The sequence below is a fragment of the Gambusia affinis genome, linkage group LG09 (assembly GCF_019740435.1).
Source record: "Gambusia affinis linkage group LG09, SWU_Gaff_1.0, whole genome shotgun sequence".
NCBI classification, from domain to species: domain Eukaryota; kingdom Metazoa; phylum Chordata; class Actinopteri; order Cyprinodontiformes; family Poeciliidae; genus Gambusia; species Gambusia affinis.
Genome location: NC_057876.1, coordinates 25,064,397 through 25,208,575, shown reverse-complemented (window position 1 = coordinate 25,208,575; position 144,179 = coordinate 25,064,397). Strand labels below are relative to the sequence as shown.

The window sequence follows — 144,179 nt, the reverse complement described above, 5'->3', positions numbered from 1 at the left end:
GTGGTATTAATGTAAAATACTGTAAATACAGTATTACGGTATTTTTACTCTACCATAAAGAATTAAAGAAAATAAGTTGACTGAAGCTGTGATGTAAAAACTATTAAACTGACAGATGGGTAGAAATCACTTCAAGGCATCACGCAAACCCTTCCCCCATAAGACACTGAGATGTTTTTGTTTTTTTCCACACCTTATCTGATAATGCTCTACAGAACCTCTGCACAGTGTAGCCCCTTTTTAACAGATTTCATATTTTACTGCCCTGTGGTATTCAAACTACTCTACAAGCCTATACACGTTTTATTGCTAAAAACAGCAGGAAGCCAGAGGGCTGGGTGCACAGCTGAGAACTGTTATTTGCTTCCAACTTGTTTTTGTTCATTTCAAACTTAATTGAATCTTTGAGGCCAAATAGGTTTATTTAAAAAAAAACTACGGTGCATGAAAATTGTTTTAATTATTGTTTTAAAGTTAATCTCTTTACTTGGGGCTACACTTTTTTCTGAAGACAGAGAATAATGGTGTATAGATTTCAGTTTCAATTGTTCAGCTCACTTGATGAATTTCCTCTGCAGATTCTACAAATTGTTAATACATCTTCCAAATTCCTCTAACTCCTTTGTACATTTTTGTCTCATTAAAAACAAAACTTTACTGTGTATTGGTTTTCATGTGTTAAGCCAACACAATGTAATGCATAATAATTGTGATTTTTATTTATTCATTTTGTAACAAATAATCTGGATAGCGTGGCATGCATTTATAGTCGGTTCCACATAGCCACTGATTTGTAAAACCAGTTTTCCTTTAATTACAGCTCCAGGATCTCAGAGTGTGGGTGCGGGTTTTGCACATAAAGAGACTGAAATATTTCTCTTTTTTTTACACAATAAATAAAACTCAGATTAATGAAAAATATCTGTGTTAATATTCAAGACTTGTCCAAATTCAGTCTTCATGGGCGGGCGTCTTGTATGTTTAAGGTTCTCCAACATAACTGATTTAAGTAGCTTAATTGTACTGGATTTTATTTACAGAGTAAAGGGTGTTGAAAGCAAAAGCATGGAAAATTGTAGATCGTATATGATGACATACTTTTCAATTCGCAATAATGTTTGCATTTGCATCTGTTGTAATGCATCATGTATGATATATTAAAAATCCCAATTATATGTGAAATATTGTGTTTGTAAGATAATGTAATTTGCTACTCAGAAGAAACCCTCCCTTCATTCCTATCTATTAAATAATTGTAGATTAAATCCAGGATGGTGTTTCATCAAACGCTTGGATATCTTATATTTTCTTTTTCCGCCACATATAAGAGTCTGCCATGATCTGACCTTCTGTCGGGACCAACAAATCTTAATTGCTTCTTCTCGTGTCTATCACCTGAAAAGAAAAATCCCTTTGGTCTAACATTTTAACTTCACAGCTTTTGGGAAGTCATCCTGTAAAATATGTAATGAAACCTGCTGTGTCTTGCTGAAAAAGGCAGCCGACCACTTTATTTCCCTATTGTGGGCAACACTTTATTTCCCTATTGTGGGCTTTTAGTGTCACAGCATGCGACACTAAAAGCAGCTTTGCAGGTTTTCCCAGTCGTCGTTGCTTCCCTGTGTGTTGAAATCGATGTAATAAGGCAGATTGCTCTCTACAGAATGCTGAGTAAAGATCAGATTATTTCAATTTAAATGTTTTAGACTATCAGCTTTTGATATCAATGTTTTAAATGCAAAATGAGGTTCTCAAATGAAGATTTAATTTATTAGGAGAATAAAGCCATCCATAGTGAAGCCTATCATATCATGATAGATGCTAGCAAGTTTGTTACTGTATTTATTTGAATCTGGGAAATTGCCTACTTCAGGTTGTGAGTTAGGCTCAGATCAAGTCATTTCTTGATTCTACAGGCCTGGGAGTAATTAGGCACCTCTGTAATTTGGAAACTGAATTTTGTATTTACTCAGAGGATGTTTTATATACACATATGAAACTGTGATAATCTGAAAAATTAATGCAATGAAAATAAAGACAGAAGAAAAGGGGCAAATGCTTTTTCACAGCACTTTGAAATTTAAACTTTCAAAGAGATATCAAGGTTTGTTTTTCTTCTTATCTCTGCACCTCATAAACACACGTTATCTCTTTTGTACTCCAGTTGTACTCAGTGACTTTTGCTTTTAAAGTCTCCGGTACAAAGGGACATGGCAGCTGATAAATGAGCCAGGAGAGGAATAACTGGAGCTGAAATTGTGAAACAGCAGCCAACTTTATTCAATACACGACATATTTTATCTTTACAGTCACTTCCTTATTGTCTTCAGTCTGCAGTAGACAGAGCTTCTGCTTCCACACATCTATTCCAAAAATACTCACAAGTCGAAGACCACTGCAGGCAACACGTTCTCCCTAAATGTCAATGTGGTGTTACTCTACAGTGCAACATTCTTGTGTTTCTAATGTTAGTGATGCAGGTTTTGTTAAACTAAGTGTTTGGATTAATAGTCTAACTAACTGTAAAAATGTAACACTTCTTCTCTGGAAGTCTTTAGAAAGTTTTCTCTTCACATGGATTGCACACAGTTTCCTCTTTGCATATGCGTGTGTTTGTAATTCACTAGTTTAAATGTGGTACCTACCAGTAGATGCAAGGTAAAATACAGAAATATACTTGAAGGAATATAGATATTTTTTATCATTTAATAAAGCCCACCTATTTTCTGATCAATTGGTTTGCAGGTATTCCAGTGAAAAACACAGGCTTATAAAATTAAATCCACAAACGCTGAACTGAAACTGACCCCCATTTATGTCTATACAAACCATGCCTGATAATAACAGTTTCATTTAAGGATTAATTAATTCATTTATTAATTTCTGTGCCATTGGAACAATCTATATCATTGAAAAGAGAGGAAGCTGAAAATTAAGGAGAGAAAAAAAACAAAATCAGAATGTCTTTTGTTTGTGATGTAAAGTTATGTTTTGACAAGTCTAAATTTAAACAATCTAAGCAACATTTTGTTTGGATAATAGATTTCAATTCTGACATTGAAATTTGAAAGAAATATGGATTCAGCTTTAAATGCAGTTATATGATAATAGAGCCCAATTTTCTCCTTGAGAAAAACACATGGCCTACTTTCAAGACGAGGATAAAACATTCCTTTTTTGATAATGGTTTTACTTAAAGAGTTTAAAGATACTCTAAACTTTCTCTGTAAGTATAACATACTGCTATAGGCTTATGCTTCTGGTGGAAATATTGACAACTTTTCTCATTCTGCTGCTTTCTCCTCTGCATTTAAGCATTATCGACAGTTATAGTTTCCATCAGTGTTATTTCCTCTTTTTCTGTTTTCTCCTCTCTAGTGAGCTGCAGCTGACCTGGTCTTTCTTTGTTTAGCTGGGCTGTCTTCCTGAAGATGGCCTCTATTGCTATCAGTCACCTAAAATGTCTTCTTACCATAGATGAGTGGCCATGTTTTCTGTGTTTAACTTGATTTCTTTTCTTTTTTCTGTTTGCTGTGTTTCTGTGCTACATGCATTGACACTCTGAGATTGATTAGAATTTATTATATTGCATTGATTATCTGAGTATATAGTGGAGATATTTTGAACTAACCTCAACTTTACTGACTGAAGCAAAATCTAGTGTGATGTTTCTCTACTATTCAATCTTTTAAGATTAATTTCCAACTCAGTCTTCTCTTAATGTTTAATTTTCATCATGTGCACACACCAAAATTATATATCTTTTTATTTATTCCTTGCTCATCTGATCTGATTCTCTTCTTGTCTTGATCTTACTTGTTCTTTCTCCCGTTAAATTCAGATGTGTTTTTTTATGCCTTTAGCATTTTCTTCGGGTTCCCACGTGTTTGCATGTGTGAGTGCAAGTGTTTGAATGGCAGAGCAGCTGGGATTTTGCAGCATGTTTGAAAGAATTTACTCAGATTATTTGAGGATTTTAATACCCTTTCTGTGTGTGTTTGCAATGCGTGTGTGTGTGGTCTTGTGGGGCACTGGACTAATCACAGAGATTTCTTCCTCAATGGAGCGAATAAGAAGCAGGAGCCTAAGGAATAGTCTCTCTCTTTAGCTCCTCTTTCCTCAATTCACCTTTTATTTTCTGCTACTCTATTTCTCCCCTTGTTTTGTTTGACACAGTGCTCCTGTCAGAGCATATCAGTTTGTCAATATTTCCTGAACAAATGCACATAATCAAAAATCTAAGGGTCAGTTATCATAAATGCGTAATCTATACAGTTAATACTAAATCTATTTTATGTCGCCTTCCTTGCTATATAATTTTTAGAAAGTATATAAAGTTTTTTCTGATCTAGTATGATGCATAACACCATGTTAAGCACCGTACGTACAATATGGTATCACATATTGCACGGTAGCACAAACCACATGTTAGTTATGGCACAACAACTCATAACAAATGACTGTTAATTGTTGTTCAGTTTGTTTGTTTATCTTTCTAACTCTTGAAAAACTACCATATACTTTTTGGTTGTTTCTGTGATTAATGTTCTCTTTGGAATCAAAAACACAAACAGTGAAGTTTGTTTTTTTTGCACATTGGCTTAGCCTTAGAGCTTAGGTTGATTACATTTAATTCAGTTTATCTATATAATGGCAATTCACAACAAATGTAATCTCAAGGCATTTTGCAAAGTATCATGTTAACCTTAAAATGTGTTGTAAAAAGGCCGAGTGTTTTGCATGTACAATGAAAATGTAAATGAGGAATGACATATAATTTTACAGTGCAACGTTGAATTTTTTATGCAACACAAGAGCTGTGGTCCAAAAAACAGACATGCAAAACAAAATATGCAAAAAAGGAAGTATGCTGTTAATTCCATTTTATTTAAACTTAACGCATGCTGTCTTTTTTCTTTATTTTCCCAGGACTCGTCCCTTTCAATGATGACTCATCCCTCTCTTTGTTTTCCACCCCCTACTCTTTCTGTTTGAATCCTCAATCTCATCCTTTAACTCCTTTCTTATACCCTCCTCATTTTTGCTCTCTGCTCTTCCCTCCACCTCTTTACCTCCTTCTCCCTTTTTCCCATCTATCTTTCCTTGTCCTCTGCCAGACTAAGCGGATGTTTTGGTGACTGTCCAACAACAGCTGTTTATGTTGGTTGGGAAAGGTTTGGTATGCGAGTGTGAGTATGTGTGTCTGTGTGATCATTAACTCTACAAATCAGATTCTCATTTGTTCACCCACTCACACATCATCTCCTTTCAGATCAAACAGGCTTCAGCTGCATGATTTCTCGGTAACCACTGCAGAATTTATACACACTCTGCCTCTAACTGAGACTCATAGTTGTGTGTGTGTGCATGTGTGTGGACCTCATGAATTCAGTGATATATTTCAGAAATGCTCTCCATCAGCCACACGTGACTCAGGGATTATTTCTCTCCTCTAGAATAAAGCTGAGAGAGTGAGAGAAGCTGAAAGAGAAGAGGAGGAGAGCGAGTAAAGCAAAAACAGAGTGAAATAAAAGAACGGCAAAGAGCTGCAGTATTAGTCAGAGTGTGAATCTTCACAAAAAAGCAGAAAGAGTGATATGAGCCTGCAAGGTAGCAAGTAAAACAGATACCAGGATAAATAAAAACTGCAAAAAATAAACGGTCCAAAGTTTTAAATCAAATCAGAAGTTTTTTTGAATTTCTTGAGGCACTACTGGGCCCAACCTTGTTATGAACCTGTGGATTTTTGGATTCTGAGTTCTGCATCCAGATTACTCATTTATTTACCTATTTTTCTATGTTTTGTTGTGCTTGATTATTCTTCTGTCATTTCTTGAATTGTTTTCATTGCTCTGTCCTGCCAATGTTTCTGCCAACCTTTTAATTCTGTTCCCCACACAGCTGACAATTACCTCACCTGAGAAGAAGTCCAGTAATTACTCCTTTCTAAGTATTTAGTTTCCTGTCATTCGTCACTAAATTCTCCAATGTTTATGTTTTTCGTGTGTTTTCAATTGATGCATTTTTTTTCATGAATTTCCTCCTGTAAATTTGACATTCTCTCTTTCCTGCTTGCATCTTGGCTCTCTGACCTCAAACTTACAAAACCTCACCCTTTCTACCAAAAGTTCATATTGTTAGAAACGGTCGTATTTCAACAACAGTCATGAGGGGCAACAGTCATGAGGAAACACAGTTCTGGGCGCCTCCTGTGGACAAAAAGAGGGATGCACCCATGAAAGTCCAATTGGGAGGGCGATGGTGTATAGGAGGAAAGCCAAAGCGAGGCCCCGGCGGGCGGCGGTCCCCAACACGGAGCCGCCGGGCAACAGCTTACTGGCTCCGGCGGAGTAGCCAAAACAGCCGGAGAAGCCTCAATAGAATCTGACAGGGAGCCCGTATCTCACCAACTCGGGCCACCCACCAGCGGGATCGAAGCCGGGCCTCCCAAAGAGGGCGCTGCAGGAGGTGGCGTTGGAGGCCCGGCCACTGGAGACTATGGGGGCTCGGACGGAGGTGTTCCCGGGAGGCGACCAGGGGCCGGGATCACTAATTGAAACAAACTAAAGAGAACAAAAATACACTTCATGACACATATGTGTTCATTCTCACACCACAGTTTACATTATTTCGTGCAAGTCAAGGGTACATTCACACCTGCCCTATTTCGTCCACTTTAATTTAATTAATTGGACTCTGATGTGGAACAAAGTAATGAAATCTGATCCGCTTAGAAACCTGGGTCTGTGTTTGATTGAAGTGAACTCTGGTGTGATTCAATTGGATATGTGAATACCAAGCAGACTAGAGACTGCTCCAAAAGCAAGGAGTGGACTCTAGCACAGGGCATTCTGGGAAAGTACAAACAAAGCAAACTTGAGAGTCTAATGCTAATGGGAGAAATGGGTTGTAGTCTTTTATCAACGACAGAAGAGAAATTCTCCAACCGCTAAAATCTGACACTACTGCATTTTTGTTTACATTTTGTGAAGAAGAAAGTTGTGCTCATGTCTTCTTCTGAAGTTTTTGTGTCATTTCCTTGAGGGGGTCTTGTTGCAGCGCCATCACAGGTGATGGAGGGAACAGTTTTTTCTGATGTTTTGGATCATTTGACACAATGCAGTGTGAAAGCGAACTGCTATTATCTCGATTTGAGACAGTCCGGTGTGAAATCTCACCACTTGCAGAAATGATTGATGAGGGCAAAAAATATTTGTCTACCCTAACAATATTTAAGAGGAAAACACCCACATTCAGAAACTGCAGGACATGACAGTGAGGTGAAAGTTTTTAGCTTCTGTAAACAGCAGTACGTGTGAAATCTTCTTGATGCAGCAGCAGCATCACAGTGTGCAACATCACGCCGCACAGCAAGTTCCCTGCAGTCACTCTGCATTACATGACTCACACACTCACTGCTTCTCTCTGAGAGGAGGGCTGCTGTGTTTGTATCTGTACTTACATACTCTAGGACTATTTACATGCTGCACATGTAGTGCTTTTCCCACTGTACACTCATTTGCATGCTCACAGGATGGTATGATGAGCTGCCTTAATCTGTGTTTGTGTTTTTCCCTAACTAGTATCTCTCAGCTTTTAGATTTAATAGGTAATCTGACAGAAACTGGTTTACATTGGTGTAAATTTAATTTACTTCAGATGATCTGCATCAATGCTGTACTAACAGTTAGAAGAGCAGTAAAGGATATAAAGTAAAGTAATAAATAGCACCATGTAGTAAAACAGGAGGATCTGACACTGATTGGAGAAAATTGGGGCGTAAAAGTGCAGGGGAGTGTGATTACTACATGAGTGTTTGCTGATTACCAATGAATGATAGATGGGGAGCTAGGAATGAGGTGCATCCAATGAAACAACTGAGGGAAATCTAATGAAACGGATACACCCATCCATCATTTGTTCATATCCGCATTTTGTGTCACTTGCAGGGTCATGGTGAGTGGGTAGTTGGGAGGGGGAAGCACAAAAAGAAATGAACATGCAGTACACACAACGTTGTATGCGCACCCACACACACTAACTCCTAATGGAGATACCACTCCATAGGACAGATTCCTCCCAGTATCTAAGTTTTTGGAAAGAAGGGGAAAGTTGGAGTACCTGGGGAGAGCCCACAGATGCATTGAGAGAACATACAAGCTCCATGCATAAAACCAGAGGGTGGGATTGAGCCCAGAACTTCTAAGGGAACAGAGAACTGGGGTGCCGGACCATTTTATTCAAATGGCCAAGAGAGGTCAGATGTTTACATAAATTTAATTTCTAGTACATGCTTGTCTGTGGCAAAACATTCCAAATAACTCACCACATTAGGCGCTGAACCTGAGACAAAGCAACCAACTTTTATTTTTAAACACTGTAAATCCTGACAGAAATCCCAATAAAAGAATAATGAGACCACAGACATTCAAATCTGGACAGAAATCATGTTTATTGACACCATACTTATTTTTTATTCCACAAATTCACACTAACACGACGACAAATGCTTCAGTTCCTGCTTGGATTACGTCATGAGATTTTACATATATTGAACTTAAGATGTCCTTCTCTCTGTAAGTTATCATCATGTTAAGGTTTAGGTCATAATTTGTTCTTTTTGTGCACAAGTGGTTAAAAATATTTTGAAGGTAGTGATGGTAGTGGGCTGCACAGAGGCGAAGTTGGTAGCACTGTTGCCTTGCAGCAAGAAGGTTCTGGGTTTGATTCCCGGCCCGGGGTCTTTCTCCATGGAGTTTGCATGTTCTCCCTGTGCATGGGTACTCCAGCTTTTTTTTTTTCCAGATTTTTTAAAGTGAGGAGTAATTATGGCTTGGAAGTGCTTTAATGTTTGGTATTGACACAGGAAGACTGTAACCTAAATTTTTGATCTATCAAGTAGAGGAAAACAAAAACAAGCAAGTATTAGATTTTGAAGATTTTCCATATTTTTCCCTGTCCTCTAATCAAACTGCCACTGATTGCTCTCTCCAAGTTAGAAAGTAAGACCATACATTCACCAAATAGTGGAAATGTATTGTCAAGAAATCAAATCTCAATTTGTGACACTTTGTCTACAAAAGTGCTGGATTTATAAGCAATTAAATTTTCACTGAGTTTATCTGAAGATTAGAAGAATTGATAATTAACTGACCTTTCAGCCCTGCACTATTTTCTGCCAGCTTTGTTGGGCAAGTTTCCAGCCTTGGCAAGCTAATGTCCAACTGAGGCAGTTGCTGATACTGTAGGTTGCACAGTTTGACATACAAGTTGTTTTCTATGTCAAATGGATACTCATCTCCACCCACCGGCCTAATAGTTTCCTTCACTGCTTTGGGTTGGTTAAATCAGTCGGTAATTGACCTCCACAGACTTCTCAGTAGTCTCAGCTTCCCTATGTCATAATGTCCTTAAAGGGCAGGAATCTACTGCTGATGTAAAAACAGAATGTGTTTCCTGCATTTACAAATCAAAACAACTATCACAATCATTTAAAAAAATGAAAGATAGACGTAAATTCTGCATTTGTGATTTTAGGAGGCCTGCTTGTGTTTCTGTGGGCATGTATACATTATTATGTGTGGATATTTTTACTAGCTGTATGCGTCTGTGTCCTGTGCTCTTTCTCATGAGTCATGTTCTATTTCTGTGTTGTGCAGCAACTTACATGTAGAAAATGTACCAGTGTCTTCACATAACTAGCTGCGTTACTGGAGCAGTCTGATTGGACAAGAGTGTCAACTAGCCAAACATGCAAAGGCAACAAATTACCGTTTAAAATACCAATCTCTAATAATGTAAACAACATGGTGTTTAGAGCATAAGCTTTAGCAATGCTTACCTTCTATAAAACCCAAAGTGATTATATTTTTACCTGGTCTGTATGCTGAGAGCTCAGGGATTATGATGTTCTCTCTCTGTCCCGGCACAGTGTCACATTTTCATTGACAAACTTACCTTCTAATAATCAACAACCACCTGTATTTATTAAATATACAAGCTTGTGCTTCTGTTTCATTAAACGTATTTAAAATTGATGTTATTTACTTCCCTAAATAATGATTTTTCTGCTTTCATTTTTTTACAAAGAGCATTGCTCTAATGCCATAAGTCATTAGTGTGACATAATACCTGTTTTTCTCAATCTGTAATTTTTCTATTATTTAATTTTTTCTATCTTCATTTACTCCAGTGATTCATTGGTTTCTTATGGAGCTTAAATGTTAATGATTTCCTTTCTTAATTATTTCCTTACTCTTATTCCAGCAACCACAGTCACTGGTACAGTCACTAAAATGTCGCTTTCCTCATGTTTTCACAGAGCATTTTTCCTAAGCCTCGCTTGTCTTCACAATGCAAATTTTGTGTTTAGATGCACTTAACTATTGTACATAAAACACAATCTATGCTTACTGTCACCTTTCAGAAAGATATATAAGAAGTCTTGATATAAATTAAACTTTTTTGCATGAGCGTGATAAAAAATGTAACATTTTATAATTCTTTTGCTACAAATACAGCTATTTGGTAGAGAAAATTAGACATTGCCTCTACTGTTAGTGCTTTTAATAACTCCCTTTTACTTACTCTTCTACGAAATTTCACAAGTTTGGAGTTTGCTTTTAGCACAATCCCTCAATCTTAATCCGCTCTTTTGTTTCTTTAGCGTTCCTCACAGGTTTTCTGGATGTCTGTGAAAAATTTCCTAGAAATGTTTTGATTTTTGTTCTGGTGAACTGCTTCTGAGTTAATATGGCCATAAAAAATAAAGACCCAGAGACAAACCACTTCTCATTTTTCTCCCAGAAGGCACTAGCCTTTTATGTGAAATATTTTGGTGTTTTCAAGAGTTCATGATGCCATTTACTCAAAGGTTCTCAGTGCTTTTGTAAGAAAACTGGGCCCACAGGATCAGAGGTCTTTCACCATGCTTGACAGCAGGCTCGATGTGCCCACTCCAGCGCTTATTCCTGAGAAACTGAATCTCAGCCTGATCTGACCAAAGCACTTGGTTCCAGTTAAATTCTTGTAATAGTTCTACAAACTTCACACCTTTACATTTGTGGTGGCAGAGAAGAAAAACATAGTTTTCCTGTCAGATCTCCCAAACATTTAATGCAGATAATTTCGATTGTTTGCCTTTTTGGGTTGTTTTGAGTTGTTTGAGGTTTGTTTATTCTTACTTCCTTGGTCTCTTTGATTAGATAAGTCTTGTTTCTGATTTACTTTAGTTCAGTCCTTCTCAGTGTTTCTAGTTATGTTTATATCTTGTCTCTAGTTATTTCTTGTTACTCTAGTTTAATTATAATTTTTATATCTAGTTATTTTTGTTAAAGTCGTGTCCTTTTCCTCAGTGTGTCTCTTTCTCTCTCACACAGTCTGCTTTTTGCTCTTTCCCCACACCTGCAACCTGTTAGCTCATCAGCTCAGGTCTTTTGTTCAGCATTAAACCTCCCAGTACTTTAGCACCTCATTTTCAATCACTCTTTGCAGGTTCCCCCTGTTATACCCTGTTATCTTCTTCATTTCTTCCTCAGGTTCCTGCTGGCTTTTCATTAGATTTATGCCTTTTGTTCTGCTCTGGGTCCCTCTGATCTTTGTAAGTTTGTCCATATTTTTTTTATTAAACATTTTTTATTTGCTCAATGTTTCTGCCTTTCTGCATTTAGATCCACCATCAAAACACACATCACAACAGATATTTAGAGTTGGTGAACCCAGGATGTCATTTATTGCTGCAGTTGTGTAAAAGTGTGATTGGGAGATCAATCTTTTTTTAATCTAGCCTACCACCATGTTCACTGTACATGTTGGCACAATAAAATTGGGTGCTGGCCCAGCCCTGTTTGTCACAGTTCCAGTTGTTTAAACTTTAAACTTTTAACTATCTATCTGACTGGGAAGATGCGCAACTTCAGACAAAGGGCAAATTTTTTGTTGACTGTTTTTGAAATAAAGCATTCACTTCCCTTTGTCATTTTTAAGAGAAAGAGGGCTCTCTCTTGAGAAATAGAGAGTCATAAATTACTGATTAAAGGTTCCTAAATGCAGGTAAAGTTATAAACAACAGTTTTTCCACAAACACTTCAATTCCATTTGTCTTAAAATATTTTTGGGATTGCTTGTACGTTTATCTACTTTTCACTGGAAAACCCCCCCAAAAAAACTTTAATGTGTGAAGTTTTTTCCTTCATTCAATGGAGTGCTTTTTCTGCCATTTTGTATGAGATTATGATAATACGGTACTACAGTACTACTGTTTTCTTTAAAAAATACTTAAACCTTTTAACCAGAAGGGCCAGCATGTGGAGGGCGCTATGAGCCTCCAAGATCTGCCAGTGTGTCTAGTTTGAGACAGATGACCTGGATTCTGTCCAAGGAAATTTCAAGGAAGTTCAGTGAAACATTAAAGATGAGCCTGTGTAATGATCTACAGGGATTCAGATTACAGGTTCTTCCTCATAAAGGGAAATATGAAACTTATCTGTAAGAAAACCGAGGACATAATGCAGTACAGTTCTGATATGATAACAGTTTACTGTGGACTCATATTAAGTTGCATCAGCAAACGAAGGTTTATACTGAAATTTTACCTCAGCTGAACTCTGGCACTTTCATTTGTGTGAGAAGAATTTTGAAAAAGATGATTTCTTGCAAATATAGTCAAAATTATTCTGAATGAATGTCTGTTCAAAAGTGCTGGTGATTTTGGAATTAAAAGTTAAATTACTGAAAATATTTTACTTTCAGTTTTAAAGGAAAAAATGATTATATCAAGACTTAGAAGATTATGCTCAGACCACTAGACATTTGTTTTGGTGCTGAGACAAAATTGTCAAACCTTTACAAAAGTAATTATTAGTGACAATTAAGTTCACAATATATGTGTAGCAGAGATTATCTGTCTAGATCTGTCTGCAGTTCTTTCTGAACTTTCTCTTCTTAAAGCAGGTACGGTAATTTTTTCAGCCTGATTTCTCTGACTGCAGACTTGACAGAAAGTTCATGTTAAATGATACAGTATGTATTGCATTACTTTCAGTAATTAGTCTGTAAGATTGTGTCATCTCTACACTCTGAGTTGTCAGTTTTGAAATTCAAGAATTTCATTTAATATGTTTTTAAAGAAGTACTGTAGTTTGTCATAGGGAAAGTTTGTAACTTCATTATTTTTCTTCCAATATGATTCTTATTGTGGCCAAACCGCCCATAATTATGCAGAAACTAAAGAAAAGTCCCTATTTTCTCCTGTGTTGTTTATCAGCATATAACTGCTCTGGACCATGCATTTTCTGAGATTAGCAATGAAAAATGAACAATTCCAGCTGAGTACTTCTTCTGCAGGATTTTGTTGAGAAAACGGATAATGATTGAATGAAGCAGCTGGTGGAAGACCAAGTACCATTTAAACAGCAGTCCAAATTGCATACTGTAGAGTGGAACTATGGACCAACAGCTGCAGATATAAAGTGTGGATGCTTTGGACATACTTTAAAGTTAAAAAAAAAAAATCAGGGGCAAAGAAAGCTTGGCTCCTCAAGTTTTTTTTGGAGAAGATGTGCTTTTCAGCTTCTTCAGCTAAACACACAGCTAAAGTTACAGAAAATGTTTCAGAATATAAGAATGAATTATGAGAATATAAATCCCTGTCTTCAAATTTATTTGCGCCAAATGTTTTACAATTCAGGATTATGACGACAAAACCGCTTTGAAGAGGTAATTTCATAGTAGAGCAAAAAAACCCAAAGTGTAAAACATTTATATTTTACCTTTTTGCTGTTTTACAAACCAGCAATTAAAGTATGGTAACAAAAAATAAGTAAATTTAAGCAATGCCTCTCTAAAACAGAGTTGTCATTACCATATATTACTTATAACTTAGACTTTGTTCACACAGTAGATCTTAATACGCAATTCCAAAGTTTCTGCCAAAACTTGATATTTTTTATTATTATTCATACTACTAAATAATGCAACCAGACTTTTGTGTGAAGAGTTTACAACCTTGAGGCTCCTCTTGAAGGCAGGGCTAGGTCCAGCAAGGTGTTTTGTTTGGCTAAATGGTTGCCATGGCGATTAATGGATTCATCAAACATGAAAGAAAGAATCAAAACAATACTCCAGGTATGTTTTGATGAGTAACATTATGCGATAATATAAAGCTCAAAAGAGTTGATTTTATATATCATTGCCCCTTTAAAGGAAGTATGGTAGAATTTTCTTTTTTCTTTACAGGCAGAATTTTTTTAATCTTAATTTTTTGACAGATTTTATACATAGTCCTGTTTACTCTAAGACTCTAAAACATGAGGGTGTGTGTATGAATGTCGGCGTGTATTTGTGTTGTTTGAGCGCTGAAAAGCAGAAGTTTCCTGAACAGACACCAGCAGTTGAAACATCAATGACAAGAATACGACACAGTCGACACACCCGCTGTTTTGAGTCAGCCTCACACTCCCACACAGGCCAGACTCCCGCACATAAACCGCCACACACACCTAAATACAATTCACTTAACTCCTCAGAGTTTGGATGAATCAGTGTTTGCACATGGTTTCCCACAAAAGTTGTTTTGTGTTTTGTCATGCATAAAAAAACACAAATCAAACTTTTATTCTGAAGACATAAATTCCTTACTGGAACGCTTAACCAATGCAGGAACGCCCTGGTCAAATTCATACACTCCCACAAACACACTGAGTTTAGCAATCAGAAAATTCCTTCAGATAATTTTGTTTTGATAGTCTTTTAGTTTTAATGGTGTTAGATTTTTACCTGGAACATTTTGTTAAAGCATGCCTCTTTAACTTTGTCACATTTTGTCACTTTACAGCCAAAAACCTTTACATATTTATTGTAATACTATGTGGTATCTCAACAAAAAGTAGAATAAACATGATACAAATTAAACATTTTTGCCCTTTTTATTCTCTTCAAATAGCTCCAGATTAGGGTTTAATCAGCTGAAATTTCCCTTTACTGAAATATGACTTCAGGACTCAATAAAACTTGGTAATTACATAAAGGTGAAATACACAACTTTAAGGAAGACTAATCTAATTTTCTGCATGTAAATTAAATTTTTAAAAAAGAAAAACCTACAACTTCCTTGAGTTTAAAATGTTGCTTAGTAAAAGTCATCTGTTGAAGTGATTGAGCTTTGATATGTAAAGATCAAAAAGACTCAAACACAATGTCTTTTAAAGATGGACATGGAAAGTTAGAGGTCCGTAAGCAACTCCCAGTTTCAAGTCAATATGGCTGCCACTCATATTAAAAGTCTTCAAAGTCCTACAATATGCAACTCATACAAATTCACACAAAAATTATTTTCCTGCAGCAAGAAAAAAGTGCTTGTCTTTGAAGCATGCTTTAAAGACGCAATTTCAGATTAGTTAGCTGTTTTCTGTTGACTCAACAAAAATATGTCCTTTGAACCTTGTTGTTTTATGTCTGAATGATTAGAAGATAACACCTACATAGATTTTTCAAATAAATTTTCTGGTAATAGACTGACAAATACCAGGTAATGACCAAGGAAAGAGAAACAAACTATCTCCTTGAAAATAATTAAACGAGGGATGACTCAAGAGTGGTTGTGTGTAGTTTTGAGCATTTCCTTGTTTGCAGGATTTAGTGTTGAATGAACCTAGAAAGTGTTTCTTCTCACTGCAGCACCTCCAACCACCTTTCACAAACATATCCTTCTACTCTGTCAAGCTTGTCTACTTTGCGTGGGCAACCCTGCCTTTATATGAATGTTGACATGTGTGTGCATGCATGTGCATGAGTTGGCAGGAATGCAAGTGTGAATATTCCTTTTAATATTCCTTCTGTGGCCCAAACACGCAGCGCAATTTTGTTCACGTTCCTCCCCTTTGACAACCGTGAAATGAAAACAATGGAATATGGATCAGTGCAGCTGCTGTTTACCTGCAGGATGTGTTGTGATGACCAAAAAGCCTATATGTGAGAAACTGTTCTTTATGCTTGTTTTGTCCTGTATACACCAGCAAACCTTATAATCCATGCGAATCACACACACATACCTAGGGTCAGGGATTGATTTTTAGTAAAATCTGCTGCCATCTTAGGTTCCCTTCATGCATTAACCAACAGGAATGAAGAGACTCAAACTATAAATTAGCATAACAAAAATTTTATAACTTCTTTGTCTGTTTAACTTTTAATATCTGTTTTGAAAAAGTTTTCTCATCAATTCCCTCTTTGTGATAAGGTTTTCTAAGTCATGAACATATTCTTAGATGAGTGCTAAACTGAAAGTTGGGAAAACCTAGACTGAAATGCAGTAAGAAAAAAAAGTCCAAACCAAATTCAATGCATTCTTTTCATTTTTTATATGGTATGCAGTAAGAAAGAGGATATTTTATAGTAAATGCCAAGTATGTGAAAGCATTTGTTTTCTTATTCCCAATTTCCAGGACATTTCAGAGTAGTTGCAGTTTTTTCTAGATTGCTTTGACCTGCTAAAGAAATTAGGATCCACTCAGTTGTCATTGTTACTATCTCAGCAGAGCAATGACACATTTTGCACCTATTTGCTATTGTTAATCTTGTTTTTTTAATATATATACTGTTTTTAACATTGTAAGAACTTTTTGTGTGAACTTTTATTTCTGTTTCGGCTGGTACACTTGAATTTTCCCTTTACTGGACAATAAAGGTTGTTTCTATTGACACTCATTCACACAAATGGTCACTTAACTGCTTTGTCTGAGGTGTGAACTTCCCTTTTGGTGTTTTTTTTTGTTTTTTTTGTTTTGTTTTTTTACAAAATTTGCTCAGTTAAGTTATACATAAATTAATACAAAACATAGAATTTTTATGCTTCTTTTTTTACTGCTTTTGCTCTTTGAAATTCTAATTTGTTTACAGTGTTGCACAAAAACAAAGTACAAACTTATTTATAGCAAACATAAGAAACATCCTTTCAGTAAAGCTGTGCACAACTTGAATATCATCAGTAAAAGCTGAGGTTCACTTGAGAAATAGAAATATTATAAAATAATAATAAAGAAATGCAGAAAATGTGCTTGAAAGATTTTGACGACATTTTTGAATGCAATGACTCAAGCAGTGAAATGTGAATTCTTTGTTTCATGGGAAATGACTATTCTGCATTCATAATTCATTTTGACTAACAACATAAGCAAATGAATTATATGGAAGCAACTGATGCATGTCCAAAAGAATTTGCAATTTGTTGGAAAAAAATGAGGAACTGCTATTATAATTGACTATATGTTGTGGAGTTTAAACTATAAAGTATGAGGAGAAACAGTAAAATATAATGTTAAATGCATGTCTCTGCACTAGGCTATAACATTCAAAAGCTGGACCTTCTCATGTCTTTCAACAATGCCTGACAGGATGTTTTAGTCTGTCACAGGAAGAAATGCTCTCTCTGCATTTTTGTCTTACAGTAGCCCATAGGTGCATATAGTTGATGTGTGTTTATTTTTTGCACAAGTGGGCTGACACGTACGCCTTTTGGTTTGTCTAAAGGGTCTCAGCTACAAAACTTAACTGCCATGCAGATTTAGAAGTTGAACCAGGATGAGTGACTGCAACAGAGACAAGGATGGAGGGAAATCCTTAGAGGAGGAAAAGAGAGATGAAAGGAGGGGCCTCGGGTGGCTGTCTGACAAAACTGATTATGAGAGAAAAGTGTGAGCAACACCAGGCTTGATCATTGCTATGTCACCCGAAACGATAATAATTAAAACATTTCTGAAATACAGAGAACAAACATTGAGGATCCAAGGATGTACGGAATTGCTATTTGGTTCATTAGCGTGTTTCATTTGTTTTGCTTCATATGCTGAAAGTTCACATAATTACCATACAAGCAAAAAGAGAGGATGAAGAAGTTGCGAAGATAAAGGAGTATGAAGCTAGATGGACAGAAGAAAAAAAGGATATATAATGCAGGGAAGGGAGAGGAATGTGGCCGGATGAGAGTAAAAATGGAGCAGAGCAGAGAGGAGAGTGTGGAAAAAGCCCAAGCGAGGGAAAGAGATCAGCGCTGAGAGTCATGTGACAGAGCAGCACGTGTCGGCCAGTAGTTTTCAGCTCTCCCTCCTCTTCCTCCCTCTCCTTCTTTCCACTCAGATACAAGAGGTGTTCCCAGCCAATCAGGACACAGCAACTCCGTTTTGCTCAGTTTATGTGTCTCTGTGTGAGTGTGTCGTACTATTTGTGACAGCATAATTAATGGGAACGCTTCTTTGCAATTTCAATGTTCAGAGCATGATGGTAATGGCAACAGCCAAGGCAACACAACCCAAACTTAAAACATGACCACAAATCAAAACAAGACGGAGACTTTGAGATTTAGAGCAAAAAGTGTTGAATCAGAGATCAAATAACTTCTATGACACCAAGCAGTCAGAAAGTGCATTCATCCAAAGCGGATAAACGTTATGCATATTTTTAATTCTCCCCCATTAACAAATTGTTCAATTGTTTTTCTGGTTTGTAATTTCAGTGTTTCTGTATTTCAGCTTCTTTTTTTAAGACTTAACTCTTGCCTGGTGTCACTAACTTTACAGTAATCTTTCATACTAAGCATGTATGTAGCAACAGTGGAAAGAAATCTCCAGCAAAATCTTAGTACAAGCAAACATCTATCACAATTAATGAGAGGTTTCTCTTAACCCTGGACAAATCAAATATTTGTTTGGCTTGCTTGGATGACCTTGTTTTGCTTATTTGAAATCCCAAGAAGCTTTTGAATAACTCTAAACTAGCTGTTAAACTTTAAAATGTTCAGTGTTGACTTTATTTTCTAAATGCGAAGAAAGTTCCAGTCATGGGATATGCATTATGTCTGAAGTGATAACATATCGGTTTTGTTTCTCTGAGTCTGAGGACAATGGTTTAGAAAAGACACAGAGGTCAGATTTTTTTCACTTTCTCTCCTATGTGACATATCACCCACGTTACCTTAAATCCACCTCTAACTGATTGATCAGCCCCTTGTGACGCTGCTTCCCTTGGCAGAGGACACTGCAGAGGAGCTTAGCTGAGTCAAAGACAAAGACCAACAGAAGAAGGTTTTGCTTAACCAAGTCAGAAAAAGATCTGGTCAACCTTTCAGATTCAGTTTCATCAAATATTTTTGTTTACATCGTAGTCTATATTATGTTTATTTGTGTTTGTGAAAAGCTGAAAAAGATTTCAGTTTTCATTCCACCTACTATGGATGTGAGGTGCTAAGTTCACTCTTTGTATCCAACCTGATATTCAATCCGAAGAAAGGAAACATTCAGCAGCCAATACCAGAACTAACCACCTACTAGTCTGCGAGTGACCTCTATGCTGACAGGCCCATCTGTTCGACCAGTGACCTAGTTCATCCTCTAAGCCAAGACACGAACATGTGGGAAAACCCAAATCAAGAAAACCAAACAGGGACAATGAGAGGGCTGATGTAACAGACCACAACGGATGAAGGAAGACATTTATTCCTCAGTTCTTTAGTGGCAGTTTTGTTGTTGAAAGCCGAAAGGTGCAGGTGGCTCAGAAACGTTGAATTCCAACCATTCATCTATTTTCTAGACTGAGTAAATCATTGCAGGGTCACAGCAGGGCTGGTGCTTATCACCGTTTGTCAATAAGTGACAGGCAGAGTGCACTCTGCATAGGTCATCATTCCATCACAGGACTTTGAATTCATTTCCCTTTTTCTTTCCTCGCTTAGCTTAAAATGAGACGTTAGAGCTCAGAAGCTGGTCATACAAACCTTTTAGCCAACAGAGAAACCAACAAACTCTTCATGAATTTCAAAGTTTTAGAAATCACTTCAAAAATTATATTCTAGATGTTTTTATTTTGTTTGTTTGTGGGCTCATTTTGCTTAAAACACCGTAATGACACTACTTATAAAGTTCTTCATTTTATTGGTTACAAGTTGTAATTGATTTTTCTATAATCAGACTTTTTGTAATCTTGACATTACATAAGTCCTTATTCTGAGAATTAAACAGGAATCTTTTGGTGTTCTGTTCTTATGTGTCTTTTAGTGGAAAGCTCAAGAAATCACTATCAGATAGGTCATTAGACTGACTACTTTATGATCACTAAAACAATTAAAGGTAGTTAATCTTTAATAATTGCAATTAGAGAACAGAAATCTAAGTTGGACAATATGGCAGGACTGAGAAGTCTATCTGGTCCCCCTGAGCTTTTGCTTTATTTAAATGATTAAAAACAAGTGAGTGATCACCATAACAGAAAATACAAAGAGAAAACAGCAGAGATCGTGACAATTTTTGCTTAATTTATCTTAAATCTTTATACAACTGTTACAGTAAATATTAGAAAGTTAAACTAATAAGTACAGACAAGCTGTTGAGAATCCACCTACAGTTTGTTTACAAGTCTGTTGAGGTCAGCTGCTTTCTAAACGGTGCTGCGTGGTTGTGTGCAGGGAAATAATAAACGTGTGGGAGAAAAGGGAAAGCTCAAATACTGCATCAGTGTTGACATGCATTTTAGTTTCAGATTCATTTGCATTTTGTTTCTGATTTTTGTACTTCTGCGCAGTTGTAGGACATGAATGATATAAATCTGAATTAAAAGGAAAGTTTTTCATTACTCTTTCTCTCACTTAGTGTAAAACAAGCACATTGCTAGTTGAGGACATGTTAAGTGCTTGAGTTTGTTTTAAAGTGTTGTTCATTTTATTGAAGCTTTAAAAGAGGTAAATATTTCTCTCAGCCATTCTATTTCTCTCATCTCTCTCTCTATCCCCAGCATTACTCGCTGTTTAAATCTGCATAGATATTTCCATCTGTCTTTCAGTCTAGCGCACAGATTTGTGCAGCGTGCTCAGTCGTGGATAAAAAGCTGATGCATTGCACACTCGAACACACTGGGATGACTTGGTTGAATGTGGTGCGCCTTAAGCCTCTGTGTCACTATGTGGCAGATGGAAGAAGAGAGAGGGCGGGAGTGAGAGACATAGTTGAACAAACAGGTATTTGCCTTACAAGACAATGCTCAGCTGATCATCTTGTTTACAATTATTTGAATGGGTCCACAAGTTTGCATGTCTGCAACTCAATGGCCATCACTATGCAAGCAGATCAATACCCACATGATTGATTTACAACACAAGTTATGTGAGTTAATATTATGTAACTTGGAGGAGAGCTTGTTTATGGTGATGGTATCTGATTGTGTACGACAGATGTGCAATGCAATCATTTTATTGAATGTAAATACCACATGTTCCTACGGAGGTCATCAGTCATGTAGAGTTTGAAGTCATTTGAACCAACCTTCCTCTTTAAAAATAACATATTTGCTTGTGTTTTTTTAGTACTTTCCCTGTTTCTTTTTTATTTTTCTTAACAGACCTATTCCTAGAAATATACTTTTTAAAAGCTTTTCCAAGTATAAATCAAAATTTTTTTTTTCTTTCAGATCTTCAAAATCACAAGTGGGGAATTTATGTTAGTGTTGAGAATGTTTTATCCTCCTTGTAAAGCTGAACTTCTGGATCTAGCAAACACAATTTGTGTTTATAAAAGTACATGTCTGCATATTTCATTATTCATACATTTTTCTGAATTCATTGTTTGTGCAGATCTTGTAAACTAAGTATATGTTAGTACAAAGGCAATCAGAGCACAATTTCTCATGCCTGTTTCACATGGTTATTTGCTCACCTTCAAAATGGCACTTCCCCAGCTTTAAGCTGCATAAAAAAATAATTGATTGATTCATGAACAATATAATGTGGCCTAATCAGACTACATAAATTCTGACAACTTAAATGCTCCACAGTTCAACATATTTACATACAAAAAAGGTTATCCAAGATTTAAAACATTAAATAACTTTTTCAATCTACAAGGATTCAGGGTGAGTTCATTCAGTAACATACATCTCTCAGTCACTGTAATTTGCACATCTGTTATTTATGCATCATTTGCTGCTCATCAACCTAGACGCACCTTGCACATCTGTGACTTTGCCATCAGCTGCCAAGTCTGTTGATGCCATGCAGGAAGAATCTGTTTTGTCTCTAAGGATGCAAATTTGTGACTTCCACATATGGAACCTTGTGGATGTTTTTCCCCTTGCAATAAAACAAGACATTGTTTCAAAATCAGTTGGCATTCTGGCTGAAGAGATTGCAAGATCATATTCAGCTGAAAATATCATCTGGTCCTTTGAGATAAAAAGTTTAGCATCAGTTGTACTACTCTGAACCCTTAAAGTTTGTAAAGAGTTCAGTGTTTATCAGATTACAAGTGAACTGAATGAAGACAATAGGTTACAGAAACAGATGAGACAGCTCATCTGATGTAGGTACACATGAGATCCTGTGGGATTCAAGAGAAAGAACTCTGCACAATTGTTGGGGAGAGAAAAAAATCAGTCCTGCGCATCCTACAATCTAACCACAATTTGGACTGGATCATATTTATAGACTGTACTGAAACTTTATTAGAACACGCTGAATATCAAGTTATTTCATAAGATGCAGTGATAAAAAATATACTATCTGTTAAGAAAAAGATGCAAGCCACACATAATAGAGACTTCCAGAGGAATTGACATGTATGCACAATTTAGTGGCTCAGCTAACACACTGCTGCACGATACATCATATGGATTATTTCAACTTTTAGAAACACACAGATTTGACTGTGAGATGAAAGAAAATGTACATTTAAAACTCGACATGAAGCAAAAAATATGCCCTGATATCTTTTAAGATTAAATTATCAGTGATGGTATTTGCAGTATGTATTCTGTAGTCACACACACCAAGTCAGTTTAAGTACAGCAACAGGAACAATTAACTACGGTACATTCTTTTTCAAGACACAATAAAGAAAATCTACTAAACCTATTTTGTTTAGTGTAACTTTACAGACGTAAGCCATGTTACCATATTCTTTTTATAAAGAAAAAGTATTTTTCCATCCTGGTCTCCCACAGAAGGAAGTTGCTTAACCAAGTACTGGTGGGATAACTGACAGCTGTCTCAAAATGTTTGTTTATCTTTTATATCTGAGAATAATGATTGTCCTCATAACGGTTTCCAGATTGGTGGGAAACCTAATTTCCTCTCAAGTCTAATAGAAGCAGTAAGGTTATGTATGCTTGTGTTGGTTCTATTTTATACTGGAGGTTACGTTTTCTCATCCAGAAATTTTATTGTGTGTGTGCATTTTTTCCATTAAAGATGTTAACAGAGGCCAGTCATAAAGCACTACAATAACTGATGTTCCTCTTTATTAGAATCCTTATCGATACACTGTTGTTATTTCCTCAAATAATTAAAAGTTTCCTTTTAAATGACTTAGGTAGGTATCTTATAAAGATCAATATTATCGTTTGGCATTGGTTAAAAACATATAGACAGAAATAGAAACACACAGCACTCACCAAACTCTCACCTGGGAGGGAAAATGCAGTTACTAATATATTGAAAAGGAATCACTGTCCAACAAATACTCATATTTTAAAACGTTTTATTAGCTCAAAATATTGACTCCAAAGCAAAGAGCATGTTTAATGACACCTGGATTATACTGGTTTGTACCCCAGTGATGAGACTAACAATACTTTCTCTAATATAGCTAAGCAGTCTAAGGGAACAAATCCAAAGTTAATCAATTTTGACTAATTGGACATGTGGTTTCCAAATGGGGACAAGGTTCAGGTCCCACCGTTCTGTTCCTTTGTTTTACTCTCAGCAGGGGTTATTGTTTCACAGTCCATTAAACTGGAACTACCTTTCATGGTGAACAGCTGATCGAGTAAAGGCAGCAGAACATCTCACCTTAATAAAACATCAAAGCAGTCACATCTGTCCTGTTTTTAGGCAGCAAATGGCAAACTAAAGAGTGTCTGGAGCTGAAGTCATTCAGGGCGCAATGAAAAAGGTGACGTTTAAAAAGAAATTGAATTAAAACTACACATGAAAGAACTGAAGACACAAACATATATTGCAAAATGTTTCAAAAAGATACATAAAATGCTTCCATGCATTGTCTTCTGCTGAGCCAGACTGACGAAAATCCACCAACTCTCATTTTCCATCTGAAACTAGGAAAGCAACTCCTCTCAATGGACATCAGGTATCACTTTTTATGATGACTTTTAAAGATACAGCTCACAAAGGCTAAAATGATCCAGTTATCTTTTGGTTCTCTATTGCTGAAGATGATTGTCAGAAGAGGTTTGTCTTGAAATCCAATAGTCGCTTCTTTGCTCATGGAAGCTTGAAATTTTTGGCCTAAAACAAGAAACAATGTCAGAATAAGTACCGGTGGACACAGTTGGATGTTTCATTGCCTGAAGTGAGTGACATCCTAACCCACAGTTCTGGTTAATGTTTTGAACTTAAAATAAATACTCTTTAAAATGAATGAGATGTGTAACCACACAACACTACTAAACTACACATCTCTATACAGTTAGAACCACACATTTATGCTGTATAAAAAGATGTAGAAGTGATTTTTCTAAATGTTTTATATCCAAACTATTCCTTTTCAGGTCAGCTAGAATCATCAAATGATTATTTTTATTATTTGTTAAAAAGTACTAAGAAAGGGAATTTTTGGAGTTTTTTGTTTTACTTTAGTCAGGTTTATTTATATAAATTGATATGCTTTTAAGGAATTGGTGAAAGCCTGGATAATGGTGCTATGGCTTAGTAAGCTTCACATAGGTTAATTCACAATTTACGAGTTAAATAGAGACACACCTTAAGCTTATTGTCATCTTGTATAATATAATAGGACACAGTTTGAAGTGCTTTATATGATTAAAACATAACATAGTGAACAAACGATAAATAAAGAATACAGTGGCAACATGATGAGAAGTGATGTTAAGTTGTTAGTCCAAAATCAACACAAAAATGTAGGAGAAAAGTTTTCAAATGCACCCAGGGACAAAAACTAGCATTTTAATCAAGTAATCTGATTAAAAACAAACATTGAACAGTTTGGCTGTAATGACCACTTTTTCATTTAGAGGACAAAAGAGCAAATTTTCAAGCCTGGGAATACAATTGTAGTTACAACATATAGGCATGGCAACTTCATGATGTGTTGTTTGCTGCAAGATGGTACACTTTGCAAAATTGATGGCAGCACGAGTAAAGAACATTTTCCACTATACTCAGTAATTGGTCAATAGGTCTTCCAAAAAGACTGGTAACTGCAAAGCAAACAAACAGCCAATAGATGAGGTTTTCTTGTTCTACTGTAATTTTCTCTAATAACTTTGACTGAAATTGAATGTGACCAAGAAATCTCCAGCTGTTTATAGAAACTACATCAGTTAAATTCACATATAATGTATTTTGCAGAATTTGGTGCTACAGTTTTACTTTTTTCTGAATTTGTTTCTAAAATAAGCAACACTTTTTGTTTTATAAGCAGATATAAAAACTAGACATCACAGGCAGCGGGAGCTTGTAAGCAAAACTGAATCTCTGGAGTTAGTCGGAATGAGAATAATGTTGTTTTGGTGCAAATTTAATTGCATTGTTATCACAGCTGTGTGGACTGAGGAAACAACACTTTGTGGGAACAGAGAGAGATTTCAGAGATGAAATAGGAAGGAGGAGAGCATAAATGAAACATTAAAAAAGATGAAGAGGAAAACTGTGATAGAGACTGAGAGGATTTGGAATTGCTGTATCAGGTAAAAGGAAAAAAAAAATTGAATTTCTATGTTCAGATAAAGGAAATTATTTGACATAATTTTACAATAATGAAATTAATAAAGAATATTTACAAGCATTTTAATAGCATAAAATATTTTTTTAATTTGTTGGAGGAAAAAAATATCTAAAATTATGCAAACAGATTAAAAGTAAATAATGAAATAAACATATTGAGACAATAAAAGTGGCTCTATGGCAATTTGAATTTGGATTTGATTTTGTGCTTTTGTTCTTTGTAACTTCTATACAATAAAACTATTTATCTGTAGATCACTAAACTGATCTGTGTAAAAATATCATCCATGTTTCTGTCCCATATTTCTATGACATTAAGGGATGTACTGACACTTATTTGTCTCCACTTGCAGTACTGCCCATCATCTGAATACATACACAGTAGAAAACTGCACAAGTAACACCCACTCACACAAATTTCTTATATATGACAGTACTTAATGTTTCACAAAATGTGCTTCATGTGGCCACTTTTAGAGCAACAACAAAAATTTTTATATGACCCAATACATGTGGCATGATGAGAAATAGTGCAAGACTTGCTTAACCTCACAAATATAATCACCTTCATTGGATAAGTTGTAGGAGGTTACACTCCCTAAAAATATATTTCCACTAAGAAATCATGAAGCAACATGTCTGGGACAGATTAAATAAAAATGTAATCACTGTAAAGACATCAATAAAGAGGACTGCAAAGCCACCAGGACAATGACCTTAGAATCTGGCACAGCACTTGCTGAAGTGGCATGATACCATGATATCAAGTTCTTTGACACAGATGCAAACAGGTCACTATTCCTGTGGTTACCAAAGATGATCTCTCATTAAAATTGTGAGAAAATATGTAATTTAAAGTCCCCCAGAACAGGTGTACATAAAAACAGAGATTTTTGATATGTATTTTTTCTAGAATTGTAGAATTTTGCACAAATATTTACGGTAATAAGTATTGATTTGATGCAAAAATGAGTGTGAACTCAAAATTTGCCTTTTCCTGTGGAATAAAGGTCATCTCCAAAGGCATGATGAAAAAGTTTTATGTCTAAACCCTACAAATTTGCATTTCTTTGAGTTGCAAAAGGAGGTAAGGCAAACCATTTCCTAATGTCTTAGCACACCACAGACCTCCATGTTGTGTTGTGAAATGCCTCATGTGATATACTCCTCAAAACTGTTCAGGCGCTGTCTGCGAAAATTTACATTTTCTGTCAAGTCAGCACATTTACCAGCCTTGTCTCAATGTGTCGGTGTGTTCATGTTTAATTTCACAACAAAAATTTTGAAATTCTTCATATATGATCATAATGAGGAGTGAGCAACATAAGCTAAGTGGTCTGTACCTTTTACTAACCAATCCAATGACAGAAATCAAATTAAATCAATATACTTTGTTTGGCTTTGATAAAACAACAAGTTACATTGTGACATTGGAGTTTAAACTGATATAGCTGGGAAAGTAGATTTTATAAGGGGAACTACATGTGTGAATAGCTCTGGGCATTCTGCAGCTGAAGTAAATTATGAACTGCTGGGAAGTAAACAATGACAGAGGAGTGGCCAAAGAGAATGGGAGTGAAGGTCAGACTGTTGTTTCTTTTTATGCCACCCTAAGGTGCTATAAAGAAAACTATCCTGGCTTCTGTTTTAAAAAATATTCCTTGCAGTTTATTGTTCTACTGTAATATATAGCTGGTTTAGCATTTTCTAATTAACTTTTTCAAACTGTTTTTGCCCTCAGTGACTTTTTGCTGTCATTTCATATTTTTTTTTTGTGTAAACTATCATTAAATCATGTTCACATTAGGTAGCAATTGAAACAATTCGAGTTGATAAAAGAAAACAGCAAGTTTACTATTGTATGTCACTCCATTCATCGTCTAGCTGCTTATTCTGGGAGGGTTGAGGGTAGATTCTGGACGATGGTCCATCTTACAACACAGATACAAATATGACAAATATGTACACACACAAACACACGCACACGCACCCACACACACACACACACACACACATGTCCTTTGTGCAAATATATATCAGGGTCAATCAGTTATGCTGATGGAAACAAAATTGAAAACTTGTTAACCTGATTTACATATCTGCTGATCGTACCTTTAACATGCGATAACAGTAGAAGACTCTAAACTACATAATTTTACTGTCATGGTTCTGGGGGGTTTGGGTTGCATTTGTGTTTGTATTTTGATTATTTTCTAGTTGCTTTCAGATGAGGTTTTGCCTCTCCTGTTCATCTCTTTTGTATTTAGCCTCTTTGACTGTGATATTTTATTCTTTGTGTAGTGTTTGGATCATGTTATTTCCTCTCTAGGTTTACTCCTCTGTTCCTTCCCCAGTAATTGCCCCAGGTGTTCCTCATTCTCCTGATTACTACTGTGTGGTGTGTGTGTGTGGGTGTGCGGAGGCGTGGGTGCGTGTGTGTGTATATCCCCACTAGTTCCCATTTCCTGTTGCTGGATTCTTGTGTCCTATCATGCTCAATCCCATTCATATACTCCAGTGCTCCTTTGTTTCCTGTGTTGTATCCTAAAGTTGTCCTGTAAGTGTTTTTTTGAATTCTCTTTATAAATTATCATTCAATTGCCATGCTCTTCCTTGCAATTCAATCCATGACTCATCTGGCAAAACAAAACATTTAATCCTCTAATTGCCACATCTTTACTCATCAATTGTTAAAAACTATATCTTCTTTCCTTCGGTGCTATTAATTATATGTAATCCACTTGGCAGTTGCTAAAATATCATGCCTGGCCAGTGTTTTTATCATTGGTATGTTTTGGGATATGACAGGTTAATTTAAGGTAAAAAGTAAAACACAATGATATTGTGCAGAAATATTGTGTTGACACTATGATATAGTGTAAATATAGTGCCAGCTTTCCAAGATGGGAGAATGTAGTTTAAGAGGTCTCTGTTAATGCTGCACCCACGTTAATTGTTAATTAACTTGAACTATGAACTAATTGTTCATAATTGTTCAATCATTTTAAACTGGGCTCATCACTCTGTACTCATACATTGCAGGGTGCGGTCAGAAAGAATGTTTGCTTGTGCACCAATCATGATAATTCTTTGTTTCCTGGTCATGCTTCAGCTTGCTGATGCTTTTTCTTCTTCATCCTCATTGGTAGCAAACTTAATACCAGAGCTACTCTAGCTACTTGCTGCATTCTAACTGCAACTTGAAAAGTTCACAACTTCCTTTAGTCTCCTGGCAACTAGCACAGCCAGGTCTACATACAATTTGGAGGTGTGCGCCCCACTATGCATTTAAGAAACTGGGAGCATACTGATTAAATGAGGGGCCTGTAGGAGCTATGTTGCTTTTTGACCTAGAAAGGGGATTATTTGTTGCAGCTGTGTATTGAGATCTGTTTTGTTGATTTTGGCCATTCCTGCTTTAAATTCTCTGTACCTATGGGTTCTACAAAATAGATACAATGCCTCTACTGCCAACACTCCCTGAAGCTCCTTTATACTCTATCCAGGACCCGGATATGCTGCCAACACAACAATGAACTACTATAAATTCACCATGGAAGTTCTGTTCAGGCTCTAAACAGTCATTGGGAAAAGTCACATCTAATGCTCAAATAAGGACTCACTTTGTAAAATATTTGTGCAGATGAGTAAAATTAAAAGTTAATCAATTCTTATATAATACAGTTTGGCAGAGTCACACAGCCTGTTGTTTTATTCACAACTTACTTTAATACTGCATTCTGTAGCAATACAACTCCAGCTGAGGTTTGAAACCAGAACCGTTTTGGTACAAGACAATTCTGTAAATGGATGAAACAATTTGCAACTCCATACTTAAGCAGGGTTATTCACAGGTCAGAGTCCCCAGAAAGAATTTAAATTTGGACAGTGTTCCAGTAGATCTGATTTAAGGGGTTAATCCAATTGAAGGCTTAGGTGCAACAATAGAAATAGTGTGATCCCTTGGGTTTTTTAGCCACTGCAAGTATCTGGTTAGATTGTTTGAGGATGACTAAGAAATGAAATATGACAAATAAGTAGAAGTAGCCAGCCGCCATATATTAGAACATACCCATTTAAAATCAATCCTAAAAAAACAAGAGTGAAATTCACTCACTTGTACAGCTTGCACTGGTCCCAAACACCAGTCCTCAGGTGCCACTTTGTCACGTTTTAAATGTGTCACGGTTCCTACATACAATCTTAAAAGAAAAAAACTCTTCCCCACCATGTTGTCAGGTTGTGTGGATACCTGTTATTCTACATCAGATGTGCTGAAAGCAGGAATACTGTATGTCTAAAATGTGCAAATTTTTCAGTTATAGTTTTCATATTTTCCATTTTTACTGCATCCCCGGTGAGAAGAGAAGAAATGAATATTGCAACATTTGGACGTCTTGCAAGGTAATAACTGATACAGGCTCAGGAAATTTAGCCAAGCCACGGTAATTTGTTGGATGTGTTTTTACAGCACCTGGCTCAAGACACTCCTTTAAACATGTAACCTACTTAGATATTACATAGTGTCAACAAAATCACACATGGAGTAGGATGTGTTGCTCCCAGTGTGTAACACACCCAACTCCCCCCACCCCCACCCACCGCCTCCCCAGGTGGGGGCAGCAGGGAGTGTTGGGGTGCACACACAGTGACATAAGTAGCAAACATTACATGAGGAGTCATTAATATAGCCACAGTGTGTTATAGGTCACTGGGAGGACATTTCAAAGGAAGACTATTTACAGCATGCCAACACATGCTGTTGTGTAAAGAGTTATCATGGTTGTATAATAATTAATATGTACAGTTTAAATTAATTATTTAAAATCCTCAAACAATATGAAATGCATGTGTGTAATCTGTGGTAGCAGAAAATAGCCTGTGCCAACCACGACTTGTTTAATACAAAACAAAGAAAAGCAATCGTTATAAAATCCACTTTTAGCTGAATTGATTGTTTGACACTCTTCTTTTTGCAGGTGTGAACAGAAATGTGTTCTTTGGAGACATTTCAATGTCAACCATGCATAAATTTGCAACTGCCTTGGAAATGTTTTAGTTCTAACTTGATAACAAATTACTGTAAAAAAAAAAAATTGCTTTACGACTCCAGTCTAGGGCTCCACAGTGGCGCAGTTGGTAGAGCTGTTGCCTTGCAGCAAGAAGGTCTTCGTTTCAGTTTCCGGCCTCGGGGTCTTTCTGCATGGAGTTTGCATGTTCTCCCTGTACACGCGTAGGTTCTCTCTGGGTTCTTCGGCTTCCTCCCACAGTCCAAAAACACGACTTTCAGGTTAATTGGTCTCTCTAAATTCTCCCTAGGTGTGTGTGTGAATGGTTGTGTGTCCTGTATGTCTCTGTGTTGCCCTGCGACAGACTGGCGACCTGTCCAGGGTGAACCCGCCTCTCGCCCGGAACGCAGCTGGAGAGGAACCAGCAACCCTCCCTACCCCATTAGGGACAAGGCTGAACAGAAAATGGATGGATGGATGGATGGATGGATGGATGGACTCCAGTCTACTTGTAAAAGGTGAATGAAGTTATTTTTGTTGATCAGGAGTTATATTTTGTCAGATTTTATGCATAACTTAGCCAGCCTTATTGGAATCTTGACCAAAATAAAACAAAATGGTGTAGAAAAAAACTTTAAGAAAAACATAAAATATATTTATGGCACTTTAAAATATAAGTAAGAACAATTAAGTTTTTTTGTTTGAAACAAAAAGATTCTTTGGTGATAGTAAAAGCATGTTGGGAGGGATATAAGGGAAGCAAGGTTGTGTCCCGGTCAACACCTTTAGTGCAACTGTATTTGGATGCACTGGCATTTAGCCGAACACACACATGATCTGTCAGCCCCACTGTGATATGTAGAGCAAAAGTCAAGGTCAGCTTGAAAAAGAGAGGGACCAATGAGGAACATAAGTGAGTGAGCTAAATCGTGGAGAAGCATGTGCAGCGGAGAATAATGCATAGCACAGGATAAATTAAAACCTACATCACTCAGATTCACACCACACACAATTTTTCCAGCAGCTCTTCACCAGATTGACCAAGCAAGTAATGAAATTCCCTGGTTAGAAGTGAATGATGCCGGCTGCCTTGAATAACATACTCCTATAAATCAAGATGCTCGTCATTCAGTGATGTACATTTAGGATGAGGAATGGGAATGGTTTTACACTGACCAGGCATCCATAAGGAAATAAACCTGCAAAATAATCAGCACAGGGGGACAAGCAGAAGCTGGCCTGTTTTAAATGTTCATCTTGGTCCAGCAGTTGTCATCCTATGTTACAGTCATGTTCCTGCTGTGCAGCTTACCCACCTGTGAGTCCTTGATACACTAAGCCACAGTGTAGGAGGACCAATAGGATTCCCATCTAGTGTTGTGGTAATGCAACCATTCTCAATATGCAAAAGCTAAAAATTGTATTTGCTCCTTATCACCTTTGTCCTTTCTCTTTAACAACACCAGCTGTAGATCAGTGAGCTTCAGTATTCACTTGCCCTCAAGTCAAACTCTTTAATCAGATAATTTATTCAATCATGGTTGTTTCCCAGGAGCCTTTCTAATTTTAAGATCATTCACATTTAGGATGCTGGTGGAGTACATGGGTATCTTTGAAGAAACAGCTTATTAGGATCACATTAAATAACTTCACCAATTTTCTGTGCCTGTCTGTAGTGTGTTGATGTGTTTGAGTCCCAAGATTAAAACAGGATGTGGGTGGTTTTCCCAAAAGGCCACATAAATAACTTACATTTTTACAAAGCCTTTATTCATTAGCTGAACTTAATTATTCCAAAAATATACTTAGTAATAAACTCTGAATACGTTTTCATCTGCTGCAACAATAAAATGTACCAAACAACTGAAACATTCAATTATCTTACTGAAAGTAATTATCTTGTACAATAAATAATGGTCAAAGAAGGAGGATATGCCCAACTTTGAGTATTTCAGTGTATGCCTAGCCTGGTAATGATCATTGAAGAGGCAACCCAAGTGAAGAGCGATCAGTTCAGAACCACCATAACTTCAGTTACCAGAGGGATTCACACTGTTATATAACTGATTTGTTAGACTGTTGCCTTCAGCAGCCTCTGCGACCTTTACAATTGTGGACACCATTATTTTTGTCACGTGTGCATCTACTGGAGTAAGACTCCATCCAATGGGTTGCATATAATGTAGGCATGCAACTGTTTTCCTAAAATCACAATACAAAAATAATGCATTCCAAATAGTTGTCTGAAATATCATTAATCCGCAAATTGACAATATGATGATGAAATTTTATGCAATCCTTGATTGATTATAAGGTACTGCTAATAACTGTATAGGCAGTAGTGTTAATTGTGCTGGCCTAAAGATATATGAAGCCTTAAGCAGAATTTTATTTGAGCCCCTTCTTCCTGTTAGAAACAAAATGATTTCTGTCTGATGAGTAATTAATAGTTGTTGTTTTTTTTACATTGTTATCACTCAAAACTGTAAATATCTACTGTCTGAGTTTCTGTGACCTACAACAAGGTCAGCAGTTCAAAGACTGACTGCAGTTCATCTGGAAGACTGCTTTTCTATTTAAAGTTTACTAGAGTTTGAATTCTTTATTCGCTCCAAACTTCAATTACAGACCAGCAAAAGAACAAAGCAACACAATGTGCCTGTTTGAGATTTTTTTTTTTTAGATTAGTCTAACATCAGCTTGAGAATTTTGAGGAACTCAACTTTGTGAGTTTGAAAGTTTCTTTTAATCTCAATAATCCACACAAACAAGATAATGGAACTGACATATTAACATCCCTGGATCTTAATCCTGCAAACAGCGTTCAACTTGATTCCTGTGGAAACTAAACCTGTGTGTCTGAAGTGAGAAGGCAGCGTAGCAGAGTGTGATATTCTGGCTAAGTGGCTGCCTCATGAACTTCCTGGTTTACAATGTTCCAGCGTATTCCCATATCTTGGACAGTTATATTTGGAACATCCTTCTTACATGACGAGATTCTTTTCAGCTCCTCACTGACTGCGTTTGATCTCAGCAACATAAAACAGTCAGTCAGTTGGACTTTTTCTTTTGCTGAACTTGCTGGACTTTTCTGATGTGGGTTTTTGTAATTTCAGAAATGCCCATAACGACTTGTTTTCTAATTTGAGAGCAAACAGAAGTTAACTATTGTTTTTAGGGTGTGCTTACAGAGCAGAATCACTGTTCACATTGACACTGGGATGCTGAGTATGTGGAAGAGTTGTGAAGGGTAGGGGTCTTATACAGTACTCTCATTTTTAGACTGTTTTGAATCATTGAACACTTTGGGAGAAACCTGCAGTCATTCCTTACTTTTGCTTCCAGACTCACTTGTTGCATCAGATAAGTAGAAAACCTTAGAAGGATCTTAATAGATTCTGCCAAGATGTCATTTACAATTCCCCCTTCTACTGAACCAAATATAACGCTAAAGATATGTAATGGTGTCATTTTACTAATAAATTATTCTATTTTTGAACCTTTGAAAAAGTTCAGATGATACAGCTGTATATATTTGCGTAAGTATATAATAACAAATCAGTAATTAAACAGAGCACATATAGGAGGACGGGGGACCTCTTCAATCAGAAACAATGAATACGACTTTATAATTTTCAAAGAGTAAAAGGATGAAACCAAACTTCCAAATAACATATTGAAGGTCCCATGGATTATAACACTTGTTAAGCTAAAATTTACAAATGTTTACTTGCACAAAGAAATGTCAGTCAATCAATCAATCAAACTTTATTTGTATAGCACATTCCAGCAGCAAGGCATTTCAAAGTGCTTTACATCATAACTACAGAGTAATAGGTTTCTAGAGGAGAGGAGAGCCAAATACAATGGACATAGATAATGGCAGCAGAACTCTCCCTTTGAAAAAGGAACAGCTACATGGGAAAAGAACTCCACAGTGTCTGGGTATCATTAGAGTATTAAATTAATGTATCTAAAACTAAGGACTTAAAATGTCTTAAATCCATTTTAAAAAACTACTTTTTTTGGCCATACAAAATCACAGGTTTTTACTTTCAAATTTTATCTCATATATTCTATGTAGTTAATATTTCTTGTGGAACTTTCTTCAGTTGTGCACAGACATCTTCATTGCGTTCTGTGACTCTAGGTGGTTAAGATTACTTCTAACTAGCTCCTAACATATCTCTACTAGCCAGTTTTTTACGTCTATTATTTGTAAGTGTAAGTTTTCTGGATGACGTTCGTTTTTCCTTCTGGCTCACTTCTGTTGTCAACTCGTACAATGCTACATTCAAAATATGTCTAAAATATGTAATTTTTTTTGTACATTTCGGTCTTATTAAATTGAATTCATAACAGCTTTAAAAAGATTTTATAAGCTCTTAAATTTGAGTGGATGAAACCAGTCAAAACTACATTCTTGAAAACAAAGAACAAAACTTAATATTAGCACTAGTTCCATCAACAGCTATGTCTACCAAAAGGAAAGGCTACAAACTATTCCAAAACATACTTTGATTTACTGTCCTATTAATTCAAAATGTCCGCTCTGAGTTCTCAAACACCTGCGTTTGGTAGGTTCCATAAAAGGCTTCTAGGTTTCTTTAGAGATGTTTTTATGATCAAAGCACTGACTGTTTGCATGAACAAATAATAAAAGGGTGTACAAGCATACATTGTTTAGTAGTGTAAAAAATTGTGAAGCATTTTAAATTGCTCATGCATGCATTATTTAAAAGAAGTAAATAGTTAATTTTAATAAAATCCTTTCTCACCTCTTAGTATGAAGGTGTAGCTTCTGGAATGTCCAATTACCCCTGAAGCTATCTGGGGTCAGCCTGACTGTTGCAGTGACATTAAAAAGTTCAGGAGTTCGCTGTTATCTTCTCATTTGCACATTAAGGCACAGAAGCAGCTAACAACATAGGCTTGAGTGCAGCTAGAAAGCCCACTTCAATAAAATACAGCAGTTATCTTAAAAACTGCCTCACGTTGCCAGCCCAGCTCAATGACAGTCTGACCTCAATCTCAGATCATGAGCTTGGATTGAGACTGCATGACCTGAGGAATAAAAACCAGAGAAATGTCCATTTTAATGGTCTGTAAATGAGTGAGACACACATCCTCAGTATTTATACTACAGTGGTATTGATTGTTTTTGGTGTTTGTTGTGGTTGGCTGCAGCTTGGTGTGATATACGAAGGCATTAATGTTGCTCTGGTTGCTGCAGCTTATTGCCTGTTTGTCATTTTGAATGGAAGTTTTTTCGAGGAGACATTTGTTGTGTAAAGCTCCTGTAGGTGTTAGGGTTTCATTGCACATTCTAGTTCCCTTTTTGTCATTTTGTACACAGAAAACTTATAGACATAGTTCTGAGTTATTTGTGGTGTGCTCTTACAGGTGACCCATGCTTCGTCAACCTGATTTGGATAGATATGGACGAAACATGTTCACTACATTTTTTGCACCAAAAAGATTCTTAGATAATGAGATTTTAAGCTGTTCAGTTCTGCCTATTTTGACCTCTTTTCAGAATGAACTGTCTTGTAGGGTCTCTTGTCACTATGAAAAGCAGATGTGGAGCTTCCTGTACAACCAACAAGAATCTAGAAAGTGGTTTCTGTATGGCAACCCAACAACAAAACACTTGTCTTTTCCAGCAGCCAATGTACAGTGCATACAGTGGTAAACCAACTGACCAAATGTACCGGAGTACAACTTGGGTTGCTAGGTAACAGGTTGGGCTTGGCTGGGGTTGCTAGGTGATGGGCAGTGCCTACTAATTTGTGACGTTACATTCCAGAGGATTATGAAACTGGAAACTGGTCCAGACCTGAGAAACATTAACTTAAAACTAAAAACCAGCTGGGTGGGTCTTTTTAAGCACTCAGGCTGTTTTTAGGAGCAGTGGATACTCAAATGAAAATACAAAAACATGCAAAATGTGAATTTTGCATAATACATCCCCTTTAAGCAACAGAGTTTAGTTTGTAGTTTAGTTCCTCTCTCTTCCTCTCCATCTTTAAGAATGCCAATTCAGTTATGCTGCTGTACATGCTCTAGATGTTTGATGTTGAAGGTTACTGTGTCTTTGCGCCCCTTGGCTGTGTTTCAGGGTCCGGGAGTTGACTGGAGGCATGATCTTTAACGACACCAAAATGCAGTAATATTAGCATCAGGCATCACCAGAACTTGATTTAGAGCACTTTGTTGGCATTTCAGCTATGGTGGCCTCTTTAAAACACTACCGACAAAACACCCTGAAGAAGAAATTACATTTGATGCTGTTTTAACCAGTTGTTATGACTTATATCATTAGTTTAGTTCTCCTGAAACAAACCTATGTCTAATGTGACTCCCTTACTATTTGTGTTTTCATATTTACATTGTTTTGGCCATTAGAGCAATTCATTCTTAAAGCCTTGCTACTTCTCTTTTTCAGGCTCAAAAGAAAAGGAAGGGTGTGTGGTGCAATGTATAAGCTGGTGGGTGTTGAAATCAGATGAGGAATGAGTAATGCTGTACATTAAAATAAAATTGCTGTTGGCTTTGGGTCCTTCACTGCAGTTACACAACAATATAAGATAAAAATATGCAACCATGAATAAAACCTATCACTAAATGCCTCTGATTCTCACTGGTTGTCATACTTTCACTTTGTTAGAACTTCCAGGTGTTAAGCCTAACTTTAGTGCCATTAGACTTGTATGTTTAAAGGCCTCATTATTTCAGTAGAGAACTGAAAATGCATTCTGTGTAAGTTATGAGTTGAGAAAAAAAACTTTAGATCAACAAAAATTCCTGTTTATGTCACCTTTATAAGCAATACTTGAACCATGTCATCCCCTCTACTCCAAAGACCCAAAAGGATTATGCTTACAAAGCTGAACAGACCTGTACTGTATAAAATTTATATTTCTTAAGTTTTGATTTTAATATGCATCAAAATCAGCAAATATTATTCTTGTTTATGTAGAGTACAGACCAAAAGTTTGGACATAACTCTGTGGACATAACCTTTTTATGTAACTCTGTGGACATAAAAAGGTGTGTCCCAATTAGAAGAACTAACTTTTGGTCTCAACTGTAGCTCTTATTGATAACAAACACCTTTTTGAGATATTCTACAGAAAAATATGCGCATTCCTTCTTGTCACATTTAAATGTTTCACACTATGAAATGAGTTGAACATCAAACACCAACACAAGGTAAATCAGATTCATTTATCATGGTGAAAAAGCAACTCAACCCAATCTGCCATAGCATTTCAGTCAGACTTTGACTAGGCCACTACAAATCCTTAACTTTGGTGGACCTGCTTGTGTTTTTTAGATTATTGTACTGCTGTGTATCTGAGGTGTGCTTCAGCAAGAAGAAATTGGGTGAAACGCAATACATGCACTGTAAAGTACATTACATACATCACATTTCTGTATTAGTATCAAATTTCTCTTGGTCTTCTGCAGCTGTCTACTTTTTCAAAAACTGAATTTTGAGTTTTCATCAGGTGTGAGTCATAATCACCAACAGTATTAAGCATTTTTTTGTATTTACTTTATCACCATGTGTAAAACAAATTTTATTCTGAAATAAAATTTACTGAAAATAATTATCTTCTCAATGATATTCTCATTTCTTGAGATGAACTGATATTCAGACAACCTTAACTGCAAGTTAATGAGTTTCTCCTTCGTGATGAGGATGTTAATGAGGCAGCATTACTACATCACACTCAAAAGATACTTGTATATCATTGCCTTTGGTTAAAAAAAAAAAGCATTTGTAATTCCCTATGCATAAGGAGAAGGTAGTATTTTCTGCTCCCATGGTTGTAAAACATGATCCCCGTGCCTCTTTCATGTCAGTTAAGTCTTTCCAGCCATTCACGGTAACTCATGCTTTGATGTTATTACCTAAATACTGTACCTGCCAAATTGACCTTTAGCTAAAACCTTTCAGTTCATTTCTTTGTTTTCAAAACTGACACTTAGTTGATATGTTGTTTGGGAATAAGTTCTGACAAGTTGCCACAATATATAGTGTATGTATGAAACCCATCTGTCTATCTATTGCAAGTAACAGTCTATTGCCCCAAAATATACACTATTTGAAACTGTCTATCAATTTGTACTTCAGAGTATATTCACAGCTTGCAAAATGAGTACTTGTCAAATTGTGCTTCTCTCTTTCTCTCTCAGATGCATGAGTGGAGGTGCTAACTGGTGGTACTGGGCTCAGTAAATATGTCTGCCAGGTAATCATTTTCTACAGAAGTACTTGTTGATCCAGCAAACATGCAGGAAACATTTTTGGGACTTAAAAAGTCCTGCTGATAAAACTTATTACCCTTTATAGAGTTATTCTAACAGTTTGACTCAGAATAATCATTGACGGTCTTTAATAATTAAATCTGACCATTCCAGTCAACCCTGGTCCTCTTCACCAAGCTGTCTTTATCCATTCTTAGACTCTTTGCTCCACTATTTAATTGCTTTTTTGTGACTGTTGTATTTCATTTATTGGTTTTGTTTTTTCTTATTGTGTAATTTGTGTCATTTTAAATTGTATCTTGCTTTACAGTCTCTCTTAGCCCCACTCAGAAAAACTTTCCTTCTGCCAGGCAACATTTGTAAATAAGACATTTGTTCTTAGTCTTTTTTTTTTTGTCTATTTAAATAAATGTTTTATTGTAATACTAGTAAACATTCCCATCTATAGCTCCAACATGTTGGTGCAGCCAGAAATTGTAAAATAATTCCATCTTTGAGGAAGAAAAAAAATAAAACAAGATACAAATTGACTTCCATAGAAAAGGTCTCATCTTTTGTCTTATATATTGTGTGATGTCATCAAAGGCATATGTGTGTGGGAGATTTTTTTAAGGGATTAGACAATAAAATAGCTAAATAAAAAATACAACCAAGACATGATGTTCTACAGCTGACACCTTATATCTAAAATGAGTTTGATTGATTTTTTTAGGCCCAATGGAGTTGCACCATTTTCTTTTCATGATCTAATACTGCAACACCTTTCTACGAAGGGATTTATCTGCTTCATGATGGTTTGAATAATTGGGAATCTGTCCAATGCAATAATTTTTCCTTGAACGTTTTAACAAAAACTGCATTACATAACCACTTTTTTTCCCCTGACCAACAACAAAACGCAAACTTGCCTTCCAGCAAAGCTACTTACTGCAATAATGCATAGCTACTGGTGCCAGCAAACAAATGCTGAGGTGTATTTTCCATTCTGTTTGCTCTGCATCTGGATCTGACGCAATTTCAGAAACACATAGTAAGAATGTAACTGTAACGAGTGTGTAGTGGGAATGTACAACTGGATTCATTCTGACTGCATCCAAGGAGCTGGCCTAGTTTAGATAATTGCTTTTACTAGTACTAATAAGGCAACAGATTTGTTTCTAGTTTCTGCATCTGAATGAAGAAAAGTTTGTGTTTTTGTAGTATAATTAACATATTTGCATCTGCTCGGGTTATGAATGTGCGCTGTCAGATGCATTCATATGGAAAATAGAAAGGCTGTTATGAGTTCAGAAACTCTGGAAATCCACTGACAGACCAGATTCAACATTACCTGGATCTGACTGTTCATTATCAAGTGAAAAGGCTTTGGATTAAGTTAGGTCATGTGCTGGAATGAACTTAAAAAATATTGTGCTCATCCACTGATGATACAACCATAAAGGATTAAGATGCAAGTTTGCCTCTAATTGCAAAGAAGAGAATTGTGTCTAAACTATATTGTTAAGAAGTGTCTCTCTGTGCAGAAGCTTGTCAACAAACTGCCAGGGGAAACTGTAAAGAATTAAGTCATCCAATTACCACTGACTGTGTGCAGTAAAGACGAGATTTACTCGAGCGTGCTATTTTGCTTCAGGCTGGGTGTCAGGTTGAAAACTAGGTAAAGCCGGTTTATTCAGGCCAATAAGACAAAGTCATGCTGACTTTAAAAAAAACAAGGTTGAATAACATCGCTGGAATTATCAGATTATAAACAAATGGCTCAGAAAAATAGAACACCAATGCAGAACAAACTATTAAATTGCTTTTCAAACATTTTAGCATACTTCCTTGCAAAAGTATTCATACCCCTTGTGCTCATTCACCTTTTGTTATGTTACAACCACCATCAACAATGTACAGAGTTTTCATGTGGATTTTATCTGATAGGTCAACACAAATAAGCACATAATTGTGAAGCAGAAGGATTGCTTCAATTGTTTTTCAGTTTTTTTCACAAACAGAATTCTGAAAAGTGTAGTATGAAATAAAAGCCGGTGTTACCAACTGCTTTCAGAGGCCACCTGATAAATAAATAGACTCCATGTAAGTGTAATTTAATGTTAGCATTAATATTGCTCTTCTGAAAAGAGGTTTGTGATAAGAAAAAAGCTATTGTTAGCAGGAAACCATAAGTCATTGTGCTCATGCTGGAAGGGACACAGTAACTATGTGGAAAAAGGGGCTGCCACTATATGAATCAATACAAATATATAAATATATGCAAAACCGTGTGTGTGAAAGAAAACAGTACCCGGTTAGAATGTTTTTGCAGAACATCAGCTGTGTTGGAATAGACAACTGACAGGCGTCGATGATGTTGCTGTTTCCCAGCAACAGCGAGAGGATTTTGCCACTTATAGCTGTGGATCTGAGACAAAAGCAGAATGTTTAAAGAGTTTTTAACTGTACAATGCATGTCCCCACTGATCAGCCCCACATTTTGTGTTTTTCTTTTCTGTGGTTACAAAACAGTGTCCTTAATGAATGCATATTAGTATGCAGCTCATTTTTATTCTTAGTTTTAATGCCAAGATTACACTTCAAATTTGTGTTTGATGTCATGTACTCAATGATAAGACATAACATTATGACCACTAAGAGTTGAAGTGAGTGAAACTGATGACATTTTCCTTATTGTACTGCAGTGGAACACTTTGTCCTAAATGTTGATTTGTTATACGGAGTAAAAATTGATAAGAGTGAAGATTTGAGTGAATTTGACCAGGCCTGAACGGCTTGGTCAGAGTATTTACAAAACCACAGCCCTTATAGGGTGATACTGCAGTGGAAAATACCAGTCAAAATAGCATAGAGGACTGATGTCTTGGTCATAATGCACTTTGAGAGCAAAGGCTGGCTTATGTACGGTAGTGCACTGAAATTGCTCAAGAAGTTAATACTAAATGGCGTGTACTTGTATAGCAATTTTGACACATTCACATGCTAATGGTAGCAAGCTACTGGATAGTAGCTGTGGCTGCTGGATAGTAGCCACAGCTGCCCTACTCAGGGCTATTTTAGCAGCAAAAGAGAAACCAACCCACTATTAAGCTGCCGGTCATAATGTTAGGCCTAATTCATTTGTGGTGATGCTGGACATTGCTGAAACTCTATAAATATACAAGGAAAAAACAGAACAGGTCATTGTACAATAACAACAATAAACTTTAAAAGCGAAGTCCCAAAACTGAAACCATGGATGAGATGTATTTGCATGTTCGAAATATAATTCATTTACTACTTCAACAAAAGTATATGAAAAGATTGCATGGCGTGTTTCTAATTTCTCTGAGTCTTTCTCAGCTACATCAAAAATATATCAGCACATTTGAACGGCTGTGAACTTTTGATTATGTTGCATAAAATGTGCTTTCTTCTGAGAATATATCTATCTATTTCTATAAACAGATCTTTATGAAGCTTATAGGGCAGTGACATTGCAGTGACACAGTCCTGATTTAGCCGCGGGAATCCAAGCATCGACCCTCTGGTGCTCCCCGGAGACCGCTTTTGAAGAGCCGCATGTCTTTTAATGTGTATGTTTGTCTCCACGAGTAAATAGATGCGCCCCCTACAGGCGGCCCGCTCTCACTCCTCCTCCTCCTATACTCCACTCTCTGACTCCGCAGCTCCTCATTCACTAGAAGATGGCGGACTTCGCTCCACTATTAGATGAGGAACTCTCGTCCTTTGTCTTCAGTTACCTGACAGAAAACTCCGGCAGCCAGGTAAGATTCCAGTCTTGGAGGATACACGGGACGCCGGGCTTTGCAGAGCGGGGCGCGTCTCTGCACGTCGCCGGCTCTGGCTTACGCTGTGCCCGGCTGATGGGAGCCTCTTTCTGGGCTGCTCAGCAGCATCTCCCCGGCACAGTGCAAGCCGGCTTCTCGGTCTTCATGCATGTGTGCGTGAGCGTGTGTGTGTGGACTACAATGACAATGTCTGGCTTTCACGTGTCTTGGAGGAAATGTCATCAGCCATCGGCAATAGGGGAATTTATTGGATGGAAACGGGTAAATGTTTTGGTGTTAGACCTGGAGGCGGAAAGCAGCCGGTGTGCTGCTGCTCGGCCGAGGTTATTTGGTATGCAGAGGGGCGCTTTGGAAACTTTAAACGCATTCTTGAGGGAAGTTTTAATTTCAGTGCCGGGGACTCGGAACACGTGGTGCGCCTCTTCACGCGTGGAGAAGCCGGTGGATTATTGCGATATATTGACGTATTAATTGGGTACTGGACTGTTTATTTTTTTAAATGTGTGTGAAGAAAGGCGGATTTTTGTGTGCTTAATCCATGTGTTTGCGTTCCTTGTTTTCTTTTTAACACTAATTAAATGTTTTGAAGAGGTCCCTTGTTGTGGCATTTCAACACATTAATGCTGTGTAATGTTATTTATCCACTTCATTATTAAGCTGATTGCCTCGACACTGCGGGTTTAGCACGCCGGAGGATTTTTGGATCTCCAGCGGATCTATCCATGCTGGTCGGAGCGCTCCAAAGTTGAACAACACCTTTCCCACGATGCGTTCATGGACATCTCATTATTATTGTTATTAGACTTTGTATCTCCAAAACCTGGACGAAGAAGAGCAGAGTTCTGCGTCAGCTGGGAAAGTTGATGCGGTTTTACGTTTTCGTAATGGTTTGCGTAATCGAAACGATTACAAAACGCGTCTGGGTGGAAAAACTGACTGAAATCTGCTCGATTCTTGGACATTTTACCTGAAAGTGTGATTATCGTGACAGGCTGTTAACCGATTGTGTATATGGATGAGGAGGGTCGCGGGGGGCTGCACTTTAAAGAAAATTAGCGAAAATTTGCTGATTCTTAATTTAAAGTCGCAACACACGAAGATTAATCTCCTAGCTGGTAGACTGCAGGAAAAGACCCCCTCAGCACAGCGTGACATAATTGCATTGCGGTGATTGTTTTTGCTCTGGATGATGCAGGGTCATCGCCGCATCTGATGCGCTCTGTGTGTGGGTTGGAGGTATCGGTGTTGCTGTTGGTGAAGTGGGGGAAGAAGGAGGTCTGTCACAGCTGATTGGCAGCCCAGCAGGTTGAAATCAGTGCGTGGAGGGATGTAGGGAGACTGGGGGCTATTTATAAGCCGCAGCAGTGACATGTGCCTATACATAACACATACTGTGGATGTGAGCCATCTCAATGTTATGCATATTAAAGGGAGATGCAAAACAATGTCTGTTATATTTGCAGAACATTATGTTACACATAACTCAGCTATACTGTTCATGTATTCTCACTGGAATTTATCACATATTTAGTTCTTTAAATTGATTTTGCAACAATAAATTGAATCACAGTCATCACACTATCAGCTTATGCAATATCTATTCCGAAGCACTGCAATATTTTGTAGCCTATCACATTTCATGTTTTATGCATTCAAACTGCTTTCCAAAAATCCTTAAAAGAGGTACAAACACCAATTAGTATTGAAAATTATTCAGAGTATTTCTTCATCATGTTGCCAATAAGTGGATGAAAAGTTTCTCCTCAAAGTCAGAAAGCATAAGAATTTGAGTGAGTTTCATAAGGGCAAGCGTGTGACAGTCAAATTGTGTCAGAAACAGCAGCCTCCTTGCTTTGTATGGATCTGTAAGTATAAGAAGTGGTCCCAGGACTTGAAAGTAGTGAGCTATGAAACACGGTGATGGCAGCATCATGCTTTTGTATAGCAGGGAGAGAAGAGCAAAGTTGATGGGAGAATGAAAGGAGCTAAAATTAGGCGTTTATGCTTTTTTATGCAAAAAGCTGAAAACAGGAATTAAGGTTCATCTTCCAGATGGAACATTACTTTTTTTTTTTTTATATCATTATTATTTTCTGTTTTGATAGAAGAAGCTTGTTAACTTGTCTGTATTGCACTGTCGTGTATTGTATGTTTAGTGATTGTACCCTGAGAAACTATGGCTAACTCTGGTATATTATATAATATTCATTGCCCCTTTTTGAAATAAATAAACATCAGGTTGAGATAGATTGCAATGAAAAACTGGAAATAATTTAAATTTGCTGGTCATAACGTTATGCCCTCATGGGTGGGTATTTGGCTCAATGGACTGATTTGACTTTAGTTCACTTTATATTTGTACCAAATCTAGATTTTATTAACCAAGAGTCTAAGGGATCAAGGTGGGTATATCACGACCATGGAAAAGAGCAGTACAGAATTATATCTCTATTTCTAGCAGTCACTATTATTAATGCAGCAATAATCAACAATATTGTGCTATAATTATTTTCCCACTGACTGGTTATGTAAAATTGGAATAGAAGACATATTCACGGCGTATATTATACGAATTTTGCTGTCTTTGCCCTTGTCCCTCCCCAAGTTGAAGTGACGCCCTTGGCAATGAGCCTTAATGGCTAAATTACAAAATCCCATTGTGTATCAGGTTACCACAGTTGTGAATAAAATTCTCTGAAAGAGTCAAAAAGTGGTGTACCAAATCATTTCTGTTCAAAAATCACCTTTGCCTTACAAACCCACACAACCAAACATCAGTCAACCAGCAGAAGGAAGTTGGAAATGCATATCATGCTGAGCACAAGAGGGAAAAATAATGCACAAGACACCTAACACAAATTTCGATTTGGAAAATGTGACTATAAAACAAAAGTATATCCATGCTGTGCAGATCCAATAAAGATGTGGATGTGGAATGTAAATGGGACAACTGCGAGGGAGAAAAGTGCTCAGATGGAAATAGGCATGCTGCTACGTCTACCCGATGCTTTGCTCTGAGGCTTTTAATGCTGGATTGCTGCTAAGTCCTTGACTGGCACGGAAGAGGGAAGATAAACTTGAGTCAGAAACGGAATCAAACTGTGCACTGTATCGCAGTGAGAAGTGCGTTTTTTATGTGCAGTCTGATAAGGTTATTTATAGTGCAAACGGCACATTATATGTTAATATTTACTTCTAGTTATTAAGGCGGACTTATGGCTTTCTTTTCCTCCCCGCTGCTGTGTGTGTGTGTATTTGGGTTGTGCTTATAAAAGACACACTCGCCCCTGCCGGCTGGTTATTGTAGTACTCTATCCTCGTGACTGGTGTTACAGAATTGCCCTGCTGCAGTCATGTGAGTTGTAGTGGAGGGAGGGGCAGACGGAGGCGTTACCGTGACGTCGAGGAGGGATGGGCTGTCTCGCCTCCCTCCTCTTCTCTTCTTCCTCCTAACATGTGACTGCTTCCTCTTCTCGCTGTCTCTTTAGTTTTCTCTCACACATGCACACATAAACAAGCATGGCACAGTTTGCCTCATCTTTTCTCTTCCTGTTTGTTTTGCACATGCACCTCAATATCAAAACAAATTGCTGTTTGGGCTTAGATGCCATTTCTACAAATGCAGACAGAAATTGGCTTTCCAACAAACTTAGCTTTTTGCTTTTTATTTTAGGATTTTCTTTGGCAATATTTGCAGAATTCAGTGTCCCCAGTGTTATTTTTCTTGAGTTGTCTCCTAAATGACACAAACTGCTGCCTATATCTGTTGTGTTATGTCACTATATAGTCAAGTTTGGAGTATTTGCTAATTTCTTCGTCATAACATGACAATTACAGATTAGTCTTACATGAAATATGCTGTTGCCTCTGGGTGAAAGTGATGGTTTCTTAAAGTTGCTACAACATCTCAAACATTTGCCTTGCAAAATCACAATGTCTTCAATGACATATTCCTGGAGATGCTGCTGCTGATGTCAAAATGTTTTGTTTTTTATTGCAGAGAGAACAAATAGATTCTTTGTAACACTGCATATGTTAAAGTAAAGGTAACAGCAGTCCCAAGTTCACAGTAATACCTTTCAGCCTATTAAGATTATAAAATTCCCAAGAGGATTCTGGTAATGTCGTTTTGAAATCATATTTGCAAAAACTCTTCCTCTTCTTTAATTGATGAGTAAGTCCATGACAAATGTAGGTCAACGTAAAAAGGTTGAGACAAGTCTGTAACTAAAAGTTATGATGTACAGTCAAGCCTCCACTCAATTACAGGATAACTAAAAGTTCTGATTTTTCCCTCTTGTTTTTTGCTGAATTTCCTCACTGTGGGACAAGAAAGTATATTTCTATTCTGCTCTATTTTCATGCCAAGCTAACTGTGTTATTTCATATAAACACAGTTACCTACAATCATCAGACAGTGTTAAATTGTCACTTCATACAAATCTTTAGTAAAGTATTGCTGCATTTGAGCAACAATTTGTCAAAATTCTAGAAAATTTGCAACATTATTGAATTTATATATAGTAACACTACAAACAAGCCCCCACTATATTTTGTTATTGTATTTAAGTGTGTAATGCACAGTTTGTCTGTTTGATTAGCAAGCCTGCCCTCAACTGCGTAACAGACATACAGTATTCATAGCTTAACAACTGCAGTTCATATTGCTGGCACACTACAGGATAATTATGCTAATGCTCATGTAAACTTAACAACATTAAAACATTAACATTATTATCCTATGACAAAAGTTATTGGAAGAACAACTGTGTAATCTAAGTTTTAAATGCTTTTTAGTTTTACAGGATAACAAGAATGTGTTTTTGGACTTGCAAACCTGCTGCTTCTCTGGAGGTTGAATGCAAAGACAACATGATGTATTTAAAACTTTTCTGTTTCCGTCGACCTGACCGGACCCACAGAGAAGTGGCTTTAGATCACAGAAAGCTTCTCAGACCTCTCTCAGGGCTTATAACTGACCGGGTGTCGAGGGTCGCTCTCAGCCCTCTCAGCGGGGGTAAAAGGGGATTTTGACGGAGATCAGTCCGACTTAACATCAGCAACACATCCTGCTTTGACGGTACACAGCCGGCTACGGGACACATGCTGGTAAAATATTAGCCTTGTCACGTCCAGTTCACTCTGCTGTTCAAACCACCGGTTAGGCAAACTCGCTTCACTACTGAGAAAATCACATGCGCGTACAGCTCACATGTGTTATTTTCCAGTAAAAAGAAGGTGAACTCAGAAGCAATTGCTGCCTCTTTGATCACCATACAGTAGGTCAACCATCATTCATTAAACAGCACCATAAAGTTGTGAGAAGCATTTTTTGTCAAAGTATTTTGATCTTCTCTGGATATTTGAAAACCATAGACACATTTAAATTCCTTTTTTTATGGAATTTATGAGTAAATAAGTAGGTTGTCGTCATTGATCCTTAATCTCTGAGAAATAATAAAACATCATTGCACAAATATTGATTGAAATGGTTAGTATTGGAGTTAATAATCAGATACAAAAATGTTTTGGAGGACTTTTTTGGTTTCTGACACTATTGCATGATTAAACGCTCCCCAGGTCAAATTTTTGCTGTACCTCAGAGACGAACATAACAGGAAGGTTAAGATACTTAAAGCACCTATTGAGTGGTTTTGCCCTCTGGGTTCCACTAAAATATGTTCTGAAACCAGTTAAACCAGTCCTACTCATGTGGATCTTAACCGAAGTAGAAGTGCTTTGTAGATGCTAAGCAAAGCACTCTGACTTGTTTCATTGGGAATGTTTTTTAACAAACAAAATAAATTCACCAATTGTAAATTGAAAAATAAATAAATAAATAAAGTAGGATTACAGAGGTCTAAAACTGCTTCAAATTGGATTTTAAATTGGAGTGAATCTAGGTTTGGTAAGACCTTCCCTCAAAACCATAATTGTCCTTATTTCATTGCCCAATTGGAAATTCAACATTCTGTTTTTTTTATGATGTATGGAAGATCTACACAGACAAATGTTGTCTTGAACTCAGTTCCAGCCAATTAAAAATGAGCTTCTAATGTGTTCATGCATTGTTTCTCTACGCTTCTGTATGATTATAGGAACAAGATGATGCTAATACACAAAACAGTTCGGTGGAAGATTTATATAACATCTCTGTGATTTAACTTGGATATAAAATTCTATTTGATTTGTTACTTTCAGCCGAATGGGGGCAGAAAGACAGCTGGCACATCACCTTCTTTGGGTAGACTGATAAATATGCCTTAAACTAGTTGGCGACTGAGGAGTGAAGGCTCAGCACAGACAGCAGACAGACGAGTACAGATATCAAGGCTTTAAGGATCCTCCCAGGTGTGATGGACGTCTTTGATACAGACGTTACTGATTGTGTTCAATATATATTCTATCCTGAGTTGTTTTTTGCTTTTCAATGATTTAGGCTTTTTGCTGTGTCTCCGCTGCATTTACTTTTGGTGTATTTGTGTCCACCATCCTGTGTTTTATTCCCAATTCCGTGCCATTAGCTCTCTTGCTGTTCCTCTCTTGTCTGTGCGAGTCGTGATGTGCAGTGCTGCAGTGCAATGTGTTCCGCCTGCAGCCCCACGGTGACTCACCTGTCCCTTCTGTCACTATGCGCTGCTTACATCACGAGCAGCACTTGGATATAATCACACAATTGTGTGGAAACTGTGTCCAAAATGACATAAGCTGACTAGTTTTGTCTTAAATATTTTAATATAGCTGGGGTTGACGCAATTAAGGCTGCAGCTGGTGGAGTATCCACCTTGTTGGAGACAGAACAATATGTCCGCCTGACATAAAGTACGAAAGTAAAGTGAGAAAGTTTAGGTGAATATTGCCCAGGTGTCAGATTCACAGCTTAGTAGTATTAAAATAGTCACTGGTCTTTTTAAAGTACCCCACTATAGTGCTTTGCACCTGATAAGAATCACCTAGTTTTTGTCAGGGATATAAGTGTGTTGATGTTTGGCTCATTCCCTTTGGGGCTGTGTTAGTCTGTGATGGCGTTGGGAATATGTTTGTTTCCTCTGAAATCCCTCTGAGGTTCATCAGGCATCCAGCTGAGACACAAGGGGCCCATGCTCCCGTTAACCACGCTCCTAAACCCTGTGTGTGTTGAAGGGATCTCTCAGCCATCACGTGTTTGACTGTTGCTAGCTACCATGCTACCAGAAGCAGGTTGGTGGAGGGGGTGTTCAATAATTAATTAGGTGGTGATTCATCAGCTGCTCACTCAGACTTTCTTGGCACCAAAGCAAAAATTCATGCAGGCATACTCTCAGTTAGATCATGCAATCTCTGATTAAACCTGGACTCCTGTCTCTGAATTCATATTCTAATTGTGTCGTCTTCGTTCTTTTTTTTCATTTATGTAAGATACTTTTCTGTCATGGTTTGCATTGTCACTCTTTCTGCTAACTTAGGTCACCGCTCAGATTCGAGCATCAATGAAAATGTATTGCTACAGTAAATTGATCCAACTCAAAATTGCTTAACTTAGAGTTTTAATAACTGATTTTACCTTATTAGGGAAAGCAGTTAGCTAACGGTTTATTAACTTTTCAGCAATGCATTAACCAAGTTGTTTTGTAAGATGACATCTTGGCATGTCTCAACTTTGCACCATTGTGTACACTGTTTTACGCCATTGATAGTGTTCTTGTAAATATGTGACAAAAACTGCAGAGTATTTTTTAATAACTGCACTCCAAGCTGGACATCAAGAAACATGATTAGCAATTGATTTTTCTTACAATTTTAGTCAAGATACATCAGTCGTTGAGTAAAAATTCAGTTCATATTTGCTACGTCCAAAAGATTTCATGAAGTATACATCAGCCAGGTGATCCAACTCAAATGCAGTTGATTAACTGACCACCAGTCCATTCACCACTAAATAGCCAGCGGTTTTGGGAGGACAATGATTTCAAACACAGCAGTACATCTGCATCAGCATAGTCCAGATGACGTGACTCCAGGTGTTGCAATGGCTCAGTCAAAGTCCAGACTCTAAACTTTGTCGTATTGAGTCATAGCTATAAAATAATTAGATTCTATTCCTCCTTTTTCCATAACTGTGTTTGTGACTTTTTTAAACGTAACAATGAAAAATTAAATGTTGCTTATCAATTGTGTTGTATGATTGCCTTCAATTTTTGTCCACAATACTTTTTGGAAAGTTTTACCTATAACATAATCTCATGTGATCCTAATTTTGCAGGGGAGTAATCAGAAGGTGTTGGTTAGACGCAACAAATCACCCATGCTAATTAAAACATAGCACAGTAGATTTCATTAAGCCTTGATGGATACAGTTTTAATGTGCAGAAGTGGTATGATTATTGCTAAAGAGCCAGACTCATTAAGTCTTTGCTGGCAGTCCTGGAAGACTGATACGGTCTATCCATCTGTCAAGATCAGATGCAGTTTCTTCCTCTAATCATGTGGCTTTGTCTTTGGTATCCCATAACAGAACACAGTAAGGCTCTTGGGCAGTGTTAACCTTTAGCCCCGTTTCCAAACAGGGATAAACGGCGCTAGCAAAGGCTTACAGACCTGCATGGTTCAGGGCAAAGTGGAGCTGTACATTATTGCTTTAGGTTTAATCAAATCAACACGAGTTTTGTTCCTGCTCTCCTTGAATGCATGTCAAACTGCGACCCCTATCACCACAAGGTTCAGTTTCATTTGAAGGACCTTGTGTTGGTGGAACTGCCTATTTCAATTGATAGTTTGAGCACTGAGCTTTCTCATGATCCAATAAATGCTGTTTGTAGAAGGAAAGTGGAGTATAACAAGTTGCATTTCTTACTTTGCAACCTGTAAGAAACTTGGATCTATGTATGAATCTCTGAAATCCAATTTCCATGCAGCAGAATTTCACACAGTGGCTTTCTGTTAGGTATTGCAGTGAGCAGCAAAAGGAAAGATGCTGGAGAAATCAGGTAAGCAGAAAAAAATCTAACATGACTGAGACTCAAGGGGAATTCAGATCCTATTAGGAATTCCTTATTGCATTTTTCCACCTTAATTTATATGAAGATCTATTCAGACTGTCGCCATGTTGCAGGTTGTTGCCGCTGTGACTCAAACCGGAGTGGGATGTGAAGATGTAAATTTCTCCTCCATCTCATCTTTTGCACTCGGTCCAAGCTTTTCAGTTAGTGTTGTGATTCACTGGTATCCCTGCTCTCCATTTCCTCATGCTGCTGGTTATTCTTCAAATTTATGCTTTTTATCTTTATGTCACATTGAAATCCACCTCCAAGGGTTTAAACATATTGAGTCTTTTATTGTTAAATCATCTTTTACAGAGAGTTTAACACTGGTGAGTTGGTTAAGCCTCTCGGTTGGCTGTTCCCCTGCAAAGACCCTGATTCATCAGTGAGTCAAATTACAACAATTTGAGTAATTTATCAGCTGCTAAAGTCATTGAGAAACTTCTTTGAATAAATCTTTTTGCTGCTTTCTCCTGTGACTGTAGGCCACAGGCAGTCATTAGATATTTTGAATCTAGTATTTGATGCTGAATAGGCTCATTAATGGCTAATTAGACATTTATTAGATAAAACCCTGACTATGAAACCTCACTTTTTACCCACTCAATAGCTTACATTGTATTGCATTTTTAACACTTTGCCATCTTGCAAACCTAAACATTTACTAAAAATATATGTTTATATGTATTAATTGCTTTCCATATATTAATTGAATAATTATTCATCTTATGTACAGTTTGAAGGCTTAGGAGGAAGGTAGACGCTCTCTGACTCATGGCATATCGATGTGCCCACTTTCTGCAAGCTTTGCCACAACCCCAGAATCTTCTTTCCCTTCAATCAGCTTATTTCTGATGTTTTTGTTTGAATCTATATTTGTACTCATACTTAGGCCCACAAATTGGTAAATTTGAGTGGAAATTATTGGTAATTTGATAATTGCAGCTGAAAATGTAGTTTCTCTTAAATTTTTAACAATAGATCACCAAAAAATTGATTTTACAAATTTTTTTAACGACACAATCTTAGGAAAGACTTCTGACTGGAGAGTTATCCCATAGTCAGTAACTGACACTTTCATGGGGAGGGTAAGCCACAAGAGGTCATTACTAAAGAAGCTGATTGTGTTTTGGTGGAAAGTTGAGTAGAAGGAAAACCTGTGGTAGGAAAAGTTGCAAAGGATTGTGAAGCATGGCCCTCTCTGTGATAAATCTGCCATATCCATATTTTACTTCACTGTCAAATTAGAGGTAATACCAAAAATATCTGGCCTGAGCCAATGAGAAAAAGAACTAGATTGATGCTCAGTGGTGCAATATTATTTTTTCAGATGACTTTGCAGTTTAAAGTCAAGAAATTGACTTTAGCATCTTAAGGTTTATAGAGATACTAATTTTATATTCCTGCAGGTCTTGGCTTCTGCTCACACTGCCAAATGGACCAATTCCTGCTATACTAGCCATGGCCACTGTACTTAATTGGCCAGTAAACATATTTTAAGCTGACTCAAGTCTGTAAGTCAGCTGTCCCAACTTTTAAGGTCTCCAGAGAAGTGGCTCAATGAACAAAAATTATCTTAAAAAAATTATTGGACTGGTGTAATATTTGAAGTTATGTAAAGCTGACTTGTGGCTTTCAGTAGCTCTACACCATAACAATCAAAATCACCCAAGAATAAATATTTCAAATGGATTACTCTGTTTGCAGTGAATAAAGCAAACTTTTCAACGATATTCACTTGTGTTCTACGTGTCCTTTCCTAACCTTTGTTTGTAATTTGTATTCATCACAACTGCCATGGTGGCTATATTGATAGTGTCAACATAAGAAGTGCAGCTGTCATCCCTTGTACACTCATATAGACACACAGTAAATGTCCACATCACCTGATGGAGGTGTGAAGGGGTTGGTGGAGGGGGAATTCAATCTCACCCTGCTGCTCAGGGCTTTGTAGTAAGGCAAGAGCTCGCTGGATGCCCTAATTCTTTAAAGCTCTCTTCCACCGCTGCCTGATTTATCATGGGGGCAGCCACATAGGAAATGCCTTATTATAAGGGAGAACGACCCATACCCGTGTTATGTCTCTTTTCAAAACCTGAGATGAGTGGAAGATAAAAGAGAAGGTCTAATCTTGCTGGGCAGGAAGTGTGACAAGCAAATAACGGAACATACTTGCAGACAAAACTGATAAACCTCTGGGTCTCTTCCCTCCAAATAATCCACTCGTCCTCCTGGATTAATGTGTAAGATTATGACCCATGTTCCACAACTTCAGGGATTACATGGTGCTTCCTGGGGTAATGTCAAACAGAGCTGAGGAGGCAGTGATGCAACATCAGTGCATATGTTGCACTCCCTGCAGTATTTCCTTTACTCTGCTAGTGGTCGCACCAACCTGTAGATTCACAAAAATGCTGAGATGTTGTGTGTTTGTGGAAGGAAACATTTAAAGCTATAAAATGTGTTGCAACATTAACTGTGATTACAAGATTATTTGCAGAGAGTAGATGAGTCTTTCTTGCAGAGGGTCTCTCAAAATCAGAGATTCCTTAAATTAAAACACACCACAACACAACCACTTTTAAACTGAATCTTGATGAATTTATGACTTTATACAATTTATGCAAATTTGTGACTCTACTGTCCGACTGTCTCACTTGAAATTTAGACTCATCGGCCAGGCAACATTTTCTGCTCATTTTCAGCAGTCCAGTTTTGACTTTGTGATTTGTAGCTTAAATCAACAAGTGGCACCTGCTCAGGTTTTGTGTTGCTGCAACTTACATGCTTAGTGTTGTGGTCAGAGATAGGATTCCTTATACGTTGGTTGTAAAGAGTAACTATTTAAGCTAATGCTGTCTTTCTTCAACTTTTAAAAATGGCTTGCTCAATTTCTTTGACTCTGACATCAACAAGGGGTTTTGGTCAACATATTTGCTGCTTACTGATCATTTTCTCTTTTTTGTACCATTATCGATAAACCTGAGAAATATTTGCATGTATTTTCTCGTACATCACAGTTTTTTGAAGTACTCAGACCATGTCTGACACTAATAACCATACCACGACTTCTCCAGAAGACATCTTTTGGTTCCTTGAACACATGTTTAAGAACATTTTTGATTGGTTGTTGGTCTTCATTAATGTGTTATGCTCCTACTGAAAGTATGCCTTTCCTGTGACTTTGCTGAGGTACCTTTGTCATGGGAAACAGTAAAAACAGAAGTTAAAATGTTGCTGGTCCCAGTTCAAACACTGAAACCAGTTTGGTAGCTTTGTTTACCAGCGCCCTCTATTGTCAAAGAACACATTACTCTATTGTGCCTAACTATTGCAAAGACTATTTTGTTCAAGCCACAACATGACTGAAAACTTGATTTGGGATTTTACAGTATTTGTGTTGTGAAAGCAGCAGGGATGAGACTATTAGTCATTTCACAGATTATAACAGACTTTTAGAAGTAGTCTTGGCTAGGCTAATAGAGTAGTCGAAGCAGCGATATTACTCATCATGTTGCTCAATGTTTTAGGAGTTTGGACACCTTAACTGTCTCCATGGCAGTTGGCTTTATCTCTACTGAACCATTTACTGCCCCCAACAAAGACACAGGGGAGATAGAAAAAGTTTTTGTTGCACCGAGAGATCTCTCAAGGGCAATGGTGTAAATGAGGGAAAAGGTTAAAGGAAATTTCCATGGAATGGCGAAACAGACCTGAGGGACAAAAGGACACACAGTCACATGCATGAATGCCAGCATGGCATATATCTGTGGCAACGGTGTGTCAGGGGAAGGCAAGCACAGACTGGTATGATCATGCACCTCTGCAAACACAGGTATCCATGGTTTGCTTTAAACACAGCCTATTACAAGCACAACTTTATTGGATATGGTTCAGAGATGTATTGCACACACACTCCTGCACTTATAGCTGAGTGTTTCTCCCTGTGCTTTACTCCATTTTAAAAGATGTTTTATTTTTAGACTTAACTTTGTTGCTTCCTCAGATAAAAGGCGCATTATTGTCTCTCTGTACCTCAGTGTGTGTGATCCAGCAGAGAGTGACTGTTATAAATAGATCTGTTGGCTTCGAAGTGCACACCTTTCTGTCACATCATACACACTTAGACTTGTGGACGATCACAGGTTCAGACATAATTACTAAAAGAGCTCCATGTGGGCTTGTTAAAAGAATAACATAGAACAATTGCAGACTAATGCTGTAACTCATCTGAATGTATTACATTACCACAGTAGAAATCCAAAATTGAATCGCTCTGATTTTGTGATGTATTCTGATGATAATCTAATGTAATATCTCTGATAATTCCTAATGATGAATACATTAGAGTGGAGTTTCAGTAATAGGCTCAGGAGGCTCTCTGGGGCTTAGTGATGGAAAGTTTAGAGGTGTGTGTGTGTGTGCTGTAAGCAAGCAGGCGTCTACCTGCACTGAACGGAGGCACTGATAGAAATAGGTGTGGTTGTTAATAATACTTCTACACTAGCACACGCATGTCAACATTCATACCGAGTCTAACATGTGAGCACATGTTTACAGCTAAACAGACATTCTGCTCCTGAAAATTTCCATCTTTTTCCTGCCTTTTGGTAGAATCGTACTCCTTTATTATGATTTTGTATCTGTCTTGAGCATGACTTACTTCCACATCCTGCCATTCATCAGCCTGCTGCTCATTGACCTACATCCCAAAGGCTGCTTACGTTTGCGTGACCACAGTTCAGTACCATGGTGATATGGCATTACACACATACAGTACTGGTGTACAACCAAATTTGCTACCAGGAAGTACAGCTCTGCTTCTGGATGCTGTATTATCAATCCAATCCAGAAACTTTCAGTCACAGTTTGGACAAAATATTGTAACAAAAATTAATAAAATGATTGTTGTTATATTTAATAATAAAATGTAATTCTTAAATATCCTCGAGTGAGCCCAGAGTGAAATTTGACTCACTCAGAAATCAGAAAGGTTCATATTACATTTATTCAAAGTCAATAAACATAAAGTAGTAAACTACTGAAAGCCATTATCTGTTATTACATTTTATTCCCTTTATCTGTTACAACAGGCAATAAATTATAAAGCACATTCACAACTGGTCGGACATTGCTTGAATACCAGATGATGTGCATCAGGAACAGTGATTCCTTTTCGATGTTTTTTGTCTTTGTTAAACTTTGCCACACTCTACTGCAAACAGTTTGGTGGATTGATGCTCAATATAGATGATTTAGATTAGATTTAAATTATAAGGCTTTATAATACACCACTGCTTCCACTATATGACACATGGTGTATCACACCTTGAGCACTGCTAAATAAAAACAAGTGGTGGATATTCAACCTTCTGCATCTCACCCAGCTATTCTTACAATCCTTTGGGGTACAATGCTTTAGATAGCAGCCTAATCTGTCATCTGTTTTGATACTTACAATGCCAGTCCTGTTCTGCGTGATTCCTATCGACTGATTTATTCTTTTTGGACTTTATGTGAACATCGCCTAAGCAAGGACATGTACTGTTAACCCTCTACTGCACAGTATATGTATGCCCCATAAATAGCTTGAAAATAAAATAAATGTTCAGTGTTTTACCTGCATTCTTTGTCATGTCTGCATAAAAACCATATTGTAACTAAAGCATGCAAACACTCAGCATCTTACTTTGTGCAAATGTTTAGGTTGGTCTGGATTTTTTGAGCCAGAGAGGAAAACATTTTCATTTGTGATTTAATTTTACTGTGAATATTTTCATTCTTTTGCATCAAAGCATCCAACATAAGAAAGTTAAATGAATCAAATTTAAAGTTTGAAAATCCGTTGTTGCTCTGTTGATGCAGTGCAGATAGATTAAGCAACTTTCTTCTAACTTTTGCATTAATCACATTTATCAGAAAATTGAGACGAGCCTCTGGGGAGCATCAGGTTTGAGTTAATGAGGAAGTGATTTCTAATCAACTCTGACATATTAATGTGCCCAGTCCTCCTCTCTCACCTCTTCAGTCTGCCAGTAGTTTGGAGAGTATCCGACTTCCATCAACAGATTAGAAAAATGAGAAGCATCTTGTTGATTGCACTGTGAAAGTAAGACTGTACCTGGACGGAAGTGTTTTTGGTGAATTTATTCTTTGTGCTAGTTAGTTGTAAATTAATCTTAAAAAGTTCAATAGTTTAGTGAAAAGCTCCACATTAACCAGTTTGTGCTGATTTTTTTGTCACATTAACTGAATTTCTTCCTCTTTCAATTTTGGTTTGCGGTTCTTCAGTTATGTTAGGTGTAAACACTTAACTAGTATTTTAAATATAAATAGTTTCATCTACAAATTCATCATACTTGTTTACATTCAGCGTTGTAAAACCAACAAACTTTACCTCACAAACTGACATAATCTCAAAGTTTTCCAGCTTCTGATTTATTTTTGTTCATGGTATTGGCATATTTGTCAGACTGAGGTTTTATTTATCTTAAAGGAAATTTTTATGTATGTTTATTTAATAATTTACAGTTGCACATTGTAAAAAATATATGAACAGGTTTTTATTATATACTTTCTAGCTTCATGCTGTTCACTTCCACAAATGTCTGTTTTTTTTTTCCTGAGATGAAAATGCCCTCCTCTTTTATGGCTTGTTACCATCACAGTACAAACAAGTAAAGATTAGTTAAATTAGAAGCTTATATGGATAAACTAGCACCCTGGAAGGAGTGAAACCTACCCTGATCCGTCCAAACCTGGGACCTTTCAGCACCAAGGTTTGGTGTTGAAAGGTCCAAACCTTGGTGAAACCTCCACACAATGCTATAATTGTGTGGAGGTGATAGATGGCTGCATGGAAACACATTAGTAGACTAAATGTCTCCTTCAGGTGTTGTGTACTTTTATCTATACTCGGTGACTTTTTGATGCGCTGTTACTCTTCTATACTTTGTAGGTCTCATTGATGCTCTGACTTTCCAAAACATAAAATTTTTAAAAAACATTCACCACTGAATTTCCGTCTGTCCATCCAGTTTATATTTTTTGCAGGTCCCATATTTAAAGCCTATCAAAGGACGAAATGGCTACCATTATCGCATTGCAACCATTTTGTATTTGACCTTTAAAAGCTATCCATAAAAGTACTGATTATTTTACAAAATGAGGATCTGGAAAATGGTAGAATTGGGGCTGAAAATGTGCCATGAACCCATGTCATTAATTCAGGTTAGGGGACTAACCAGATACCCACAATATGATTTCCAAAGTGATGCATCTTGAAGGTCAGTGCTGCGTTTTGGTTTCCCAACCACACAGTAGAAGAGATCCATGTGATTTGCTTGTTTGTTAGTTGGCAGGGTTATGCAAATTTCCTGACACCTCATGTAAAGTTGGACTATGGACAGATACAGTCGCATTTCTGGTCACTACAGACCATTCACACCATTTTTTGTTCACCTCACTTGTGTTCTTTCTTTCTTGGCTCTCCATCATTGCCCCTCTGTTCTGAGTTCCTTGCTGGAGTCTGTGACCTTTTTTCAACTGCCTTCCTCCTTTTATTTCCTTCCCATTTTACTCTTTTCAATGCGTTTTTTTATTCCTGTTGGCTTTGATGTCACCGCAGCCTGCTCTATTTTTTTTATCACTCAGCTTGAATATTGCTCTATTAACAGTTTGTCATGTTTCAAATACTGCGGCAACACACACACACACACACACCTACACACTCACCGTGACCGATAAGCAGTCATGAGTGAGTGATGGAGATTTTGTCAATCAAATGTAGGATTTGAATTGACAGCACACTCTTCCATGTGAACACGCATACACTTGGTCAGAGAAGAGCACAAATACCGGCTCAGGCAGGCTGATAGCCAATTTACACAGCGTGAAATACAGGCCAAAGAGACAAGAGTGAGTCTGCGAGTTGTCGTGGTCTGATAGCTTATCGATTCCTCTGCAGGTGATTTTAGGAAGAAGACGACTGGGGAACGTGGGGGAAAGGCGGAAGTAGACAAAAGAGTCAGAGCAGGTGAGGCAGATAGTGAAGATAGATTCAAATGATTTTAGTCAAGGGAAACAATCCTTCTGAGAACTCACTCACTTATTCAACTCTGAACTCTTAAAAAACGTGTCTTGGTGAGAGAGGTCATAGTCTAGCACTTTTGGTAGTGACTCTTTTTATATAAAAGATAGCTGCAATAAATATTCTGAGGTGTAAATATAGTATAGATAGAAAAGGTTTGCATGACTTCATTTTGTTCTCAATAGGAAACAAAGCTAATCTGTAATCAGTCTAAGAAAAGTCACATTTTAGCCTCCGTAGCGGATGCTTAGACTGAGAGGTAGCCATTTATGGCTGTGAGTTCTGCTGCAGTTTTAACTAGGTTAATTAGTTAAGCCCTAAACAGCCCTTTGCAGCTATTTAGGAGTGAAGCAGGCTGATGAGGAGCTCCCCAAAGCCTGGTTGTGCCTTGGATGGGGTGTGAATGTTTGACAGTACCTCTTCAGTTGATATTTATGCTATAAAGTAGGTGTGCTTTATTTGCTGTGGAAAAATTGACGTAATCCCTTTTTGAAGGGCTCGTGAACACATCAGCTAGACCAAATTCTACACTCCAGCTTGTATCTGCTCTACATTTCTGCTTTTTACATGAATGAGCTCCTTTTTGTTTCCACATTAGAAATCACACTAGTTAGATAGCCACGTTTCTCCCGGTCTGGTTGTAGTGCTGGACAGTGCTGTTTAATATTCAGGTCTTCTTTCTTCCCCCTGGGGCTAAGTGTTCGGGTAGCAGTACTGCCACATTGTTTGATACTGTTGTAGACTGCCCACAAAGAAAACTGAATGATCACCCCGTGTAATCACTACTGCGTTCTTGTCCCATCAGAATGACAATTTTGGTTTAGTTCATCAGCATTACTGCCAGGACCTGAATGTGGACCCATTGGACCTCTTGGAAATCAACAGTAAAAGACCAACATTCTTTTGAATATTTTAGATAAATACAAAAAAATAATGTTGAATTGTCTACAAATAATTCCAGCAATTAAAGCAAATGGCAAACTCCACTGTTTATGTATTGTTTGTGTTGCTTACATTTATGTGTACATGCATGAGTAGATGGCTGAGCATTGCAGTCACCAGATGAAGCCACTTTAAAAAGGTGTTCAGCAGCAAAGCAAAGAGAAGTGATTAAGTGGTGGAAAGCTTCTCTCAGGCAGCCATGTTGGAGGTTTTTAAGTCCTAAAAAGTGGCAGTGAAGAGCTGATTGAGTCTGATTGTGGATCTTAATTTGAGCCGTTCAGCCGAAGTGAAGAATTGTGCTGCTTACTGAGGGGAAATAACCCCCGGAGGAGAGAACCTGAATAAAACAACAGATTTCCAGGAGAGAGATCAACTTTAGTTGCTTAGTGTGGTTTCCTATCCATTACATTGCCTAATTAATCATCTGAGAAGTCTTAAATTGATTCATGTCCCCCAGCCTGATGTAGGTTATTAAAACCACTGCATGGGAAAAGTGAAGGGAGACAAATGAAATGAATAACATGATATGAAGCAAGATATTTATTCTTCTTTAATGAATGCTTTCTGTTGCAGGCCAGATTTCAAGCTGTCCTTGCTTAATGTGAAGGTGTCAAAACCGTTTAAAGTGTGAGGCGTTAAATGTTCTGATAGTGGTCTGCCAGGGTCTCCAAACAGCCATTCCCTTCTGAATCTGATGATGGAAACTGACACGACTGTCAAGAGATTAGTGACTCAAACTTCTGTAGCCCCTTTAGAAGACAAATTAACAGAGGTTGGTAGTCACAAGAAAAAACATGTTTTTCTGTGGAAGTCAAATTGAAAGTGCAATAATACATCTTATAAAAATTTTGCAACTCTTAAACAAATGAGCATCCTCCTGAGGTGTTCTTATTTGCAGTGATGTAGTCCCATTATTGACACCAGGAACAGTTTAACTGTGTACACTAGTGAAGTACTGTAAAGTATGTGGATACGAGCTCTCTGCGATTAATTGTAAGAAAACCTAACATAATTTTTTTTGCATGTATAGAAATGCTGAAAATTGCTGTCATGACTAACACTTACATAAGAACTTCCTACACACACTTCATCTCACTGATACAACACATACTAACACACTTTATGATTCATCAAGCAATCACAGTTTTTGTAAAGTTGCTGAGTGACAGAATCTATGCTCACATTGTGTGCCATTTTTCTCAAAAGGTGTGCGCTTTAAGTGCAGCTTGCAAAACTGATAATATATATTACACTATCGAAATTCTGCTGTCATTGTCTTTTTATGGCCATCTTTAATTCTCTTACTGATAAAGCATGAATTGTTCTGTTTTATCACATTGGGACTAGAGACTAGCAAATTTTATTGTACAAGCAACAAAAGTCTGTTCAGTTAAACATCTTTTTTTGTAGCTGCATTGCTGCACCTCACATTTTAGTTTGTAGCCTCTCTATTAATTCTGATGCTCTAATAACAAAAGCCCAATTTGAGCAGGATCTGACTAGAGTCGTTTCAATAAATGCGGTCCTTCACAACAGCCATTTTGACCACTAAGAATTTTATGCACAGCTTGTTGTGTGTCTTAAGATTTCCCAATAACAAAACAAAACATGTCTTGTCAAAAAGGGAAGTCAATCTGCAGGACTATCATATTGCTGTCAGTGTCACTTTGTTTTATGAAATAATTCTTCAGATGTTATAATTATTGGCCCTAGATATGAAGGTGAGTGTTTAAAATTTTGCACTATGTTGTATAGAAACTGGTTCTTCTGGGTTAACATTAGCTGGTACCCAGTAGCTAGGATGTTAGGCATCATCTCATGTTCAAAATCTGGAATAACTAGGCTGATTTAGCCTCAACTGAGTTATTCTACACTAAACAGATGTTGTTTTTAAAACAGAGTTTGAGATTTATTAAACTTTCATTTTATATTAAATTGTGTTTTGGTCTTAAGAACAGTTGAGACAAGGGCAATACACCACACTACTGGGAATATTTCCAAAACATTCCACAAACATTTTTAAATTGATTTTTTTCTTTTATTTGTGAAGCTTAATAGAAACAAAAACTGCATACACACCTGTGTGCATGGGTATGTATTAAAGGAATGATGGTAGTATAGTAATAGAATGAGGTGGTGGTGTGAAGGTCATTCTGCCACCATAAACATGATATGATACACACACACATGCACACGCCGACACACCCCCTCCTATCAGCCGCCTGTCCCACTCTGCCTGCCTGTTATTTACTGCCACATTTTCAGAACGAGTCCACGGACCGAGCTCTGTCCGAGTGTGTGGTGGAGTGTGTGAAGGCCAGTTTCAGTCTCCAAGGGGAAAGATTTGCTGCAGGTATGTTGTCATGGATGGACCAAAGGAGCAGCAATGAGAGAGAGAAAAAAAAATACAAATTTCTTGTACATTTAACTGAGTTGTTTCAACCTGCCACTAATAAGTAGTTCTTCTTCCATCTTCCCACTCTTAAACATTTGCCTTTTCACTTTTTAAAAAGCTGTGTAAAAATGTTTTGACACAGTTAAGAGCTATTTTTTTGTCACTTGTTAAAACACAGCTGAAGTTCTCTCTCGTCACTAAGAATGCACTTTATCTTTTAATGTGTTGCATCATAATTTTTAATAACGATTGATCACTTGTTGAAAGCAACACTTTCACGTCACCTTTCAAGATTTTATTAGTGCATAAGATAGAAAAACAAAACTCTTGCAGATGATGTTGCAAAAATGTATGTATGTATGTACATTTTTGTCAATATCTTATAAATTATTTGTGAGCAGCAGTACATCGATAGGCGCATTATTGCAATATCGTAAAATCAAAATCATTCATACAAATTTTGTTTCAAGTGGTCAGTTTATACAGAAAATTCAGGAATTATTCTGAGGAAACAGAAAAAAGACACATGAACGAAACAGCGTCATGTTTGTGCAGCCAAACTGAGTCATAATGGAAAAGTGAAAGAGGACACCACCCGACATTTGTGTGTTCATGTGATTACACTATGATCCTGCGGGCCTGGCTGGACATAATGGCCTACATAAAAAAGGATGTTGTGTATGGTGCAGTGTGTGAGAAAGATGTTAAGAGGAAGCAGATCTTTTGATGGGACAGCTGGGAAGTTCAAAGCCCGCAAGGCTTTGCGTCTGATGATGAACACACATGCTCTTATAAAAACACATGCATGCAAATATACATGTTCTAGTGTATAGTTCACAGCTGCAGCAACACACAACCTCCCACACAAGCATACACACACGCACACTTGTTTCATCAGCCTCTCAGAGCAGGTTCACTTTCTGCAGAGCTGTATTTAGAGATAAACCGGGAGGTCAAAGGTTGCAGTACAAAGTCCATGTCTTTGTTTCCCTCCCTGTCTTCCCTGCCTAATATGGATCTACTGCCACATGAGCCTTGCAGTCACGTGTGTCATCCAGCTGTGAGACCACACACACATGCACGAAGACACACATAGAATTACAGTTCAAAACGGAGCATTTCTCATGCGGGGATTCTTATTGCAGGCATGCTTGGTGAAGTTCAGAAACATTAATGTCGCTCTGTAAATCTTAAGGAGTCTTGTTTAATACTGGTCTCTTTGTTCCTTGACTCCTCTTCTTTTTTTTTCTTATTACTTTTTTCTTCTTTCTGCAAATAAGTACTCTTCTTCAGAATTCCTTTGCAAAATGTGACAACCAGTAAACCTGTCTTTTAATTTTGTTCTGTGCTCCTGTAATAAAAAATAACAAAAATAATCATTTGCTAATACAATGCCATTTTTAACTTTTAATTACCTGTATTTCTATAGCATTTAATGATAAATGACCTCTGCAGCTTTGTTTAATCTTTTACAAACAAAAAAAGAGAAGCAGCAACATTAATTTACCTTGAACATTGACTGGTTGGTCAGAAACTCAAAAATCCATTGAATTTCTCATAAGTGACCACACTAAGTGCTGCTAGCGTGCAGTGCTAAGAGTCAAAATTGGATGCAGAGATTAACTAAACTTTGAAGAGTGATGCATTCTCTGCAATATAACAAGATGTTTACGGTTGAGTCAGGCTGACAACAGGAAGGTTGAGTGGAGCACAGAAACGTTGTAGTTTGTCATGGAGTATTCTAGATTCGGGAATGTTGGCAGGCTTTTGAAAACCTCAGTTTGACTTAAGGTCTGCTTTCTTTAAGGAAGATACTTGGAGCGAACCAGTTGTGCTAACTTCTAAAAGAGGCTTTAAAATGTCATCTCTGAAATTACTTTCTCTGTTTCAAAATAGTAAAGCCATAATTTCCAGTGAATGCTGTCTCACACAGCAGTGTGGTCACCTCCCTGCCTCTTAATGGACAGGTTAGCTAAAATCAGTCAAAGCTTTACAAAAACCACCCTGTGAAGTTTGATTGTTGCGCAAAGCAACATTTTTAGATCAAGCAATTTTTGATCTAAAAATCATCCATATAAGTGTTAAAGTCGACTTTAAAAAACTCCCAGAACACTCAAAATGTTCTGTGACTTTTCAGAATCCACATACAGCAAATGTGTGTGCTTGACTGGAGTTTGCAGGGCGTTGCAACTGGTTGTGCTGGACTAATTCTGTATGTGTTAAGCCACTAAGCCATGGTTATCTGCTCACATTTGACTAAGCAGCCTAGCCAGGCAACGTCTGGACTGAATTCAGATGCACCTGCCCTCTCTGGTCATTATGTTAGAGGTGGCAGGAGCTTGTACCTGTAGGGGTAATACTTCTTATGCTAATGCTCTGCTCAAACCTCCTTTTAAATTCTTTTCACTCATATCCTTCCTTTTCAGACTGAAACTGGAGTGTAATAATGCCAATAAATTAGAGGAAAATGACAATGAAATGAAAATTGCTTCCCTGTCAGATAGAAAGGCATGCATTAATTTTCAAATCAAAAATGCTACTTTAAGGACTTCTGAATTTGAATCTAAAAGCAGCTTCTGAAAAGGCATAAGATTGTCCCCCACACACCTTTAGAAGCTGCTAAAAGCAGCAGCACAAAAGAATGTTAGCCAGAGTAAAGAAGGAGAGAAAGTACAAAAGTTAGTAAAAGATGGTGGATGATGAAGCATGTCGTGAGTTTAATTGAAAACTGAGAGCGTGTAAAAAAGATATCAGGGGGAAAATGGCAAAAAGGAGAGAGACGAGTCTGCAAGATTCCTTCTCTGTGACGAAACAAGAGAAAATGTCAGAGGATTAGAGGAAAATGTTGAGGACACTGAATACATTTGTTATTTAATCATATCAGAACTCTTCAGACTTTATAACATCTTCCTGCATGGTGTTCATGTATGTGTGTAATGCATGAGCAACAGAACCATGTGTGTGATTGTGTGTGAGTTTGTGTCATGTCTGCTTGATGATGTGTCACTTGCGGCATTCCTCACTCAGCTCAAGGACGGAGTCTCTGATTGCAGAGTCACCGGTCATCCTCCACTGCCTCACTCACTGTCTTCATGTGTGGGGAAGTGTGTGTATGTAAGTAAATATGAGTGCATGCCTGCTGATCCTGTTCTCTGCTTTCATGTGTTTATTGTTTTTGTGTACTTATGCAATGGGTTAGAGTGTGTTCAGCAGTGACAGGTTGCAGGTAAAAGGAGGAGTGGTGACTTTTACAGATTGCAAGTAACCATGCATGCAACTCTTTAAGAATGTTGCAGGAAGACACATTCAGTCATTTAAGATGGAGGATGCTGGTTTAAGTCTTTCATAGCTCACTGGGTTGTGACTTGCACATAGCTGAGGCATTACAATGATCTAAATGCCATGTACAGGATTAATTTTATCTTCACGGTTTTGACATTTATTTTGCACTGATATGTAACACATGTTGTCTTTTACTTTTAAACAATCATAGAAATGCATAAAAAACTACATAAAAATTACAATTGTATTATTTCTTTTATTGAAGCTCTCTACTTTACACATTACCAGAGTAAAATACGCACACAATAATCCCTTTTATTATTCCAACTTACATTAATGGTAGGGCTTTCTTCCTTTACTGACTTTTCTAAAACAGATTTTTTTTTGGCAAAACAGCAAAAATAACATTAGTTGTGCTATAAAAAATAAGCATGTGGCACAGGCTTTTGCAGCTCTTGTGAAAAATATGTTTTGAAATTACATACACAATTTGAAACCAGTTGTAAATAATTTTAAGCATTAGGTTTCTTCTTAAGTGAGGTGTGAGACATTAAGCCTGTTTATTTTTAAAGGACTCTGCAGTACATTCGTCACATGAGTGGAAATGTACCAAGAATTTGGATAATGACAAAAAAAAAAATAAAGATGATTTTCTGCTTGATCAGCCATTAAAGTCACCAGACAATTTTTTTCTGATTAGTGAATGCACTATACTTGTGTGCTACCCAGTTGGGCTGACATCAACTCTCCTGTATCTCCTTTCACAAGAGACTCAAAGTTACATAGCTATTATTATTTAGTATCAGAGCTGTGTTTAAGGTAAAGTCATAGGAAGCACAGGCATTTAATAATGTATTGAAATAAAATCTATTTTTTCAAGGACATGTATAGACAAGTAGGCAGTTTGTTTAGGCTTCGAGAGAGAGCAAGAGGAAAAGCCGATGAAGTCATGGAGTACAGCAACGTTATTCTGCCTTATCCTTTAGGCCACAGGAAATTTAGAAACAATTTATTTCATGTTGTGCATATATCTTACATGATAGTTACATATTTGAAATACAACCCTGAATATGTGAAAATTGGGATAGGTGCTTAAAAAAATTGGAACACAAAATTCTGATCAGTGCATTTCTGCATGTTACTTCCTGAAGGATGTTTTTTTTTTTTCTTTTTCTGGCACCCTCAGAGCAGAGTTAAAGGCAGAAAATTAGCTTTTTGTTGTTGTTTTCTCAATGTTACAGATTGAGTGATGGAGTTTATTTTGGTCCTAACAGAGATAACCTTAGCTTTGTCCTGACAAAAGCCTTTAGCTGGAGGTGCTGGTATTCTTCTAAAATAGCCACTGGAACCTTCCCAGCCATCTCAGTCATGTACAAGCAGTCAGAGGAAGTGCTTTATAAGTCATAGACCTTGTGTTTCTGAGTCTGACTGCCATGGCCTTTAGCGGTGTCCTTTCTTAACAATTGCTTCATATCTGAAGCAGCACTAGAACAGCCTCGTTTGTACCCGCAAGCTTTTGGTGCGGGTATCTGAGTTGCACAGTCCAACATATAAGTCCAACGTGCATATATATGTATATGCAATTACCTTAGCTGCATCAGAGAAGGGCTAAAGAGGTCAGCAGTCAAGGCTCTGGATGTTCTTTGTGTTGTGCTAATGCAAGCCCGCTCTCCACTTCGCTTTATATCATGTGCATCTGTGTCAGCAATTTAAGCCACACTGTAAGTCGATGTGTTATGCAGAGAAAAGCTTTTATTTTCTTCCCGTGTGTTTTCGTTCACCTGGTCGTCCTGACAGTGACGGATGGATTGGGCTTCAGAACGAGAGCCTCATCTGCAGACATCCTTTTGCACATGCGCACTTGCATCGCCTATTTATAGCCGTATGAGTACATGTTTGTGAGGATATTATATTATATCAGCTTTCTATTTTGGCATGGGATAAGTTCTTAATGGACCTCGAAGATGTGCCTCAAAAGCTTCTGTTTGAATGCTCATGAGGTCAGAGTCTGACCAGCTTTGCGTGTGTCGCCAGGGGACACACATCATGTGATGAAACCTGATCAAAGGTGGAAGGCGAAAAGCGAAAGCATACAAACAATGACTTTCTGCTCGAAGGTCGTCACTCGCTTGTATTTTGCTCAAAGTCGACCTGATTTCTCCACAGCGTCCATTAACCCTGGACCCTAATGCAGAATTGAGTAACTCTGGTACATGTTGCAGGAGGGGAGGCCACTATCTAGAATGCTAGTCAAGTCCAGACTACACATATGCTGCTCCACTGGCCTCTTCTGGTCATGAACCTTTCACAAGGTGTTTTTAGGTTCAGAGGCAAATACATTAGAAGCTACCAGGACACTTAACGCTGTGCACATCTTAATGTTGTTGATTTCTTCGCCGAGCCTCAAGTTGCTGCCGTGACGTGCATAAGAGTGGCAGCCAGATGATTAGAATTGGTTCAGCTTAAATTGGCTCTTAAATGAGAAAACTGTCGTCATTTAGAGTTACAGCCCATTTCATTCTCTCAACATCTAGTTAACATTTTGTTTGGTCATTATAGTGTGTGGGCGCTATGTAATTGGATCTATTTGATTTTAACTTTGTTTGATGATAACATGTCACAGCTGCCGTTGCTCACTTTCCTGACAAGTTTGTTCTTTCGAGGAGTTTTAGAAGCAATCTGATGTAGTCTGTCATAAAGTGCTAATTACCTACTAACTACCTTATATAAAGTGTCTTGGAAAAAAACAAAAAACATTAAACTTTGATGCTTCACAACCAGAACTCCAGTTATTTTACTGTGAATTTATGCAGTAGGTCAACATAGTCACTCAAAAAAAGATTTTTGTTCTTGAATAACAATTTGAAAAGTGTGGCATGCATTTGCATTCAGCCCTGTGAGTCAGTGACATTGTTTCTTTATTTTGTGACATCATTCTGTATCTTAAGTTTGTATTATTTCAGTTTTCTGTTTAAATTGTAATCTTCAGGTTATTGTTTGAGTCAGTATTATGCTTTGGAAAGCTCTCTTTAGATAATGTATCCCCTCTAAAAGTGTTTCCCTGTATTTCCATTCATCGTGCTTCTTCAGTTACTCTTAGATTCTTGCTCCTCAACAGCTGCTGTGCGTGATTTATTCTGCCACCTGATTCACATTTCACTAACCAGCCTTCCCAGAATTTATGCCTCTTTGTTTTGCTATTTCTTTGCCAGATACATGACTGCTTTCAACCCAGTTAACCCCCTTATTGCTTGATCTTATCTGTGGCTTTGATGATTTTGGATTTTGTTTTTCTAATATTTTGTCACAAGCTTCCTTCTTCAACATTCCTGTCTTCCATCTCCTGCAATTATGTCCCCTCTACTCAATAAATGATAGCACTGGAAGTCTTTTGGTGTATTTTTTTCTACCAGATTTGCATTACTGGAGTCTGAAATTCTTTGCGTTCTTCTTTGCTAAATAACTTGAGCACAGTCAGGTTGAATAGACTCCATTCGTTTTCAGGTTTTGGCACACATTTTTATTTAGATTTAGAATGAACTTTGACTGGGCCATTGTAAAACACAAATATGATTTGATTTAAACCATTCTGATTTAGCTCTGGCTCTATGCTGATGTCTTACTGAAAGGTGGAATAACATAACAGGGTTTCTTGCTATTTCCCCAAATCAACCTTGACCTGTTTCCATCCCCCTAAAAAATAGCATCCCCCCAGGATTATTCTGCCACTATTATGTTTTTTCATTGGGATTGGTACATGTGCAACATCAGCGTTTTGTAAACCATAGTTCAGGTTTGTGCACTAACTAATGTGGATTATGACCAATTTTGATGATTTTGTAAATGAATACTTGCCTTAGGAAACAAACTTTGGACATTTAAGATTTCTTTTCATCATGACCTACTTCTGCTGGTTTGTATTACCAGACTGCAGTGCTGGTATCATATTGCACCACACTGGGCTGTTACTGTTGGTTAGCCTTGTGTCTATCTGGGCCAAGCTCAGTGCTGAGCCCTGGGGAAGAGAAACAGTTTCCTAGCCATCAGACCTTTGCAAAAATAGAGTTTCAGGAAAAGGGTTTCAGATAAAGGTTGTAATGCACTTAATACAGACTTGGCCTCATCAATCTGAAAACATCTAAGTATTGTCTTTGAGGCTTTTGTGAAATGCTGAGCTGCATAAACCAAATCCCTCTGAGCGTTTTTCAACTTTTGTGCTGATAACGGCTCAGACATGATGAAATACATCAAACCTAAATCAATCAAATGTTTCCCAATGACGCCAATGACTGCAATAATGTTCATGCAACTCAGATCTCCCCTGACCATATTTCCTTGAATAGCTCAGTTGAAGTGAGGAAACACTGCTAATAAAAATATCTCTGTAGGGTGATGTTTTGTGCAACAAGATAGGATCTGGTGTTTGAAGGTTTCAGACAGAATGATGAAAGTAATTTCATTCAGCCAATGTTGGGCAATATAAGTAACTGTCATTTTATTAAATCAAACTGTTAGAAACAAATAAATGTAATTATAGCCAATATTCAGGTAAATAGAGCATAACAGTCTCAGTTTACTATCAGCAGTTTTAGCCTAAAATTTGTTTCATTTGCAGTTGAATTAAGTATGGAAATTTAGATTTATTCATTAATTTCTTGCTACAAGAACCTGAAGAGCAGAATGAGATTGCAGGGCATGGTTATTATTCAATATGTGCAGATAGATAAATGACCAAACTACATACTAAAAGTTTGATGTATTTCAATAATCTGTTTGTGAATAAAGCATTTTTCATTGCAATGGAGAGTCTGTTATGGGAAAACGCCTCCTTTTGCAGCTTGAAACATTTAATATTTGTAATGTAATCTCTCAGAACCTTTATATGTGAAGTACTGACTGCCTTTCAGGTTTATAAATAAACAGACACAAGAAACAGATTACATAGCTTAAAACTGAATTTAATAAATCTCATTGTATTCCTGCTTCTTTAGTCCATTACACTTGCAGGTAGAGCGAGCAGCTCTTCAGAGAGGAGAGGCAGGTTGCACTGCTATATTTATAGCCGCTCTGTTTCCATGCTAAGCTCTCACATGTTCTGCTGCATAGCGGCATATGCGGCATTCACCACCACCGTGTGTCCTTCAGACAAGGAGCTCAGTGCCCTTCATGACTGCTGCATATCAGCAGATATGGACAACAAGGGAGGGAGGGACGGTGAAATGAAAGGAGACGATGGAGTGACACAGACCAGAGCAAAGTGGTAAGGGGTGATGGGAGGGAGACAGAAAAGTAGAGCAAAGTTGAAGAAGGCAAAGTCAAGAAGAAGATGAAAAATCTAAGAGAAGGAAAATGATATGTAAAGAAAGATGAAGATCAGGCATGAGCTAGTTGGAGATCCTAAGATTTTGATCAAATTGGGCAATAAAAGGATTTCTATTTATAATAATAAAACAGGTTTGACAAACTTTATACGATTACATGTGGCAGATCACAGAATTCCTCATCCTTACCCATCTACTATTTAGAGTCTTGTGGTTTTGAAACTTTTTAAAACCTTGGTAATCAATCCAAGTCTGACTGTTATAAACTCACCAGAAGTTTTGACTGGACCGAATGCATATGCTGACAGAACATGTTGAGTAACTACTTCTCAAAAGTGACAGTAGAAGATAATCATAAGCTTAACAAGGAGGCAAATGACTAGAATTTTTTTTTTAGGTTAGTTCTAAGGAATATCAAAAGACTAAGAAAACCAGCTCATTATCGACACATTTTGGACTGGCATGTAAATCTTAAAGCTGATGACATAGTTTGCCATGAATGGACACATGAACTTAAAGTCTTTACAGAGACTAACAGGCAGGGATAGAAGTAAGAACATTGGTCTTACCTAAAATTGAATCTTACCAGATTAATCAAAAGAAATAAAAATGTGCGGTAGGAGAAATTAGGGAGCAGTTAACAGGCGCAAACAGAAAGAAAAAAGAAAAAATAGAGCGCATTAGAGGAAATGAAGACTGCAGCGGAGGCGAGAAGGAACACAGATGGTTAACTGAGATGCAATAGATGAGAAAAGCAATGAGAAGAGCATTGAAATGAGAGGAAGAGCATTAGGTAAGAGAGAAGAGTCGAGAGAAAGATAGAGGGAAGTGGACTCCATTCATCACTTAATGCGTTTTCTCCTTTTTCTTTAGAGTGCAGTGGCTGGAAGGCCTGCTCCGGTGCATTAGAATGCAGAGCCAGCTCCCTTTTTGTCAAGCAGTTGGCCTCCCCTCTCTCGCACTTTCTGTCTCTTTTTCCTTTTCGCACGTCCAGACTCCTTGTGTGCGCCCACATGGGGACGCTATCACGCGAGTGTGCATTCCCGCATGTGTTTGTGTTGCCGTGGGTCACTTGAGGACAACACTTGAAAGCTGTGTCTTCCTCATTTTCTTCACCATGTTGCTTGAGATGATCCACAGCCTTGAAGGAGAGCTTGCGGGTAATCAGTGTTGTTTATGCATATGGGTGTTCTGCACTTGCAGGACCGCTGCGCTCATCATCTCCAAGGAGATGCAGGAGGACAAGCCAGCAAGGAGTAGTAACCCAAAAAATGTCACTCTCTCCAAGTCTGATTTTGCGTTAGGAAGAATCTGGCTGAATTTAGTACTTACCAGTTTTTCTGCTGCCAAGAAACCCTGTACATCCGCCATTTATAAAACCTTTATACTTGTTTAATCACAATGGCATCCCAGGTGTGTTTGGATCAGTTCTTGTGTCATAGCTATTTCCTCAGCCATGTTGTTATAAGACAACATTGTTTATTACACAATGTTGTGTTATTACACAATGTTGTTTATTACACAATGTTGTCTTATAAATGAACATTGTATATAATTTTATCATTCACATAGGTTACTGCTAGTTATATATTAGGGGGTGTTAATAAGTGAAGAAAATTGTGAAATGCAGGACATTTAGGCAATTTGAAATTTCTAAGCCAAGAAACTCACTTCTGAAGGATTATTTTTTAATCCACTTTTATTGGCATTAAACTTTTCTTCATACTAATTATTTGCTGAGTCCAAAAATGTTTCTGTACAATTACGGGAGCAGCAGGAAGGAGTTGCTTAGGAGGGCTTGAACCCCAATCCTGACTGTTCCTCTTCTGTTAAGGATTTTTTTATTTTTTATTTTTAAATCAGCAAAATACTTACAAAGCTTAGAGATATTTTTAATCTGAAAAGTAAAAATAAGTAATTCCTAAAATGGATGCAGACACAAATCTAATAAACAATATTCTAAATTTGGCTGTTTTCTCTGACTTTCTAGTAGCATAGTTTGCAGAACAAATTTGACCAAATGTATGTTTAAACAAGAAGCAGCAGTTATAACTTTGTGTCTAATACCATTTGTGTCCTGCGTCGGGTAGGATTCAGCTTCCCAGACTTACAGACACTCTGATGTCTGTGCCGGGACTAATCTTTTTGGTGTCACTCTGTATTTAGTCCAACGTGACCTCACAGCTACGTATAAAGTGACCTGGTGAACTGAGCCAATCAGACTGCCGGAGTCGTCTCAAAAAGCTTGCCGTGTAAGTTGCAGCGATTACGCTTCTCCTGCAGAGGTTAATGAAAAGTTGAACACAATTCCAACTCTTATTTTTATACTTTTTTTTCTCTATATTTGACAAGGCTATTATATTGTTATATGAATGTGTCAACACAAGCGCATGTTGCAAAAACCTACTCTTTGAAGCAAATATAGCACTTTAAATCAGATTTAAAAGATTTCCTTTGAGCTTGAAGGTTCAGTGGGAGAATTTTTTTTCCCACCTGTATTTTTGTTTGTAGTTATTTAACAAAAGCATAACATGGATATGAGGGAGCATCTCATATTTTCTTTGCTTGTTTATTGCTTTGCAGCTTGTTTATCATCCTAATGACAGAGACAAATTAGTAATCAAATTGGTGTTTCTGCTGTAGCTGTCTGGAGTGCTGTAATTAACAATGTGTACAAACTGAGTGTTTGTGTGCGGATGAAGACTGTTATAGGTTTGAATTGGCAAGCAGCCAGTGGTGGGTATGATACGTAGTTCACCATAATAATTACTGTTTGTAGACCCATTGAGTATGTGAAGCTGCAAAATTGCATAGTAGTTTTTGCAGTTTTGTAAATTATATGTTTGTGTCAGTTTAGCAAAACACTACCAGGAGAATTTTTCTTTTGGTGTAATCTGAAAATTTTTAAATATAGAAGGTTTATAGACAGCTACTAAAATGAATTTAATTGCATTTTTAGTGCTAATATGCATCTAGCAACAAGTAGACACAGAACTTTCCCAGACCATAAGCAAACTTAAGATGCTACACAAGGGCCTCACTTAATCACTGGACAAACCATGTTTAGGGCTTAATCCGATTTTGGTCAGTAAGAAATTTATTTTCTGTTTCAACAGCTATCAAAAGAGACATTTTATATAAAGAATTTGCAGAACTGTTCCAAACCGTTGAGTTTATTAATTCACAAGTATCTTCAGTATGACTGTATTAGATGCATTTTGCATAAAGCCAGAGTTGAGACTGGACCATGATTAACCCTCCTGTCTGGATCTGTACTGACTGTATTGACGCAGACTTGACCCTCTTAAAAAAAACTCATGACCTCATCACTAGGCTGTATTCTTAAACCTTGAGAATTTTTTTCTCTGTCACGTTTACCCTGTTTTCTGCTTACTTTTGAGTTTGTAATACTTACGTGCCCTAAAATATTTTTTTTCTTTCATTTACAGCTTCCTTTTAAAGCTGTAAATCTCCCATCTCACCCAAACAAGGTTTCATTTTAATCTCTTTTCACTGACAGGAGGGTGTGTTCTCAGAAATTCAAAACATGCCCTGCACAAAGGTGACTTTGTATAGCTAAGAAGCAGGTTGCAGATAAGGATTCCTTTATTGTGAGCTGTATTTATAATTAAAAATGTCAAAATTAGCGAAAAACCCTCAGTGACGCATCGAACTTCCAGACACCTGAGCTCTTTATGCTTATGTAATTTAAATCACATGTCTCCATGAAGCATGTAGCTCTAAATGTAGCTTCAGCTGAACTGTCTGGCCTCATTGGAGGTAAAACCCTTAGAAGCCATGACATCAAAATCAGGTTAAAGATTAGCAGTCTGCAGGTTGTGTTCCATTTAACTAAAACCAAGCCAGTTGATAACCCTCATTTAGACTGGAATGTCACACCTGCTAAATAGTGTCAGAATGATAAAGAAAAAAAAAATGCAGGTTAACATCAAAATTTGGTTTGGTATTTGGATCTCCAGTCAACCAATTGCTGGTCTCAATGTTGCAGAGGAGCATTGATGTAAAAAGTTACTGCTGTGCAATTGGCTTGACAACAGATGGCCCTGCCGTCTGTCTCCACATTAATAAGATACTGATGAGATGAGTCAGTTAGCACACACACTCTCCCTGCTGTGTCTGTGCCTGTATTTGACTGAGTAGATGAAGAAGCTGCATATCTGTTCAATGTCTCTTTTTTGTTTTAAACATATACCTGTCTGTTGGTGTGTGGAGGTGTGTGTGTGCGTGTGTGTGTGTGTGTGTGTGTCTGTGTCATTGCTCCCAGTCTCCTCTGTTCTGCTTCCTCTGAGACATCAAGGAACATCGCTGACTCACAACGACCACTGCAACACACACACACACACACACACACAAACTCGCACACCCACACACACACAACAGCAATGAGAACAAGTGAAATACATGGGCTGTCAAAAAGGCAATAGCTTTTTCTGATAGAAGATCCTCCACTTTTGATTGAATGCTGTGTTTTTTGAACATTGAGTCAAAGATAAGCACAGGTGTGAAAAACATCACTCGTGTGTGGTTGTGTCTATATGCTGAGAGGATAAGCCCTCAGCATATAGATTTGATAGCATGGTGGGATTCTGCAGTCAGCCCCTCCCACTTGAATGCATCCTCGTCTCTCATTATGTATTTAGATCCCACATTAGATGAGAAAGCTGCATTTGGATAAGAGGGTTGAATCTGTCTGATCTCTAATCTTTGACCTTAAGATGGATGAAGAGATTGGATTGAATTTCTAAGCTTGATTGGGTCTGAAACCCAAAAATAAACCCATTTTCCAAACAGTCACAAATAAATGCTATCGTGTTGTATTAAGAATGTTCTTCAGTGAATATTGTTTCTGAGTTGAGAACATGCAAAATATGTTGTTTTTTTTTTGTTTGTTTCAGCATGGCGTTTGAAATTAAGTCAGAGTGAGCACAAAAGAAAATACTTAAAAGCAAACATCATTTTCAGTCATATGTTGAGACATGTCAGCAATTTGTTCAGGCTGTGAGACAGTGAGCGAGAGAAAGACTCTTCAGATAACAGGAAGGCTGAATCAGGAACAATAAATTTGTTCTGTTGTATTCTTTGAAACTTTCAACCTTTGGATCTGATGAGTTTGAGTGAAGGGAATGAACCACATTGTCAAGCAAAACCTCATAGACTGTTGTTTTAGAAATGCTAGAGTTTTACAGTTACTGCTTTCTCTATCCCCCCACCCACTTTGACACTGGCTCTACTGTTTAGGAAAATAACTAATGATCCCTCAGAGCAAGAAAAATTTGACGAATAAATCTTTAATTAACCCGTCTTGTGCATTTTGCCGAACCTAATATTTAACAGCACTCAGTTGAAGATTTGTCAACTTGAGTTTTTATTTCCCATCATTCGATTCATGTTTTTTACAATTTTCTACAGGCAATAAATGCAGATGAAGCACTGGAAAATGTGCATCCTTGACTTTTTTAGAATTAATATAAGCAAATGAATCCTCTCAACCCGTTTTATTAACCTTTAACTTAAGGTTGTCCCTAATCTGTGGAAATGATCATGTTAAGCAGCATATAGTTTCTCTTGCCAAAGGCTAAAGGCTATAATCAAAGTGGTTTTCCAGTCTAATTTACAAGTAGTATTATCTTTGAAATGTCTAAAATCTTGTTAAAAGCTACAAAATACAGCTTGTAATGGCACATTACATTTTAATAAAGTTGGATGAGGCTTTTAATTAGATTTATGTAACTTGGATTGGGAGTACTTTCACCCAAAATGACTCTGTGTGATGGGACAGAAAAATTCTCTGCTCAGCTGGTTCTCCATAGAAGTACATCTGAAAAGATGTAAGTGCAGAAATGTCAGAGGTGAGATGTGAAGTAGCTGCTGACTGCCTTTAATGTTTTATGTTGTTGCAGTTAGTATTCAGGAATGGGTGTGTGTGTGTGTGTGTGTGTGTGTGTGTTTGTTTGATAGGGAGGGGGGTTTTTAGACTGTGCTCTCTCTGTCCCTGGAAAATGTCGTTCCTGTTTCTTCTGTTGCTGTGTATTTTAATGCAGAAGTGATTACACAGCATTTGGGAGTTTGGAAGTGATGCCGATGTGCATATGTGGAGAAAAACAGCGACCAATGTTGTCAACAAGAAGACTTCTTATCAGCTGATTAGCACATAGAGTTGACTTGGTGCAAAGTGAATCTATGATGTGTGTTGGGCTTTTGAGCATCGTATTGTTTATGTCATAAAATCTCAGCTTGCAAAATATCAGGATTAATGGGAAATAGGGAAAGTTATGCTCTTGGACAAAGGCTAAGCAACACACTATAAAGGCAGCTCAAACAAACAGTTGATGAGGAACTCTTATGTTTTGAGTGGAATGATGCATCTTCATCAACATTGAGGTTTAGTTGAAATTTTTAACGTTTCCCCCACAAAAAAAATCTGCTAAGCTGATTCTTTGGGTCGCTAGGGCAGTCCACCAGCAACTCACCGTGTTTTTGTGTTAATAAATATTAAAAGTTACAAAACTTTACTAAATATGTTAAAGAGAGCTGTTCACCTAAAGCCTCTTTCTTACCAGGACCATTGCCCTTCTTGTTTTCAAGGACACTGTGCTTCCAGGTCAGCCATCCCAAAATATATTTGCAGTGCAAAAGGAGACTCATGGTGAATATGAGTTGGGGTCAGAGTGAGGTGCAACAAGGAGCACATGGTGGTGTGGTTGCTTTGATCCTACTTTAGCTGGCTGCTCAGCAGATATGCTCAGCCAGGGGCCAGCTCAGATCACACTGTTATTCTCAAGTTGGGTGGTGTTTGCAGGGAGGTGGGGGGTAAGTTGTTGGTTTCGCTGTTCAACACAACAACACGGCTAGTTCTAATAAAGTTCAGCACAAGGCAGCAGATATCTACCTGCCTTAGCAAAGTAGAGTTTTTCTCTTTTTTGACACAAAAGGCTTTTTGTTCAGAAAGAGAGAAAATAATTTCTTCCTTAAAGATGAGTCTCATTATTTCTTGTTCAGTGATCTGGTTTTCCTGGTACAAAACCTTCTTGAATTACGGTTTTTGGACTCTGTTTATTGTGCAATGTTACAAACGTGCATCAGAGAACATCTGTGTCCATTGAGAAGGTGCTGTCATACTTCTCTATATATACTGTTTAATGCCCTTCGCACACAGACAGGGTGTCATCGCTGATATTCAAAATAGCTTATCAGATTAATACACATAGTGAGAAAAATGCAACCTTTCGTTAAAACCAGTTTCAGGCAGAATATTCTGTGCCTAATAATAATCACTCAGTCGTTGGGTCTGGTCTGTCACTCCGGAGGTATGACAATTATTTACTTATCGCACTGGAGCAAACTTGTGAAGGCTAGAAGAGAAACAATGACTCTGTAAGTCTGAGTAAAATATAATAAACTGATTAAACATGTAAGATTAACATTAAATAAACTTCTAATAAAAGTAAACATACTGTGAATAATTATTTTATTCCACAGTCACACAAAATGTTTTAGATAATCAAGCAATTTTAATACCAGACAGATATAAAATAAAAAAAGAATCACAGTTATTAGTGGTGGTAGTGTGATGGTATGGGATTTATTTGCTGTTTCAATACCTAGAAGACTTTCTTTAATTGAAGGAGCCAGCAGATTATGAGTTTCGGTTCAAAAACTCATTTTTAGGTAGCAACACATTGATCCACAGTATACAAGTAAGTTGACCTCTGTGCAAAACAACAAAACAAATCAAAACAAACAAGAAGAAAAACTAAAACTGTTAAGAGTTTTTAAAACTGGCCTAGTCAAAGTCTAGGACTGATTGTGTGCTGTGGTGCTCTATAAACATGTAAGAAATGTTTGACAGTTTACATCATCACATAGGCCCAGTGGACAGATTTTTTCCGCTTAATAAACAAATTTATAATTTGAAAACTGAATTTTGGTTGCTTGACAAAACTATGAAAGTAAAAGAAATATGCAAGGGGCAATACTAGTGGGGACTTCCAGTACAAGTATAATATAATGTGTGGAAGTTGGAAAATATTTCTATGAATAAATACAGAGATTCACATTGCAATGTAAAACCTGTTTGTGTCTCTCTGTTTTGTGATCAACTGGAGGAGAGCTTTAAATTTGCTTGACTATGTGTTGGCTGTTTGGGATCGAACGGGTGACCTTTCTGATATTAAACAGGCCGGCTGTTACATGAAAACAAAGAGGAGTCAATGGGAGACAAACATTGCAGCCCTGAGGCCTAGTTTTTTTCTGCGTGAGTGAGTGTGAGTCCACAGCCACCTCTTTGGTATGCGTGCTTATGTCTGTGAGCCTAAAATATTTTCAGGCCTGGAAAAGCGAGAGAAAGCTGCTTGGTTGGGCTGTTTGTCACCTGAACAGTCTCACACGCATAGAGACCCCCGACAGTCTCATGTAAAGGTCAGATCTCCACCCATCTCTCCTCTGCTAAAACAAAATCCACCCCCTTATTAGAGATTGGAGGAAGGAGACATGTTGTGTACAGTAACACTTATCACTAGACACCCTCCCACATTTATACACACACACACACACACACACACACACACGCAGAGTCTGGCTTGTTGTTTTGAAGACGAGATGGAATGATGCCGATTTAGACGAGTGATGACCTGTTTGCCACAAACTGTGATCCAGTAATTCTCCAGTATCAAAGCAGCTCACAGCCTTCTCTTACCTTTTCACCCCCGTGTGACTGTCATGAAAAAGCGGCAATGATTTGAGCAGAAAAGTGTTTGTCAAAGGGATTTTTTTTTTTAGAAGTCTGTCTGCGACTCTCACTCTCCCCGAGGAGAAGAGACGGAAAGAAAGAAAGACTGATGATGACTATAGCAGCAAAACAACTTCCTTATTTAGATGAAGAGGAAGAGAGGCTAACAGAGGGGAGATCCTCTGAGAGACCGATTAAGAAAGGAGCAGCACTGATTGTTAGGCTTTTCTGCTTTGCACTTCAGGGGGAATTGTGAGCTAAATTGTTGGTCCTAAATCACCCTGCAAGACCTGTCTATCAGCAGCTGAAATGAAGCACTGAAGGCTAAAAATGGCCAACAGTGAACATGTGATGCTGTTAAGGTGTAGTGTTTCAGAGCTATCAGCAAAGTGCACGCAAATTAATTAAAATGAGGCATCAATGAAAGGAGAAGAAATTCTCATTTCTCTGTCTCTGTGTCACTGCTGCTCTGTTGGGTATAGATGTTTGGTAATGAATACTTGTCAGACCTTGTTTAAAGGCTTCGCTTTGTTTCTCTTCTGAATTTCATTTCTTTTATTTGCTGCAAAATGACCTTTCAATTAGGTATTATCACTCGCCATCTAAAGTTCAAAAGCATAAATGGTCCACACCATAATCACAGTAAAGTTTCCCCCTTTATCCTGTTTTGGCATTTTACTTTGTATGTATACACACACATTCACAGATGTCTTTGTTATATACGTCCTCTAGGCATGGGCCAAAATGAGATTCTCCCAATATGATAACCGTAAAAATACCAAAGTATTTCCACAGCAATGTGAAACTAAAACATATGATATAATTGCATTTGTTGCTGTTTAATGTTTTATTGTCACTTGTAGTTTGCCATTTCATCCATCCATTGTCTTCTGGTTATCCAGTACAGTATGTAACTTTTATAAAACATATTTATTCATATTTCATACATATTTGTTCAAAAAACATTGAGCTCCTGCCTTCCTCTCAGTTATATACAGAAATACAATGCTCTTGCAGAAATAACCAATAAGAGCCAGGAAGCAGGTCTTAGCACTGTCAATCATCCTCATGTATCTGCCGCTCACATACTCCCCTTTGGTCTCTAATACGCTACAGCTGGTTCACCACATTATAGTCTTCCAAAAATGCTAAGGCTAAATAAATAGATAAACAGGTTTTACTGGCATGTTAAGTTGCTTCTCCACCATTAGTACATTTAGCAGTACAAACACAAGCATGATTGTAAGAACTTCATCTTGGCTCTGATTGGTTGTTTGTGAGCGGAGCGCTGTGTTTCTTCAGACAGCAATGATAGCTCAGGGAGGAGGTGTAGGAGATTGATCTTTTCACAGATTGCTATATCATATTGTCACCACATTGCAGCATGTTGATAGTTTTAGTAAATATTGAAAAAACATATTTTTGGACTGTGATAGACCTGTCCAGAGTGAACCCCGCCTCTCGCCCGGAACATTAGCTGGAGATAGGCACCAGCAACCCTCCCGACCCCTCTACGGGACAAGGATGGACAGAAAATGGATGGATGGATACCTTTGGAAAAGTTACATACTTAAGCCTTAGGCAATGAGACCCAGACTTCCCCAGTCACTTGAGCCAGCTCCTCTAGAGGAATCCTAAGGCAATCCCAGGTGATCACAATCTGATGAAGCCAAAATGACCACATTATCTGCAAAAAGCAGAAATGCAATCCTGAGACCACCATAATGGATCCCTCAACACCTTAAGTCTTTAAATTATGTCCATAAATGCTATGAACAGAATTGGTAACAATATCAAGCTCAGTTTTCTCTTATTTTAACAGCGTAAGTTAATCTTGCATCACTTTCACTATAAAGCTGGAGCCTTACAAGTGATCTTCCAGACATTCAAATCTGAAAAGCCACTATCTGCTCTGGGACCTAAGCAGTTACAGCAACCCATAAAGGAGCTTTTCTTAGAATAATATCACTGAGATGTCTTGAGCATTTCAAATATATTCAGTAAAGTAACTTTAGATGAATAGTAGAATTTTAAAAAATATATTTTATCTTAATGTAACTTGGAACATCTTTTAAAACTTTTACAGTTCATTGTGCCAGTTTGTAGAAAAAAGACTAAAGTTTAGTTCATTAATCTTTTAGATTTTCTTATTTGTTTTTTGCTGCGTAGAAAAGAAACCAGCTTGTTAGGATTGAAGAAAAGGTAATCCATCACATATACCAACATGTCATCTGTTATTTGAGGTTATTTTTTGTGTAGTGTCATGCCAAGCTGGAAAATCAGCTTTTGAAATAAACATAAATCCACATAAAGGACAAGGCAACAGCTTAGATTTGCTTACATTGCTATGTTTGTTTCTTTCTATAATTCTTTGTACCTCCCTGGCTGTTTTTCTGCCCTGTCGGTTGATGTCTTTGCGCAATTATGGAGTCGTGACTGAATGGGTGCGGGAAGGATGAAAGGAAGAAGAAGGAGTGGTGGAAGAGGGGAAAACGAGTGTGCCATGATCTTCAGTCTCACCCCTGTTTTCTGCAAGGATGGAGAAGGGTGGATTAAAACTGGGGGCTGAAAGACGGACAGAAAGAGGTTGACTGAGCAAGGGTTAAAGAGCACAGAAATGATGCAATGCTTTTAAGAGGCAAGAAAAAAAGGGAAGCGATTTCTTAAATATGTAATGAAGGGATGGAATGGAGGAGGGAAGGGATGAAGAAATAAAGAGTGACAGGGAGGGGTTAGGATAGGAGGGTAAGTTTGCAGACACACCGAGCATTGAATGAGAATGAGACAAGATGGAGTGCACACACAAATACACACACACACATGAACATGACCTCATTCATTTCTTATATCCGCTAATAGAGCCACTGCACTACAGAAAGACCATAAATCAGTCTGTGTGTGTCTGTGTGTGTCCAGTCCATTTGGTTTCATTGCTTAATCTGCCCAGATACAGTACCTGAACCACACACGCAAGAACCGAGTGCAGACTGTGGTCCAAGGACAGGAAACGAATGAAACCCTGAATTTACCCCGACCTCTCGACAAGACGGCACCACCTGCAAAGTAGTATCTGTATGTGTCGGAACAGGTGTGTCATTATCCAGCCTGCTGTAACAGTAGACACCTGCTGTCATTGTCTTTTTGTAAAGGACACCGGCAGGGCGATAGATAGGGTATCCCCTGTAGCGTGTCGTACATGTGAGTGGATATTTTCAATGCGTTTGTGGCAACTTCCATCAGGGTTAAATAGCAGCCATGAATAAGAAGAGAGGGTGTTTCACAACAGTTGGTAATTATCAGTGAGATATATGAAGATGAGATGAGTAAAATTGCAATGGGTATCACTTTTCTAGACCAAATATCATAATGCACTTGAGAAAAAACTATCTTACTAGTAACTTTTCAGCAAGTTATGGGCATTTGTTTTAAGTCAATAATTATTTAATATTGCTGAAAAAGGGGTGGCCGATATGGAATTAAAGTTTTATTATGATATTTTGTGCTACTGTTGTGACAATAGGAACTATTTATTGCAGCTTTTATAGGTAACTGCATGGTCATCTTACAAACCCACTAACACAATTAATGGTCTTAACAGAAGATTTCTATCTGTAATATGCTTCTTTAGGACACCGGTCGTGTTAAGAAGTGCAATTTGTATCACTAGCCTAAACACCGTAACTTTATTTTCACAGTTATTGCTATTTGTTGGTGCTTTTAGTGAACAAAGAGTAGAGAAAATAGTAAAGCTATCAATTCCAACAGTAAAGTCATTTAGGGGGGTTTCAAACACCATTAATTGGAATTTTTTGTTGCAATAATAAATAAAAATGATTATAAGTAATTTATTGGAAAAAATGACTAAATTATAAAGGATACAATAAACACCCACCCCTATTGGCAGATTATTTCACTTATAACATAAAAAAAAAAAAATATATATATATATATATATATATATATATATATATATATATATATATATATATATATATATACACGAACCGCAAAGAAGGAGGCAGAGGACTAGTGAGTGTGAGAACCACTATCCAAGACGAGACATCCAAGATCCATAGATACATCAGGGACAAAGCCTCAACAGACAATGTGCTCAGTGAATGTCTCAAACAATGGGGAACAGAAGCTGAGGTGCCAGAGGAACCATCATGGGAGGACAAGCCCTGCATGGGATGTACCAAACCCAAATAACACTCTTAAGTGGCTGACATCAGAAGATTACCAATGGCTGGAAAAAGCTGGACTGAAGGACAGCACCGAGGCCCTCATCATGGCCGCCCAGGAACAGGCCCTAAACACCAGAGCAATTGAGGCCCAGATCTACCACACCAGACAAGACCCAAGGTGTAGGTTGTGCAAGGAGGCCCCTGAGACAGTCCAACACATAACAGCAGGGTGCAAGATACTGGCAGGGAAAGAATACATGGAACGACACAACCAAGTGGCAGGCATAGTGTACAGAAACATCTGTGCAGAATATGGACACCCAAGGTAGTGGAGTGGTAAAGAATGACCTAGTGGGACTTCCAGATCCAGACAGACAAAATGGTGAAACCAACCAGACATAGTCGTGGTGGATAAACAATATATATATATATATATATATATATATATATATATATATATATATATATATATATAGATAAATACCAGGGCCTAAGGGAGGAACTGGAGAGGGCCTGGAAGGTGAAGACCACAGTGGTGCCTGTGGTCATCGGGACCCTCGGGGCAGTCACCCCCAAACTGGAACAGTGGCTACAACAGATCCCAGGAACAACATCAGACATCTCAGTCCAGAAATGTGCAGTCCTAGGCACAGCCAAGATACTGCGCAGAACCCTCAAGCTCCCAGGCCTCTGGTAGAGGACCCGAGCTAAGAGGAAGAAGAATCACCACCCGCGGTGGGTGAGAAGGGAATTTTTTTTTTTTTTTTTTTATATATATATATATATATATCTTGTTGTAGGGGAAATAATCTGCCAGTAAGGAGTACTTTTTTCATCAGTCATAAAAAATACTTGGTAAGATTTTGTTTTTGTGGTGCTGCACAGTAATGTGTTCTGTAACATTTCTCATTCTTAATTAGGTAAAAATGCAGGCACCGGTTGAGCTGATGAATTCAATTGTATCTTTCTAGTAGCTTTTCAATCCATAGCAACAGGTGTGGAAGGGGTACAGATTATTAAAGCCAGCTTTTTAAAATATTTTTTATAATCATGATAACCAAAACACTTTTATGCTTGGCTGGATTTCTTTTGCTAGCTGCAAAGACCACACAGACATCACACTTAATTTAGGTTCTTCATCATCGTTTTTTTTATCGTTTTGTGCTCTGCCACCTTTCTTTTCTTTTCCCACCTATTCTCTTCAAACCCTCTGACCCCACAGCTCACATGCTGAGTTGTGCCTACCTGCACATTTCCCAGCTATCTCATCCATGAGAAACCACCGATGTGTGTTGGTTTGTGTTACCAAGCTGTGATAAGCTTTTTTTTTTCCTCTGTTAGCCACTGATAGAGACATCCAGGATGGTGTAGGGGAGACACTTACTGGTGGAGCTGAAAAGAAAAGCGTTCAATTTACTCACAGATGTAATTCCTGATGATGTGTTTTCATAGATTTATAGTCTTCTTAAACTTATATGGAATCTATGAGTGTCATAGGAAGCAGAGAAGCCAAACATTTCAATAAACCTGCCTCTTTTCATAACTCACACACCAATCCATCAACTACTGATTTAAATGGGCCAATTTTGTCTTGATTTTATATTTATAGATACATGGTATTTAGGAATTCCCACTATTTTCCAGTCTGTAAACACATCAACAACATATGCTTTAGTGCATAATCATTTATAATCCCTTTATTTTGTTGGATTTAAAACCACTACCGCTATCAAGAAAACTGCATTGTATTTTTTTTTCTTTTAAGGTTGATGTTTGTCGCAGTTAGTTGTTCAGGTTAAACAAAGGTTGAACTGAAAATATGTGCTTGAAATGGAAAACATTTTCTGGATCTGGTTATGGTTTGATTAAAACCAGTTGGTTCTCTGCTAATTAAATATTTTTATATTTTGCAAAGTTGTTTTAACTAAACCAAATTGGAAAAATAAAAATGACCACAGTTTGCTGGTAATTTATTAGATATTCCTCATTCATGTAAGATTGATTATGTAAAATTGACTCTAAGTGTGTAAAGATCTGTTAATACATCTGACCTCACTTTACCATGAGAAGTCAGTTTGGTCTAGTCGTTGGTCTTCACAGTGCAGCAATGTACCAATAATCCGTGGGCTGCAGCCTGCAGAGAAAACACAATCAGCTGCTATTTGTCTTTCTGTCTCATGCACATGCATCCGTGAAACAAGCCACAAGTTTGTTTATGTTTTCATGGCGGAGCAAATAGGATGTGATTGGCTGTGTAATTATCTGCATGCACTCAGGTTTTCATCAGGTTTATGCTTCTGTTCAGGATGCAAGATGAAAATGCCTTTGCACAGAAAGACAGATGCTTGGTAGAGTTTGCTCCATGGCTGTGGTTTGTCTAGGAGATTAATTGACTCACTGATCGACTGATTGGTTTGCTTGTCTGCTTAAAGAGTTGGGTGTCATTTGTAGATTTTTTTTTAAGTGTGAGAATCCTGCTGTTTAGTAAGGATTTCAACATTTTACACACTTGTAAAAACAAATCTATTACCATTTTTAGCACTTAACTGTTATTGCTGCAAACAGATGCATCTCAGTTCAGACTTTAATGATATTACAACAGGATGCCTCATCAACTTTACAGTATTCTTCTTTTCATGCAGGAATGCCACCTGTTTAGGTCTGAATCTGACGTTAAAGAGCTGAATCTTGTTTCCCACCTTTTTCAGAATTACAGTTTGAAACTAAAAGTTCCCAAAAATGCTGAGAATGTTCAGGTCACTCTGCATGCTGTGGCATTATCTGATTGGACTCTTGATAATTGATGAAGCTCCATCGCTACTCGGTGATATCATATTTCAGACTGCAGGATAGCATTTCCCTTCGGTGTCCTTGCTCTGTTCCGGCTGCCCCCCTCTTCTTCCTCCTCCATGCACCCCCCACCCTCTCTCTCCGTTCGTCTGACGTTACATGCTGCCTTAGCTGCCCCTCAGTCAGACTAAGCAGAAAACGTATGCAGCAACGTCCTTTGTCGGCAGCAGATGGAAAACACGGCGTCAGCAGACAGTGTCGCTAGTCTAGAGTCAGGATGGCGAAGGAGATGCGGGAAGAGAATCATAAGCAGGCTGCATTAGGCCAAAGGATGCCTTCAATTTTCATAGAAAACTTTTACATTTAATTTGCACAGTTTAGTTCTATTTTAGTTAATCTGCCTGGATACCTTGGATACCTACATTGAATTTGCAACATGGCTCTTTATTTCTGCTGACAGCATTGCAGAATAATTAACAAAAACTTGCACACTGTCAGTATGTTGCTGTAAATAGTTGACCCCACCTAATGCAATATCAGCTCTGCTCAATCCTCTTAAAAGCTTTAAAAACTTCTTGATTCCCAGCCAAAGGAAGAGTTTATTGGATGCATAGACAACAAGAATGATGGACACAGCCTTTATAGTTAAAGGTTGTTGAACTTGGGTTAATTATAGATTTGTCACCACGAGTCACAGTTTGTGATATTAGTTGAAAATTTGATTTTTCTTTTAGTTTTCATTTATTTTTCCCCTTTTTTATGATTTAAAAATATTTTTTTTTACATTTTCCTTGCGTTATTTCTTATTTTTACTTAATTTAATCTGTCATCCCCTTATCTTATTTCATTTAAGTTTTTCTTTGTTTATTTTAGTTGTTAATTGAGTTTTTACACGTCCATCCCATGTTATTTCGACCAGTCCAGAATCTGTTCCTAGTGGTAACAACGTTCAGGCCTCAGAGGAGCTCAGAGCAGGAAGTAAATGAAGACAAATTAGTAATAAGACTAAATTTAATGAGAAACTTATTGTGAAAAATCTATTGGTTTGACCTCTGTTCCTCTTGTGTTGAAGCATGCATGTGTGCTCTTTCAACATGTGAGGGACGGTGGATGGCGTTGCTTTTTTAAATCTAATGGAGGGATCGACAGAACACGAGAGCGGGTGACAAGACATGCACTACTGCACATAATGCACAAAATGATGCTCTGTTAGACTTTGCAGTGCCTGAACTTGCTGCTGTCATTTCAATCCAGTTATTGTCCCAGATCTAACCCAGCATTTTTTTGCTTCTGTAGTGGTTTGGGATACCATTAGATGCACAAATCTCACAGTGACGGATTCCTCAAACTCTGCAACCCGGAGAAAAAAGAGCAAAAAGAAAAGAGCAAAAAGAAAAAAAAAAACAAAAAGAACAACTGCCGCTTTCAGGTTTATTGGCTCCCAATTTGATTTGTCACCAATGATAAAAGGAAGTGGCTTTCAGGAACTGAATAGGCAGTTTGGATCGTTTTTTTTAGTTAACTCACCACAAATGTTTGGGTGAATTAGATGATTGCTCTGCAGCAGTTGTTGCTGACCTGTGGGTCCAGATAAAGCTGAGTGTTTTAAAGTTTAGTGTCCATAATTTAGCCTCTAAAGTAATATTTTACATCATAATTTGAAAAAACTCAGAAGAAATGTTTTTTTTTTTTTTATTATTACTCCAATGCTGCATCAGATGTTTAAACTTAAAGAGATCTGCTGCAGGTTCACCTGTGATAACAGTAAAAGAAAATGAAATCTGAAATGAACATCCCTACAAAATAAACTATAATATAATGGAAAAGTAAGTTTAGAGGTTCTGGTGGAGCTGAAGGCTGGTTCCGACTGCTCTGGAACTAGATACTGGTAGAACAGGATATCTGAGACTGGGCCACCTTAAGTTGAAACCTATTCAGCTGCAAATTCATCAAACATGAGTATATTTGTTGGAAGGCGCTGACAGAACAGTGTAAAACAGAGAATAGAAAGGGTTCAAATGTGATCCAAACAGAATCTTTACTATTCGATTTTTTAAAAATCCATTTTTGTATCAGCACTTCGCTGTTCGCCTACGTCTCCTGTCCTCTGTATTTTTCAGTTTGAGGGTCAGTCACTCCAAACCAATTCTATTGAACCCCCGAGCTTCTATTCTCAGTCTTTCTTTTCTTTTTTCCTTTCAACGCCCCAACATTTTTCCTTTTTATTTCTTTACCATTCTCCTATCACTCTGAACCTTGTGCCCTGCATGAACCTGGCTGGCAGGGCCACCATGTCGACTTAGCTGCCACCAACGCTCTTATTTCTGAGCTTTGAATCGGCTTTTCCCTCTTCGATCCCATTACTGGGTTGGCCCTCAACCTGCGGGTCAAGATGCCAGCTCTCCTCCGTCCAAACTGTTCTTTGAGGCCTTTTGTAGATCTTTACAATATTGACTTAAAGCAGGGTTCAATAAGGAGCCTATATTTTTAAATCTTTATGAATAATTAACTTTAGTCTCAGCTAGATTAGTAGTTTTTTGAGGATCATAGCTAGAGATGCACAGATTATAATTCATAAACGTTATAAACATTATATAAACTGTAAGAGCCAATGACAATTAGGTCTTTGCTTTAGTGTTTCATTAAGTTTTAAGATCTACAGATTCTTTCAAGAGGTTAAAAGCTCAAAAGGATGAAATGAAACAGCTTTACTTGATTTAGCCTTACTGTTATCTCCTGAAAGTGTTGCTCTTGGACCCTGAATGAACTACAGATATTTATTTCCAGGAGATAGAATGCATATTTTTCTTCTAAGTATCTCCTTCCTTTATATAAAATAGCTAAATTAGATTTTTTTTTCATTCAGTAAAACCATCCACACCAAAGACTTTTCTCACTGTGCAACTTAATTGTGCTTAAGGTTTTTTTGAAAAACTGGAAAATAATCTTTTATGTTTAAACACTACAATTTAATTGTCATGGTAGATACTGCAGAATGTTTTGATGTTGAATCCCTTTATTTTAGTGTTTTTTTTTTATTTCTTTTATGTTCTCTGCTCCATGTTTTCCCTTTTTGTCCAATCAGAACTCTTGCCTTCCACTTCCCTCACGCTTGATTGGCTGGTGGCTAATCATCGGGTCAGTCTGACACATCATGGATGTGTCAGACTGATGTTATTAGCTGTCAGTGCTAATGTGACAATAAGCAAGTGCTTAGCTTAGTGATGAAGAGATGTTGATGGGGACGAGGCTCAATCAAAAACTGAAAGAACAGCTGCTATTGTGCCACATGTGCTGGAAGGAAAAGAAAAACATCTTCAACAACAGATTAAACAGGCAAGAGAAATAAATACACCACACCCTGCCTATGTTTTAATGCGCCTCTCAAACTGAATAAAGACTGTTTGTTGCTCTGAGTTTATTTCCATCCAGCCAACCTCTTAATTCAGGATGCAAGGGAAGGTTCACCAGGACTGCTCCAGATTTTGCCACGATAACTCCGTCACCCTGTGGGGGAGTGGGAGATGGTGACAGGGGGGGATAAAGGCAGATTAGGTTGCAGAGTGGCAGAGGTTGGCTGGAGGTGAGATCAGTGTAACGGATCTGCCAGCAGGAAGAAAGGCAAGCAGACAGCCTGGATTCCCTGTTGTCAGTAACCTTAGACACGCAGAGTTGAGAAGTGACTCTGTGGAGAGTACTTTTTCCTTTTTTCCAATTTTAGAACATCACAATTAATAATTAATTATGTATATGAATGTAAATTGATGATGCTGTGAGGACATTTTAGCAGGATCATTTTCTCTTCTGGGAAACCTTATGTTTGAACATGCAAAAAATGCCAGATTTTTACAAATTTGTACTTTTTCATCAAATGGAGTGTTAAAAAGCAGGACTTCTCTGTGGATGCGAACGTGCTTCTCTTGCTCCAAAAGGTTTTTATCACACTTCCCCTTTTTAGTACATCCCTTTAAGGGTTTTATCCCTTATGGGAAGAGATGGATTGCCCATCAAATTCAGGAGTGAGAAAATGAGCATTAGATTGAACTTTGAGCATTTCTTTCAGGTGAGACTGGAAGTGGCATCAGCAGCACTCAATATCATTTGTGGTATTGACTCAGATCATTGAGTTCAGAAACTCTGTATGCGTGCGGGTGTGTGTGTGTGTGTGTGCGTGCTGTGAGACAGCTACACCAAGGAAGTGAAAGAAAATTTGTTCCTTAGATAAAAGATGACAGAGGAAGGGAGTGTTTGATCATGTGCGTTTTTGTGAAACAGAGATGAAAGTAAATCCACATGGAGAAATTTGGGTTTTTGACTTTGAGTCAAAATGCAAGTGACTGAGGTTGAGTACTTCCCTACATCTTAACCCTCATTATCTATTAGGGACTTTTTTTCACTCCTGCTCTCTTGCTGGCTTGTTCCCAATTTTTCAAATCTGCCAGTAATGAGAAAGGTAAAATGTCCACAGTCATACCACCATTAGCTCCAGAAAGCAGATAAAATCCCAGTTAATCTTAGGACCAAACATTTTTGTTTAAGTCGGTGCAAGTCATCAGTACAGTAGGCATTAACCCTGTGGAGTTTGAACTTGAAGAACTTTGACTTGGAAAAAAACCAAACAAAAATCAAACATTTCCAACATTATTTACGAAGAGCTGGTTATTAAACTGAACTGTAGCGCTTTGAAATCACATCGTGATCATAGCAGGAATGCTGTATATGTTCAAGCAGATTTATGATACTAGACGTGATTAACATCAAACCATCTGGACAGAGCTGAGTAATTACTCAGTGATGATCTGAAATATGAACAAGAATGCTTTCTGTGTTCATTCCTGGGTTCTCTGTGGGAACTCAGACTTCCTACCCCAGTCCAAAACCCATGCTTGTTTTTTAGGTTCATTAGCTACACTAAATTGCTGCTTCCAGTGAGTTTATGAGCATGGTTATTAGTCTGTCTCTGTGTATAGATTTATCCATGGTACACCTGCCTCACAGCACCTCCTGAAAAACCATGGAATTGAAAAACAGATTGATGTTAGAAACCGGTTCACTTGCAATGGATGGAATATTTCCCTATATTGCCGCTTCCTTGATTGAGTCATTTAAACCTCCACAAAGCTAAAGAAGAACCCAGAATTTAATCAAGCATGATTTTGTTTACTATTAACTCAATGAAATTAAATGCAGATTGATGCCAGTAGATTGAAATGAAGCAGAATTTAGTGGAAAATGTGTCTTAGATATTTGACATCCATCTTTCTAAGTACAGTGTTAGCATGTCACTCTTATCTCCTGAAAATATAACTTTCACATAAACCACAGAGATGTGTTCAAATGTCCCTTCTTCTACTTTCAGTGTAAACACCTGACAGATACTTAATATATTAACTGAGTCTCCTTCATTCAGTAGTAACATCAACACAGATAAATGCTGTGATAGCACTTATGTCTGATATGTTTACTGATCAGAAAGGCTGAATGACTAAGTTTCATTAAGCCTTTTTGATCATAACTGAAATATTAAAATCTTTAAAAACTCTTATGTAGCTTTAAAGTTGCAGTCCTATGATCAGGACTGCAACTGATCACAGTTGTTGTACAATGAAATGTTATGATCTTGCTCTAGGTGGTAAAGACTGGGAGTCTCTTAGAATGACTGCACACAGAGATATGCTCTGTTGCATCAAACCACTAGAACATTATCACATAAATGGACCCAAGAGAACAATAGCCAGCAGTTAAAATGCTGTTTTCAAGATTATCATACTTACATTTCATTTGCCGTTATCACAGTGTAACACACAAAAGCAAACCGCGGTTGTGTAACTCACTAATTGGTCACCTACACACTGTATTCTAAATAGAAGAAAATGAACTTAAAAAGACGTTTTCATCCTCCTAGCTACAAAACTTGTAATATAGCTGTCTGCTTCTTCAAGCTGTCTCTCTTTCAAGCGCATGCTCTGACCGCTGCTCAGGCATGTAATAAGCAACACTAGATGCCAATTTAGTCTTTCATCCATTCATTATAGCTGCTTTATGTGGACATGTGACAGAAAGAGGCTCTCATTCAAGTAAATCACTTAATGTGGCATGTGGTCGCAGCGTTGTGCGAGGTCGAGGCCACGCACACATTCACGCATGCAGCCACGCCGGCGGTTGCCACCAGAGGTTGTCCGATTAGGCTTTATTGATTCCACAATAATCCCTGTTCACTTGCATCATCAAGCTTTAAGGTGTGTGTGGATGTGTGTGAGGGTCATCGGTGCACTGCTAAATATAGAGGCACAAACACAATGGACGTGGTCTGTTTGTTAGTGTCGTCGTGAACCGTTAGCTTATCAAAGATAGATTAACATTCTGGTCAGTGTCTCCCTTTATTTCATTTAATTCTCCTGCTGACTCATTTTGACCTGCTGACCATGGTTCTGAGTCAATCAAGAAAAATCTTCTGATATTCATTACTGCCCAAATGTGAGTGTTGCATCACTGGTTATAAAAGTCAAACAATCTCAAACTAACCAACTATAAACCGTTCATTTAGAAATGGCACATGAAGAGCTGCAAAGAGCTTGCTGCAATAACAATATGACTTGCAATTAATAAATTAATGAACTGTATTAATTCACTGTGAGTAGTTTATTCAACTGTAAATACATATATCCACCTCAACAAGCTTTTGTTGCAAAAGTTGCTTCTGTCTAGTATTTTCTTAATGACCTTACCACCGTATGGCCTCTTTATCTCCAGAAATTATTTATGTTGCATTAAACAAATAGTGTCACCAAATATATTGCAGGTGTGGAGAGCCTGCATGGTTCCTAAAGAATAAACTAAACATTTTTTGCAGTCCAAGCATCACAGCTCCTTAATAATGCAATACTGAAAATTTTCTGATTTATTGTGTAGCATCTTACGAGTTGTGCATTTGTAAAAAACTGACATTAGGCGCTTTCTTCTAAATAAAAACATTTTTCTCATAGCTATTTGCAAGTTAGTTATTCATTGTGAAAAAATATATTATTATACATTAACAATCCTGACAAGTCATGTGTGATAGAAACAAAAAAAAAATCCTTCCTGGCTCTTTAAATACTGATATTGTCCGTTAGACTTTAGCTATGCAGATGCCATTAAGTTTCTTCAATCCCAAATTGAGTCCTATTTATAGAGACACTGTTACATTTTTAAACTGCCAAACATTCCTGTCATTACAGTTTTGCATAACCCCATCAACAGGCAGAGAAAAACAGTAAATCACAATGTTAAGTGGTAGATCCTTTTTACAACTCATCTCCCAAAACTTACTGGAACAATTTACATTACACACTGAATATTACATGTTTTCTTCAAAAATTAAATTATGTTCATTTGATATTTCACAACAAATGCAATCTCAAATCACTGTACAAGACAAACAAGCCTAATTTCTGCTTAGTTATTTAAAAGTAATTTCAATCAATTGCAATGCAATCCAGACATCTGCTTAACAATCAAATTCATTACATAATGCAATGTTAATTAGAAAAGTACACCATGAGGATACAGTAGAGAGGACTCCCTGTCAACAGGAAGTAACCTCCAGCAGAAGCACGCTCAGTAGTAGCAACCATCTGCCTTCACAAGCTGGGTGTTGAGAAGACTGACAGAGAAAAGAGAAGGGAATAATAGCATAAAGAGAACACAAAGATAACGGCACCATTAGGTGTCATTAATTTTAAGTGCAATTATTGGAACAGTAGTACCTAAACTGATGGAAATTGCAAATGAATATTAGAGTAGCTATTTAAACATTCTGGGCATTTGCATTTGCCATTAATTGACGTTAAACCTGTAAATGTAGAAGCTGAAGCTAAATAAGCATTTAGATACTATGTTAAGCTTTCCAAAGAAAAAAGAGATTAAAAGCTATGAGATAATGATGTGCATTGATCTAAACCTTGATAGAGCTTTTTTCTGTATCCCTGGTGAGATTTTATTGTCGGACTTTGTGCCTCAATAATCAAACGGCACATAATTGGCTTTTTGTGGCCCTTATTAAACAGCAAGGGGGGCAATGGATGGACTGGGGCATCCTTTTTATTCACTTTAATTAAGCACATCTCCTTCATATTGGCTGTGTAAAGGGAAATTGAGTTTTGAAGTATAAATTGTTCAGCATTCCCTCCCCATTAGCTGTTAGTAATTTATTCACAATCCCATTGTCGCCCTGGTAAAACTTAAGCTTTATTTGTTAAAGGATAAAGCCATGCAGGAAGTCACAGTAGAAATGTTCTAGGGTTAGAACTTGAACTTGCCAAAGTTACACGCGTCACAATTAAAAAGGAAATATCTTTGGATTGTGGCTTGGAAATGCTGCAGAAATGACGGATACAGATGGCTCCAGATATTCCAAATTTAATAAAACGAAAAGATTTTATGTTGCTCAGTACCCTCAATCTCTGACCGTAACTTTCTGAATTGTCATTTATTATCCACTCCTTGTCAAAGTGACCTACAAGAAAGTGGGACTTAAAGGAGTGGCACACTTAGCGGAGTCCCCAGCTTGGCACTCTGCCTTATATCTTCCATGTCTCTTCAATGTTTGAGGCTTGAAGGTTATTGCGATTCTCCTTCCAGCTCCCCTCATAACCATCCTTCAGCTATATGGTCTGTGCTCTTGTCACTTAACCTTCACATATTCCTTCCCCTCTCCATTTTCTATATTATGGCATCTCTGTGAGGCAAGGCATGGCAACTGTTTGGATTATTTAAAATTCCTAATTAAATGTTAATTCTCAGAGTACGACAAATTAAGCTGACCTTAGACTTCATTCTTTTGATCAGCCAAATCTGTTCTTACATATATTCGAGTTGTTAAATTGTCCTGCTGGAGATTGGTCTATCCCAACTGGCATTGAACAGAGGCAGGCCTTTCTACTTCTGTGCTGTCTTGAAGTTTCAAATATCTCCAAACCAGTTGAGACATCTCACCACTTGGCTAATGGAGACTCGGGTGTCTATATGAGCACAACTAAACTATACTTCCAAATTTGCTTGGAAAACCACTTTGGTTTGTTTTGCCTTTTGGATATTTCACATATTTATGGAAAACATGAACTCAGAAGATGAGAAACCACTTTTCCACTTAAGCAAATAGTGACGAGAAAACTGTTTGCTTTGGAGATTTACATTATTTTTCCCTAATTTTGTTTTGATCCAATGAAATGTGTTGTCTAAGATCATATCTAGATTCAATTGGGATAATGAACCATGAAACCCTCAAACTAAAATGTACATTTCTTTCATCAATACACTCATTTTAGTAATTTTTTTGCAATCCTAAACTTTCTGGATTGCTGGATTGTTCACTAGGTGTTTTCAAGGTGGTAGCATTACCCGAGAAACTGATTTGCACTTCTAATTAAGACTTAAAGCTTTTTGTTTTTACATCCACTATCCTTAGAGCTGCACCACAGAGTTGAGGGAGTGAAGCCTTGTATGGTGTTGCTTCTGATCAAGCATGCCTGTGCCTCAGTTTGTTCCTAAAGGGAAGTTTGGACAGTCCAGACCAATGTCACATGACTGGGCTTGTGACTGACCTTACGTAACAGTACAATAGCCCCCGCTGTCTAGCTGCCAGGAAAGCATCAGCCAGGGCTTTGATTTCTTTTTGTGGATCAATAAAGTGTCACATCATTATTAGAGCTCTGTTGCAGCTCAATGGTTTATTTTAAACAGTTGAACACCTGGATACATCAGACTGTGACTGTCATAAATTAAAACAATAAAATGTGCTTACACAAATACAGCCCTGCAGATTACCCTTGTATTCTGAGTCTATGGATTATTTCTGCAAGAATGATTGGTTCTGTTACTCTCTTGTGAAAAATTTAATAAACGGTTATGTTACCTAAACTCACTTTTGGTTTCCAAACTTGTGCTAAAGTTGGTTATCTGAAAAGGTTCTCTCCTAATGAGACCATTTGAGCTGCACTTGAATCTATTGCTCTTTCAAACATGGAAACACTTTCACTTTATGCCCAGTACCATGGTCAAAACTCACAGAGGAAGTTGCAACATCAAGTATGACCCCTGCAATGATGTATGTTCATGGAAGATCAGTTTTCAATTATGTACATCCACACGCGAGGGCATCAGCACAGACTCCGCATGGTTTTCCCACATCAATTTGTTCATTTTACTCCATATAGCTTTCCCATGTGCAAGCTTTCTATTAATAGGATGGGTCTAATGTGCGATCATCCCAGCAGGCTTTTTACGACTGAATGGGCCAGTAGGTTCTCTGTGTTGTTACTAAGGCAGAGATTAACCACAAGAGGAAGTCACTGCACTTGATTTTTTTTCCTTACACTCAGTTCTGCCAATGTTGCTATTAGGCTTTATAGATGATATTATTAAGGGTTTCACAGCTCTAAAGTTGATAATCTAAAGATATTTTATATCTGGGTTTTTTTAAGATATAGAAATGTTTGTACGGTATGTTTAATTGGGAGCCAAGCAGCCATCGATTGTTTTCACCTAGTTTCATTTTTCTGCCTCCAGCAATATTGAGCCGTCAAAATGATGCACAAATCAAGCAGAGTTCAATTGCTTTTTAACGCACTGTGTTGTCAATTTTGGCTCAAAGCGGTTGTGTTGGAGCAAGCACTCAATCGTTACTTTATTTAGTACCCCTTGCTGTTACGGAGTTAGATCCCCTTTTTCTCTTGAAAACTTCCTAAATTCTTTGTGGCATAGATTCAATAAGTTGTTCAAAACATGCCTCTGAGATTTTGCTGCATATTGACAGGAGAGAATTGCTGTTACTGTGCATTTTTCCACAGCACATCCAGGACCTGACTCTCGTTTCACCACATCACTATAGTGCTCTGTTGAACGGCCATTGAATTACAGTCCAATCATCTCAAAGATGATTTTAGCTTTTTAAAATGGTACAATTTTCTGTTGGGCACAGCCACTAGAAGATGAGTTCTTTGTGCCCATAAGGGGTTGGATACAATCAGCAAGAATAGTCAGGTAGGCTGTGCTCTTTAATAGTGGCTCCTAAAATGCCCAAAAGTGAAGAACATATTCCCCAAATAATTTTCCACCATCAGCCTGAACCATCGAAACTAGAGTGGATGGATCTGCTTCCACGATGTTTGCACAAAATTATGATCCTACCATCTGAATTTTTCAGCTGAAATTATGGCTTATCAGACTAGGTCATGGTTTTCCACTACGTTGCTGTTCAATAAGCTCTGGTGTGAATTCGGGCTTCAGTTTTCTGTTCTTAGCTGACATGAGTGATACCTGGTTTGGAGAGATGGATGTGTGTAATCCCAAAGTCACATATGTCTCCTTTCCTTCCTCGTTTGGATGCTTGGTTTAAACTTTAACAAATCATCTTTACTGCTTAAGTGCATTGAGTTGCTCTTTTCAGATAGACCCATACACTGTGTTAACATCAATCTTCAAGTGTATCTAATAAAGTGGAAAGTGAGTTCACAAATCATGGACAAGCATTACTACAAGAATCAAGCATTCGAGGCATATAAATGCTTTAAAGTCCTTGAAACTACTGTGTCTCTAAATTTACTGGGATTATCAATGAAATATGCCCTTTTTGTAACTAATATGAAGTCTTTATGACATATCAATTTCATACTAATTGGCCTAATCTACCAGTACTAATGCCTCATTTAAGCCTTGGTAGATTTAGCGATATTGACAGAGACACTCTGACTATTGTTTTCATTTCTGAGGATGCTGCCGTCTAATTCAACTGCTGAATTAACAGTGGTGTTTTTCAGTAAAAAGATTTATCTCCTTCAAAGTCTGCATTGAGTCTTTATTTATCTACATGATAGTTTGCTAGATTTGCTTCCCAGTTAAACACATTTTGTGACACAATATTTTGTGACACATTCCATACATTAAAACACAAATAGGGCTTTGACTTCACAGCCAGCATGTTTTGTGGAACTATATTTTTGTTGTACTTTTTAAAAAGTGAAATTGATTACTTAAAATTTCACTTGCTAATGTTCACAGCTTTTGGGCTTCAGTAACAATATTTCCATGCATTTTACTTAACAATTTTAGATGCCCATGGTTGAACGGAATCGTCCTAAAAGGAGTTTTCTTTTTTATATCTTTTTGTAAATGTCAACAGGAGATATGATAATGCAATAAAAAAACAAACACCCAGCTTAGATAGAAAGAATGCTTTATGTTTTTCAGAGGTGTGTAATTGAGATAGGATTGAGATAAGTATTCCTCAAACTTGCTGGACAAGTTTGGTAAGAATCTCAACAGTGTATAATGTGTCCTTTCATAGCATTTTTCTTTTGTAACATTAAAATAAGACAACATAAGTATTTAAAAAAGACACTTTAGGAGTTTCCACCTCCTTAAAAGCTTTTGCACTTAATCCTGGTGAACTTTAGAGATCATCCACCATCAACCCTGATGGAAAAATGAAACAAGAGCTGCATGCAGAGGAATAACTTGCTCAGTCCTCTGATTCTTCCTTCTGGTGCCTGTGAGTCATGATGTGAATCTGTCAGAGGCTTCATCAGTACTCTATAGCACAGAGCAGGGGAAACACAACTGTCGGCCACATTCAGATTACTTCTGCAGCAGTAACGACATAAAAAGCAGCGTCACGTGTTCTAGATGTTATTCTTCAAGTAGTTCTACTGTCTCACTTTATGTTTTTTCATATCATAACCATAATTTTTTACTGATTTCATTGGGATAAAAGACACATCAAAGACCTGAGTAATTACAGAAAACTTCACAATATAGCTGCAATTGTAGTGGACAGTGGTTCTATAAAGTTTTGATTCAGGGGGGTGTTGACCCAGGTGAACCTAAAAAAATGCATGGAAACCGCTGCTATGGCAACCAGACAAAAAATAGTGGTGGGCTTTATGGTTCCTATCACCAAAGAAAGGGGCAGAAATTCATCAAGCAACTTCATGAGATTTTTGTTTGTTTAAAATCTTCTTAATACTTCACAGAAAGACATTATTGTGTGTTTGTTTATCACATTAAATCGCCTTAAAATAAATTGAATTTTATTTTTGTAATTTTGTAATTTTGTAATCTCGCAAATTGTAAAGGTTCAGGAGGTTTTAATGTATATAGTCTGCACCTGTTAACATATCATATTAAACAGCGACATTGCAGTGCTTATGTCTCTGAGTGTGTGTGATAGAGAACAGGATACAGGAGAGCAGTGCATTAGCAATATAAGGCTGAGAACCTCTGCTTCGGTATGTGAATTGGTCTCCTATAACAAAACATGACATTTATTCCTGTTTTCAGGTTAAACATTCACTCTATGCATTTGTGTGCTTGTGGATGTGTGTCCCATGCCCAAGGATGTTTTTATTGATTGACTAGTTGTAATGGACAGAAGAGGGGAGATATAAAGGGATGATGAAAGAGGTCCAGCAGCTGAGTGGAAACAAAGGAATCAATCAGCCAGTCCTTTGAGTTTATAAGGAGAAAAGGCTGAGATGGAGGGATGAGGGAAAGATGGAAAACAGAGAGGAAGGTCATTGGAGAAGGCTTGTATAAATAAGAAAGAAAGTTGAACATGTTGTGGGATTGATGAGTCACAAGGCGAAAAATAAGGAATAAAACGACACTTAAGGGCAGATAAAAAAAATTGAAGATATGCAGGGGAAAGCAAAATAACAAACAAAATACAAAATATGAGCCGAGCAGCAAACAAGTGGTTGTGGGGAAGAGTGGAAACCATGTGACTTTTGTGTGTGAGCTGCATGCTAACTAACATACAAATACAGCAAGGTGAAAACACACCTGCATCAGCAACTAGAAAGAAAGGAAGCAGCAGGAGGGTCTTATAGAGGACATCCTTTCCTTTTTCCTTGCTTTTCTTCTTCTCTTATCCCCAGCGACCATCTTTTTTCTCCTTTGACCTAAATGTTTCTTTTTCTCTCTTCCTCTTTGTCTTCATTCCTGCACCTGGATTCCCTTTTTCTTACCTTTCAAGAGTCCGGTATCAATTTTCCCAGCTTTATTTTCTCCTTTTCCTCTCTCCCCCTCCCTCTGTTTTTCTTTTTCATCCAGTCCATGCTTTGATCAAATCTTCTGTGGTTTACTGCGACTCTACTTCCTCTAATTTATAAAACCATAAATGATATCAGCTGCATTATCCATTCCTTGACCTAAATAAACACATAATACACTCACCCACACTGCAAAGCAGCATGATAAGTAACTCAAAGGCAGATTTCGAAGCACTTTGCACAGCAAATATTTTTACAGCGTGATAATTAAGATAGAGAAAAAAAAACAGAAACTAACTGAATGTGGTTTTCTTGTTCATCAGAACTGGGAAAGGCGTTTTGTCTATGTGTGCATTTTACTGTGTGCAGAGAAAGGAAAAAGCACAAAATTGTGAAATTAGTGAGAAAATAACCCATTATGGAGTAATATGATTTATGTTAATTATAAACAGCAAGGGTTTTTAAAGTGCCCCTTAAATTGGCTTGTAAAAGTAATCATAAACCTCTAAGCATCAAGGAATTTTAAATACGGTGGTAAAAACAAAATAATGATGTTGCAGCCAGTGAGAAAAAAAAAGCAAGAAACGTGATAATCAAACAACGCTTTGCAGAAGAAAAGACAATTAATTATGATGGCCTAATGGTAATTTGTTGTAAATTTGTTGTGGTTGTTGATATTTGGCGGTGCTCTGTCTGTGCATTATAGATAACAGCAATGGCTTTTTTAATGAAATCTGTGATGATTGAATGGATGGAAATGTTGCATCAATGTGTTTGTCTTCTCTGATGACATTTTCAACAACATTTAAGCTCAACCAGGACAAGTAATCAACATAATTTGCATACATTTGTTTAATTTAATTCACGTCAGCTTCTTTATTAATCAAACTGATCTGTTGATGTATCCAAATGAATTATGTTTAAGTGTCACACACTTACACTCAATAGATTCAAGCGATTTCTAAGTTCCGTGTTATGTTTAAGTGAAATCTGATCCATTTTTCCTTTTTTGTTTATGACAGAACTTTTGGTTATTTTCAATTTAATCTCATATTTGGCACTTTGAAAGCTCAGGCTTATTTTATTTGTAAAATTAATATTTGTAAAACAAAACAAAAAAAAATTGTTCCATGACGTTGTACTGTATGCATTTATTTCAAACTGTAAAGTGCAACTCTTTGCTTAAATTTTATTTGATGGTCTATAGAAATACAGGTAATATAAAAACAAAGCTTATTTGTACTTTAGGTAGCAAAGGTTTTGTTTAGGCAGCAGCAAATTAACTCATCAGCTCTGTTTGTCACCACAGAGAGAACATGCAAGAAACGTTTTGTTTTTTTTCTGTGGGGGTTTTGAATTCCGGAAACAAAGCATACTTCCCCTTAAAACTTACAATAGATCTTTGAGCTCTAGTTGCTCTCAGATGTGCAGTTACATGTTCAGGATGTAAATAAATTTAGCTAAGTCATTGTGAATGTGAAGAACCTGTTGAACTACGTCAGTGTTCCCGCCTCTAACGTTCCCTCCTCTCTTCACCTAAAATCTCCTCCAGCATTCTCCTTCCCCAGGAGTCTGCAGTTGGTTTCCGTTACAGCAAGTCACGTACACACTTCCTGCTTGTCTTTTAGGCTGTTCTCATGGTGACGTGGCAAAAAGTTTCCGTTTGAGACCAACATCTGTTCACTGCAGAACATGTGGCTGCTTTAGCCTCGTTTAACATAGTTTTATAAATGACGTAGTTTGTTTGGGTTTGCCACAAATTTGCGTATGGCTTTAGAAGAATGTCAAGTTTTTAAGCAATTGTAATTGGAGAATTACCACCTTTGGAAGTTGGAAAAACAACTTACAAAACCTCAAAATTTTCTGGAAAATGTATGGTCTCCATTATCACACATGTTTTTAAGAAGGTTGATGCAATCCATTTTTCTCCCCAGGCTTTAACGTTAAATGCACATAGAAGTCAGATTGCATAATAACGGCTCTAATGGAGCAATTGATGCCATGAGGCGATGTTTTTTAGGAGATGTGAGATTTTATGATTCTTTCCAAGTGTTATAATAGTGTTTGGGGTCTAACCTGCTTTCCTTTGGAAGATGTTTGGATGCTATGGGTGTAACAACACTACAGATTAGAACTTTAGGGGTTCCTCATGGTATCTAAAAAGGGATACCTTTCAGCAAATGGTACTTTAGTGAAAAATGGGATCATCTTTCAGTTGCGCCATAAAGGTGTTTTCTTGTGCAGAAGTGCTTATTGGCCAAATGTAGGAGTTTTAGTTCTTCATCAGGAGTAAATGTGACCTCAGACAGCTTCCAGGGTCATTGAGACTATCACTGATACAAATAGAGATGTCCAAGGTATTCTTGAACTTTCAAAGCTTGAGTTTAATTGGCAGGTTTTCTTTCTTAAAATGTTTTAAAAAAAATACGTCTAAAAGTTCTTGAGGTTTTGTTTATGTCATGTACTGTAGAGGTATTTAATATGTTTTTAAGGAGTTTTGGGGCTTCTTAAGTTATAGGGCTAAAGATGGGTTTTGTTAGGAGGATCCAGATTTCTAGAACAATTGGGTCATGGATTTAAGAGGCCTTCAAGGGTCATTGGAGCTTTCAGGAATTCTCTAGTAGACCCTTTAAATTGACTCAAGTAAAACTTTATATGTTCTTAATTGATAAAGATTGAAGAGTTCTCCCTAAGGTGTTTACCTCTTGAAGAGGTTTGATCAATTCATGAGAGGCTTTTAAGGTCATTGCAACTTTCAAGAATCCTAATACGACACACATTGTTAACCTCAAATGATCTTAATTGTTTTCAGGAGCATTCATGTTTATTAAAATACAAACAAAATACGAATGTGGCGATGCCACAATTGGATAGTTTTCCAATTTCCAAGACTTTTCTTGCCTTCTTACTCTTTCGTCCTTATCTCTGCTGGCCCATTCACTTTCAGCAGTTTACGGTTCAAAATGTCTTAAGAACATAAAGCAAATCCCTGTTCAAAGTCTACATTACTTGGTCAGATTTTGCAAAATAAATCCAACACAGGAACAAGAGGAAGATTCACAATCTGAAAAACAAATTCAGAAAACAATGCAGTCTGCTTCACAGATAAAGATCCCCTCAGCCGACAAAAGAAAACTAATCACCTTAGGACCTCTTGGGTAACTTTGCCCTGAGCCACAGGGGAATGTTGCAGAATAAATGCATAATGCAACCTCTGCGGTAACTATCAATGCCTTTGTCGCGTTTTCTGACTGCCTCTGTCGGTTTCAGTGTTGAACCTCTAAACGTGGAAGTCTCATTATCTCTAATGAGTGGCTGTTGAAAGATGAAGAGCTGTTGATGAGAGCTCCTTTTGACTCAGACAGTGAACAGGGTAATAATATACAGTATTGGCCACATGATGGGGGCTTTTATCCAAAGTGCCTTGCTGTGCTTTGCCTGCATGCATATTTTAGAAAGGGAACTAGCTAAACCTCTAGTTCTAACAATGTGACTCTTCACAGAAAACACCGACTGCAGCAGCATGTATCAAAGGTGGAGCAGGGTTATATTCATGCTTGGTAGCATGTTTCAAAGAGTTGCAGGGGGGGATATAAATTTCTTTGTTTTGACACAAAACTGCAAAGGTTCATATTTGTTCATATCTCACAGGAGATCTATCCAGCTGTGATCAGCAGCTCCAGATTTATTCTGGGTTCATGTTTCATAAAATGACTGGCTTTTTTGTGTGTGTAGGCGTGTGCGTGCATGTGCATGTTTGGGTGCGTGAACTCTGTTGTGTCTCAGAAGACCCAAACGCCTGGGAATTGTGTGTGAATTTCAGTTCTGATGTGAACTTTCTCTCTTTGTTTCCATCTTCAGTATGGGGAGGAGGAGGTCTGTTCGGACCGCTTGGACACAGACTTCCCTGACATCGACCTCTCCCAGCTGGACACCAGCGACTTTGACAGCGTCAACTGCCTCAGTGAACTGCAGTGGTGCACTGATCAGCCAGCAGATGTGTCACCAGCCTCCATCCACTACAGTACAGCAGATGAGCTCTTTGAGGTGAGCTTTTACCACCGAAGTGAAGTTCATGTAATCTGCAGTTGAGTCATGGACTGGCACATCAGCGTAGAATGCTTTTATAATAGCACAATTTCATTTTGCTCTATTAACAATGAAATATATGGTTTATTTCATTGTTGATAGTTAAGGGACAGTACCTTTTATCAAGTGTGTGCTGTTGCAGATTTGTTTTGTATCTTTGTCTGCCACAAAGACAGACTTTGCGTCTGTATGAAACAGCAGTGAGGTCAAATTTTCCATTATGTTTCTGTTTACCAGATGATTTGTAGATTATTCCACCAATAGTCATTATGTTTACAAACTGTGCAATTTCTCCAGTTAATTTCCTTTTATTAAATGAGGGCAAGTTGAAAGGCACGACAGTCCTGCATCTTTCCATCTGATCTTTATTTTTGCAGTTTTTTATTTATATACTTTTTATTCTGCATCCAAACTACTGTCATACATTTTATTTTGTTTTCTAATAAATGCATTTAGAAGTTTTATTTTTTTCAAAATTGTAAAACACATAGTGATTTTTTTTCCCTCAAGATATTTGGAATGGTTGTAAGATTCACACCAAATGTGGATAAAAATAAATAAAAGCAATTTATTGTAAAGTGAGGTCGTATGTAATAAAGGTTATAGCACAATGAATAAATATAGAACATGTTTTCTAAAGTAGATTAAATACTTCACTGAAAGAGATTTCCTGTGTCGACAGTCTAGTCTCAGGACTTATTTAATTGAGTGATCTCCAGTTCTATGCATTGATTTTCAATTGTATTCATGTCAGGTGATTGATTGGACCATTCTGTCAGCTTTATTTTCTTTGAAGCCAAGTTAGAGTTGCTTCTCTGTGTCTTTGGGATCATTATCTTGATGAAAAGTCCACCTTCATTAAATCTTCACATTTTCATCAAGTGCCATTTACTGGAAGGTTTCCCCAAAGCACCATGCATCGAAGCGGTTGGGATTTCTTTCTAATAGATTTCAGTGAGTTTTGTGGCTTTCTCTGCCTTTTTGCAGCATCTTTTCTTCACGTTTCCGTTGCTTATTGCCTGGGTAATTCCATCATGTCTTGTGAATTTCAGGTTAATGGCTTTATAAGAAATTGAATTTTTGAAAAAAATTGGTGTGGTTTATACTTTTTTATTTCTTGCTAATCCTGTAATTTAATGAACTAACTCAAAGACTTTATTTAGTTGCGTACACAGTACGCAATGTTTATTGCGTACTACATTGTGTTCTTGACCTCCAGTACAACTTGTGCAGTCGCCAGAGCATTTCTGTTTGTTGACACGTGCAAGATCCCAGCCTTTCACTCGATCCTTGTTCTGAGATTCAGACATGCAGCAGACCTCAGAGTTCACTGCCAACAAAACTGATTCCCATTTACACTGTGTAACACGATGATGGAGGCAGACCATCAGTTTGAACTGGCCGAGTGCTTCTCCAAGGGGCCGGCGACAACCTTCAGGCTTCAGTTTCCTGGGGCCCTTCCTCCAGGAATTCAGAGAATCCCCATCTTGATTTTTCCACATCTAAAAGCCAATACTTCATTATTGAGCAGGCGGGGTGTTGTGGTCTCTTTACAAAGGATAAATCGAGTGCACTTTGTGAATAAAAAGGAATAGCTGAGAAATAACATAAAATTTTGGTGCAGATCGTGGGTCATGTAATCCAGCCCTGCAGGTGGAAATTGCTCTGATCCTGTGATGCACTGCAGAGTGTTGACTAAACGGAGACAGGCAAGGCTTTATGGGAATGTAGGTGATGTAAACAGTTACTGTGTCTGTCTTTGCTGTTCGTCTCTGAGTGCCTCAGTCTTGATCACTACTTTGATTAATTTTAAGCGAGTGCCTATTCATTGCAGACACAAAACAGATCTTCAAAGTAAAGTCTGACCTTTGTAAAAAGAAAAGTCCACATTTTGCATTAATATTTTTTTTTCCTCATCTCATTTTGTTTGTTGAATCTTTTTTTTTCAAAAATGTGAAGTTAATAACCTTTCATCTGACTTTTAACTTCGTGTAGATTTCTTTAAAGCATAACTTCATTACACAGGTTTCTGGTTTCACTTTGCCTAATCTAATATGAAATTGTCTTTACACATGCATTTCTATCTATCTATTTATTTATTTATTTATTTATCTGCCATTGCTTCCCTCTTATTAATTAATCTTTTGTTTTTACATTTCATATCTCATTTGCTCATTCCTCTGATTTGGTCTTTTTACTCTTTAAATTTGCACCGTGAAGCCCAGTATTTAGTACTTCTGTGCTTATATGCTCCCTTTCCGCCTTTGCAACATTACATTTTATCAGACTTTTACAACGTTGTAGACAGTCAGGCATCATTTAATTATCTTTGAATACAGTGATAAGGACACTAGTGAAGCTATTGTCAGTGTATCTTTTATGCCTCTGCTTCCTGTCAGTTGATTTCTTTATAGCAGCATATTGGAATTTAATCATATGTTGAAAGTTATTGATCGCATTTCTGTGGGAAGACTCAATATAACTTTGGAGACTAAATCAAAGAGATTGTTTCTAAAGGTTAGGGCATCATTTGTTTTTAAACTGTAGCAAACAAGATGCTTGTTTATACATCTCATTTATCCCATTCATAAATAAGATGTTTTCTATGTTTTTTTTTGTATAAACCTTTTTTTGAATTAAATATATTAATAAAGAAATCTCACCTGTGCCAAAAACCCTTTTTGTTATTTTTGTGTGATGATGCCAAGGTTCTCTGAGCCTTTAGAAGAAAAGCACACCCACAGCATCACACATCCTTCACTGTACTTACTAGTAGGCATGAGGTGATCTTCTATATAATTTATCCTTATCTGGCCATGTGCAAAGTCCCAGTAGCTTTTTGCAATCGTTCACATGATTATGATTTGCAGTGGTAGGGAATAAATACCTTTTATTGTTTCTGATGGAGATTTTTTTCACCTCCTTTAACATCTTTCTCACTGTGTGATGGAACATTAAACTTTTCCTGTTTTTTTTCAACTTCTAAATTATTGCTCTGATTGTAGAAATTAGTCATTTATTGACTTACAAAGATCCTCAGACATCTGACATGTCCTCTTGTCTTTTTGTCTTTGAAGAGTAGGCCATGTGTTACAACATTTTTATATCCCCAGTTGTATCTGAATAATTGGATGTTTTTAAGCAATCTAATCAACTTAATGTATAAATTGCATAGTTTTATAGTAATAGGTATTGTTTGGGGCTGTGGTAAGTGTGTCACTGGGGGTTATATAAGTCTGAAGAGCTCTTAGTCACATTAAAGTAAAAAAAATTTCATTGAATAATTAAATTTACTAACCATAACAAATAACCAAATAATTGTAATATATAGTACAGTAACTCCCAAGACAATTATTGTTTGATTTCTTGCTTTATAAAGTATTTATTCCTTTTCTAAATTTTGAAAAGTAGCTTCTGGCACAGAGGTAGAGCAGCAGCCAGCCTGAGACAATGAATAAATTTTATGATAAATACTTTGGCAGTGAGGGACATATTAAGCTGGATGATAAAAGTTAGTGGCTTCCTGTAGGCTAGACATGCTATCACCTCTCCTCCAGACGCAGCTCTCAGCAAGATGGCAACTCCTCATTGGTAAACAGACTCTTTGTGCTGGGATTTAAGAAGCAAACAAGTGTTCAAACTGAAATCTTTTCTGTTACTTTTACTATTTTCTTCATGTTTGAAAACTATAGGAAAAATAAAAATAGTCTCTGCTGCAGGAAATGTAAAGAGTTCAAACTGAGCCACACCAGTAACGATGAATGAAAAAGAATAAAAATGCTGTTTTAGCAGATTTGTGTTTTTCTCAAGATGGCCAGACTGATGTTATTCTGGATAAATGTCAGAAATCAGAGAAACTATTAACCAAAACTGCTTAGACAAGTGCTTAGACAAGGCTGATTGAAGAAACAGGATTTAGTCAACAGTTAAATGTTGTCTGCATGTAAAAAACAAAAGTTCATTTTCAGTCTCAAAATGTGGCTGTTGTATATAAATCCTTCAAAGGATTGCTATTTTCTGTCCCTCTTTATGACTTCATGGTCAAAATGTTTGCTATGTTGTGGATGCTTCATGGGTGATGATTGCAGGGTGGAGTACGAGTAAGCTGGGAAAAAGAAAGCAATTTTCATCCAAATGTGGAAAATTCTTGCTGAAACCTGATTCTCTTCTGCTTAGAGACTAAACTCCGAAATTTAAACCTTTTCTACCCTTTTGAACTTGAGAGTGAAATACCTATTTGGAGTTTTTCAGACAAAGTGGTGGAGTCAGATCTCTGGTTCACCAACATATATAGAGAAATCTGTGAAAAAAGTGCTAGCATTGTCTTATTTTAATGTTGCCGTTGTATAACTGTCATTGAAAGTTACTGCACCAAGCTAGAAGAGATACACGTTAAACAGCTTAGTCATGGTGATTCCACATTGGGATAATGTAGGAAAACAAGACGCTGCAAGCCTCTTTTTCTAGGCGGAAATGCAAATTGCTCAATTCAGATTCAGATCTGGTCTCTCATCCAAGCCTAATTACTTCCAAGTTGACCCTTAAGATTATTTCAGTAACAGTCTAATGCAAATTGTTCAAAAATATTTTAGGCAATCATGTTTACATGATCTTTAGTACAACAATTTTGCTACTCTCTTACATAGTAAAATTGATTTTGAAACAGTTCATTTTAACATTCGGAACATTTGATTCATTACTTTAATTGACAAAGAAGAAGAAGTGGTACATAAATTTATAGACAGAAAATTTATCAGTTTGGAGGACATGATGCACTCTGCATTCATGATAAATAAGAATATCTTCCCAAAGGAGGTGTTTTGTTGCGAACCACAACTAATTTTCCTTTTTAGTCCTCAGATAAGTTCCAGTGATATTCTCAGTTTTAAATGCACACAGATTAATTCTATAATCTCCCTCAAGGAGCTTTGGGCGAACTAAGGCCGAACATTGTGATTGTGAGCAGAAGGCATTGAATGAGTAGTGAAAGGAGAGGGAATAAAATTCACCTTTAGGTCCAAATAAGTGGCTACTTGCCAGTTTTTTGACTGACTGACTGATTGATTGTTGCTTCTCCACAAATATTTAAGAAACGTTTCCAAGTATCCATTCCCGTCTTTTTCTGTATTGCTTTGTTGTATTCTCTTTTCTCACCTTTTTTTTCTCTGTGTTTGCAGATAGAAGAGGAGAATGCGGCACTACTGGCCGCTCTGACAGACAGTTTGGATGGCATGGTGGATGCTGAGGTGGGCGGCCTCTCTGTTTTTCCAACTCTGGAGGAAGAGCCCAGTCAAGAGGAAGAGGATGAGAAGAGTCTTCCTCTGAGCGCCGAGGACTTCAGTCAGTCACTGGGGGCCGAGACAGAGGACCTATCTCTTGTAAGAACATCTGTTAACTTAAAGTCATATTCATTTCGGATACATTTTGATAACAATATTATGAACAAAAACATCAGATATGTACATCCACTGCCAGTCAGTTTACAGCACACCTTTGAGTGCCTGTTTGAGAACATTAACGCTACCCTCCCGGTTCTGTTTACAAAGATCTGAAAATCAAAAGCCCCCTGCAGCTCAGAAAGCGACATCTGTCAGAGTAGGTCCTTTAATTCGGGCTTCAAACACCATCTATTCCCTCCTCAACTGCGCTGCAATGTGCCTCTCCTTTCCCATGCTCCCCCACTTTCTTTCTCACCGGCATTCTAATCTTCATCGCGCGTCGCACCTTGATGTTCCCCTCAAGTTGGCCTGCAAGGTTCAAAGTCTGCCTCCCAAAAAAAAGAGCCGCGCCAAGGCACAAAGTAACCTTTTATCTGGTCCTGTTCAGTGAGCGTGGGCTGCTGTAGTTTCAAGACCCACGTGTCTCTTCAAGGAAAAGGAAGAAATATTTCAGAGAAAGAGGCTGCATGCTTTAATCTGTTAGTTAATCATCAAAATTAACAGAAACAAATATTGAAGTACAACAGGGCGACATGTACTGTATTTACATGTCAGTTTAACTTTTTGGATTTAATAACTGAAATAAATTAACTTTTTCAACGATATTTTAAGTTAATTCTAAGTTAGGATTCAGCTGTACGTTAATGAGTAAAGACTATAGAAGCATAAGAAATGTTAGAGGATAAAATATTTTGGCAAAAAGTGTAAGAAAATATCCCCGTTGAGGAATTAAGGATTGCCATTGACAATCAGAACAGTTTTGGATTGGGTAACAATCACAGCTCCTTGTTAGCACACTAATAAAAATGCTTGTGATCGTGTTGCTCATGTGATTGCCTGTTTCCAAGCCCTCTTTTCTCTTTTCACACTGTGTTGCTGCATGCCTCCCTTCATCGTTCCCTGAACCACATTTCTGGGAACAAACTGTGTTTTCCTCTCTTCGCTCTGGCTTTTCCCTGTTATCAGCCTGCACCTGAGCACACCCCCCATCCTATCATACAGGAGCAATAAATTGTTGTATCCCTTTACAGGGAATGCTGTGGCCCATTTTCTTTTGTGTTGGCTCAGCTGTCAGAAGAATGCAGCTCTGTACCCCGGCTCTGAAGCCTAATTAAAGCAGGAAGCTATTTCACTGCCACAAACGACTTATGATTAGCGCTGTAATATGGCCTTATTGCACTTGTTGAGTTGAATCCACCCTGTGTCCTTAATTTGACTTAAATTTCACAGCATAAGTGTCTGCGTCTAAGGTCCTCTGAGTAAGTGCCAGTCAACAAAGATGCCATTGTTTGGCAGTCATGAGTCAAGTTGGATGGCTGAATACCTGCAGCGTAAATATTCACCAAGCTGCTCTGCTGGAAAGATTCGCTAACCTATTTTATATTGAATGGGTTCATTTATAATTCAGTCCAAAAGAGAAAAACAAAAAATGTTTGTCGGTTTGGGTGTTACATTCTTGCCTGTTCTGTTCCAGTGTTGTGTTTTTTGTTGCATAAAAAAGGCCTGTGCACCACTTATTTTTGTTAATTAACCTCCATCCATCTTAAAGTGCACTTAAAAGATGGTGAACCAATAATTACAAATAATCCCTAGCACCATAAGGAACAGTAGGTGAAAGTTCAACAGTGCTAAAGGAGGTTACATACAAACAAATTTGTGATTGGCAGCCACATTGTGGGAAAATATGAAAATAGAGAAGCAGAAAGTAAATTTTTACTCTGTTTACTGAGTGTGAAACTAAAAAAGAAGCTCCTGCTGAAACAAACTGAAACAATGAAGCTTAATTGCAATTTGTATGACTTTTATATGAATGTGTTCAGTTTATTTGAGGGTATTCAATTACACTGCATGGTAGTGGCAGCTTCATGCTGTAGCACTGGTTGCTGCCTGTATAGATGCTGTATCCCACATTTCCAACACATTCAAATATAAATCACTAATTTAATAGTAGGTAAAATTCTGCTAGTATTTTCTCTAAAGACTTTTTCCTCTTACATTGTGACGTCTACTCTCCTAGTGCAAATAACTGATAAGCTGTCAAAACAGAAAGGCTCCTTAAGTGTATATACATAATGAAGGAGTGAATGGCATAATAATCTTACACAGTACGCTACCTCCAAACTTTTTCCTCTAAAATATAAACTTGGACACAAGTGTTCTGTGCAGAACTATTTTAAAATATTTTGATGCATGTCTACCATGTAAATTTTTTATTTAAGATAAGTAGGTTTTTAATTTGATATTCAAACCCATTAAAAATATCTATGTATTTAAACATCTGAACTCAACTGCCTGTCATTATAGTGTCAGTGAAAGACATTTCCAAAAAGTCCGGCCTGGCAGCAATAATAATTACTGTGTGGACTTTCTAAGCTGGCAAAGCAACGGCATCCAGCAAAACATCAGGACACAGAGGTGACTGTGCTGCAACAGTCTGATAAATGTCATGAAGGTATTGTTTTAGTCTAAATAAAATGTCAGCAGTACAGAGAGGTCACACTTCCAGAGGGCATTTTCTTTCATTTTATCTGCTGTTGTGTAGGGAAGAAAAAACACAATTCTCCTTGTTTATCCTTGAAATCCCACAGTTTTCAGTTGATGTGTGTCTGAACGAGCGTCAAAGCAGGCTGGTTACTGAGTTACCCATGCCTCTGTTTCCAGACTTATGGAGCAACAGAACAACAACAAGGGTCAAACCAGAAGCTCATTCGGGTTCAAAGAGGAATCATTTTACACGTTTTCTCCATGTATACCTTATATGTTGTTGTGAACTCTATAATATTTTACAGATTTTCCACTTTCCTCACATCCCTTTCTTTTTAAGTTAATTTCCCATAACTTATCCAGCACCCAACCCTCAACATTGCCCTACTTATGCACTCACAACACAGATCTGTGAAAACCTATTCTCTTCCTACGGATTCAACTCTGACAGATTGGCTCTGTTTCTTTTTTATGGTAATAGATAATTCTCATACACACTCAGTTTTTTCCACAAACTCTTCTGCAGAGTTTCTGCTCCTACCCTGACTCTGAATCAGTTTGCCACAGGCGTTACTTTTTCTTGTACCTGCAGGCAAGCAGTTTGTGACGAGTCAGTTAAGACCCTTTGCTTCTAGGAATTTCCTCGCCTGAAATTGTATGATTTACATGCAGAAAGACTGGTAAACTGCACACTTTTTGTAGCTTAGTTTGGGATGCTCAAGCAAGTTTTCCTATCATTCCTCAACCTTTCAAAGAGGTTTGTGGTACGCCTGTTCAGAGTGCAGTGTCTCAAAAATCCCTGATCCCATTCAAGCCATGACGTTCAGCACCCCTGAAAAAAAGCAGAATATTTCGCTGTACTAAATATAAATCATATCATCCTGAATCCCGACTCTGTTTCCACTGAGTGCACTATCAGTGGCAAATATAGCAACCTGACATTCACATCCACTCACACAGAAAAGCCTGCTGTAATAACATTAGGCCTTTACTCAACTGAAGCTGCCAGATGTGTGTGGATGCGTGTGTGTGTGTAATTCATCCCCTCCTTGCATCAGTTGAGTGGTTTCTGTCACATGTTTACTGTCACTGGTGTGTACTCTGGTCCGAGTGTGGCGCTGCCCTCTACTGTTAAGTGCTGGCTCTGCAGATTGCTTCACTGAACTTTCTAGTGCTTCTTTGGCTGTCTGCTCCACTATCTGTGGTTTTAATGCTCTAGGTGTAATTATTCTGGAATAACTGAACACATTTTATTCATAATTGGACATAAAGGTTTTTATGGACTTTAAAAATGATAAAGAAGAATATAGTAAACATTTTGCACTATTTTTTTTATCTCCAAAGAGAAAAAAAACATCACTGCGAAAGTTAATTTACTTAAGTAATTTAATTGAAAAAGTAATACAGCTATATTGTTGTACACAGAGTGGTGTTTCTCAAGCATCTCTTAGAAAGTTTGAATATTTTAACCTGTACCAACAATGATTCTGTAACACCTCAGCAGAGTCAGAGGCTGGTCAACTCCACCCATAATTTAATCACTGCACTGATGCTGTGATTAAATTAAAATGAGCCCCCAACCAAGTATTTAATGCACAATACACTGCAAAGTACATGGAGAATTTTTAAACATTTCTTCTGTAATAAATATTATGTATATTGCTGTAATATAACATATAGGTTTTCTAAGGAACAAAGTTTTAGGGTGTTTTAGCCATAATCAAAATCCAGTACAGTCAGCCATAAGCCTTAATCATCAATATGAACAGAATGTGTTTTCTTACAGTGTTAATTTACTGACATGTACCTAAAATGCAAAACTTTGTTTGTTTTAAGAATTGACTTGGCTTTTCCAGGATTTTATATTTGTTGGCTTGGAATACATTACACTGAATGAGCTGAATGAGACATTATTTTAAGACAGAATCATTTATTATGGAAATTCTTCAGTGACTAGCAACAAATAAATGAAAATAAAAACAAAATTGCATGGCTACTTTGTTTAACTTTTGCAAACATCAAACATCTAATCAGAGTTTGTCTTTGGACAAACACATTTATTTATCAAATGTGAGTATTCCTATCCATCTTATTCGAGTAAGTGATTAAGAAGTAGTATGCTTCAAAAGGATTATTTTGATTGAAAAAATTTGTTCTGAGGAAGCACATTATCTTTTTTCCTTGGTGTTGGTTTTCTACCAGTTTGCATTCCATACAGTCTGTTCATATGCGTGAGTGATTCCCTTTGCATTTTTCTTTCTTCACCTGGGTTTGCAATCCCGCTTCCACTTTTCCTGTATGTGTGTGTTCCACCGTAGAACAAGGCCTCTATTGATGATGCCAGCGCAGTTCTGGAAAGCATCCAAAGCGGAGTAGAGTAGAAGAGTGGGCTATACTGTTAGGGAGGCCCCCGTGCCGTCGAAGAGTTTGCAACGTTTCACACAGACTCAAACCTTCAGTCTACTCTTCAGTTTCCTCAATGAGACTCTCAGAGGAGCATCATCACACACTCTTAGCCAAGTTGGCTCTCAGACAAAGGGCCACAATGGCCCCATTAGCGGCGCAGGCAATCATCCCATTTCAGTCAATTGACCCAGATAGTATTCTTTGGTGGCAGCCAGCGCTGTTGGGTGGTGATGTTGCATTCATTAAAACATTATAGTACTATAACAGTGATGAAAGTTGTTTATACCTTGACTCATGGCTCAGCAGTTTTACAGCATAAACTGCTAATATAAATATGTCAAATTTTTGTGCACTTTTCGATCCAATCCCTTTAAAAGTAGTTCTACCAATAATGTTTCAAATTACTTTCTCATAAAGATGTTACCATTAAAAACCTATAATATTTTTTTTTTTACTGTGAAGCACTTAGTGACTGCTGTCTGAGAAAGGTGCTAGATAAATTAAGTTTACATACTATTTACTCAGTATAAATCGTCACTACCAGATCTTCTCAGATCCATCTATCTCATTTTATTAAATATAGCTGGCTAATCTGTAACATAGTGCTGATGCCATTGATAACTGTCTAAATTACAGCAGCTGATTATTGAAAAATGTTTAATAGGTAAACTAAGACCCCCCAAAAACAAATGTTACTATTATTAGAATTTTTGTGTTTATTTTTTTTCCACAGATGAATTGTTGTTTATTAAGTATAAAGCATTTCAAGCTGTGATCTAGATATTCATGCCTCTAAGAAAATTATTGTGGTCTCTGACCATGAAGAAACCTTTAAAAGGAAATTTAAGGTTTTAATAGTAGGGAATAGACCAGTATATCAGTGCTTAATCATATAAAGCACTTCTGTTTATTTACTACTTACCTTAGTAAATAAACAGTATGCAATGACATGATTTAATTATAGAGTACTAACAATAACTCACTGTTAGCACTCATTTTGTCACATTTCAGCCATGACAAAATTGTTGTTTTTGCTATGTCTTTGTGTAAAAAGCAGCTATTATTGTGAAGTTCAAGGAAACAAAATCCAAGGTCTTCATATTTTCTAACTAATACAATTCTGAAAATGCAGTAGTATGTATTGCCTCCTGATGCAGTACTCTGGCTATATTTACAACCAGATGTTTTGTATTTTTTCTTTACTATCTTTATAGAGCTAAAGGCTAAACATTTTTCTGTTGTTCTTTACAATAGACCCAGCTCACCTGTTTTTGCAAATTCCTTAAATTGCAACAAAAAAGTAAAAAATCTTCCTTCATAACATTATTAGCTTTAAGGAAGGCATACAAGTAACACTATTCCATCATGTCTGAGAACAGCAGCATGAAAAAGTGATGCTTGACTGCTTTGATACATCTATTTAAATTGCCACAACCATCTCCCAAGTGATTCAGACCCCCAATATTGCTGAATTACCCCCCACTTTAGGTCGACCGTCTTTATAACGGGTCCCTTTGAATCCTCATTCCTATCATTTCTGTATTTTCTGCATCATCTTTTAGAGCAAAGGCTGCAAAGCTTAGAGGGGGATTTTCTTTCTAAGCTGATTTATATCAGCTGATAGGGCTGCCATGAAGCCACGCTCAGGATTGAACGGATGAGTACACAGATGGAAAAAAAGTAATGAAAGGATAGTTGGAGAAAGAGAAGCGGTTGTGTTAATATCCATTTCAAAGGTAATACCCAGGGAAGGTTTAAGGAGAGGTTTCCTATGCTATATGCCTTAACTTGGGCTTTGTGTTTGATCTGGAACAACAAAAGGATGGGAGCAGGAAGAAGGGATGTTAGAAAAGAGGGCAGAGTTGATGTGACAGTTTAGAAGTTAAGATAAAATATGTAAGTGTCACACAGGTTGATTTAGAAAGGAGTCACAAAGAAATCAGAGAAAAATAACAAGATTACGATATATATAAATCAAAAGAGAATGTTGAACAGGTAAAGAATGATGGAGGGATTATGGAAGAACAGGAGTCTGAGAAAGGGAGGCCGAGGGAGAAAGAGCGGCAGTGGTCACGCCGTATTATTATGTAGAAAAGAACAGCTGGATCTGGCTCTTTAATAGGAAACGTGAATGTGCCACCATGTAGCTGTCAGCTTTAGTGGTATGATAAATGTACAGTATCATGACCTTTTCTACACATTATTCCTTTATACAAACATCCATCTGCAGCGCATTAACGCCTGACAGAATATAGATTAGAAAATGCAGTGAAAGGCCAAAAGAACTGAACGTTGAATGCTTTTATGTCAATGTGAATGGTATTTTCTCCTCCTGTTCTATTTACTAACCCTAACCCGACTATTTAAAGTATGTTATCACATATTAATTCATTATATTTGCATCCTAATGATTCTGCCTTAATGTGTTTCCCCCTGATGATCAATAAATTAGAATGTCTTCAAAAATATTTATTGCAAACTAATATATTGCATCACAACACACAGAGGGGTGTCATGTAAAGCATCAACTTCTCAGGAATTGAGTATATAATACCAACGTAGAAAAAAAATAGATTTTCATGGAAAAATGTAATTTTATGATAATGTTATGCCCTATGCAATCATAGTAAAGACTATTGACTTGAAAGACGTCCAGTACATGATCGCTGACTCCCTCCCGTGGAGGTCAAGTCACAACAGATCAATGCTAAGGAACTTTACTTTTCACATTTTGTTGCATCTCATGGAAGTTGAGAGTAATGAAAAACTTTGGTAGAATAACATGAACAAGTAGCAGTGGGATTTAAGAGTTTGCTGTAGATTTGTACAGTGGGACTGGCATGAGGCATTAGCAAAAGCAGCACATCTTGGCCAAAGAGGAAAAAAAACAAACAACTGGACTGTTGCACAGAAGGGCTTCACAATATCAGGGAAATTTTGTATATGTGGCACTATTGCTGAGTATCACAATGACAATATGATTACGTCACGTTTTATTTTTTACAAAAGATTCCTATCCATCTTTTACAAGCTTTACCACCTTGCCTGGTAAAAATATACATTTAGTGTGGGCATCTAGGGAAATCAAAATCTGTTATTGTATAGCATACCACAAAATATTGCTTCTAAGCAGTGCTTTGCAATTGTGGCACGTGACACATTGATATTGCAATGGCTCTGGCCATCAACCATAATCATCTAATTTACCATGCCTAGTATATATTCCTGTGTGTAATGAATCTTTATTACATCTGAGTTTTAACAGGAACTAAATTAACTATTAAAGGCTTTCTACTTACTAAATACCAACATAATGTCCTGATATCATATGTATTTTTTTATGCAGCTGAAGAAGTTGTTGTTGACTCCTCCCAATGTTCCAACCGGCATCGAAGTGCATAAAGATGGAGTCCACAGCCATCGCTACAGCAACAGAAGTTTGCGCCTACGGACAGTCAGACCTCTGACTAAGGTGAGGTGCAAATTACTGTGAATAAGTGACAGGACAATATGATCTCATACGTATAAAAAAACCCCCTATCATTAGTATATATTTTAGTAAAAATACTCACTTCTGTTCTACTTCAGACTGAAGTAGAACAGAATCAAAAGCACACAGACGCACGTTTCACTATTTGCTGCATGATGCCTCATTCCGTGTCCTCTGAAAGCTGGTGAGATAACGAAATTGGATTTTTCCAATCACTTCCTTTCAGGGTGGTGAGTTGAGGCAGAAGTAATTTACAGCTATATGTAGTGTTTGCAGTCAGCATCACTGCAACTGCAGGAGTTGTGTTTTTACGTGTGTCTGCAGTAATTCGTCTTTCCGAGCCTTTAATGCACAGAAATGATTCTGAACTTAAATCTGTATTGGATTGTTTTTGGTCATTTGTGAGGCTTAAATATTTCTAGCAAAAACGTTGCTCAATGAGGGTTAGAGATGGAAAACTACTTGTGTCATCATTTGCTAAGATATAAAACCAGATACAAATTTCAGAAATAAAAGTTTCTTATGCTTGACAGTCAGCAGCAACAGATGGAACAATTTTCAGGATTTTATTTAACTACATTTTCTCCACTTCTTTATGAGTTAGTCAGTAAGGATAAATACCCAGCAAAATGTTTTTGTTTGTGCTTTGAAACAAAAGTTTCACAATAAAATGTAGAGTCCAACGAACAAAACAGATGCTTGTTAGTGATGCTGCTTTTGATGTTACGTTTTATTGCTTAAGTGTTTTCATGCTGCATTCTATTTGACTCAGTAATGAAAACGCCTCACCCACTTTGACCATTTACAGCTGAAGTGCAAACTACTATTAACCTTGCAATCTGATAACAATGTATCTCTCTCCGTCTTGTACATATAAATATTAAAGGGATGTATGTACCAAAATAATTGTTAGGCTGTGCAAATATTCCTGCATAGCCATGTTTTAGACTTGGAGCAGTCATAGCAAGTCTTGAGAACCTCTATCCAAAGTGGCTGTTCCCTTTTTGCCACCATGGATTCATTACATTGTTCTATGTTTGTTTATTGTTTGTATGTTGCTTTATATAAACAGTAGTTATAACTTAGGTTGGTAATTAGCTTTAGAAGCATCATTAAAATCAGGCTGGAAAAAATCTGACTTTTCCTGAAGTATTTACAGAACTTCCTAGCAGTTTAGTTGAAAAATATGGTGAGTAGTGTGTTGTTTTTTATTTTAACTTCAACAGAACTGAACATCACTTCTTAAATTGGCTTCTACCGGACAGTTTAAGCAACACAGACATGGGAAAAGAAATGATTGACTAAATCCAGCCAGACTGTAAATAAAAAGAGGCTTCAGAACAATCCGGTTTCATCAGCATACATGGAGGCTTTAATGTGTTTCCTGACAGCTCTCAGATACTCCATTATGTTTACAAAAATGGGAAACAATATCAAAGCAGTCCAGAATGCAGCAGCAGTACGTCCCGTAGGGTGACAGTTTTTATTTTCCCAGTGATAGATATTTCATTTTAGAATAAAAACCCTGAGCCGTCAAGCTTGCAGAGACCTTCAGCTGCTGCTTGTGATAAATGTAGTGTTGGGGATGAGAAGACATCTACAATGGCTACTGCTGTATGACTAAGCAGTAATTGGATGGCTGCTAGCATTGTGCTTCAAGTGGTCATTGATTACAACACTGGTCATTTATCTTTTACAAGCATAGGGAACGGGAAGCCTTTGTGCAGGTTTTTGCCTAAGTAAGGAGCATACAGAACCGCTGCAGGAGGAAGCTCGGGAAGAGCCTGGCCTGTGTCTGTTATATGGCCTTCTTAAAGTCACCGTTGATGGCAAATGGTGGAAGTATTGACTGACAGAGCAGAAGGGCAACAGTGAATCACATTCGCTCACTCTATTCTTTATCTGTATGAGTAATACCAGCTGCAGACTGAATCATCCCGAAGTCGGAAGGAAAATTTACTGCTGTGTGCTCCATGATCATGTATCCAAGGCAGGAAATTGAAAATACAGTCCTTTTTTTCAGTTTTTCTTGAAGGGTGTTTGTTCTGCTTTAATTTAACTACATTGCATTTACACAGAAGGTTTGGTTTTCTTGGGGTGATGTGAAAGTGCAATCGGACTCTGATGCAGACTGAAAAAGTGAATTATGTTCCATCTAAAAACTTAGGTCTCAGTTTGGTTGAAGATAAATCAAAATGCAAACCAAGTAGAGCAGAGACCGCTCAAAAAGCAGGAAGTGGACTATAGCCCAAGGCTTCCTGGGAAAATACAACCGAAACAAATTTAAAATACAAAAACTCAAACTTTATGTCAAAATTGAGTATTTCAAAGCAAACTCCATAGTACAATATAACTCCCATATGTTTAGCATAACATCATACAGTGGTCATTGTCTGTTTGATGACAAATCTAATCTTACTTACTTGAGATAGAAATCTCTTGTTATTTTATATATAAATAATTGCCCAAAGTGTTTTCATGTTGGTTCCTAAATATTCTCTTTGTCTTCCCCAGAGCGACCTCCCTTTAGAGCGGAAGCCCCGAGCAGTGCGTCCCACGAGTCGCCTGTGCACCGAACTCCACCGCCACCTCACCACAGCGCAGGACACTGAGGACGCTCTGGTTCATGACACCGATGAGGGCGAGGACGAAGAGGAGGACGAGGACAGTGAGTCGGAGGAGGATGAAGAGGAGGAAGGGGAGGAGGAGGAAGAAGAAGAGTCTTCCTGTAGCGAGGTCGAGGGTGCAGTGGCAGCGACCGCTGGCCCTGCAGAGCCCGCTGCGCCTCAGTTCAGCTCGGAGAAAGAACTGCAGTCCGTTGTTGAGCTGATCACGTACATGCACACGTACTGCCTGCCCATGCGCAAGCAGCAGGGTTGGGACCGCAAAGAAAAGGACCTTTCCAGGCAGCGGACCAAACCTGACGTCCCCCGCCCAGCCAATGCAAACTCTCACAGCAGAGTTGTACTGGTTAGCGCTCCTGGGACTAGTGGGAGCTTGAATGGGATGAGCAGCAGCAGCAGCACCCCCAGAAGGCTTCCCTTTGCCAGGCGGAGGGAGATGAAGGCCAACTCCCTTCTCCGTGAGCTCTTGCAGCAGAGCAACTCCTTTGACGTGAGCAAGCCTTACAGACTGCACAGCCCACCTTACGCCCACTCACACAGTCCCAGCAGGGGCAAGACCTCTGCTCCTTTTGCCCCAGCTAATAAATGCCCCTCAGCCCAGTCCTTCAGCTCCATTCACCCTAAGCCAGAGTTTTGGAAAGACTCTTCCTCACTGGAGAGGAGAAACTCTTCCTCCGAGCTGCAGCAGAACCTGGAAGAGCTGGCAGAAACCAGCGGCTCCTTCTCTGTTCGCCGCTCCAGACGCCTGGCGTCCTTTCCCAGCCGCTTTGCCAAAAGGTTGCGGCCTACACGAGCGAAGGAGGAAGAGGGGAAGGAAAAGGATGAGAATCAAACGGACAGACTCCTTCCCACCCAGGCTGGAGGGGGAACGACGACGGAGGCGCAGCCAGAAAAACTGACATCTAATGATGGCAGCAATCCCTCTGAGCTGCCCAAATCCTGCTGCCATGGTTAGATCACCAAACACACACAATGGCTGCGTCTACACCACTCACTTCATAGCCACGTTCACTCTAAGCAATATTAAATTTGGGGCAATAATTTTTTAAAGGAAAAAATATTTTCTTATTTGATGCTTTGAGATGAAAAAGGAATATTTTGATTAATAAAATAAGATTTTCTGATGAAATTTTCCTTCTCCTGGTGTATTCATGATAACATGAAAACCTGAGCTGAAGTCAACCAGCTATTGTCAACTTTTATAGTAGGCAGAGAGCAGTGACCCCACAAAAATGACTGAATTTATGTTGTTGAATTTTAACTTGTTTACAAACTTTTTCACTTGTTACAAATTTAAAAAGTATCTCACTACTTATACATGTTGTTAAATTGCTGTCATTTGCTATTTTTTATACTGTGGGCCATTTATTCAGTCATTCCTGCTTAAGATAGTGACTAAAAGTATTTCTCCTTATATTTACAGGTGAGCAGTAGTAACTGTCACCCTGTTCTAACCAAGGTCTTATTCTAATTTCAGAAAAGCGAGCCTGTCTCTGTCTGCCCCTCAACCCAAAGTCCACAGGGTAAGTATCTGTGAAAAGCACCTGCTGTTTTGCATCATTGACTTTAGGTGCTTTTCGTCCAAACAGTGCTACAGGCTTGCTAAATGGTCCACAAACAGTAAATGGTCCACATTCCAGAAAGTACCAGGGTTGAAAGATAAAATACATCCCAGTTTGGAGCTATCAGGAAAACATGTCATTAAGTTGTTATTGCAGAATATTGCGATGAAGATGTTAATTTCTGTAAAAAAAAAAAAATATATATATATATATATATATATATATATATTCTTGATCATCATGTCGGTCTTCACTCTTTGTGAAGCATCTTATACATCAAGTGTAGGCGTCAAGAACAGTGAAGGACTAATGACCAAATAAATTACTGCCATGCAGAATTTGCATGCATGATACTTGAAACATAAGATCCAACCAGTTCTTTGCAGTTGTAATATTACAAAACATTGATATTAAAATTATGCTTCTAGAATATATCGTATAGCTTTCTCTTCCAGGGGTGTTTTATGTGTTGAGTTTGGTGGAAGAGTAAGAACTTTCTCTTACAAAGACAAACACGGCATACAGTCAGAGTAAAAAGAAAGTACACCCCTTCAAAATAGGGATTTTCAGTAAAAATTTCACTGGAATCTGTGTTGTGAATTAGATGCAAATAATTTCCGAACCTAGTGAAATATTGACTTATACTCCTGCCAGTATTCATTGAATTTGTAAAGGTGAAAATATCTCCATTAGTGCCAAAGTTATATAGGATATTTATTGTTAATTCTAATATACACTTTAGCAAAAATATAAACAAATATTAATTTAATAGTAGTTTTCAATTGACTCTTTAGCCGACAATTTGCTGCTGTACTGCCGCTATTAGCTTGCTAACATAGCTTGCTAGCTATTTCAGTTCTCATGTATTGACTGTTTTTTGCAACCCATTTTACCCAAGACTTCTTTCAGCACTTAAAATTTTAATGGTTTGATGAAAGTGTCAATTCTTAAAACCTTGGTGTCCCATGAGAGTGGTAAGCAGTATAACTGCTTTACAATCAAGTTGGAATTCCAGGTTTCTTACTAGATTTGATTATAAAGGTAAATTTTGAACAAAATCTAACAAAACTGACATATCTACATGGGTTTTCAAAGATTGTCTTTTCAAATTAGCAACAAAAAGGACAAAAAACTTTTGAGGATCTTTTCTCATGTAGTTTTTCTGATATCTTATTTACTGAAAACCTGAACCAACGAATGGAGTAAATTTAATATAATACTGGAATAATATGGAGCAGGTTCCACTGATCCTGAAATTATATAAAGCTTTCTAACATAAATTGCAGTGTTAATCACCATCTTTTTTTTGTACATTGCAAAAATCATATATGAGCTGTTAAATACCATTCCTTAAACAGCCTCAGAAATATAATGCAATGCTTAATTATTGGGTATTGTTGAGAAAAGCTCTTCATAAATGAGTAATTAGCATAACGCAGGACTTGGGGCATAGCAAACAAAACTGGAAGCACTGTCCTTAGATGTGCTTCACATCATCAGTTCTGAGTTGAAACAGGACTCAAATCAAAGACAGCTCCAAGCTTGTTGCTAACTTAGAGCAATAATGATTTTTTTCATTAATATCAGTTTCCATGGTTTGCAGGCATGTCCTTATTTTTGTTTGTGTGATGCCATTTATCTATATGCAATAAGTCACTGCTATCTCTGTCCTGGTTGATCTATTATTCTCACAGGGCTAAAAGAAAATTAAGTCACAGATTCAGCTCAAATTTAATAAAATCCTCAACTCTAATGTAGTCATTCACTTTGACCTAAGCAGTTCTTTCTGATTTTCTATTTGATACAAAATTTGCATCAGAAACCGTACCTTTTATTTACACTTTTGGTCTTAAATCCTGAACCTTTTCCTCTGCAAGAATCCATTCATCTTCTAAACAAATCACTCGAAAGGACATCAAAATAGAAGAAAAATAAACTTTTTTCTATATTTGATGTTTTCTGTGGAGGGTAATTGATCTCCTTGCCTGAAGCCAATCCAGTCTGCACACCCACTTCCTTTCATTGCAACCAGAGCAACAGAAACTGACAGCCCCCAACAGCAGGAGGAAGAAAAGCAGTGGGGACAGTAGAGCACATATGGCTGTGTTGATAAGAAATGAGATGTGCAGCAAAGTGCCAGCACTGTTCACACAAAGGCAAATAATTCAAATTCAGAAGGCATCAGCCTAAACTGTTCTGTTATATTTAAGGAGGCAAAAAGTCGAGACTCTGAACCTATTGAGGGATTGGTGTTTTCTGTTTTAAGCCTGCAACATATTCCGACATGACAGAGCAAGCTGAAAATGTTCTGCTTTGATCTGTCTCTTCACCAGAGAGCCCCAGTTCAGCACCAGGCCTTATGAGCAGACGCTCAGTGTGGATCTGTGTGGAACAGCAGGTAATCACATCTCAGCCTCACTGGCTTATTTGTTGTTGTCCATCTACTCATGTCCCCGTCAGCTGGTTACAGATCTAAAACAAAATGGTTTGTTATGGAGTTAATAGGTGACTGTGAGTCACAGAGGGGTTGTTTCTAGAAGTTTGGATGCTTCTTGGATCTGAGAGAATAATGAAGTATTTACTGGAATATACTTGATCAAACAATCCATGTGACTCATACACGTACTGTATTTTCTGGCACCCTGACTGAGAATGCTTCAACCCTGTTTTCTAAAAAGGCAACACTTCTTCTTCTAAGACTGGATCACATATTCCTCTTTGAACAATTTCTTGTCCATCCAGAGTCACAAGTTAGGATTTAAGTCTAAGGACCCGTTGAAACACTCAAAATAAGAGTCCAAGATTCAATGTACTATTAGGAGTTCCCAAAGCTGGATCAGGAATCAACAATTTTAGGGTCTTGAGATTCTTTAATAATTAAACTAATTCACAAAAATTATAATGGTAAGAAGCATCTTTTTACTGTAAATGTAAGAAGAGATTACACAACAAGCAAATCCAATTTTGTGTTTGTTTATGGTGTTTGCTTTCTCACTATGCTCTTATTTAATTGTCTTGTGTAAGCAACCAATATCCAGGGTTATTAGTCATTCCTACTTTTATTTGGGTGCAAGCTGAACATTTTGGGAACTACTGAGCTAATGGAGCCTTTGAGAAGAAAAACAGCCCAACAGCACCACTGACCTTCAACCATACTTTACAGTGGACAACATGTTCATCATTCAGGGTTGTTTCAGGCTAAATCTGCCCTGATAAAAGTATAATCTTAGTCTCATCTGACCAACGCACTCAGTAGTATTGAGCAAATTCCACAAGTTATCATTTGTGATGAAAGGAAGAAAACAAAAGTATTTGTTTGCTGGCATGCTTCTCACTTGGCATGTACTGTAGATAGTAACCTCTGTTGGAAAACATTCCCATGATAAATCTGGAGCCAATACCAAGCAGCAATATCTACTGTTGGTTTTCAATAATAAAACTACCAGCACAGAACTACTGAACAAAATGCGGGATCAAGATCGACACGCCGTCTCAGCCTTCCCATATGTTATTTATTTATTAACAAAAAAATAATAGAAGAGTAACTTAGTGCAGCAATATGGTTATTGGCTGAGTTAATTCTTTGAATTTAAAGTGCATAACTCACCATCTTACATTTCTCATTGATTATTTTTTCCCTCCCCTCCAGGGGGTCTTTTATGGACTCTAGTGTCCCTTATTTGAAAGTAGGCTGACAGGAAACGGGGAAGACATGCGGTAAATGTTGACAGGTCCGGGAATCAAACCCGTGAGCGCTGCGTCGAGGACTCAAGGCCTCCAAACGTGGGTCGCGCTATCCCCTACACCACCACTGCACGCCCACATTTCTCATTGATAATTGTTTTCTAAGTCCTGCATTGAAGCATTTTGTGAACCGTGTTTTGAATGATCATTAAGGAGACATGGTTCCCCAAACAACTTCAGTTCTTCTTACAGTGATCTTTGGAGAGTTGATTCACATCCCTTCTCGCTGTGGCATCACAAGTCAGCACACGTCTACAGTACTTCATTTGAATGGCATATTCTCTTCTCTTTTCCATGTTGAAGAGTAGCTAAGAAAAATAGGCCTTCTCTATAAATTTAAATGGAAAGCAAGTAATGGGTGAACTAATTCAGAGCTAAATGAATTAGCGACCCATAACTATTAATTACAAAACTTCAGACAGATTTAGTTTTTAGGAATTGTTAGGGTTACAAGTAAGATTTTTACTTTCTGAATTGTAAATTTTTTTCCAAAAAGTTTCATCATGACATTATGGTTTTGTAATCAGAGATATTTCATCCATCCATCCATCCATTTTCTGTTCACCCTTGTCCCTAATGGGGTCGGGAGGGTTGCTGGTGCCGATCTCCAGCTACGTTCCAGGCGAGAGGCGGGGTACATCAGAGATATTTATGTTAAAGATTTTTCATGCATTTTTGCCAAATGTAGCAATAAGTATTTTGTAAATATAGAAAGATTTGGGTTACGTGCAAGTCAATATCTTAGAGGAACCAACCAACATTTAAACTGTATATCTTTCCGTCTCACTCAGGTCTCACCCCTCCAACCACTCCACCTCATAAATCTGTGGAGGATGAGCTCTTTAAACCGACAGACGGAGGAAAGTGCGGCAGCAGCAGTGATAGTGGAAGTGGCAGTGAGACTTCAAATACTAACACCAACGTTACCACAAAGGGCTCAACCTGGCTGAATCGCTCCCACCACCAGAGGAAGCTTCCAGAGCAGACAGAGCTTTATGCCCAGCTGCGGCGCATGGGTCAGGCGGGAGAGGGTGACACCCAGCGCACCTTCGGTGACCATGACTACTGCGCGCTTAGTCTTGGGGAGAGCCGCAAGCGTAGCGCTGCCATGCTTGGCGCCATACTCCAGACCCAGGTGGGCAGTGAGGGAGCTGGCACCCAATCATCCAGTGTGGTGGATAATCAGGTTTTAGATGAAAAGGTCCAAGAGTGCGAAGAGGAGCGCCTTGTGATGACAGAAGTGGTAGAAACGCAGGAGCAGCAGACGACAATGGTGTTATCATCATCACCGCCATCAGACTGCCAGTCAATTGCTGCGACGCCTCCAGTTTCTGAGGAAGAGGTGGAGCGCTCATTGGCGTCTCGCTCTCCCTCACCCATCCTTCACATGTGTCCTGACTCTCCCTCCAGCAAGACAGACTCCAGGTGAGACACACTTCAGAATAAAGGGAAATATTTCAAGAGACTGGATTCAAGAAACAAAATCTATACTTTTTTGCACAGACGCAAAGGTTATAAGGGTATTTTAATTATTATATGCAGTACACCACCATCACCAAACCCAACATACACAAACGTTTTAAGTAGCATGTATTGTTTTTTTTTCTAAATACTTCTTTCCAATTATTTCTGGACTTGTAGCTCACAATAGTTATATTCATCCTGTTTTTGAAACCAAGCACAAATTACCTGGAAACACAGAGGAGAGTTGCCAAAGAGTGATGAGGTTACTTGTGTATCTATGCAAAATACAATGGCCAGCGGTGACAACATATTCCCCAACTTCAATTTGAATTCATGAAATGCATATTTATAATGTGATTTATTGATGGAGGAAAAGAAAGTCTGGAGAACTTCTACGTAATAGCCATAGTTTGGAGACCTAATAAACCAGTGGAGGAACTTACAAATTCTGCTTGTAATTCACTACAGAATGGTTGGATTAAAGTGAAAAAACTTTAATCCAAAACTATTATGAACTATATATTTGAAAACATTCAGGCAGAGGTAACAACTTGTGCTCTGGTTCTGGCCGTGCGTTTTTACTCTGGCATCAGCCCTTCATTTCTTGACAACAGTGTCACCAGAATGCTTTAAATCTGGAAACATGCACTTTGCGTGCAAGTTTAAGTTTCATGTTATATTACACTACAGTATTGTAGCTATCAATGTTATTTCAAAAGATAATAAACTAATTTCTCATAACAATTTGGGTTTCACTATAAATGCTGCATGGAAAGATAAAATACTCAGATGGCATTTGCACCTAAATATCCAGTTCTTTACTTGACTCTGTCACAGAGGAAAAAAAGCTGCTGCAGACTGTTGTTTGACTGTGAATCATCATCCATATATGGTGGTGCCTTCCTGTTTGTATAAGTAAAAATGCTTTTGACAGAGATGGTTCCAATTATATTCACACTAACTTCTTTTGGATTGTACAGCCGCTCGTTCTGATTCATAATTTAACATATAACCACTTGACATTTGATGTTTTTACCCCTCAGTCTGCATTTAGCCCTGTGCATTGGGTTGTGAAGCAGAGGAATTCAGTCGGTAAATGCGTTGTGATTTGTAGCATATAAGGGAAAAAAAACACTCAAGCAGAAGCTGTACTGTCCAAGTTAATAAGGTCAGAAGTCATGTTTGTTTCTGCTTAATGTGAAGATATAACCAGGCAAATGCTGGAGCATCACTCAGATTTCAGGCAGAACTGTTTGAATAGGTGGCCTTTCACAGAATGAGGTCAGCAGTCATGTTATGTCTTATACATTATGACAGGGAATGTAACGGTAGGAGACATAAAACAAAAAGATACTTTTTTGCCACCAGTTGGAGACTTGTGTTGGATGTGGTTCACCTGTTTCTACATGTCTCACATTACAGTTTCCCACCGACTCACTGTCTTCCTCCCTGTCTTCTTTGTTCTTCAGTGAGAATTCTGAGAGCTGTACGGACGACAACCAGGAGAACAAGGACAAGTCTGACAAGGTACACACCCTTCACATTCTGCAGCCTCATTCAAACTAAACAAAAACTTTGAAAGTGTAATTAAAGTCTGCTTGGGTTTGACAAAGGCCCAGAGTAATGCTAGTCAACGGTTTAGTTCCTCATAAGAACAACAAGCATATTGTTATTGGATCTAAACTGTTTGCATACCTGTCATTTGTTCTTATTATTGCTGTGGTTTCCTTATTGCCAGGACAACTGCCAGGTGTTTTACATCCATAACCTACCAAGCAGGGTGACAGAGAACATGCTAAGGAGGCGCTTCCAACTTTTTGACAATGCAGAGGACTGCAAAGTCATCATCTGCAATGAGTAAGGGTCCCAATCTGGATAAACGTTTTCTGAAGAGACACAGCAGATTTTGAAATGGTGCTAGTTATGGCGGATGAAGAAGATTCTGCACAAAATAAAAAGAGCAATTGGTTTTGTCTATATTGGAGGTTCTGTTCACATTGCTCTCCTTGACTCAGAGTAGATCCTCAGAGTTAGAGATGGTTGTCAGATACTGCTTCTTAACAACCGGGCATAGTGTGACGTTTTCTTTCAGGATTTGTTAAATACAAACACAAATGTAAAAATACTGCTAAAGAAATCCCAAAACTTTTGCAGTCTAAAATTTGTTCTTGTAAATATTTAAGATCAAATGCTCACTTAAAGCTAATATACCATCAGACATTACAATTCAATGAACTTTCAGGTCACACTGTTCACACTTTAGTAATAGGTTTTATTGATACATCTTTCATGTGTGTTTTTTTTCTGTGTGGCTGAAGGGAGCGCTGTGGAGTGATAAAGATACGTCAGCCGGGGGCTCAAAGACATCGCAAAGAACGAGAGATTGTTATCCAGAATGAACCTCCAGGCCTAAGGAGGCTAGCAAGGAAACGCTACATAGACCTTGGTAACCAAAATATAAACACTCATATCTATTATAGCCAATCCTAGCACTGGCAGTTATTTGTACATATCTTCTTTACATCATGTTTTTCTTCATTGAAGTTGTTAATTCAAGTTGTATTAGACTGAGAAATGGACCACTGGACCAGTATTTACCCTGAAGTAACTGAACTATTGAGTGGTGTATATGAATAACAGCTACAAATAAAGAAAAAAATTGTTTTTGAATCAGTAAAAAGCCCTTTCCTAGTGCATTACCCACGTTTTTATTTGGAAAATAATAATTTTCATAATATGGATATTGATAATAATTTGACACAAAGCTAACAAGACCGTAAACTGAGTAGAGACCATAGTCACAAGTCAAGTACAAAGTGAAAAAAATTTTCTTAAAGTTTTTGGAAAAAAACTAAATAGAACCTAAATTTGTTTTATTATTATTGGGCTTCTGTGACTCTATAGAAAGCAGATAGATTTCATGTCTCACTGCAGCTTGACTTGAGTTTTTGGAAAAGTGAACAAATCTTCAAAGCTATGACATGTCTGCCGTATTTAGCCATTTCAAACAGCTAAACCTGGAAAATGTTGATATGCCTGAGTTTGAACAATATATTAACAGGCTGCTAATATATTTTTCTGGGAAGGCCTGTGTCCAGGAACTCCTAACTGCTTCCTGCTATTCTTGCATACAGTTTTACGTACGGTTCATTCATACTAGAAAGCATCTAGACATCCATCCTACTACTTTAATAACATATTTGTGTCAGCTAATGAAGCAATTAGACAATAAAATAGACTTCTTGTAATGTGGGGTACATTTTGCTCATCAAAAAAAACATTTATCAGAAGTTAGCAGGATGACGTTGACTGATGATGCAGATTTTTACGTTAGCTCTGCCGCCTTATTGAGGTTGTAAATGTTTCAGGCTTGATTTCTACAAGGACCTTTAGTGACCTCAAAGTGTTTCTGTGTTTCAGATGAGGCTGGCCCTGGTCCTGTCAAGAGTAAGTATGATGCACTGGACTTTGACACTCTGCTGAAGGAGGCCCAGAAGTCCCTGCACCGTTGACAGTCCAGCATTGCTGGCTGGCCAGCCTTAGAAAACTGCAGCAGAACCCCTCTGACAACAAGGGTCTGCCCACAGTACCTCCGTGCAAGGCAACCTCGTAAAATGTTTACATTTTTACTGTTGGATTAACGTAACTAGGACCTTGATTTTTTAAGTCTCTTTCACCGGAGCATACTGCTAAAAAACAAGGAAGTCACCGCGAGGAGTTAAGAGACAGGAGGGAGAAAAAATGACTTTAAACAGCTAAAAACAACAATGATACAGTGCTCTGAACAAAGGTAACAACAAAGCTGCTTCCTGTCTGTACTGGTGTCGTCTTTGCCCTGCCTTGGAAAAACGGGCTTAAAAAACCTGTAGCAAATCCTTGCTATCCCTGCGTTGCGTTGGTCGTTTTAGTGTGTGTCGTTGCGTGTGCGTGTCCTTCACTCTGTTTTGTAAGCAAAAAAAAAAGAAAAGAGAAAACCTCCCTTTTTTCTGGTCACAAATGGTGAACCTGCAGGCTGTGTTTGCTTGTATGGTCATATAACCAGGATGTGAAAAAATAGTCTGTTTTGTTTTAGCAAATAATTGTATATGTTATAAATTTTTAAACTTACTCTGTGTGAGGGCGTGTTTGGGTGGGTGTGTGTGTTTGCGTGTGTCTCATGGACAAAGTATATAACAAACACATTTAATGTAAGCAACGGATGACTGATAAAAGTTTACAAACCTAAAATGAAGAAAAAAAGTCATGTTTTCTTTTTTGTAATTGTAGTGCTTCCTTGATTTGATCTATGCACTGTAACAGAGGTAAATGTCTCCTCTGTCCCCCTTCTGTGTCTAACTCTGCCATGCTAAATATTTAGCTTCTGCTACTGGCTGCTGTAGGCTTTGTTTAGTGAATGGTTTACACACAAAGACCCTATTTAAACTATTTATTATTTAAACATTGTTCATATTTTTACAACCAATTTAGATTGAGGGGGGAGTTTTCTCTAAAAAAACACTTAGATTAAAACCTTATCTTTGAATAGATTTACAAATAGACAGAGTAAGATGGCCATTGATTTGGAAAATAACAGGATTCTCTGATTTATGTTTAAAGGCAGAAATGTGAAAAAACTGGATTTGACTGCAACTAAATGTCAAGTAATTTCATAACCTGAATTAATTTTAAGATTTAGAACAGTGTGAGTAAAAAGACCAACATTTATAGTATTAACTAAACAGTAAAACAAAATTTTAACACCAATAAATTTAGCTTTAGATTAAAAGTAAAGAATATTATCCCTTTTCAATGTTTTGCTCTACAAAGAGTATAAAAAGCTGATATCAGCTGATTAATGATTAGTTGGGTTGTCTGTTGAGGTAGCTAAAAACTACCATAACAGATAGCTTGGACTCATTTAGTTGCCATGTCATTCTTGTCATTGGTTTTCATGATCGGAAACCTTTACAGCTAAATTTGTCTTTGTTGTACATGAGAGAATCGTTGTAGCTTTTTTTTTTCGGTCAGCTGACTATCAGTGTGGGCACTTTCACTGGAATCTCAAAATAATACTTTACACTATAGAAACAGCTGATATTGACTTACTTTTTACTGGGAAATAACCCATTCGGAGTTATGAGTTTATCGCAAGTTGAAACCCGACTCATGGACAGAACTAAGCCAGAGGAAAGCTGGGTTATGAATCACATATCTATTTTTAGGTAGTAAAACAAAACTCCCTTATTTGACTATGAGTTTAAAGAGATTTTTAAAATTCTTTTAAACACATTAAGCTTGTTTGCATAGCTTTAATTTAGACAAAATGTTGACAAATCCTTTATAAATCTTTTGAACTGCAATGATATCCTTACATGTCTGTTATTTCTTCTAAAGGTAATGACAAATAATGGTGTTATTTGTGAGCAAAACATTTTGTTCCCTGGAATGTGCATCACTTCAATTACATGTAGTTTAACATGCAAAAGGAATAAGTGCATCAAGCACAACGGGAATTTATTTTATAGCAACATAAGGTAGTTTGTCATTTCTGATATTTTTGTAATGAGTTCAAACATAAGAAAAGGTTTTATTTGGGCACCAATATGAAAATTTGGGCCAATATTAATATATTAAAAACATCTATATGCAGATAAACCTGATGAACATTTATAGATATATATGAAAAATACAAATAAAATTCTGTAAAACCTCCTTCCTCACTGCCTGCTTGCATGTTACAACCATGCAAGGTGTTCTCTATACCAGTCCATTTCAATCCAATCATCTATCACATTCAGTTGAGTTAATACTGAATACAACATAAAGTAGTGGTCTTTAAATATATTGTGTTGATTTAGGGTTAGTGAACTGTTTGGTTTTATAAGCACAAAATGCATTACCCATTAATACACTACGGTCACAGATGGAGTAGGAATGTATTTTAAGAAGCTGAATGTAATTGTCGTGTTGTTCCCACACAAAGATTGTGGAGCGATGTGGTGCTTCAAAAGATGGGTTTGCTTGATAATTTCAGACTGGATCTGGTTAGCAGCTAGCTTACATTCCAGCAGCAGCCAGCAGCAGCATGCCTTGAAAACTTAAGAGAGTCTCTGAATCCTGCCAATCTGGTGGCATCAACTCCCCACCAATAATGCAGCCAGGTAGCTGGCAAGGGATCAGCTGATTAAGAACTAAGAAAGTAACTGGCTGAGAATTCAATTTCTCGTCATCTACCGGGTCAGATGAGCGTCTCTACCTCACATCCCTTCATCCAGGTCCTGACCGTCTTTTTGTTTAGTGGTTTTCCTGAACGCTCTCCCTCCTCATCTATTATCACAGCATCAAAAGTTTGTTTTCTTGAAGATTACAGCTTTCACAGCTGATGAGGGGTGTAGGATTGAAACCCGACTCATGGACAGAACCTATAAGGGGTATAGGTTTAGTTTTCTAAGCTCCTTGTGACAGAGATGATCTCTTTTTGTAGTCTGTCCTCCGCTTGCCTCATAACGGTGTCCGTTTGTTGGAGTCTCAACGTTGTATCCTCGTGTAATTGAATGTTTTGTCTTTGTCTCGTGTTTGAGTTGGACACTGCTGACGCTTACGGGTCAGTGAGAGGTTGAACAGCAATCTGGTGGACTGGTTGTTCCTTGTGCGTACTTCATTGGTGAAGATTCAAAATCTTCTCCAACTGCACTTGTTTTTATGTTGTCATCAAGGAAGTGCCACTCCCCCTGTTTTTATCTGCTCACCCTCTCCTTGCCTAGGACATCCAGTAAAAACGCAGCCTAACTCTTTCTCCATCCCTAACTTCTCTCTCTTTGTGGGTTCAAGACCTCATCTTCTCCAGGTCTCCCCTCACAAAGTTTCAACTTTTCACCCGATAATTCCCCCATCCTGGTTCTTGTCTTTTCTATCTAATCCACATCTTGGTAACACACACACATACACAAAAAAATTGAATGTTTACATCACTTGTTTCTCCTTTGACTTTATTAGGAACGCACACTAAGTACAAAGGCGCCTTATTCAGTGCTTAAAAATGACATAACAGCAAGTTAAGATTCTGGAGTGGATGCCTTCCTCTCCAGGCTCACAGATGTCCAAAACTAACACTTTAGTGCTATACATACTGATTGAAAACAAGGTGTCGTCTGTTAAAAAGGACAAAAAAACAACAACTTGTGAACTGAGTAAGGTTTTGTGCTTAGTATGTATACTACTAAAAAGTGAGAGAATGTGCTGGTTTACATGTTAAAAAGATAATATATGAATATATAATGTGTATATAGCACTATGCCTCATTGTAAACATGAAATTTATTGTGTGTTCTTATTTTATTTTATTTTTTTGGTGGTGGGTCACACTTGATTACTAATAAGACAGGAGATTTCAGGTCTGTTTTGTTTCAGTATGTTAATTTTGTTCAGTATACAGGGAGGAAATGAAGGGAAAATCACAATTTCACACAAAGTCCAACACAACACTGTAGCAAAAAGGAAAAAAAACAACAAATGAAAAAGTATCACCATAGATAATCACGCTAGAAGGCTGTATTTTGTATCTTAATGTGGATTTTGGGTTTTTTTCTTTTCTTAAAAAGCAATTTTCCAATGCAATACGTAATAATCTCAAGAGAGCCTTTGTGAAAAACGGAGGTAATAATGTACAGTGTGTGGTTGATTGTTGAGCTATTACATGGGCAACTGTTAAGCTACGGATTAAATAGGCTGCTGTACTGTACGTAGACTGCCATTTAAAAAATAATCTACAGGAAGAATGTGGTCAGAAAAGCAGATAAATGGAACACACTGTTCTAACGTTCTCACTGCACAAATCGTCCTAATTGGTGAACTACCTTCACTGTTTTTTCTTCTTGTAAGCTGTTGTAACGATATTATTACCACCTTTTGATGGTGCACAGATTTGGTTTGAATCAGAGTTGCTTAAAGCGCTTACTTTATAGCCAATAACTACACAGTTCATGTATATCTCTGGTAAAGGAATGTGACAGGGAGGTGTTGAAGAAAAGTTGGTGAATATTTTCCAACAGCCGATGTTGACACTGTAGAAATCCTAGTCGCACTGCTGCACCTTACTTTGGATCGAAAAAGGTCGACATGGGAGGGTACATTCTTCTTGAAAAACATTCAGGCAATTATCCAGTTCAGGTTTTCCTTGCAGCTGACCATCGATAACGTAAAGGAGAGATATGCTGTCTTTTCATGTAAATTAAAGTTCAACCTTGAGCCTGCAGTACTGCTATGGTTTCTACAGTGACTGCCTCTGTGCCTGTGAGGCTTTTCAAGGGTTAAATGAAATCGGATCAATCCCATGTCTAACATGGCAAGCCTTAAAAATCAGTTTGGGGGGAAACTAAGTTATCATTAGCTTTTAATATTACTATTTAAACTTCTTTCCAATCCAACGTGGTTTATTATTAAATAATTACTGACGTAATTTTTTCAATAGCCATACTATAAAAAAGGTATATACATATATATGAATATATATATATATATTTGTGTGTTTGTGTAGATATCTAGATTATTATATACTTTCTTATAGAAAACTTTGATGTGGGTCATTCTTCGCAGTGTTTTGAGAACACGTTGACACATTTCAACATTAATAACTGCTGTCTATTTGGTCTAGGTGCTAGATCAATAGGCAGTGAATCCAAATAAATAAATAAAAACTTATTTAAAAAAAATAAAAAACTTCCAAAGGGAATTACCCTCATAAGAATGCAATATCTTTCTTTCCACTCTTCATTTCAGAAAAAAATGGAAAATGGTGAGAAAACAAACTTCTTAATAGGCAAGCTGACCAAAACAAAAAGTTAAAATAAAGAGCAACAATTCACCAGGGATGGTGAACAAATGAAAAAACGTCCTGAGATTCAGTTCTAAATGTTACGTTTTTAATGCCATGGCTCAGTAAATCTTTGCGTCACTCACTGTTTGTTTTAAGCCATGAAATTATTCCCGACCACGACAGGAGTGCTTGCAATATGGGCCGAGTTAAAATGAAGTGTTCAAAGAACTTAATGGCTAATCTGACAAACTAAAAGGTGACACTGATGTCAAACAGATACTTATTTGGGACTGCAAGCTGTCAAATCTGCTTAATATGAGTGAGTGTTTTTTTTCTTTATGAATTTTGGGGTTGGATATAAAAGGGCATATGTTTATGTTGTTTTTCATTACTGTTTATTTCACTGTCTGTACATCTAATGACTATCAAATTCAAAAATGATTTTTTTCTTCTTTTTTTAACCTAGTTTTCTTTTTTTTTGGTAAAACAAAAAAGTAAATACTACTAGTGAGATTTTATATTTTTACATATGTTTGTTTTATTTTATGTTTTGTTTTTCTTTTTTATTTATATGCCACTTAGTTTTGATGTCTTCAAAGGGTGTTTTTTTTTCTTTGTTGTGTAATTTCATATTTCTTGAGAATGTGGAGACAAAGGCATTTCAGTATTTTTGAATTGTTAAAATCTAGTTTCATAGAAGCTAAAGTATCTGATGTTATAAATTATATTTTAATTCATGTAAATAGTTTAAAACAGACAACTATGGCTTCCTTTTAAACTGAATACATTTCTCTTCAGAGATTGTTTACATTATGAAACTGTAGAGATGTGCTCCTCATATACTGTATAAAGTACATATATTCATTGATTTGCCTCCAAAAATAAAATCCTAATGAACAACATTCTGGCTTTGCTTTTGTTTATTTATCAAGAAACACAATAAATAAATATATTCTGCCTAAATACGCTGCTGCTGGACCCCCGATGTTTACACATGCACATGAAAATGACTGCAAACAAATTCATACAACCAGACATCTTTGAAAAGCAGAAGTAGAGCATCCTGTACAGCCATCTAGGCTGCAATAACTGGCTTCTGGATGGTAATTGAACAAAACACTTGCCTTTTCCAGCACATAGAGAGGTAAAACCACCTGAACACCTCAGTTTGGCTCGCTATATGATTGGCTGTATTTCATTGGGGTTGCTAGGTGATAGGCAGTACCTGCTGATTTGTGACATTACATTCCAGAGATTTTGTACGTCATTTTGCACACAACAAAAACATTAACTTATTCATTGTGAAAAAGTGGCTGTGTTTTTAGAAGCAGTAGAAACCCAAATGGAAGTAAAAAAAATGTGTCAAATGTGGACTTTGCTAAAATACGTCCACTTCAAAAAGCAGTTAACACTGTTTAACACTAAGTCAGTTAAACAATTTGAGATCTGATCTATAAATTGAGAGGGCCTTGTAATATAAAACAAAAATGTGCAGTGGTTCAAGTGCTTTGCAATTTGGATAGGAAAACCTAGATCTTAGATATTCAGAAGAACTGTAGTTATTAATTGGTCAGGGATTAATTAATAAATATGAATGAAAAAAGATTGCTATGCCTCCTTGCCCAGTCCTTCGAGGAATGTAAAAATTTAAAGAATTAGAAGGAGTTTAACCATTTTTATGAACGTAATCCTTTTCAGTCTGAGCCTTATTTTTTGTGAGATTTTTATGATTTGCTCTTTTTAGGTTAATCTTTAATCCATTTTATTTTAGCTGTGGGCAAGACACGGTCTCAGTAAGGGTAATGGATGGATAACAGTACATAAGCAGCAAAGAAGTTTATTAAACTGCAAACCTGATAGAATTTGCAGAGGTTAAATGTCACCTTAACAGTTTCTACAGGTTAAATGCTGACAGTTTTAGCTTGTGTATAGATACTCTTCACACTGCAAGAACAACTGGACGAAGAATCAACTTCACAATGTCTGTGGTTTGTCTTCACAAATATGCTTTCTCTGGTATTCAAGCACACACAATGACACGCTAACAGACATTCACTATTTTCAGTCCTTTGGTTAACAACACCCTATTAACAGGCCGCTGGCAATTTTCCGCCTGGATAGACAGTAATTCACATGTCAGTGACCGCACCACTGAAGTGAGTGCTCAGAAGATCCCTGCACCAGCAATGGTGTATGGATGTATTTCTTGTCCAACTAACATCACCAAAGACTGGACTATAGATTTATCATGTGACATTTGTTGTAACTTTAGGTACCAAACAAATGTGACCCTTTCAACTTTTTTGAGTCACAGCAAGGCAAACTACTGCTACGTTTCAGCAGTGTGTCTTTTACTTACTTATTTATAATCTCTTTTAAATTTCTTAATGCATCCAAATAAATATAACAGTAATTCATGATCTATTAAAAGTCATGTTAAAACAGCTATTTGCAGAAGTATTAACCTTTAAATCTGGTGACTGTAAAGCCAAAGCCAGAGGAGATTAGAAATCATCCTGTCAGCCATTTCCTGTCCTGCTGTCCTCTGTACGGCTGTGGGGTAGTCGTGACTGCAGCAAAAGAAGGAGCTCTGCACTGCAGAGATATCAGACACACAGCTTTATCCCCCATGAGGTCCGAAGTAACGGACAAAAACATCAAGAGGAGGACATTACCTTGAAATCCAAACCTCATAATTCTGCCTGTCATGGACTCCCACGTTGTTTTGTAAACAAATTTGAAAGTCTTTTAAAAATAGAATCTAATGGCAGTCAGACTTATACTGCTGTGAAAAAGTACTTACCACCTTAGAATATTCCTGTTTTTGTCACACTTTTGTGATTCAGATCATCAAACAGATTTTATTAACAAAGATGGTGAGTTTTCAGCTTCAACAGTCCATTTAAGGTCATGAACCATCTTTTGAATCAGATTTGAGTTGTGATTTGATTTGACCGCTGTGCCATGATCCTCATACAGGCCTGTGATTCTAATGCAGTCAGTACTTTAAACAAAGGCAAGACTGATGAGTGCCAGCATATTTTTCATCATATTAATATGTATTGACTTTCATTCCCCCTTACATGTCAGGACCTTTGGTTTGAACGCAAGGTGAAACTTAAAACGTGTGGATCAAGGAGCTAACGGACCATTTGAAAGAGTTCTTGAATTTCATTAGCTGGAGGAAAAATGATTTTTTAGAGCCATTAGCCTTCAAGATGTCAGACAAGGTTCTATTTAAGTTGTTTTATAGGTTGAGCAAATATTAGGTTATAGTGAGTAGTTAGTAGGGTTTTTTCTTACCCTTAGGAAAAAAATCTGAATTTAAAATCAATGTCTTGTATTTACTCATTTTGTTTTTATTTGTCTTATGAACTAGAAGGTTTAAAAATAGGTGACAAGGAAAAAAAATAAGAAATCTGTTCAGGACAAATAAATTTTTGGCCATGTAAGTTAATTATTGCTCGACTTTTTAAGTTTTCTTCAGTGTCCATTGTACTAACCTTTGTAGTTCATGAGGCTGTGGTTAATTCAGTTCTTGCTCTTTACTGTATATATTATATTCCCAGATTCATTGTTGACATATCGACTTGATACCATCAGGCAAAAACTGAGTACATCATGTGCAAATTTGCCCTAATGACATGTGCAACACTATGTTCTATAATAGAAACATCAAGATACACAATACCCAGCACTGTTGCTCATATGAGCAATAATATGCTCCACTCACATATTTTCTCCAGAGAGATGCTTCAGCACTTGCCACTGCATGAGTAATATATTTCCAAATACTAATAAATGAGTCAGAGGGGTTTTGTTCCGCAACATAAAGCATATATTATTTGCTTCTGTTTCCAGTGTTTTCTAAAAAATAATGTAAATTTACATAGGGAAGCAGAATATTGTTGTATATGACAACATTTTCATGTCCTGATTTTGAAGATAAAATTGTAAAGGATATGGTTTTGAAAATCCATATCTTAAAAGTGTCCACTGTATTCTATCAGTGGTTTGTGAAATCATTCTTTTGCTAAAGTTTTTTTTACCCATCTCAAGAACTAAATAGCTCTTGGGATGGGTGGAGAGTGTGTGTATCAGTTTTAGCTCTTGTCACAGATTCTCAGATGGACTTCAGTCTAGACTTTGAATGAGCCATTTAGTACATAAAAAGTCTTAGCTAAACCAACTTAGCTAAAACTACTGTGAAGAATTATTTCTTAAATTTTTGAGTGTGTCAAGAGAATGATAGAACCAAGGGACCAACATATATTTAGTAAATCAGTCCTGTGAAGTAATGAAGTTCACTCAGACACAAAAGATTAGTATAAAAAATTTGATTCCACAAAAAAATAAAAATTTTTACTGAGGGTGATTGGCTTGATCAACTTATACACCAGCTGCAGAAGTTCAAGAATAAAGGAGGATCTATTTTCTAAGTAAACATTTTAAAATCTTCAACATTCCTGATCTGTAACTTCAAGAGAAAATGTGTAGGCTATGAGCATGCATTGTTCACAAATATGTTTTCTTCCTATTAATTTTAAACAGTTCAAGTTGAAGATAAACACTAGATGGTATCTTATTAAATGTGTCATCTTCAGCTATGTCTAAAAAGGTTAATTATTTTGTTTTGCAGAATATATGGCTCATTTTACTGGTAAATGTATTTTTAAGCACATTGATTTTGTACCTATGTTTTTAAAAGCAGGCTGAACAATATGAGATCCAGTCATATACAGTTGAGCAATATAAATGTTTAACTTGGTCAGAAATAAAAAAAAGATTAAGCTATAACCTGATTACTTGTCATTGTGCATTGTTTGAAATGCATTTTCTGCTGTCTATAAATAATATTAACCCAACAACATCTGAGAACCCCTCAGGAGATTTTAACGCTGATTCATGGAGCACTGGTGTTAGAATGCTGAACAGATGCAGGTGGAGTGGATGTATTTTAGTTTGTGATACATTTGCTTTCTGCATAGATCCTGTTTATTGCTGGAGTTGTTGGATAAGCCTCTTAAACTGTCCTCATGAGGCATGCTGATCCAGGTAGCCACACACACACACGCACACACAACATGCTCAGACTGAGATAAATTGACATGGTTTTGTGCTTGTGCAAAGAAAATCTGAGACAATGATAAAAAGGTCACTTCCCATCTAGAGATAATGTTACTGGAATCTCATTTTGCTTCTTTAATATTCCTTTCTAACATAACTGGAAGCCAACCATCTCCGTCATTTCACACTTAGGTGGGCTTTTTATCCACTTTGCAATCAAAGTGGGTTGCTGTGACACAAAAGTGACATGGATATTGTTTTTTAATTATTGTTAGGCCCTTAATCTATCAGTCTTACAGAAGACTGACAGATTAATAGTTATACTATTTTTGTCAGTTCTGTTACAGATTGATTTAAAACAGATTGATTTAAAGCTTTTGAAAATTTTTAAAAACTTTTGAAATCAGATAATACTGGAGATTTTAGAATCTTATCAACACAGATAACACAGATATAATTTTCTATTTTTTGATAGTGTGACTTTGTTCAGATCCTTCACACTTTCTCACATCACAAGAATTTAAAGTAAAGCAACATTAAACTGAGGAGTTTGAGATGATTGTGAACCAAGCCAGATGCTAGAAAGATCTTAGAGGGGCAGTAGCCCAGGGCCCTGATTCTTTTTTGGGCCCCAATAAAATATGGTAAAATATGGAGTGTATTGAATTGTTTTATTTTATGTTAATTGCTTATACAGCACTTTGATTTAAAGCGCTGTATGTATAAAATTATTTTCAGTAGTAGGATCATGATAAAAAGAAAAGGCATTGTGTTAATTCTGGGTTAGAATCAGTGCCTGGCTCTAAATCAAGTAAAATTTAATGTAAAGCATGCAAAAAAAACACACACACCAAATTACACAATATCGTTCATTGTCAAACAATGATAAATGTATTAAAACCCTACATTTTAAAGCTGTTGTACTTTGTGTTCCCTGTAAATGTATATAAGGAGATTATGTATTTAAATTAATGATAAATTCAATTTAAGCTAAAAAAAAAAACAGAATAAAAACAAACAGAAAGTAAATCAGGAAAACTTAACACATGTATTACTTCAATGCACCTGGGTAAATATGGGTTCATCAGTTCAATATATAATCCACTCTGAACTTTGGCATTTTATAAACCTTGAGCTCAGCGCATTATGAAATGCATTGCTGCGTCAGAAACCCTGGGCAAACTAGTCAAGTGACTTTCTTTGCTTGGAAACTGCAGTCAGCCCATGCATAGCTGTCCTATAAATAGTCTTGCATTGCTTTCTCCACTCTGGCTTACTGGCTGCCAGCATCGCAGTCACGACTGCCCCTGAACAGTTAGAATGAGGCTGGGTCTTCCTTCCTATTGGCTCTCTGGGTGTACTGCAGCCGCTGCTCTCCCCCTGTCTTTACCCTCTACAGTCACGGGA

General features: G+C 37.4%; 1 protein-coding gene across 4 annotated transcripts; it reads left to right on the top strand.

Moving 5' to 3' along the window:
• The first annotated feature begins 28,195 nt into the window (after positions 1-28,195).
• Positions 28,196-138,601, top strand: ppargc1b (peroxisome proliferator-activated receptor gamma, coactivator 1 beta). Of its 4 annotated transcripts, XM_044126147.1 has the most exons (16): positions 28,214-28,295; positions 37,193-37,235; positions 38,950-39,005; positions 42,469-42,596; positions 42,690-42,788; positions 105,473-105,658; positions 110,878-111,078; positions 119,375-119,500; positions 122,033-123,092; positions 123,620-123,665; positions 126,038-126,102; positions 128,240-128,873; positions 130,382-130,439; positions 130,651-130,769; positions 131,231-131,358; positions 132,333-138,601. In XM_044126147.1, the coding sequence occupies exons 5-16, from the start codon at positions 42,708-42,710 to the stop codon at positions 132,422-132,424; spliced, it is 2,796 nt and encodes a 931-aa protein (XP_043982082.1). In that variant the 5' UTR covers positions 28,214-28,295; positions 37,193-37,235; positions 38,950-39,005; positions 42,469-42,596; positions 42,690-42,707; the 3' UTR covers positions 132,425-138,601. The 4 variants fall into 4 exon arrangements, with proteins under 4 accessions (XP_043982081.1, XP_043982084.1, XP_043982085.1 ...); XM_044126146.1 differs by lacking the exon at positions 37,193-37,235 and having other exon boundaries at positions 28,196-28,295; XM_044126149.1 differs by lacking the exons at positions 37,193-37,235; positions 42,469-42,596 and having other exon boundaries at positions 28,196-28,295.
• The last annotated feature ends 5,578 nt before the right edge of the window (positions 138,602-144,179 follow it).

Coding starts and splice junctions, on each gene's coding strand:
- ppargc1b (XM_044126149.1), top strand. CDS start 42,708: ATGGCGGACTTCGCTCCACTATTAGATGAGGAACTCTCGTCCTTTGTC. Junction 128,874..130,381: donor TCCAGCAAGACAGACTCCAG/GTGAGACACACT, acceptor TTTGTTCTTCAG/TGAGAATTCTGAGAGCTGTA. Junction 130,440..130,650: donor ACAAGGACAAGTCTGACAAG/GTACACACCCTT, acceptor CCTTATTGCCAG/GACAACTGCCAGGTGTTTTA.